At 47.0% G+C, this 141900-nt stretch overlaps 7 protein-coding genes and 1 pseudogene across 9 annotated transcripts; 3 read left to right on the forward strand and 5 right to left on the reverse strand.

Annotated features, from left to right (window-relative positions):
- Window positions 1-8020: 8020 nt before the first annotated feature.
- NYNRIN (NYN domain and retroviral integrase containing) lies at window positions 8021-32623 on the forward strand (the record flags this gene model as incomplete). Its single annotated transcript, XM_079699161.1, has 9 exons — window positions 8021-8218; window positions 22829-23472; window positions 23577-23730; window positions 25030-25163; window positions 26118-26248; window positions 26389-26485; window positions 28121-28222; window positions 28444-28545; window positions 29782-32623. 9 exons carry the CDS (start codon window positions 8021-8023, stop codon window positions 32621-32623), a joined length of 4404 nt encoding a protein of 1467 aa, XP_079555287.1.
- An 11704-nt stretch (window positions 32624-44327) lies between these two features.
- Window positions 44328-45577, reverse strand: CBLN3 (cerebellin 3 precursor; the record flags this gene model as incomplete). Its single annotated transcript, XM_079699845.1, has 3 exons — window positions 44328-44525; window positions 44865-44984; window positions 45278-45577. 3 exons carry the CDS (start codon window positions 45575-45577, stop codon window positions 44328-44330), a joined length of 618 nt encoding a protein of 205 aa, XP_079555971.1.
- A 1044-nt stretch (window positions 45578-46621) lies between these two features.
- KHNYN (KH and NYN domain containing) lies at window positions 46622-53863 on the forward strand (the record flags this gene model as incomplete). Its single annotated transcript, XM_079700266.1, has 8 exons — window positions 46622-46739; window positions 47400-47620; window positions 48435-49555; window positions 49711-49841; window positions 49928-50024; window positions 52654-52761; window positions 52970-53071; window positions 53611-53863. The coding sequence occupies exons 2-8, from the start codon at window positions 47420-47422 to the stop codon at window positions 53861-53863; spliced, it is 2013 nt and encodes a 670-aa protein (XP_079556392.1). The 5' UTR covers window positions 46622-46739; window positions 47400-47419.
- A 2552-nt stretch (window positions 53864-56415) lies between these two features.
- Window positions 56416-58936, reverse strand: SDR39U1 (short chain dehydrogenase/reductase family 39U member 1). Of its 2 annotated transcripts, XM_079700673.1 has the most exons (4): window positions 58860-58936; window positions 58363-58484; window positions 57449-57592; window positions 56416-57175 (listed from the first exon to the last, which is right to left on the reverse strand). In XM_079700673.1, the coding sequence occupies exons 2-4, from the start codon at window positions 58427-58429 to the stop codon at window positions 56763-56765; spliced, it is 624 nt and encodes a 207-aa protein (XP_079556799.1). In that variant the 5' UTR covers window positions 58430-58484; window positions 58860-58936; the 3' UTR covers window positions 56416-56762. The 2 variants fall into 2 exon arrangements, with proteins under 2 accessions (XP_079556799.1, XP_079556798.1); XM_079700672.1 differs by lacking the exon at window positions 58860-58936 and having other exon boundaries at window positions 58363-58596.
- A 12984-nt stretch (window positions 58937-71920) lies between these two features.
- On the reverse strand, window positions 71921-74700 carry CMA1 (chymase 1; the record flags this gene model as incomplete). The annotated part of the gene is made up of 5 exons (XM_079699031.1): window positions 71921-72064; window positions 72536-72790; window positions 73003-73138; window positions 73877-74027; window positions 74643-74700. The coding sequence occupies 5 exons, from the start codon at window positions 74698-74700 to the stop codon at window positions 71921-71923; spliced, it is 744 nt and encodes a 247-aa protein (XP_079555157.1).
- A 4387-nt stretch (window positions 74701-79087) lies between these two features.
- On the reverse strand, window positions 79088-79639 carry LOC307049380 (ras-related protein Rap-1b-like; the record flags this gene model as incomplete). Its single annotated transcript, XM_079698906.1, has 2 exons — window positions 79088-79318; window positions 79457-79639. The coding sequence occupies 2 exons, from the start codon at window positions 79637-79639 to the stop codon at window positions 79088-79090; spliced, it is 414 nt and encodes a 137-aa protein (XP_079555032.1).
- A 37706-nt stretch (window positions 79640-117345) lies between these two features.
- Window positions 117346-119900, forward strand: LOC307049452 (cathepsin G-like; the record flags this gene model as incomplete). The annotated part of the gene is made up of 5 exons (XM_079699030.1): window positions 117346-117400; window positions 118139-118286; window positions 118753-118888; window positions 119037-119291; window positions 119739-119900. The coding sequence occupies 5 exons, from the start codon at window positions 117346-117348 to the stop codon at window positions 119898-119900; spliced, it is 756 nt and encodes a 251-aa protein (XP_079555156.1).
- Window positions 119901-129488: 9588 nt separating this feature from the next.
- Window positions 129489-132016, reverse strand: LOC307049454 (cathepsin G-like; annotated as a pseudogene). Its single transcript has 5 exons — window positions 131958-132016; window positions 131076-131218; window positions 130489-130624; window positions 130086-130340; window positions 129489-129638 (listed from the first exon to the last, which is right to left on the reverse strand). The product of its transcript is annotated as a cathepsin G-like (transcript).
- Between the last annotated feature and the right edge of the window lie 9884 nt (window positions 132017-141900).

Below are 141900 nucleotides of genomic sequence, written 5' to 3' on the forward strand. Positions count from 1 at the left end.
GACACTTTCATGGGTGAGATAAGAAGAAGCAGTGAATGAATTGTTTGTGCAAAACACTAATCTAAGCATGCTACTTCCTTCTTAGAAAGTGCTTAGGCTTCCTACTGCCTGCAGCTGTGAGTCTCAGTGTTATTACATTGTTATATATATATTTTAAAATAGGGCCCTAATGTAAACTATGGACTTTGGTTGGCAATGATGTGTCAATGTTGATTCATCTATTGTTACAAAAGTACCAGGTGGGATGTTGATAGTGAGGCAGGCGGTGCATGTGTGAAGAGAGGAGACGTGGCAACTCTGTACTTTCCACTCAACTTTGCTAAGAGCCTAAAACTGCTCTAAAAATAAAGTCTATATGCACAAAATAAGGGGGAGTGGTAATTTCTGAGGTCAGTTTAGGAAACACAGGCAAATAAAGTTAATTTTTAAAAACCTGCAGGACTTTTAGTACTCCTTTAGTTTCATAACACTTAATACAGTTACAATGAAATCATTATGTCTGTTTGTTGTTGTTGTTGTTGTTGTTCATCTCTAGAAACAGGTTCCATGAGAGCAGGGACCATGACCACTGATGTACCTCCAGCACCCAGAACACAGTTTGGCACACGGTAGGCACTCAATACTTACTGGTTGAAGAAAAGAGAAATCAATCTACAAGACTTGATGATTGATTGGATGGGAGAGGCCAGGGACTGGGAGGTGGTCACAGCTTCAGAGTGGTTTTAATTAGTCATAGCCTTGTTAGAGACCCTGCCTCAAAGCTCCCCACAGCCTACCCTGCTTTGCTTGATTTGTGATGGCCTCTGACCGCTGGAGTCCCACTTGACCAGCTGTGCCCCCCGCCATCAGTGGCCTCCAGGCAAGTCTGCATTTGCCCCAGCACACACTGTGCTGTTTCCCCTGCCAGACCTCCAGCCTCTCCACAGCTGCTCACCCTAAAAATCCTTCCACCCAGCCTCAAAGCCATAGCCTCACACCCACAGAGCTCTTGGTATTTTGCAACAATTACCAAAAGTGCACCAGTGTCTCAGGGCCATAAATATGGGGAAAACGTGGTAGCCACCAGGGTCCACTGGTGTCCCTGGGAAGCTAGGGAGCAGATCCCCATGAGCCCCGCCCCGGCCTTGTTGTAGGAAGGGCTGGAAACATGCCAGGATCGAGGCAGGCAGAAATTGCCGTATCTGGAATGATGTCGGGGACAGAGACTCTCTTTGCCAGCTCAAGCCAAGATAAACAGTAAGCCTAAAATCTTAGGGATGATCTCTGTTTCAGAAGTGAGTTTGAGAGCGAGATGTCCTTTAGAACATTCTTAATAACAGAAGGAACATTCTCCTCCTTAGGTAGTGATATATTTGTATAACAACAAGTATGCCTTCATCCAGTTAATATTAAAAATAATTATAAAGGCAGTACCTGCTCATGAAAAAATATTTTAAAATGTTGAAAAGAGGTAATGGACTCTGAAGCAGAAAGTGGAAATTTTCTCCAGTACTGCCTACCTGCCCTCACCCACCCTCATTTTAAAATCATGCTCTGTGTTTTGTTTCGCAGCCTGTGCCCCGCTCCCCGACTTTGAGGAACTGGTCAATCATCTACCTCATGATTTTTATTGGCCACATAATTTTCCATGGTTTGAGTGCACCATAATTCTGGAGAACGATCTAAGCAAGCACAGCCTTTAGTGTAGCAATTCTGTTTCTAGGAATCTGTCCCACAGAAATACCAGCACCCGCTGAAGTGTTGTATTACCTGAGTGTTGGCCAACAGTGAAACATGGGAGATAGTCTGTTAATTTGTAATGTAATTGAGGAGAGACAGGGAGCAAATGCTTTAGGTATGAGAAGCTTGGCTTTGGGGAATCTGCAGGGGAGACAAAGGGCCGTTATCAAATAGAGGACATATGTTTCCTGCTAATAGAAGTTTCCTTTTGGGGGGTCCAAACAGGTAGTATCAGGCTACCTGGACTCCTGAGGTCTAAGCCAATAGAAAGGACACTCCGGACAGTAGACATTTTCCCCCCTAAAAATAGAGGTTAGCAAGGGATTCAGCATTTTGCTTTTAATTTTGGTACAAAACATAGAAAAATCAAGCTAAATTGCACATTTTAAAAAACATAAATATCACAAACGCTGTAATATCCAGAAAAATATGGTATTTTAAAATTCTTACTAATTGCTTGATGTGCAGTTTGTGTGACCTATACCTTGGTGTGACTATCCTAGATGAGGTGACACAGTGGGCAATAGGAATACTTCTGGAAGCCATTTCAACACAGGGACAGCAAGCAATAACTTGACTCTGTGAGGAAGTTACTGCAAACCACATAAATCTGTCCCATCAACCTGCAATTAATGTGTCTCCAGTCCACCTTCCCCTTAGCTGGATCCCCCAAATGCCCTTGGCTGTACCAATGCCACCTGACTCAAGGGGAAGTGTGACAGAGGGAAGTGTGAAAGGAAAGACACAGTGTTCTTATCAGCTGGGGTTAAAATATCTTTTGCAGATTTTACAAAAACACAGGACTGTGTGAGCACGTGGCCAGGGCCCCTCCCAGGGCCTCGGCAGGGGCTTACGTGAGGGAAGAGCCCAGAAGCCTCAGCTTCCTTAGGGACATGGTGAATGTACGTCTGGGTGTGGGTGCTGGCTGGTAGACTGGGGCAGCCAGCATCTGATGGTTCCCTCAGACCTCCTTCCCTTGCACTTGGCTTTATAAGTTCATCCTTATATGTCTTAGACATAGTTCCATATTAGGACAAATAGAGGACCTTAATTCTACCCCCTGCTTTTTCTGAATGATAGTATTCCATTGTGTGAGTCCACATTTAGATTATTTCTGATGGGCCCTAACACTGCTGCAAAGAGTATCTTTGCTCATATATATATTTTTAAGCACATGTGAGCATATATTTGTAAAATACAATCTTAGAGTGAGATTGTTTGGAGTATATCCAGTTAAAATATTGCCAATTGATGGACTTTACCCATTGTTTTCTCTGGGGGTTGTGAGGACATGCCAGCAGGATAAGAGAGTGGCTAACACCGTGTGTTAGCAAACACTGCTGATCCTTGCCACCCTGTACGTGAAAAATGCTGTCTTGCTGTAGTTTTAATTTGCATATCTCTTGTTAAGAGTGAAGAGAAGCATCTTTTTATATGTTTAAGAACCATTTATATTCTCTCTTTTGTGGACTGTTTATAGCCTTTTCCGCTTTTCTGTTGAATTAGTCTCTTTCTTATTGATTTGGGAGAGCTGTTTAAATATTAAGGGAATTAGCTCTTGGTCTGTGATATAAGTGGCAAATATATTATTCCAGCTTCTCATTTGTCTGTTGACTCTGCTTATGATGTTTATTTTCCCATAGGAAAAAAATTCTATATTTATGTAACTGAACATATTAAGCAAGTTTTTAATGACTTCTGCTACAGTGTCATTCTTAGAAGGGCCTGCCTCTCCCAAATATAACAATAAAAAAATTCTCCCACGGTTTGTTGTAGTAGTCTCATGATGTCATTTTTAATATTTAAATATTTGATTCTTCAGGAATTTGTTTTGCCATATGGGGTGAAATATGCATATTTTATTTTATCTCAGAAGGCTGTCCCATTGTCTTAAGATTATTTATTGAAAAATACATGGTATTCTCCACTGACTGAGAGACTCTCTTTGTCATATACTAAATTCCAGTATGCAGTTGCTCTTCTTTTCTAGATTTTTAGTCTGTTCCACTGAACAGCTTGTCTTTTCATACACCAGTTACATATAGTCAGTTGCATATAGTAGCTTTGTATATTTTGATTCGAGACTTCTAGCTTACAGAACTTTTTTCTTTTTTTAAATATTTATTTATTTATTTGGCTGCACCAGGTCTTAGTTGTGGCATATGGGATCTTCGTCGTGGCCTGCAGGATCTAGTTAACTGACCAGGGATCGAACCCAGGCCCCTTGCATTGGGAGCGGGGAGTCTTAACCACTGGACCACCAGGGAAGTCCCTAGCTTCCAGAACTTTGAGAGAATACATTTCTGTTGTTTTAGGCCTCCAGGTGGTGTAACTTGTAACAGCAGCCCCCCAGAAACTGATGCAGTGACAGACCTGGGGTTTGCATGCTAGTCTTTGTAAGTCCTGTGTTCTGAATAGGAGTGGAAGGATATTCATCCCTGTTCCCGAGAGAGAGAGAGAGAGAGAGAGAGAGAGAGAGAGAGAGAGACAGAGAGAGAGACAGAGAGAGAGAGAGAGACAGAGAGTGTTGGTGAGGAGAAGAGTAGGGGAGGTTAGTATCATTGCAGTTTCCTGACACCTCATCAGCCTGTGGTTGCTAAGAGACGAAGGGGTATGCTGACTATTCTGTGTCCCTTCCAGTCTCCCTCTTCGCTCTTCTCCACCCTGCCCTGTGTCCTGGAGGCTGACCTCAGTGGCTGGCCTTGACCCCACTGTCCTTTGGCTTCTGATGGGGTTTGGCCAGGGCTAGGCACTGGCAGGAAGTTGGAAGGCAGCTTCCTCCCGCTGGCCCAGCTTGTCAGTGGCTGTGCATCTTTCACTAAGGCCTTCGACAGCTCCAGCTCTGGCCCGTTGGTTGGTTCCAGTAACCACTTCCCCCCTTTTCCCTTTTAGGCTTCCAGGTGTTAACAGCTTCCCCTAAACTAGCCCTAGAGTACTACACCAGTCTCTTATAGGTTTTCCTTAATCCTGCTCACATCCCCATAAAAGATCCATTCTTTAAACTTCCTTGAGCCATCCCTTTTGAGAGGATCGTGTGTTTCCTACCCAGATCCTGACCAATATGGGGAGCCCCCCGCTTAACTTCAGTTTCCTTGGCTGTTGTCTCCACCTGCTCATTCGTACCACCTTAAGTCCTGACCATTTCATGTGCCTTTGGGAAACCATTGCTGCTCTGATGGGAGGCTTCCAGGAATGCAAACTGCTCAGGCACTCTGGCAAAGTCAAGGAGAAGTCTGTCTCCCCTCTGGGTCACTCCCTCACAAAGGTCCCAAGCAGGCCAGCTGGGTCCCAAGCCCTGGCCACCAGGGCTCCCCACTCTCTATCCCAGGAACTGGGCTAGTTGTGTATCTGGGCAAGGCGGGGAGGTATTTGAGACAAAACCTCCTCTCCCAGTAGAGCCTTGGAGGGATAAGAATCTATTACTCGGTCAGTCTCACAGGGCAGGCCTCTCCTTTAACCAAGATGAGCTTTCTCCTTGGAGGCTTCTCATTCCTTAGGCAAACAGGCTCCTGGCAGGGTGTGCTACCCTGTTGCCAGACATGCCTAGACAGATCTAATTCTACTTAGACTTGAGCTGGGATCCTTTTGTACAAGGTTGAGAAGGTAGATTAGGACCCGGGAGAGGAAGGCCTCCAACACAACAAGTTTTAACCTAATATTCCAGGCAAGGATTCACTAAATGTATCTGAGTTGGGGAGAGAGTTAGATAAAAAATTGTGAAGAGCTTAGTGCGTTGCCATCTCAGTGCCCATGTTCTTGCGCTCCCTCTAGCTGAAATATCACCTCACCAGAGAGGCCCCCTCAGGGAACTCTCCATCATCACACCTTGTTTTATTTCCAGCAGAGCATTTCTCATTCCCTGAAATCAGAGCTGTTTTCTTCTTTCTTCACCCATTCCATGAGGGCAGGGAGATATCTTTCTTAGTCAGTGTTATACTCCCAGGGCCTGGCTCATAGTAGACACTCAATAAATATGTGTTGAATTTGTTGAGTGAGTAAATGAATTTGGCCCTATGAATGAATTTAGATGAGGAAGCCTGGAGAGGTCAAGGGAATTAGTTACCTACTTAGGGCACACAACTCATCAGGGGCAAAGCTGGGACTGGAACCAGGGTATCTAACTAAATCTGCTATATCCCGGGGAGAGGAAGGAGTGGGGGGGATGGGTTAGCAGGAAGGGTGAGGAGAGGCTGATCTAGGAGCTGGGCTGGTGACAGTGAGATGTAAAAGGATGGGAAAGAGGGGATCTCTGGGAAGGTATTGTGATGTACTGGCCAGAGGTGAGGTGGGGGAGAAGAGACAAGATCAAGGAAGGGACAATGAAATGAATTGGGTGCCTACTCTGTTCCACGTGGTGTGCCAGGTGTGGTACCTGGGTGGTCTGATTTGCAACCTGTGTTATAGATACCATCATCCCCATTTTTATGAGCTAAGGAAATGGAGGCACAAGAGTTCAAGTAAATTACCCTCTTTTGCCCACTTATCAAGTACCTGATGCCTAAGCTTGACCTCTTCCCACCCTCCACACTGCCTCTTTGAACATAGGGCTAAACCTGAGAGTTTTCCTTCAAGATGCCACTGTGCATGGAGTCCACAGTCAGTTGGAAGAGGGCAACAAGAAATAAGTGTTTATTCAGGGAAGGAGTAGGGAGCACAGGTACGAGACTCTCATTTGCTTCAGAGGAGAAACTGAGGCTCAATAAGGCAAGAGCTTCTTCTGATAAAGGGAGAGCAGCTAGATGTGGGAAGAGTGGAGACAGATGGAAGCTCCTCCAGAGGGTCTTCTTCTTCAAGGCGCTATGGAGGGGCAGCACAGGGACACCAGAGTGGACAGACCTTGGAGCCAGAGGTGACACAGATACCCTTTTCTTTTTCTGGATTCCAATCTAGGGAGAAGAAGCAGGAGTGGAGGTGGGTGGCACAGGAGGGGCTGAGTCCAGGTCAGACTAGGACTCAGTGTGAGCCCCTCTCCCCTGCCCCAGCTGGGCCCTTTCCTTGCAGCGGGGTGCTCCTGGCTTTCTGCCTGCACCTGCACACAAACATGCCACAGCCCCTGCAGCCCAGATGTGCCAGGGCGGAACGAATATGAAGTCCACTGCCCTTTGTCCCCATAGGTACACTTGTGCCTGTCAGACAGCAGCTCTGGGTTTGGGTTTGGAAAAGAAAGCTCACCGAGGCCCAGGATGCAGACTCTGCCCTCCACAGAGCCAGGTTCTGTTCAGGCCACAGGGCTGCAAAACGTGCTCTTTGTGCTGGGGATGCCTCCAGGGCAGGGTGTTGGAGGCGGGCCCCCCAGTTCAGGGATGGTGTCTGACCACCGATGCCAAGCAGCGGACTGGCTGCGTGTCGGGGGTTGAGGGAACCCTTAGAGGTTGTCACCAACCAGACCCTCACTCCTATCCTAAAGCTTTCCCTCTTGGCTTAGCTCAAACTTGCTCAAAAAGGCTTTCATAAACAACCCAAGTCTGAAAACTCGGGCGCTCTCCCCGCCCCTCCAGCCCTGGGGGCTTCAGGAGGGTCTGGGCAGCCTGCCAGCCCCGGGCTGTCCCCAGACTTGGGGATGGGGAGTTGGGAGGCGGTGCTATTACCCTCTCCTTCCTGCTCGGTCTCCGGCCCAGAGTTTCCACAGGCCCCAGCCTCCCAGGCTCCCCACCCTGCACTCCCTTAACCCCTTCCTCCGAGGGAAGGAGGGGCGCAGGTCTCTGTTCTCCAGGGAGGCCTGGGAGGCGGCAGGGTGGGCAGGAGGAACGGAGAGAAAGGCCGGGTCCCCGAAACCATACCCGCTCTCCCCCGACCCAAGTGCCCCTCCTTCCCTTTCCCTCCCACTGGGGAAAGGGGAATGTGGAAGGAGATTAACGTTGACCCCCGGAATCTGGCTCTGGGCCCAAAACTCGAGTGGGAGGCAGAGGTTTCCAAGACCCTCCCCGCCCCCATCCCTGCCGCCTCCCTCCTCCTTCCGCGCCCCTTGAAGCTACCCAGCCGACTCAGCTAAAGTTCATCCCGGAGGGGCTGGCGCAGTGGTGAAGGGGGAAGGCTGGGGGCGGAGGGAAGGGAGCCCGACTGGTCCCACCCCCGGCTGTAACCCCTGGCAGGAAGAGATTGTAGCGGGAGCCGCCGCTGAAAGGCTCGGAGCTCTGGAGGAAGGGCGCCCGAGCCACGGCGGGTGGGTCCGCGAGCCGGGAGGACCCGGGCCAAGGCGGGGGCGCGCCGCCGGGAGGAGGGGGCGTGGCTTAGGCGCCTTCGGCCGGGGGACCCCTGTGGCACTGTCGGCTCCCTACTTCCTGGGGCGGGCGGGCCAGCCATGCTCCTGTCCGGGGGCGACCCTCCGGCGCAGGAATGGTTCATGGTGCAGACCAAGTCGAAGCCCCGGGTGCAGCGGCAGCGGCTGCAAGTGCAGCGCATCTTCAGGGTCAAGCTGAACGCTTTCCAGAGCCGCCCGGACACCCCCTACTTCTGGCTGCAGCTCGAGGGGCCCAGGGAGAACATGGGCAGAGCCAAGGTAAACAGCTTCTCCCCACCTATCACTTCCAGCCAGACCCTTCTCCCGTTCCTCGCCCCCCCGCCCCCCCAGGGGTCCCCAGAGGTCCCCCGACCTGGATTCGGCAGTATGGCGGGCAGGTACTGGGCCATCCTCCTGCCTTTCCAGATCTGCAGCCTTGGGTCCTTCCCTCTGGTTCCTTCTTTCTTTTCTGCCCCACCCCTCTCTTGCGTGTCACGTCTGTCCCTCAAGTGCGCTGAGAGAGGCTCAGCGTCGTGTGTCCCCCCCGTGAGCCTTCCCTGGCCAGGGCCCCGGACTTACAGCCTGCTCCTCCATCTGGGGAGCAACTTAAGGTCCTGCATTTCTGTAGTCTGTGCAACATACCTCTTTGTTCTCCACCAAGAGCCTGGAAGGCCCAGGTCTTTCTGCCGCCTTTTAAGTCTCCTTAAATCCTGGGCTGCCCCTTGGAGCCTCTCAGAGAGCTGGGACTGGAAGGGCCATTAAAGATGCTTCTAGATTAATGCTGGCACTTTACAGATGAGGAATTGGGGGCTGGAGAGGGTAAGGGGCCTCCCTGAGCACTCAGGGTCGGGTAGGTGGGGCGTGGCAGGGGTTGCGACCAGAACCCAGGGCTCTGGGCTCCGCACCCCATGCTCTTGATGCTCTAGGCAGCTTCTTGCAGGGGCTCAGAGGTGGGGCTGCAGCAGCCCTGGAAGGCAAGAGCCCTAGGGGATGGGTGGGAATCTGGGAGGAGGGCTGTGGGCTTTCAGATGAAAGGGCTTGCTGTGTGGGGCTGGACGCTGGACAGGCCAGGTCACAGTATGCCTCTATCGCTTGTGCCCTGGCTTCTCTCATAAGCTTCTCCTCCGCTTGGGCCTCTCAGGTTCCCTCTGACCCCTCAGTCGTGGCCAAGGTCTCCCTCTTCCCCCAGATTCCTTTATCTTATCATTTCCTGGTAGGAATGCTACAGCCTCCCTTAGCCCCAGACCACCTGCTCCCCCATGCACCCACCCATCCCAACACACACCCCTTCCCTAGCTGGGTCTCTATCAATATCCTAATTTTGGTCAAGGCCATGGGTGGGGGAGGCCTAGAACACGCTGGCCAGTGGGCAGGCAGGCTGGAAAGTTCCTCCCTCAGCCCCTCTGCTGAGCTGCTTCGTCAGCAGTTTTTCCAGTTCTGACAGAGGTACTGGGGGAGGGGAGAGGTTCCTGCCTGGAGAGCAGATGTGCAGGAACCCCTGAGATGGAGACTTTTCAGTAGCTGGCATAGGGTAGATTAACAAGAGGAGCCTTTGGATTGTTTTGGGTTCTTAATCTTTTTTTTTTTTAAGTAAGAGTGATTTTGTTTATTATTTATTTATTTATTTATTTTTGGCTGCGTTGGGTCTTCGTTGCTGCGCGCGGGCTTTCTCTAGTTGTGGCGAGTGGGGGCTGCTCTTCGTTGTGGCGCATGCACTTCTCATTGCGGTGGCTTCTCTTGTTGCGGAGCACAGGCTCTAGGTGCGCGGGCTTCATTAGTTGTGGCATGCGGGCTCAGTAGTCGCGTCTCACGGGCTCTAGAGTGCAGGCTCAGTAGTTGTGGCACATGGGCTTAGTTGCTCCGCGGCATGTGGGCTCTTCCCGGACCAGGGATTGAACTCATTTGCCCTGCATTGGCAGGCGGATTCTTTTTTTTTTTTTTTTCTTTTTAGTTTCTGCTATATAACAAAGTGAATCAGTCATACATATACATCTGTTCCCACATCCCTTCCCTCATGCATCTCCCTCCCTCCCACCCTCCCCATCCCACCCCTCCAGGCGGTCACAAAGCACCGAGCTGATCTCCCTGTGCTCTGCGGCTGCTTCCCACTATCTATCTACCTTACGTTTGGTAGTGTATATATGTCCATGCCTCTCTTTTGCTTTGTCACAGCTTACCCTTCCCCCTCCCCATATCCTCAAGTCCATTCTCAAGTAGGTCTGTGTCTTTTTTTTTTTTTTTTTATTAGTTTCTGCTTTATAACAAAGTGAATCAGTCATACATACACATCTGTTCCCACATCCCTTCCCTATTGCGTCTCCCTCCCTCCCACCCTCCCTATCCCACCCCTCCAGGCGGTCACAAAGCACCGAGCTGATCTCCCTGTGCTCTGCGGCTGCTTCCCACTATCTATCTACCTTACGTTTGGTAGTGTATATATGTCCATGCCTCTCTTTCGCTTTGTCACAGCTTACCCTTCCCCCTCCCCATATCCTCAAGTCCATTCTCAAGTAGGTCTGTGTCTTTATTCCCGTTTTACCCCTAGGTTCTTTGTGACATTTTTTAAAAAATTCCATATATATGTGTTAGCATACGGTATTTGTCTTTCTCTTTCTGACATACTTCACTCTGTATGATAGACTCTAGGTCTATCCACCTCATTGCAAATAGCTCAGTTTCGTTTCTTTTTATGGCTGAGTAATATTCCATTGTATATATGTGCCACATCTTCTTTATCCATTCATCCGATGATGGACACTTAGGTTGTTTCCATCTCCGGGCTATTGTGAATAGAGCTGCAATGAACATTTTGGTACATGTCTCTTTTTGAATTATGGTTTTCTCAGGGTATATGCCTAGTAGTGGGATTGCTGGGTCATATGGTAGTTCTATTTTTAGTTTTTTAAGGAACCTCCATACTGTTCTCCATAGTGGCTGTACCAATTCACATTCCCACCAGCAGTGCAAAAGTGTTCCCTTTTCTCCACACCCTCTCCAGCATTTATTGTTTCTAGATTTCTTGATGATGGCCATTCTGACTGGTGTGAGATGATATCTCATTGTAGTTTTGATTTGCATTTCTCTAATGATTAATGATGTTGAGCATTCTTTCATGTGTTTGTTGGCAGTCTGTATATCTTCTTTGGAGAAATGCCTATTTAAGTCTTCTGCCCATTTTTGGATTGGGTTGTTTGTTTTTTTGCTATTGAGCTGCATGAGCTGCTTATAAATTTTAGAGATTAATCCTTTGTCAGTTGCTTCATTTGCAAATATTTTCTCCCATTCTGAGGGTTGTCTTTTGGTCTTGTTTATGGTTTCCTTTGCTGTGCAAAAGCTTTGAAGTTTCATTAGGTCCCATGTGTTTATTTTTGTTTTTATTTCCATTTCTCTAGGAGGTGGGTCCAAAAGGATCTTGCTGTGATTTATGTCATAGAGTGTTCTACCTATGTTTTCCTCTAAGAGTTTGATAGTTTCTGGCCTTACATTTAGGTCTTTAATCCATTTTGAGCTTATTTTTGTGTATGGTGTTAGGGAATGATCTAATCTCATACTTTTACATGTCCCTGTCCAGTTTTCCCAGCACCACTTATTGAAGAGGCTGTCCTTTCTCCACTGTACATTCCTGCCTCCTTTATCAAAGATAAGTTGACCATATGTGCGTGGGTTTATCTCTGGGCTTTCTATCCTGTTCCATTGATCTATCTTTCTGTTTTTGTGCCAGTACCACACTGTCTTGATTACTGTAGCTTTGTAGTATAGTCTGAAGTCAGGGAGCCTGATTCCTCCAGCTCCGTTTTTCGTTCTCAAGATTGCTTTGGCTATTCGGGGTCTTTTGTTTTTCCAAACAAATTTTGAAATTTTTTGTTCTAGTTCTGTGAAAAACGCCAGTGGTAGTTTGATAGGGATTGCATTGAATCTGTAGATTGCTTTTGGTAGTAAAGTCATTTTCACAACATTGATTCTTCCAATCCAGGAGCATGGTATATCTCTCCATCTATTTGTATCATCTTTAATTTCTTTCATCAGTGTCTTATAATTTTCTGCATACAGGTCTTTTGTCTCCTTAGGTAGGTTTATTCCTAGATATTTTATTCTTTTTTTGCAATGGTAAATGGGAGTGTTTTCTTGATTTCACTTTCAGATTTTTCATCATTAGTGTACAGGAATGCCAGAGATTTCTGTGCATTAATTTTGTATCCTGCTACTTTACCAAATTCATTGATTAGCTCTAGTAGTTTTCTGGTAGCATCTTTAGGATTCTCTATGTATAGTATCATGTCATCTGCAAACAGTGACAGCTTTACTTCTTCTTTTCCAATTTGGATTCCTTTTATTTCCTTTTCTTCTCTGATGGCTGTGGCTAAAACTTCCAAAACTAAGTTGAATAAGAGTGGTGAGAGTGGGCAGCCTTGTCTTGTTCCTGATCTTAGTGGAAATGGTTTCAGTTTTTCACCATTGAGGACGATGTTGGCTGTGGGTTTGTCATATATGGCCTTTATTATGTTGAGGAAAGTTCCCTCTATGCCTACTTTCTGCAGGGTTCTTATCATAAATGGATGTTGAATTTTGTCGAAAGCTTTCTCTGCATCTATTGAGATGATCATATGGTTTTTCTCCTTCACTTTGTTAATATGGTGTATCACATTGATTGATTTGCGTATATTGAAGAATCCTTGCATTCCTGGAATAAACTCCACTTGATCATGGTGTATGATCGTTTTAATGTGCTGTTGGATTCTGTTTGCTAGTATTTTGTTGAGGATTTTTGCATCTATGTTCATCAGTGATATTGGCCTGTAGTTTTCTTTCTTTGTGACATCCTTGCCTGGTTTTGGTATCAAGGTGATGGTGGCCTCGTAGAATGAGTTTGGGAGTGCTCCTCCCTCTGCTATATTTTGGAAGAGGTTGAGAAGGATAGGTGTTAGCTCTTCTCTAAATGTTTGACAGAATTCGCCTGTGAAGCCATCTGGTCCTGGGCTTTTGTTTGTTGGAAGATTTTTAATCACAGTTTCAACTTCAGTGCTTTTGATTGGTCTGCTCATACTTTCTTTTTCTTCCTGATTCAGTCTTGGCAGGTTGTGCATTTCTAAGAATTTGTCCATTTCTTCCAGGTTGTCCATTTTATTGGCATAGAGTTGCTTGTAGTAATCTCTCATGATCTTTTGTATTTCTGCAGTGTCGGTTGTTACTTCTCCTTTTTCATTTCTAATTCGATTGATTTGAGTCTTCTCCCTTTTTTCTTGATGAGTCTGGCTAATGGTTTATCAATTTTGTTTATCTTCTCAAAGAACCAGCTTTTAGTTTTATTGATGTTTGCTATCGTTTCCTTCATTTCTTTTTCATTTATTTCTGATCTGATCTTTATGCTTTCTTTCCTTCTGCTAACTTTGGGGGATTTTTGTTCTTCTTTCTCTAATTGCTTTAGGTGCAGGGTCAGGTTGTTTACTCAAGATGTTTCCTGTTTCTTAAGGTGGGATTGTATTGCTATAAACTTCCCCCTTAGAACTGCTTTTGCTGCGTCCCATAGGTTTTGGGTCATCGTGCCTCCATTGTCATTTGTTTCTAGGTATTTTTTTATTTCCTCTTTGATTTCTTCAGTGATCACTTCGTTATTGAGTAGTGTATTGTTTAGCCTCCATGTGTTTGTATTTTTTACAGATCTTTTCCTGTAATTGATGTCTAGTCTCATAGCATTGTGGCCGGAAAAGATACTTGATACAATTTCAATTTTCTTAAATTTACCAAGGCTTGATTTGTGACCCAAGATATGATCTATCCTGGAGAATGTTCCATGAGCACTTGAGAAAAATGTGTATTCTGTTGTTTTTGGATGGAATGTCCTATAAATATCAATTAAGTCCATCTTGTTTAATGTATCATTTAAAGCTTGTGTTTCCTTATTTATTTTCATTTTGGATGATCTGTCCATTGGTGAAAGTGGGGTGTTAAAGTCCCCTACTATGAGTGTGTTACTGTCGATGTCCCCTTTTATGGCTGTTAGTATTTGCCTTATGTATTGAGGTGCTCCTATGTTGGGTGCATAAATATTTACAATTGTTGTATCTTCTTCTTGGATAGATCCCTTTATCATTATGTAGTGTCCTTCTTTGTCTCTTCTAATAGTCTTTATTTTAAAGTCTATTTTGTCTGATATAAGAATTGCTACTCCAGGGCTTCCCTGGCGGTGCAGTGGTTGAGAGTCCGCTTGCCGATGCAGGGGACACGGGTTCGTGCCCCGGTCTGGGAAGATCCCACATGCCGCGGAGCGGCTGGGCCCGTGAGCCATGGCCGCTGAGCCTGCGCTTCCGGAGCCTGTGCTCCGCAATGGGAGAGGCCACAACAATGAGAGGCCCGCATACCGCAAAAAAAAAAAAAAAGAAAAAAAAATTGTTACTCCAGCTTTCTTTTGATTTCCATTTGCATGGGATATCTTTTTCCATCCCCTTACTTTCAATCTGTATGTGTCTCTAGGTCTGAAGTGGGTCTCTTGTAGACAGCATATATATGGGTCTTGTTTTTGTATCCATTCAGCCAATCTGTGTCTTTTGGTGGGAGCATTTAGTTCATTTACATTTAAGGTAATTATTGATATGTATGTTCCTATTCCCACTTCCTTAATTGTTTTGGGTTCGTTATTGTAGGTCTTTTCCTTCTGTTGTGTTTCTTGCCTAGAGAAGTTCCTTTAGCATTTGTTGTAAAGCTGGTTTGGTGGTGCTGAACTCTCTCAGCTTTTGCTTGTCTGTAAACGTTTTAATTTCTCCATCAAATCTGAATGAGATTCTTGCTGGGTAATCTTGGTTGCAGGTTTTTCTCCTTCATCACTTTAATTATGTCCTGCCACTCCCTTCTGGCTTGTAGAGTTTCTGCTGAGAGATCAGCTGTTAACCTGATGGGGATTCCCTTGTGTGTTATTTGTTGTTTTTCCCTTGCTGCTTTTAATATGATTTCTTTGTGTTTAATTTTTGACAGTTTGATTAATATGTGTCTTGGCGTATTTCTCCTTGGATTTATTCTGTATGGGACTCTCTGTGCCTCCTGGACTTGATTAACTATTTCCTTTCCTATATTAGGGAAGTTTTCAACTATAATCTCTTCAAATATTTTCTCAGTCCCTTTTTCTCTTCTTCTTCTGGAACCCCTATAATTCGAATGTTGGTACATTTAATGTTGTCCCAGAGGTCTCTGAGACTGTCCTCTGTTCTTTTCATTCTTTTTTCTTTATTTTGCTCTGCATCCGTTATTTCCACTATTTTATCTTCCACCTCACTTATCCGTTCTTCTGCCTCAGTTATTCTGCTATTGATCCCATCTAGAGTATTTTTCATTTCATTTATTGTGTTTTTAATTGATGCTTGATTCATCTTTAGTTCTTCTAGGTCCTTGTTAACTATTTCTTGCATTTTGTCTATTCTATTTCCAAGATTTTGGATCTTGGAAATAGAATCTTGGATCATCTTTACTATCATTATTCTGAATTCTTTTTCAGGTAGACTGCCTATTTCCTCTTCATTTGTTAGGTCTGGTGGGTTTTTATCTTGCTCCTTCTCCTGCTGTGTGTTTTTCTGTCTTCTCATTTTCTTATCTTACTGTGTTTGGGGTCTCCTTTTTGCAGGCTGCAGGTTCGTAGTTCCCGTTGTTTTTGGTGTCTGTCCCCAGTGGCTAAGGTTGGTTCAGTGGGTTGTGTAGGCTTCCTGCTGGAGGGGACTAGTGCCTGTGTTCTGGTGGATGAGGCTGGATCTTGTCTTTCTGGTGGACAGGTCCACGTCTGGTGGTGTATTTTGGGGTGTCTGTGGACTTTTTATGATTTTAGGCAGCCTCTCTGCTAATGGGTGGCGTTGTGTTCCTGTCTTGCTAGTTGTTTGGCATAGGGTGTCCAGCACTGTAGCTTGCTGGTCGTTGAGTGAAGCTGGGTGCTGGTGTTGAGATGGAGATCTCTGGAAGATTTTCGCCGTTTGATATTATGTGGAGCTGGGAGGTCTCTTGTGGACCAGTGTCCTGAAGTTGGCTCTCCCACCTCAGAGGCACGGCACTGACTCCTGGCTCCTCAATTTGGGATGATTTGTTGTCTATTCATGTATTCCACAGATGCAGGGTACATCAAGTTGATTGTGGAGCTTTAATCCGCTGCTTCTGAGGCTGCTGGGAGAGATTTCCCTTTCTCTTCTTTGTTGTCACAGCTCCCGGGTCTCAGCTTTGGATTTGGCCCCACCTCTCCGTGTAGGTCGCCGGAGGGCGTCTGTTCTTCTCTCAGACAGGACAGGGTTAAAGGAGCAGCCGCTTCGGGGACTCTGGCTCACTCAGGCCGGGGGGCAGGGAGGGGCACGGAGTGCGGGTGGAGCCTGCAGCGGCAGAGGCCAGCGTGACGTTGCACCAGCCCGAGGCGCGCCGTGCGTTTTCCCAGGGAAGCCGTCCCTGGATGCCGGGACCCCGGCAGTGACGGGCTGCACAGGATCCCCGGAAGGGGGGCGTGGACAGTGACCTGCGCTCGCATACAGGCCTCGCGGCGGCGGCAGCAGCCCCAGCGTCCCACTCCCGTCTCTGGGGTCTGCGGTTTCAGCCGCGGCTCGCGCCCATCTCTGGAGCTCCTCCAAGCAGCGCTCTTAATCCCCTCTCCTCGCGCACCAGGAAACCAAGAGGGAAGAAAAAGTCTCCTGCCTCTTCGGCAGCTCCAGAGTTTTCCCGGACTCCCTCCCGGCTAGCTGTGGCGCATTAGCCCCTTCAGGCTGTGTTCACGCCGCCAACCCCAGTCCTCTCCCTGCGCTCCGACTGAAGCCCGAGCCCCAGCTCCCAGCGCCGCCGGCCCCGGCGGGCGAGCAGACAAGCCTCTCGGGCTGGTGAGTGCCGGTTGGCACCGATCCTCTGTGCGGGAATCTCTCCGCTTTGCCCTACCCAGGTACGTGGGGGAGTTTCTTGCTTTTTGGGAGGTCTGAGGTCCTCTGCCAGCGTACAGTAGGTGTTCTGTAGGAGTTGTTCCACGTGTAGCTGTATTTCTGGTGTATCTGTGGGGAGGAAGGTGATTCTCCGCGTCTTACTCTTCCGCCATCTTCCCCGGAAGTCCGGGACTGGTGCTTTCTGAAGTGTCTAGCTTGCCCATCCCCCGCTTATATCCTCCATCAGCTTCTCCAGGCTTGGCTACTCCTGCTCCCACTGCTGCCACAGAGTTCCTGGGCCCACCGGCTTTCCCTCACACCTCAGGCCTTGCTAGTGTAACCAGTGGCTTTCTCCATTCCCCTTATCTTTCTTTTTTTTTTTTCTTTTCCGTTACACGGGCCTCTCACTGCTGTGGCCTCTCCCGTTGCGGAGCACAGGCTCCGCACGCGCAGGCTCAGCGGCCATGGCTCACGGGCCCAGCTGCTCCGCAGCATGTGGGATCTTCCCGGACCGGGGCACGAACCCGTGTCCCCTGCATCGGCAGGCAGACTCTCAACCACTGCGCCACCAGGGAAGCCCTAGCTGTATAACTTTGAATGAGTTCTTTTCCCTCTCTGAGTCTCGGTCTCCTTGTATGCAAAGTGAGAAGCTTGGATTAAATGCTTTCTAAGGCCCAACAATCTGTTACAGGAAAATTTCCCAGGTATAAGGATGTCCTGTGGTTTCCATGTGGAAGTGCTGTGGCTGACCCCAATCCCAGCTGTAGGGGCACAGAATCACGCACCTGGATAATGGCCTAATATACACAGGCCAGCTGGCAGAGAGGGCTCAGTGAGACTGGAGCTTGTAGGATGGGAAAGGGGTGATGGATGGGGGTGTCTTGTCTGTGAGGGGAGGAGGGGTCAAGAAGGATACAGGCTTCTCTGGAGAAGAGCCCGGGTGTTTTCTACATTATATGCACTGGTTTTCCAGGAAAAACTCTGTAGAACTCGGAAGTGCCTTGAAGTAGTTTTCTTGTGGTGGGATTTAAAAAATAATGAAGACATTGCTGGAGATCACATTCCTAGGCAGCAAAAAGAAACACTGGGGAGGCCTGGCCTTTCTGAGGTGAAATCAGCCTCACCTCAGAGTGGAAAGGAGGGTTTTTACTAATGATCAAAGTCGCCCAGAGACGAGCCCTGCTCAGCTCTTCTGTCCTTCTTGGCAACGATGTAAAGAAGGGTCTGGCGCAGAGAGGACAGGTGACAGCTTGATTCTCCCCTTTTTGGACACGATGGAGGGAGGGAGGTGATGGGGAGCCAGAGGTTGGAGTGGGGAGCTGTGGGACAGGGTGTGGTTTGCTGACTTTGGGCTTTGCTGTCAGGTGGAAGTTGATCTGTCCCTGGCCCACACTGACTGAGCGGTACCACGGAAGCTGGTAGTGGCCAGGGGTGTGCTGGAACCAACCCCTGCTGACCCATCGTTGAAAATTCAGGAAGTTTTTGAGCCAATGGAGTCCTGTTGGTAGTTTGAAATCAACCATGGAAGGAGTATTTACACCACAGAAATTGGCAAATGGTACAAATCGGGACTATTTCCCCCATAACTGGATGATTGTTAAACACTTACCAGCACATCTAATTGTGTTGTGGGCACCTAATCCTTCTCCTTTATTTTAAACTTAATTTTTCTTTTATCAAAATAATACATAATTTAAAAGTCCAATAATTTTTAAAAAGCTCACAGTATAACGCAGTGATTCCTTGCCTTGTCCCTGCCAACTCCCTCTTTAGTGCTCTTCCCCATAGAAAATATCTGCTCTGGCATTTCTACACCTCCACATTCCTAAAAAAAATATGTAGCTACTATATCTTTTGATTAATCAATTTTAGATATCTTTTTACTTCCTATTATTATAGATGAGGATTTAGCTCCCTTATATTGCCATCCCTTTTTTCTTCCCAATAGAGTTATATTTCATTTTTCTGTTAAATCTGTATTTAGTATTTGCAACATTATGCCCTTGCAAATATCATTTACATTTAAGTGTTGAAGTGTACTGTGATTAGGTTTTCTCTCTTACTTTTCGATTTCCCTGAGGTAAAGAACTCAACTCCTTTCCAGTTTGCTTGTTTTCCTTTGTACCCATTGCTAATTCTTATAACTTTCAGTAGCTTCTCACTACAATTTTCTACAAGAACAATCTATTGATTCAAGATGGTCTGTCAGTTCCAAATTTTTTCCTGGGGGCAGCCTTCTTTCTGTCTGGTCAGGACTGCACAGCTGTCATCCTGAGACTCCCGTTTGCTCTCATTCTTGGCATCCTCTTGCCTTTTTTCCTTGATAGATACCTCGTTTCCTGGACGCTGTGTCTTTGCCTTGAGTTGGTGGAGCACGTCCTTCAGTAGCGTCACCAAGTTAGAAAGATGGTGCCAAAACAAGCATGTTGATTCTGGAGTCCCACTGTCCAATCTGAACTAGTCGTCCTCCATGCCTTCTAGAACCGTGCCTGACACGTAGTAGGTGCTCAGTAGTGTTTATTGAATGGATGAACACATTCTGAGATTTCTCTCCACAATCTTCCTGGAGAGTGTCTTTTGCTTTTTTTTTTTATGTTGGGTCTCCTTTCTTGGTTTCTTTTCTTGATTTGCTGGAAAATGCTCTCTGGTAACTTCCTGAGAAAGGTTTTATAGGAGGTAAACTCTTGGGGTTGCATATATGTATATCTACATTGCATATCTGATGGTCACTTGATTGACAATGTGGCTGGTATCAAATTATACATGGAAAATTATTTTCTTTCAGAAATGAGAAGGCATTAATCCATTGACTTCTTGCTTTAGGGATATCTGAAGTTGTTCTCGGTCCCTGGTCCTTTGTATGAGAAGCTTTTTTTCTCTCTGGAAGTTTGTAGTTTCCCCCACTGTTCTGAGGTGCCCCAGTGAGAACTCTCTGTGTGAGTATCTGTCTTCATCCATCATCAGTTACTATTGCGGAGTCTCTATATGGGAAGAATGAGTTTCTCTGCACTCAGCACTCACTGTAGACCTCACTACTGGCTTTCCTCTCTTCCTTCATGATTTTTATGGTACCCACACCCTCAGGTATGCAGATCAACCTCTGATCCTAAGACCTTGCCTTTTACTTTCTACAGAATAAACTCCAGTGGGTAGGGAGGTACTTGCTCAGCCTTTGTGTAGAAGGGTGGGTGGGCTCCCAGATCTAACTGCTCCTCAAACAACTTTATCTAAGTCCACCTTTTAAAAAATGTTCTCTTTCATTCCCAATTCCAGAGTTTCTTGGTGTTGCCATTTTTTTGAGCTTTTTGAGTATTCTGTGGTGTAATTTGGGGTGGTTCTGGAAAGCAGACAATGTATAGCAACTGACTTATGAGAAAGGAGAATCCTAAGTCAGGATTGATCAAGTATAGAGCAGTAGTAAACTGCCTGGTGGTATTGTTTTTATTTAACTTACAAGTTGACAAATGACTTGTGGGACATTGGGCAACATATTTTAACAAATGCACATTTTTCTGTGCTTATTTTGTTCCTGCCTCTTCTCTATTTTTTCTCCTCTTGGAGAAAAAGGTCTGGGTGGGCTTTAAGCAGGAAAATTGCTCCAGATATTTTCTGGATGTAAATGCCTGTTGTTTCCATATCGGTTTTTGCTCTAAGGTATAGACAGCATCATGGTTAAGACCCCAGACTTTGGCGTCAGAGTGCCTAAGTGTCCCAGCCTACTACCTGTGTGACCTCGGACATGTGCCCTTCCTTGCTCACCTAAAATGGGGATAATAGTAATTTCCTTATAGGGCTGAGAGAGGAATCAATGAGCTGATGTATGTAAAGAGCCTGGCACATAGTAAGTATTCAATAAATATCAGTTCAGATTTATTATTTTGAAAATTGTCTCATTTCCAATATATCTTTTTGTTTAAAAATATGGACGGTTAATGGAACAATAAATATTTTAAGGTCTTTGCAGACAGAGAAAGAAACCACCCACCATCTTCTTCCTGAGCACATCTCTTCAGTTTTTTTTTTTTTTTTTTTTTTTTTTTTTGCGTTATGTGGGCCTCTCACTGTTGTGGCCTCTCCCGCTGCGGAGCACAGGCTCCGGACATGCAGGCCCAGCGGCCATGGCTCACGGGCCCAGCTGCTCCGCGGCATGTGGGATCTTCCCGGACCGGGGCATGGACCCGCGTCCCCTGCCTCGGCAGGCGGACTCTCAACCACTGCGCCACCAGGGAAGCCCCATCTCTTCACTTTTACATATTGTTTACATGTAGTTAGAACGTGGGGTGCATGGGGTGGGGGAGTTTGTTCAGGTCGATGAGAGTTATTCCACCTGGTCAGATTCACCCTTGCCAGGCAGTGCAGACCAGCTGAGGTTCTGGGTGGGAGGGGTTGGCTTGGGATGTCTATCAGATTTTGAGCTGATTTTGGACTGACTGAAAAGGGGTTAGACATGGGCCTAAGTGCCTGGGTGTACCGTAGGCCCTTTGGGGAAGGTGTTGGAGGTCCATAGCCTGGCCATGTGGCAGAGATAAGCTTAGGCCTGAGCAGGGAAGGATGGTCTGGGTACTGAGCAGAGCGGTCTTTGGGATGGCTGCTGGAGATCCAAAATGGAGCATTTGGTCCATAATGGAGCTGTCATGGGAAAGCGGGAAGAGGAATGACTGTCACTGACGCAGGCATGAGGAGAGACTTGAGGGCTAATGCAGTCATCAAGGGTTGGCTAATTAAGAGGGAGTGCTCATGGTTCCTTGGAGCTCATGGGGTCATGCTGGTGGAACTCAGCCATATAGTGGAGCAACCCAACCTCTCCTGTCCCAGTGACTGCTAAAGACTGAGTGTGTGAGCCCTGGAAACACAAGGACCTGGTGCCCAGATGGCCAGAGGCTTCCCTTCTGGTTCAGCCATTGTGCGTATCTGTGGGGATTCCCTGGATACTGGCCCAGCGACTTACCTTCTCCTCTGTCCCCTCCGGGCAACAGAGTTACCATGGTTACAGGTACAGGTTGTGCCGGAGACCTTCTGCAGGGGGATAAACCAGAATCTCAGTGGATTACCCTGTAGGCACTGTGTAGTCAGCCCAAGGACGTGGAAAGAGCTCTGCTTTCACAGTCAGATGGATGTGGGCTGTGGTCCTTACCCAGTCACCCACTAGCTGTGTGTCCTTGGGTCAGCGATGGAGCCTTTCTGAGCCTGCAAAATGGGAATAGGCTGTGCCAGGCATAAGCTAAGCACTTCTTTTTTTTTTTTTTTTTCTTTCGGTACGCGGGCCTCTCACTGTTGTGGCCTCTCCTGTTCCGGAGCACAGGGTCCGGACGCGCAGGCTCAGTGGCCATGGCTCATGAACCCAGCTGCTCTGCGGCATGTGGGATCCTCCCGGACCAGGGCATGAACCCGTGTCCCCTGCATTGGCAGGCGGACTCTCAACCACTGCACCACCAGGGAAGTCCCTAAGCACTTCTTTTGTATTATCTCACTGAAGCTTCATAATAGCTTAATGAGGTGGGAACCATTATCCCCATTTTACAGATGAGGAAACCTAGGCATAAGGACGGTAGATAACTTGCTCCAGGTCACATAAGCTCCTGGCACATGGAGGGTGCTCAGTAATGTGCCATCCCCCTCCCCCCAGCTATTTCACAATTCTAGAATGCCAGGGTAGGACTGGACCTTAGGAGTATCTCATTTAATCCGTCATTTTATAGGTGAGGAGACTGAGGCCCTGAGAAGATGACAGATTTCCCACAGTAACCTTAACCTACTGAGGTCAGGTTGGAACTAGAACCAGGGCCCTTGACTCCAAGCCCAGGTGCTCCCCCTCCCTCCGCCCCCCACCCGCCATCTGTCAGAGCTCCCTGGAAAGAGATGAGTGTGTGAGGAGTCAGGACCAGGGAGAGAGTGTTGGGCCGGGGGTGTCATTTGGCTTATGGTGGGCAGGGGCAGGGCATGTGCTTGTGAGGGGAGTGAGTGCCAGTGGCAGGCCCATAACGGCTGGCTTCCTTTGTGCTCTCCCCACTGGCTTCAGGAGTATCTGAAGGGCCTGTGCAGCCCGGAGCTGTGGAAGGAGGTCCGCTACCCGGCGGCCCTTCACTGCGCCTTCCTTGGGGCCCAGGGCCTCTTCTTGGACTGCCTGTGCTGGAGCACGCTGGCCTACCTGGTGCCTGGCCCGCCGGGCTCCCTGATGGTGGGCGGGCTGACCGAGTCTTTCATCATGACCCAGAACTGGCTGGAGGAGCTGGTAGGGCGGCTGCGCTGGGGCCCTGCCCCTCTGCTCACCCCCCGGGGCATCTGGGAAGCCGAGGTGACCCGGGCTTTTGGGGCTCTGGTCTGGATCCGTGGTGACCAGTATGCAGGGGACCTGCTGCAGCTGCCCGCAGCAGTCCAGGAGCTGCTGTTGAGTCTGGTGCGGGATGCTGCGGGCAAGGAGGACATCATCCAGTGGCTCGGCTGCATTGGCACCTCCGACTCCCGCTCGGACCCCGAGCTCCTGATCTGCCCGACCCACCAGCAGAAGGAAGGTCCAGCCATGGTGTCCATGGGAGACGGTCCTGGGCCTTTACTGGAGATGGGGAGCCCAGAAAATTCGAAGAGGTTAACCAGCCTCGGAGCCATGGGGGCCCTAATCCCAGGCCAGAACACTCAGCTGGAGACAGCAAACCAGCTGGTACGGTAAGTTCTGGAGAATCCGTTTGGCTTCTCTGCCCAACCCCAGGGAAAGAGTTTGGGACCTAACTGGCCTTACCAGCTTTCCAACAAACTTGGGTTTCCTCCAGGGTTGGTTCCAACAACCAAGGTGGTACGGACAGTGCTTGTGAGGAAGGGTCAGTACAAGCCAGCAGCAGCCAGGACCCTGCGGACCGCACACAAGCCTCGTCCCAGCAGCGGCAGGCCCGGAGAGGGGAAGACAAGCTCCCTCTCCAGCCTCCAGTATCAGCCCTGAGTGTGTGCTCGCCCTGGAAGTCCTGGACCCCGGGGCCAGCCTTTGGGCCCTTGTGGCCGGGGACTATTGCTGCAACCTTCTGGAGGATCAATGAACTGCATTCTCTCCACCTGGCCTGGCTCCTGTCCCAGGCTTGCTTCAGTTTCCCTTTCTGGCAGAGGCCACTGGGCCCCATTCAGTTCAAGCTGCCAGGGCAGAATTCTTTGCCCTTAAATCTGGGATGGAAACAGAAGGAGCTGGTTCCTTTGCCCAGAGTGGAAAGCCCAGATTGTAGACCAGATGGGGGGCCAGGAGGAGAGGCAGCCCTACAGAATTGCCCAAGGCCAGAGACCCCTAAAAAAGTAATGAGTTTATTGGTGGTCTCTGGAGGCTCAGGGGTAATGGACAAGGCTAGCCCAGGACTTCCACAGATAGGGCCACCTTTGACCTCTACACCCCAACTCCAAGCTGGAAGTGAGCCGGGAGATCGAGGAAATATGCAGTGGGATTGTAAGGAACCCGAAGAGAGGCCGTTTCCAGGGCCCTCCACAGGGCAAGGGGTGCCTACTGCTCAGGGGAGGCCCGCCACTCAAGGGGGGCTGACAGCTCCTTCAGGACCTGAACCTCAAACAGTGCCTGAAACTCTCAAAGTGCCCATGGCTGCAGCAGTGCCCACAGCTCAAACCCCACCCACAAATCCCCTGCTGCCTGAAGCCCCCAAAGTGCCTGAAACCCAGATTATGCCGGCAGTCCATGAAGAACCTGTAGCCCCCAAAGTGCCTTTGGCTCCAACAAAGCCAGCAGCTCAAGTGGTGCCCACAGCACAAAAGGCAGCTGTGGGTGAACTGGCACCAGCAGCTCAAATGGTGCCTGCAGCTCCCAAAACTCCCACAACTCAGAAAAGGCATGCAGCAAAAACATCACCTGCAGGTCCCCAAACACCCAGAGCCCAGACTGGGACTACAGCTAAAACAGGGTCTACAGCTCCCAAAGCACCTGCAGCTCCTAAAGCCCCTGCAGCCCCCAAAGCACCTGCAGCTCCCAAAACTTGCAGAGCTCTGAAAATGCCTGCAGCTCAGAAGGCACCCACAGATCCAGGGCCAACCCTGGATGCAGCCAAATTCCCAAGTGAGGGCCAGCCTTCGTCAAGGGGCAGTGCTTCCTTCCTGAAGGGCCAGGGGGAAGCTGGAAGGCAGGGGCCCCAGTCCAGTGGCACTTTGGCTCCCAGTAGTAAGCGCCAGCCTCAGGTGGAGGGGCTCCTAGGGGCTTGGGAGGGGGTTCCGAGGCAGCCGCCTCGCCACCCACAGGCGAACAGCACAGTAACCAGCTTCCAGAGGTACCACGAGGCCCTGAATACACCCTTTGAGCTGAACCTGTCAGAAGAACCGGGGAACCAGGGGTTGAGGCGAGTGGTCATTGACGGCAGCAGCGTGGCCATGGTGTGAGTAGCCACGGACCTGGGGTGGGCTGGGGATGCTGGGGAGCTCGGGCAGGGTGTCCCTGGGGTGATAGACTGTGAGCGTCCTTTCTTGACCTCTGTGTACTGGTGACATGGGGTTCAAATGGGGGAAAGATGGGAGGGAAGTGGTACATGTTGAGGGGCTACTGCATGCTGGGTGGTGTTCGTGGAATCATCCCAGCAGCCTTCAAAAGTAGATTTCTGTTCTCCTTCCCTCATAGAAGCAGAAACAGGCTCAGAGAAGCGATTAATCTTGACCAAGGTCCCAGAGCCAGTAAGGGGCCCAGCTGGCCTTTGGGTTCAGATCTACCCACTGCCCAGGCCCATGCTCTTCCCATTTCATCCTGCCTCACATAGCATGGGGTCTGTCAAGCCCAGGCCAGTTTTCAGATGTTTAGCCCATCCCTTAAGGTCCAGCACTGATCTCCCCCGTGAAGCTTTTTCCAACCATGCCAACTCTCAGAGATCACTCTCTCTGCACAGCACTTACTGCTGTATGTGTGCTAGCATAAATACATGCGGGATGTCTTCGTTTGCCCACACAGTAGAATAGTTATCTGTGCTGAGCACACTCCCAGCACACAGTCGGTCAGCAAATGTTTGTTTGCTTCCAGTCCTAAACTGAGCCCTTTGGATGTAGAGGTTGCCTTCTCCTTCCTTTTGCCCTGGAGGCCCCTACACACACACACACACACACACACACACACACACACACACACAGAGCAGGTGAGTGGACCCAGCAGCTGCTCACTGTTTGATGATGGTGAGAGGAGAGGGGGCATTGTTGGTGCCCGTGGTGCTGATGCCCTGGCATTGCCAGATGTGCTGCCCTAGGCTGGCTTTGAGGGAGGGGTAGAGAGGCAGGGCCATTCCTAGGGCGGAAAATTGCTACCTCACTAATTCCCCCCATCTCCCCCCGCCACCCCCCAACCCCAGGCACGGCCTCCAGCACTTCTTCTCCTGCCGGGGCATTGCCATGGCAGTGCAGTACTTCTGGAACCGGGGACACCGAGAGGTCACTGTGTTTGTACCCACCTGGCAGCTTAAGAAGAACCGGAGGGTGAGAGGTGAGCTGTCCCCAGCTGCCCAGCCCCTCCAGTGGGCTTACTCTCTATGCCTTACTTTTCCTTGCCTTTCTGTCCCCACCATGGCCTTTTCCACTTAGCCCTTCCTCTGACCATCGCTGTCTTCTGCCTTTCACCTCCAGAGAGCCACTTTCTGACGAAGCTACACTCCCTCAAGATGCTTTCAATCACCCCCTCTCAGCTCGAGAACGGCAAGAAGATCACTACCTACGATTATAGGTGTGCTGGCCTGCAGGACTTCTCTTGTGGGGCCCCGGGGCTTGGGCTGGGCTGGTGTGTCAGGTGGAGTCTTGCCTCATTTGCTCTGGGGAGATGGAAGCAAATAAGTCAGAGGGTCATGTCAGAGAGGGTGGTGTGGTACACTGGCCCTCTGTAGGCAGAGGGAGAGACACAGAGAGGAGAGGGCTCCAAGGTCGGCGCTATTCAAACCCAAGAGGTGTTCCTGAATTTGGGACTCTGCAGCCCAATTTCCCTGAGCTAAGAGGCTTTCTCCCCCATGAAGTATGGGGTGAAACCCTCTGCTTTCTTTGGATGGGACTAGCCCAGGTGACTCCTGGTGCTTCAAGCGAGCTGCTTCCCCCAGCGGCTGATTTGGGTGCCAGTTTGGGTTGAAGCTCAGGTTTTCTCAAGGAATTGCTGCAGTCTTTTCCTCCCACCAGCCCTGGCCCTGGGAGGAGGTATGTGTGTGGCTGTATGTGACTGGAGCCCTGGCTGGGCTCTGAAAATGGAGTCAGATTGGCCCTGTCTCCTAGCTAAAGCCTGAATGCCTCCCTACTTGCAAGTCCTCAGCACCCACTCCCCAGCGTGGCTGCACGACCAGTGCGCATAGGGGTGCCTGTGATGCTGCCTCTGATGGGGCCGAGAAGGCCCTGTCCAGGTCACTGACCCTGGGCTGGACTCGATGTCCAGCAGGCCAGGTCTTGGCTCCACTTAAGCACCTCCCATGCCAGGCAGGGAGAAGTTCTGTTCCTCCCCAAGACCTGGCGCCCGCTCAGCCTTCAAGCCTGGGAAGGTCTGGGCAGGGCAGCTCAGGCATCCTTCCTTCAAGAGCTGGCCCCTCCCCCCCGGGTAAGGTCTTTAAGTGCCTTTAAATTCAGGCCTGGGTTTGAGGGAAGGTAGCTTCCTTGCAGAAGGCCCCTCTGCTGGTCACTTGTGGAATTGCATGCTCATGGCTGGCAGAATGGCACTCTGCAGGGAATGCCGAGAAGTAGGTGGCCTTTGCTTTCTTTCCTGGTCACAGCCCTCTTTCGAGGAGAAGTGATCCTTGGAAAAATGGATTTGTTTATTCAGGTATGTGTTTTTATACGTGTATACACATATCCATATGTATGTATATGTGTCTTGGCATGTACCTGAATGTTGTGCATTGGTGAAGAGTAATCATGGAATACTTGATACACGCTTTGTGGCAGGCACTGAACTAGACACTTCAGTGTCTAGTGTATTGTCTCATTCAGTTTAATCCTCACAGCAATCGAGGGTAGGTATTTTATATTAGTTTGACAGGTGTGGAAACCGAAGAAGTAAAAATGCACGTATGGATGTGGACAAGTGCATGGCTTTCTGTGTGCGGGTCTGAGCATGTGTATGTGAATGCCTATGTGTAAAATAGGGGTCTGTGTTTGCATATACAGTTGGGGGATGTGCATCCCAGTTCACCCTCCCAGGGGCGAGTGGACATCCCAGTCGGCTGCATAGACAAGGATGGGCTCTTGAGTCTTGGCTCCCCGGCTATCAAGGGCAGGGTTTTTATCCAACACACCTCAACAGGAAGCTGCAAGTTCATTTTCTCAGAGGACCGGGGAGGTGAGGGTCTGGGTACTGGGTCGTTAGCGACTTCCCCTCTCCCTGCAGGTTCATGGTAAAGCTGGCGGAAGAGACAGATGGCATCATCGTCACCAACGAGCAACTCCACGTCCTGATGAATAATTCCAAGAAACTTATGGTCAAAGATCGGTGAGGCAGCTCCCAGGGGATTGGGCTGTTCCTTCCCCTCGGGTGCTGGGCAGTCCCTGGCAGGAGGGGTTTGGGCAGGAGGAAGGGCCTTGGAGCGGGGCTCATCAGCACCTGCTGGGAGGAGAGGTGGGTCTCAGCCCCTGTGGAGCTACCAGGTGGCAGCGGGGTGTGGGTGGGTCAAGGGCTCCTCTGTGACGTTTCCTCCTCCATCCCGGGTCCAGCCTGCTGCCCTTCACTTTTGCGGGGAATCTCTTCATGGTGCCTGACGATCCTCTGGGCCGTGATGGCCCCACTCTGGATGAGTTTCTGAAGAAGCCAAACAGGTAATGGGCCAGGCACCCCCCTCCACACCCCGCCTCCCAGCCGCTCCTGGGGCTGACTGGAAGCTTCCCCTTGGTGCTAGCCAACGTTTGTCTAGTGCTTAATAGTGAGCAGAGTGATTTGAGTTTTTCAGGTCTTTGTACTTCCACCCACATCTGCACATCCATAAACCACTTAAAATATGGTTTTACAGTTTCACAGTCTTGCACACGGGCTTCAATACTATATGTAACATTCCACAACTGGCATTTGTCGCCATGTTTTATTGTTTTTCCCAGATGTATGCCATGTTAGTTCATGTGGCTGGCTTTAATGTCCATGCTCTATTCCATTATGTGAGTACGCACAGGTTTATGGGGTCTTTTGTGGAGGCCCATTCGACAGTTTCCGTGTTATGCTGTTGGTACCAGTGCTGCGGTGAACCGCCTTGTTCTTGTTTCATTGTGTGCAGGGGAAGCTGTGTCTGGAGTACATACCAAGTAGAACTTTTTGCACATTTATTACCCGCTTTGATCCTCACAGCTTGAGTTAGACATACGTGACCACTGTCCTCGTTTTACAGATGAGGAATCTGAGACTCAAGTACTTTCCCAAGGTCATTGTGCTGCTGCCGGCAGAACTGATTTGCGGTAACTCAGTTCCTCTGGCTTCCACCCACTCTGAGCTGCCTTGCTGCTCACCTCCCAGTTCCCTGGGCCTGGCAGGGGACTGTGGTCAGGACCTTCTGGGCAGGGCACTGCTTCCCGGGCCAGGTCCCCCAGTCCCATTTCTCCAATTTGAAGAAAAGTGATGTGGCCGAGGTTTGTGAGCTTGGGAGCTGTGCGCTCCCAAGCCCCATGTCAAACCTCCTTCCCTTTCTTGACCTCCCCCAGCTTGCTTATCCTGGAGTCCCATTGGAAGTACCAGTCATCTAATTCTTATCAAACCATTGGCTTAAAACTGGTTGGACATGTCACTTGGTCAATGAGGTTTTGACTGGATAAGTCTTCAAAGCCCAGATGAATCTCTAACACTGCCGTCCGGCAGATGCTGGGAGTGGAGGGAATATCTGCGGGCAGGTCCTGTCTGAGGCTGTGCCATGTTGGAGGCGGGCCCTCGGCCCAGCCTCAGGGAAACTCAGGAATGGGGTGAGGCTCTGTGGGGCTTCCACAGATGTGGTTTCGCCTTGGATGGCCTCTTGGGGCGGGCTGTCCCCCACCTCCTCCATCAGACTCCTCTGTCCTGCTGTTTTGGTGTAGGTTGGACACTGACATTGGCAACTTCCTGAAGGTGTGGAAGACCCTTCCTCCCAGCTCTGCCAGTGTCTCTGAGCTGAGTGAGGATGCTGACCCTGGGCCCCCGGAGAGTCTGCAGAATGTGGAAGAAGTCAGGGAGGAGAAGGAGGAGAGGCAGAGAGAAGAGCAGGAGATGCAGAAGCCGGCCGAAAAGGAGGAGGACCTGGACTCTTCGCTGATGTCCGTGTTCAGGGCTGAGAGCTCTTCCCTCTCAGAGGAAATACTCCGGTGCCTCAGCCTGCACGACCCCCAGGATGAAGCCCTTGACATCGATCTCCTGCCGGCGGTACCTTCTCCCTCCCTGGGCATCCCCTGGGATGGGAAGGCTCCCTGCCAGCAGGTTCTTGCCCAGCTGGCCCAGATGACCATCCCCAGCAACTTCACCGCACTCTCCTTCTTCGTGGGATTCATGGACTCCCACCGGGACGTCATCCCTGACTATGAAGCCCTTGTGGGGCCCCTGCACAGGCTCCTCAAGCAGAAGCCAGACTGGCAGTGGGACTGGGAGCATGAGAAGGCCTTCCTGGCCCTGAAGCGAGCTCTGGTGTCCGCCCTCTGCCTGACGGCCCCCAACCCCCAGCTGCCCTTCCGCCTGGAGGTGTCGGTGAGCCAAGTGGCCCTGACAGCTGTTGTGTACCAGGAGCGCTCAGGGAGAAAGCACCCCGTAGCCTATACCTCGAAACCCCTCCTCCCCGACGAGGAGAGCGAGGGCCCGCAGTCAGGGGGAGACAGCCCCTATGCCATGGCCTGGGCCCTCAAGCATTTTTCCCGCTGCATTGGAGACACCCCAGTGGTCCTGGGCCTTTCCTATGCCTCCAGGACCACTGTGGACCCTGGGGCATGGGACGGCCGCAGGGTTGCCAAAGCATGGTTGATCAGATGGTCCCTCTTGGTACAGGACAAGGGCAAGAGGGCGCTGGAATTGACCCTTCTCCAGGGCCTGCTAGGGGAAAACCGGCTGCTGACTCCTGCGGCTTCCATGCCTCGTTTTTTCCAGGTTCTGCCTCCTTTTTCCGACCTGTCCACTTTTGTCTGCATCCACATGTCGGGGTATTGCTTTTACCGGGAGGATGAGTGGTGTGCTGGCTTCGGTCTCTATGTTCTGTCTCCCACCAGCCCCCCTGTCTCCCTTTCCTTCTCTTGCTCCCCTTGCACCCCGACCTATGCCCACCTGGCAGCCGTGGCCTGTGGCCTGGAGCGCTTTGGCCAGTCCCACCTGCCCGTGGTTTTCCTCACGCACTGCAACTGGATCTTCAGCCTCCTCTGGGAGCTCCTGCCCCTCTGGAGGGCTCGGGGCTTCCTCTCCTCTGACGGGGCTCCGCTACCTCACCCAAGCCTTCTCTCCTACATCATAGACCTCACCTCCAGCCTCTCATCCCTTCCATTTATCTACCGAACCTCCTACCGGGGCTCCCTGTTTGCTGTGACGGTGGACACCCTGGCCAAGCAGGGGGCCCAGGGGGGCGGCCAGTGGTGGAATTTGCCAGACGATGTGCCGGTCCCTGTGGTGTCTCCCCGTACCACGGGCAAGAGGCCCAACTTGCTGGCGTTACAGCTGAGCGACAGCACCCTGGCTGATATCATTGCCAAGCTGCAGGCCGGGCAGAAATTATCCAGCTCTTCACCCTTCAGTTCTGCCTTTAACTCCCTCAGCCTCGACAAGGAGAGCGGCCTGCTTATGTTCAAGGGAGACAAGAGGCCCCGTGTCTGGGTAGTCCCGAGGCAGCTCCGGAGGGATCTGATTTTTGCTGTGCACGACCTCCCCATGGGGGCCCACCAGAGGCCCGAGGAGACCTACAAGAAGCTGCGGTTGCTGGGATGGTGGCCGGGCATGCAGGAGCATGTGAGAGATTACTGCAGGAGCTGCTTGTTCTGCATCCCCCGGAATCTCATAGGCAGTGAGTTGAAGGTTATTGAGTCCCTGTGGCCCCTCAGGTCCACCGCCCCCTGGTCCAACCTGCAGATAGAGGTGGTGGGCCCAGTCACTGTCAGCGAGGAAGGCCACAAGCACGTGCTGATCGTGGCTGACCCCAACACCAGGTGGGTAGAGGCATTCCCTCTGAAGCCCTACACGCACATGGCCGTGGCCCAGGTGCTGCTTCAGCACTTGTTCGCGAGGTGGGGTGTTCCGGTGAGGCTGGAGGCCGCCCAGGGCCCCCAGTTTGCCCGCCATGTCCTGGTAAGCTGTGGGCTGGCCCTGGGAGCCCAGGTGGCCTCCTTGAGTAGGGACCTCCAGTTCCCCTGCCTGACGAGCTCCGGGGCCTACTGGGAATTCAAGAGGGCCCTCAAGGAGTTCATCTTCCTGCACGGCAAGAAGTGGGCGGCTTCCCTGCCCTTGCTGCACCTGGCCTTCAGGGCCTCCTCCAGCCAGGCCACGCCGTTCCAGATCCTGACAGGGGGTGAGGAGAGGCTGACCGAGCCCCTGTGGTGGGAGATGAGCAGTGCAAACATCGAAGGGCTCAAGATGGATGTCTTCCTGCTACAGCTGATGGGGGAGGTGCTGGAGCTCCACTGGAGGGTGGCTGAGAAGACGAGTGAAAAGGCTGAGAATAGGCGTTTCAAGCGGGAGAGCCAGGAGAAGGAGTGGAATGTGGGTGACCAGGTCCTCTTGCTGTCCCTTCCCAGGAACGGCAGCAGTGCCAAGTGGGTGGGTCCCTTCTATATCGGGGACCGGCTGAGCCTGTCCCTCTACAGGGTCTGGGGCTTCCCCACCCCAGAGAAGCTTGGGTGCATCTATCCTAGCAGTCTGATGAAGACCTTTGCCAAAAGTGGCACCCCGCTGTCCTTCAAGGTCTTGGAGCAGTGAGCTGGAGATGGGGGGGAGCCCCCCGCCCCAGGGTCCTGGGCTTCTGCTGCTAGGCCTCCCCTTGACCCCAGCAATGCTCTCACAGCCCCCTGGGGGCCCTTCATTGTGCCTTTTGTAGAGAAGTTACTTCATAAAGCTTTGCTGAACTGCCTTGAACTGGGGACCAGCGTCCCTATGGAAACATGCCCAGTATGGGGTATTGGGAGAATCTGCTAAAGGCTGTCAGATGTGGGCCTCTGACAATTTTACCCTGGCAGGTATCCCTTCCTGGGGCAGGCCAGGTTCAATGTCTCTCCCCAAGTGAAAGTGTACATATACATGCGTAGCCCAGAATCTTATTTCTGGCTGTCTTTACCATGAAACAGTGTGGCTCTGGACCTCAGAATCAAAACCACATTCCCCTCTCAAACAGAAACCTCGATTGTGGGCTCCCCCCCCCGATTGTCTTCCCTGACTGGGGACCCTTTGCCCTTGAATCTGTCACAGCTGATCCAAATCCATGCGGGCTGTGGAGAGGCAGCCCGTCCCTTATCTCATGGTTCGCTTTCTCAGGCCAGGCTAGGCCTGCCCAGCTGTCAAGGAAAGGCTGGCAGTCCTGGGCCTCGAGGCTCGGAACTGGGGTGGGAGGACGGCCGGCCAGCCATCCCGTAGGTATCCTGCCCGTCAGCATGGGAAGGGTAAGGGGGAGACGGAGTCAGCCTACCTCATTGGACTCCAGCCAATGGAGACGCTCCCTGACCCCGGCGTCGATGATATCGAGCCCACAGGAGTCAAGGATCTCGATGCCAAGTGTGGCATCTCTACCTGAAGAGCTGCTTCGACCAGACCAGGGGGCCCAGGCCTCGGCTTCAGGGGGAGGGTGACTGAAATGAGCGGTCTGGCACACTGTGAGGTGCTGGCGTGACTCTACCTCCCAATCCCACCCTGCGGCCCGCAGCCCGCTCCTCTCACTGCCACTGTACCCTGCATCCCCAGACCCTACATAGTGTACGACTGCTCTGTTTGGAGTCCCCAGACCCCACCCTAGTCCCCTGGACCCTGCCTTCTGGGTAGAGAGAATCCCGGCCTCCCCCAGAGCCGCTCTGCAAAGATCACTCACTGCAAGAGTGCGTTTCTCACAGGTATGTGTGCCTTCACTCTCCCTCCGAATGGCTGCTGCCGCTGACAGAGGGGGGATCCAGGTGGAGACCAGCACTGGGTCAGTCTGGCTGGGCCTCTAAGTAGTTTTATTTCTCCAAAACTGAGCCAGTCTCCTGGCCTAGCTCCAGTTGCGAAAACGCTTGACATTGCTAGAGCCAGAGTAGAGCCTTTCACTGAGTCCAATTAGCTTGTTTTACAGCCAAGGAAAGAAGCCCAGAGAGGGGAAGTGACTTGCCCGAAGTCACAGAGATAGTTGGTGGCTGACCTGGGACCAGGATTAAGCTTCCTGATTCTCTGTTCACCACAGATGGGGTTCAAGTGAGAGAAGGTCTCAAAATCTTATACCCATCTTCCCTCCAGCTCCTCATCTCCCAGATCTTGTAGACAAACTACTTAGGTGTTGCCCTCAAACCATTTCTAGCTGTTAATTCTGTCCAGGAAAGAATGATTGGGTGACAGCTGACAAATTGAAAGGTGAGCCGTGGGGTTTTTAGCAGATACCTCTTTCCCCCTCCTCCCTCTGATGGTCTCTTCACCCTCATTCTCCCTCCTCAGTGCTGTATCCATTCCCCGTTAACCACATTTATGACCTTATACCCCTTTTGGTGACCTTTTTTCCCCCATTTGATTTGTCAATAAATGGATCAAAATGGAGCTAATGTCCAGTTTAAAAAAAATTTTTTTTTCTTTTAGCTTTAGCCTCAATTATGAGGAGGGTGGGAGGCAGTTGTGGGGCATGGGTGCTTCATGTTTTCCAGGCAGACTTTCATATTTGACAGTCTGGATAGTAACTTTCCAAGTACATCTGACCTGAGCTCTTATTTTACCGAGGAGACCAGCGCCCAGGTAGGGATACAGCTCAACCTCTCTCCCCCTACTGGTTCATGGCAGGGCTGTGAGGAGAGCCCAGGCTGAGGGCTTCCATGCTAGTGCTCTTTCCCGTTCACGTCTTAGAAGTGGGCAGGGTGGGAATGAAGATGAATGAAGGCTGGTGTAAGAATGGCATCAGTGCTGGACCAGCTTGGCTGTATCGGAAACACATTAGAACTAGGTTTGAATACTGAATCCAAGGCTGCTACCTATGAAGCCTTTTCCTGGGGCCTTGGCCTCCCCACCTATCAGGTGCAGGGTAACAATTCCTAAATTATGGATGGGGCAAGGATCTTATGAAATAATCGTGCCAAGAGGCTACTGTGGTGCCGGGTATGGAGTAAGCCTTCATCACTGTGATGGACTGCATGTTTGTGTCCTTCCAAATTCATATGTTGAAACCCTACCCCCTAGTGGGATGGTATTAGGAGGTGGGGCTTTGGCGGGGGTTAATTAGGTTTAGATGAGGTCATGAGGGTGGAGCACCCAAGATGAGATTAGTGTCCTTATAAGAGAAAGAAACTAGAGCTGCCTCTCCACCACTTGAGGGTACAATGAGAAAATGGCCATCTGCAAGTGAGGAAGTGGGCTCTTACCAGACACTTGATTTGCTGGCACCTTGATCTTTTTTTTTTCGTTTTTTTTTTTTTTTTTTTTTGCGGTACGCGGGCCTCTCACCGCTGTGGCCTCTCCCGTTGCAGAGCACAGGCTCGATGGCCATGGCTCACGGGCCTAGCTGCTCCGCGGCATGTGGGATCTTCCCGGACCGGGGCACGAACCCGTGTCCCCTGCATCGGCAGGCGGACTCTCAACCACTGCTCCACCAGGGAAGCCCCCTGGCACCTTGATCTTGAATGCCCAGCCTCCGGAACTAAGCTTCTGTTGTTTAAGCCACCCAATCTATGGGGTTAGCTAACGTTTCTTTTCTTCCTGCCCCTGGAGTGCTTGCTGTTATTGCCCCCTAGGCTCAGAAACCTTCCTAACCCTGGCCAAGCTTCCAGACTTCGGGTGTCTGCTTCTTGCTGTTTTCTCACCTGACGGAATGCCTGTTCAGCACTGGCAGGGGGATGGAGTGGCAGGAAGGAACTGTCCTTCCTGAGAACTCCCTGGCTCACGTGCACACGGTCACTTAGTATTTATAGAGCACCTACTGTGTGCCAGGCCCTGTCTAGTGTGGAGTGGATGGCAGGTAATGGGAATGGCATGGTGCCCCTCTGGGGCCCACCGTTAGGTAAGGGAGGCAATTCAACAAGCAAATACAGTGCAGGGTGGTAAGGGAAGGAACACTGCATAGGAGCCCACAGCACAGGGGTCTGAAGCCTCGGCTCACGTGCAATCCAGCGAGGTCTTGTCTTCCTGACCCCCTTCACTGAAAATAATGCACATGCTCTTAGGACAGGGCAGCAAGTGAAAGGTTTGGAACTCCTAAGTGAAAGATTGATCAGGAAGGCGGCTTAGCAAAACCTCTACTTTCTACTCAAGAGAACTTTAAGCAATACTCAGAATTTGTCCACATTGGCTTCTGAGCCCTCTGTTGGTGACATATTTTTAGCGGAGCGAATAAAGATGTGTCCACAGTTGAGCACCATGGGCAGTGCAGCCTACTAGTCACTGCTTCTCTCCTTTATACCATCACGATTTCCCCTTCTCCTTTGGGGCACTGGCAGGTGAGCTTCCCAAGTCTCTAACAGAGAAATTACAAAGTCACCAGTAGGCAGACAGTCCCAGACATAAGCAAAAATATTATATAAAGAACGTCCTGCAGTGTATCTCATTCTCATGTTAAAAAGTACATAAACTCTAACACAATATTGTAAATCAACTATACTCAAATAAAAAAATTTTTTAAAAGTACATTAACTATCTGGTGAGATGGGGACCCCCTAAGCTTTGCTATACCATGTTTTCCTAGGGACCGTTTATGATGTCCTTGTGTTTCTGGATAGAAGTGAACACACCTGAAAGAAAGCAGCATTATAACAGGTAAATGGCTACTATAAAACAAAACAAAAATCCTACTCACTTTTTTTTTAACATCTTTATTGGAGTACAGTTGCTTTGCAGTGTTATGTTAGTTACTGCTGTATAACAAAGTGAATCAGCTACATGCATATATATATCCCCATATCCCCTCCCTCTTGTGTCTCCCTCCCATCCTCCCTATCCCACCACTGTAGGTGGTTGCAAAACACCGAGCTGATCTCCCTGTGTTATGCAGCTGCTTCCCACTAGCTATTTTACCTTTGGTAGTGTATATATGTTCATGTTACTCTCTCACTTCGTCCCAGCTTACCCTTCCCCCTCCCCGTGACCTCAAGTTAGAGGTGATACAAACAGATGGAGAGATATACCATGTTCTTGGGTTGGAAGAATCAACATTGTGAAAATGACTATACTACCCAAAGCAATCTACAGATTAAATGCAATCCACAGATTAAATGCAATCCCTATCAAACTACCAATGGCATTTTTCACAGAACTAGAACAAAAAATTGTACAATTTGTATGGAAACACAAAAGACCCCGAATAGCCAAAGCAATCTTGAGAAAGAAAAATGGAGCTGGTGGAATCAGGCTCCTGGACTTCAGACTATACTACCAAGCTACAGTAATCAAGACAGTATGGTACTGACACAGAAACAGAAATATAGATGAATGGAACAGGATAGAAAGCCCAGAGATAAACCCATGCACATATGGTCACTTTATCTTTGATAAATAAGTGGAGAAAAGACAGCTTCTTCAATAGTGGTGCTGGGAAAACTGGGTAGCTGCATGTAAAAGAATGAAATTAGAACACTCCCTAGCACCATACACAAAAATAAACTCAAAATGGATTAAAGACCTACCTACTTTTTAAAGATTGTCCAAGAATCCCTGGGACATGTACCAGTTTTAACTTGTTTCCTAATTCATATGGTAACAGCAACTTACATATAGTGGATACTTGCTCTGTGCTTTCCAATGCTGTGGGTTATATACCATGTTTCTCTTCATTGTCTAGAGGAAGAAAATGAGGCAAGGGGAGTTTGAGTTATTTGCCGAAGGTCATTTGCATCTACTAAGTGAGAGGCTCCAGTGCCCACCACCTTCACCACTATGCTCACTGCTTCTCATGCAAGCATATTTACTTTGTTGCTAGAGTTACTTTCTCCCCACTAATCTATGGCCTCTCTATCCTTTATTAATGTATGATATTAATATACATTAGTATACTGTATATTAAGATTTCTCCATTTCAGTTTGGTCCAAATTAAGATGATTTACAAACTAGAACAGAGCCTGGTTTACCTCAGTTGGGTCCAAGAACAATTCTGTTGGCCCTGATAAATTTTGACGCGAATGCCATGCCCTCGTTTTCTGAGCTATAATGAGAAAATCTCTATTTTGAGTTGCCGCTTAGACATTTTACAGTATAACGACCCTGCTCACACCCAGAGTGTGGACATTTAGATAAGGACCTGAGTTTAGGACTCCTGCCCCAAATTCCCGCTTGCTTTTCCTGGGGCGCCTTTTGAAATGACCACTTATAGTTGAGTCCGGGTAAAGTTAGTGACCTGCACCCCAACTACCTTACACATAATAGGTTCTTGCTATCCTGCTCCCATGTGAACTGGGACAGAGGACTGCCCTTCTCCTGGCTCACTGCTTCCCTTTCCCCCCTCCTGGTTTCTGGGGTCTATAAGTAATAAATCTTTAAACTTTACTTCCTTTTGTGAGTGTACTACACCTTCAATCAAAACGACTACAGGGTTTTTACTTCCCCAGATGGGGAACCGGGGGAGCTACCTCCTGACCCCATGTGGCGGCCTGTGCTTCCGCATTCAGCAGATCATAATCTGCATATCCTTAATTTAATACACAAGCTATGGGTCCCGCAACACACAAGGGGGTGCCATTTTCCCTCAGCTAATAAATAGTGCTATTCTGTAAGTTTTCACATTCCCATAGATGGTGAAAAATGAATCAGGGGAGATCGCAGCAGCTGGATTGCAAAGGACCTAAAAAAAAAAGCATGTTAAGCAATATGGATTTAATCCTAGACCCTCTCCCTTCCCCACAATACCCTGAAGGGCTTTAGGCAGTGAAATTGCCACTCTGGCAACCCCCGTGGGGAGAATGGACTCAGAGAAGCAAAACTGGAGGCCAAGGGGCCAATTAGGAAGCTTTCGTAGAACTCTGAGATACTGGTAGCCAGATGGATGGAAAACAATGGATGGAACTGATTTATGGGGGTTATGGGAGAGGGAGGAATCGAGGATCATGGCTGGTGTTTGGTTAGGGCAACAGGGATGTTCCATTTTTAGACACAGAGAATAAGGAAGAAAACAGATTTTGGGAGGAAAGACTCTAATTTTAGCAGGTTGACTTTAAGGTGGGCTAGGCAAAGTAGGAGTCTGACATTTGGGAGGGAGGTCCTGGATAGAGATAAAAAATGTGGAAGTTGTCAGCATATGGATGGAGATTCAGGCTTTTGAGAGAGTGTCAGGATGAAAGGAATCCTAGGGCAGAACCTTGAGGGAAACTGACATTTAGGAGATGGCAGAGGTACTGGAGGCTGAAAAAGAAAGTGGCCTCAGCAGACAGGTGGAAGCAGAGCCCAGAGCATGCACAGTCAGGGAAATGGGGGCAGGGAGCGCTTCTAGAAGGAGGGTGTGGCCAACAGGGTCAAATGTTAGGGAGAGCCTGAGTGACAGAGGACTAGATGATAGTGACATTAGTGACGAAGAAGTTGTGAGTGACTAGCTGAGGGCAGTTTAGGTGGAGTAGCAGAGGCTGCAGTTGACTTAAGGGGTGAGCAACTGGTAAGCATAAATATTTGGCTCTAAATGGGAGGAGAGGTGACGCTAACTAGCATATAAAGCTGAGGGTAACAATATATCTACCACTGTTTCCATATCCATCTTTTTTCTGTTTTAGACTTAAGAGACTTGAGTCTATTTAACTGCTAAACAGAAGGAGTGAGTAGGGAGGGAGACATTGAACATACAGGAGGGAGGAGAGGAAAAGAAAAGAGTATGTTTGCAGGAAATGGAATCCATGACTGGTGGATGAAGATAGCTGCCATGACAGAAAGAAGGACACGACTTCTACTGAGCCAGATAGGAAGGAAGGATGAGGAGGAAGGTGAGTTTTCGGATGCGCTGGTGGGAAGGGTTCCTCCTGGGGTTTCTGCTTTCTCAGTGAAGTAGAAGGTGAAGAGTCTGCTGCTGGCAGTGGGGGCAGTTGGAGGAGTAAAAGTTTTAAGGAGAGAACAGAAGTCTTCAGTTGGATTTCGGGGGAAGATGAGGAAAGAAGCTGGCAAAGGAAACCACAGAAGAATTGCTTGGAGAATTGCTCTGGGGGTGGCTGGAGACCATGGATTTAGATACACAGCATATCCTTCAGCAGGACTTTTCTCCGTAGCAATCAGCTGCCAGGGCGTGGGTGTAGGGAAGGCAGACAGTTGGATTCTATTCTTAGGATCCTTAGAGTCCTACGAGATTTTTGTGCCTGGAGAGGAACACTAGCCACCGTCTGTGCTTTATTTATTGTTTAATTTATTTACTTCATAAACCTACTTAAGCAAAAATTGTCTCAACATTTAAACACTATTTATACAACCAAGTCAAAATCTACACACTTTACAAATCAAATTATTTAAACATTGATTGCAAACTTAAATCTTCCTATACATTTCAATCAAATCATCAGTATAATATGTCAGCTTCCCTAAAAGCATCAAGCATTTTGGTAAAGCACACACATCTTACAAGGATTATAAAATTTTTTACACCTACTCTTATACTCACTATAAAAATGGGTTTGTAGACCCAACAGAAGGACACTATCTCAGTTCAGACCAATTTTTGAATTTGGATATCCAAAAGAAGAGTATAATCTCTGTGCAGATGAAGTTTTGAATTATTAATCAATGAATTCTTGGTTGGGACCTGGGAAATACTTTACCTTCTAAGATGATGAAAATCTGAGCCAGTGCTTATCTTATATATCACTGGAACTTTTCAAGTCCACACTTTTCCCATGAATTAGTGTATTGTAACTGGATGCCTTTTCTTTAAAATATGTCATCTTTAAGTTTAATGACTATGATATGCAGATGTCCCAGAGATGTCCATGCCCAAACCTCTTATGTTTAACGGTAAAGGGACGTTTTCTATGTAATTAAAGTTATGGGCCCTAAAATAGAGAGCTTATCCTGGATTATCTGTGTGGGCCCAATCTAATTACAAGAACCCTTAAAATCAGAGAATTTTTTTTTTTTTTTTTTTTTTTTTTTTTTTTTTTTTTTTTGCATTACGTGGGCTTCTCACTGCTGTGGCCTCTCCCGTTGCGGAGCACAGGCTCTGGACGCGCAGGCCCAGCAGCCATGGCTCACGGGCCTAGCCGCTCCGCGGCATGTGGGATCTTCCCAGACCGGGGCACGAACCCGTGTCCCCTGCATCGGCAGGCGGACTCTCAACCACTGCGCCACCAGGGAAGCCCCAAAATCAGAGAATTTTTAAAGCCAGAGACATGACAGAAGGGTAGGTCAGAGAGGTTCAAACTGTGAGAAGGACTTGGCCTGATGTTTTTGGCCCAGAGATTCATGGCAAGGAACCTCAATCCTACAACCATAAGGAACTGAATTCTGAATGAGCTTGGGAGTGGATTCTTCTACTTCAGTAAGGAAGGCAACCCTGCCTACACCTTTCTTTTGACCTAATGAAACCCTGAGCAGAGAATCCAGTCATGCTCTGCTGGACTTCTGACCCACAGAAACTGTGAGATAATAAATAGGTCAAAGTTGCATTAAGACACTACTTTGTGGTAATTACTACACAGCAATAGAAAACTAATACAATAACTTTACTGACATTATTTACAAATTTATCTAGCTCATTTGCATTTTTACAAACTTCCCCAATATCCCCAATATTGTTGTTTTCCCCAATATCCAACCTCCTCTTCTTCCTTATTATATAACTCCTGCCTTTTAGCTGGGCATAGCTGCCTGGAATAAAGACTCTATTTCCTAGCTTCTCTCCCTTGCCTGGTGTGGCTAGACTAAATTCTAGCCAATGAGATGAAAACAGAACTGTCGGAGGTACCTCTCAGAAAGCTTCTTTAAAAGGAAATGGGTGTGCCCTTCCTTCCTCCTTCCTGGGACTGTAAGGGTGAAGTAATGGCTGGAGCTCAAGGAGCTATCTTGGGTCAGGAGGTGATATGCTAAAGGTGGTAGAACAGCAAGAAAGAAAACTGGGTTGTGGTGATCATAAAACTGCCATCCAACCCTGCACTTTTTTTTTTTTTTTTGTGGTATGGTATGCGGGCCTTTCACTGCTGTGGCCTCTCCCGTTGCGGAGCACAGGCTCCGGACGCGCAGGCTCAGTGGCCATGGCTCACGGGCCCAGCTGCTTCGCGGCATGTGGGATCTTCCCGGACTGGGACACGAACCCGTGTCCCCTGCATCGGCAGGCGGACTCTCAACCACTGCGCCACCAGGGAAGCCCCAACCTTGCGCTCTTTATTTGCAGATTCTTCTATGTGAGACAGAAATAATCTGCCATCTTGTTTAAGCCATTATTCTTTTGGGTTTTACTGTTACTGTAATCTCATTATAATTAGTAGGGTAGTATAGAGGCCCCCTTTCCCAAGAAATGAAGGATCATGTTTGAGCAGTGAGCAGTTATCTTTTGGATGTTTGCCTAATTCATGTTCATGTAACACACTGTTGGAGCTTCTTTCTTCCTAGTTGTAATATATGACCTGATGGTGCCAATCAGTCTCTTTCATTTTTGGTACAGTTCCAACTTTTTCTGGAATTACTGAGAGCTCTCTGGATCCACCCCTCCCTACTTATGCAGATAAAGAAAAATAAATGCACCTTATGAAGAGATATAATATCTGCTATACTTATACTCTTCTACTTATCAAAATTAACTAAAAATATCCTATTATAGTCATACTTCTTCACTCAGTATATTAACTACATTTTTGTACATTGTATAGTTACTTTTTCCTTTTTGAAAATCACAACAGAGTTGTGGATTTTAAAAATTCACCTTGTTCCAATTAACAATATTATTTTCCTTTTGATTATCAAATTGTCACAGAATGTCAATTTGTGGAAGCCTATTAAAATTGGTTCCTTTGCCTTCTCAGCTCTACCCTACATTTAAGAAAGTATCTTTGCTTTTTGTCTTCACCAATAGGTTCCAGGCCTAGAGTTATTTATCACATGGAGCTATTCTCCAAGGGACCTTGAGTCTTTTTAAAGGTAAATAATATTTGAGGCAAAGATTCAGGTGCTAAGAATGCATATCAGATTTTTTCCTGATGTTGTTTCTATGCCGCTTTAGTGACAAAGTTTGAAAAAGTTATTTCTTTTGAAAACCACAAATTCACATTGGGATTTCCTATTTAACTCAGGCACTACCAAATCCTTTTTTATTTGACTCTGACATACAGTTTTACATTTATTTTCCCTACAGCATACCTGCTTGTATCCTGTAACCCCTGAACCCAGTTATAATGTCGTGTTCTCTCTTTAGTGATCCTATAGGGTCTCACTGAGCATCATTCTCTAATTACTTTATTGATAGATTCATCCATGCTGGGCCAATGGGACAGAGAGGTGAGACAGAATTTATAATACTGGCAGGAGAGTGGTTGAAAGGATGAATTATGGAATCCAAGGAATTTTAAGGAGGAGGATAAGACAGCACAAATCAGGAGAAAGAAGAGAGGTTGTGGGATAGTGTGGGACAGGTACAGTGAAGGTCCCTGAGAGAGCTGGGAGGAAGGAGGTGGTGGTCAGAGCATGAAGTGATTGAACCTAAGACTACAAAGGTGGAGCAGTTCTAGGAGGGGGCCACGGTCATGTGTTCCATGCCTGGAGATCTACAATTGCCCACATGTGACCTACCTCCACCTCCAGCTGCCAAAGGAACCTTTGTATACCCACTCTCGGCCAAAGCAAACATACACACCCATGTCTTGGGTGGGGAGATGAGGGCCAGAGTCCATCTGGGATCTGCCACAAATAGACGCCCGGTTCACCGTCTGCTGGCTGCCCCAATGTACATGAAAAATGTATACTGTGTTCAGGCTGGGTGCATGCCCCCTTCCTGCCGCACCAGCCACAGGCTCTGGGCTGCTCTGTGGCCCTCCCCACAGTTCTGCTACTGGCTGAGTCTCCCTCCTGCTCTAGTCCACACAGTGCTGGCTCAGCTTCTGACTGTGCTGGCCGAGATCTGTCATGCTGGCACTCCTCACAGGAAGGAGCCTGCTGGGTATGCTGAGGCTGGTCCATCTGGTCCCCTGTAGGGGCCTGTCAGGCTCACCTGTACCATCTGTTCCCAAATAGCACTGAGCAGGAAGCTGGGTTGGAGTTGGGGGGACAGGAGGAGCAGAGTCTGCAAAGTAGCACAGGCCTCCCTACCTGCCAAAGCCTGCCCTGATCCTAGGGCTGCAGGCAGAAAGAGATGCAGTGAGAGGCAACTGTGAGGGGCAAGTTAAGAGGGGCAGGTCCCGAGACACCAGAGCTCTACTCTTCACCTTGGATGTTTGGCACGGGGTCCCATGCAAGGACGTGGAATAAAGGCAGCCAGAGGGAGTCTCTCTCCTGCCCTGAAGATGCTACTTCTGGGGCAGGAGAGGGCAGAGGGCAGGGGGCAGGGGCTAGATTTCCGTCCTTGAAAGGCTTGAGTCCTCAGAGTGGGAAAATGAGGAAGCCAGAGAAGCTTGAATATTTCCAGCCACCCAGCAGGTTCCCTCGACGCAGGCGCAGAGATACTCGGTCCCCGGGGTCCAGGGGCAGTAGCACAGAGCTGGTGGCTGCCTCCCGGGTCACGTCTGGGTCGTTGGCAAAGGCCGAGATGACAGGCCATGTGTTCAGCATCAGGCTTACCTGGGGAGGAGAGCCCATTTAGCACCTCTCCCCAGTCCTTGTTCCGGGAACCCCACTTCCCTGAGGGCTTCCTTCCTTCTCTGCAGCCCCAGAAGGACACTCTGGAACCTGGGAACCCGAGGCTCAGAGCACCCTCCTGGGAGGGCTGAGAGGTGGCCAGTGTTGGACTCTGTGCCTCCTTCACAGTCTCTGCTAGGCGGGCCCTTTCCCACCTTGCTCCTGGCCCCCCAGGATGTAGGCCAATGGAGGTCTGCCTGGGGATCCCCTGGCCTCCACTTATTTCCCCCTTCCCTTCCTCTCCTGAGCCGGGGATGGGACAGGGCCTAGGGTTCAGGTCACCTGGACAGTCTGGCGGTTGTACACCTTCACCACATGGAACCGGAAGCTGTAGACGCCCCGGACAGGGGCCACGAAGGAGCCTGAGGCCCGGTCAAAGCCACCGCCCTCGTTCACCAGGACCTGTGAGAAGCGACCCTACTGAGTGGGGCTTGGGGATGCCTGGGGCTCGGGGAAACCAGGATTGGGGGGAAGGGGCAGTGAGTAAGGAACGGAAGGGGTGGCAAGTAGACCAAACAGGAGGAATGCACGGATTCAAAAGCAGTGGTGAGAAAAGGCAAGGAGGGTGTGGTGGGAATGAAGGGAAGGGAGACGGGCAGAAGGCTTGGGGGCAACTGGCCACAGCAGGGCTGTTTCCTTAGCAGCACAGTGGGTTTGGACAGTGTTTGCAGGTCTTTGCAGGGTAGAGGGATTACCTGGTCGAAGTATATGGCTCCACTGGTGCCATTGCCGATCTCCCCTGCTGGCTCGTGGTGGTGGCTTCGGACTGCAGCAAATGCCACTCTTCCAGGGGGCGCCTCTCCCAGGGCTGCTCCCCCTGGCCCCCCTGCAGCAGCTCGACTGGGCTCACAGACCACCAGGCACTCACCTTCCAGGAGGACTGGCTCTGTCCCCTCCTGGGCCCACCCGGTCCTCAGGGCCAGAAGTGTCAGGGCCAAGGTCAGCCCGGGGCTGCGTGAGGGACCTGGTGGCCAGTGTCGCTTTGCTCCCAGCATGGCTGAGTGGCTCAGTGACCCACAAGCCTTCTCTGTCTGCTCCTTGGCTTTGCGCACCTCTCCTCCAGGCTCTCACCACCCCTCACCCTGCTTCTCAGCTCTCTCTCTGGGACTCATGGTCACCTGGTCTTGGCATCTCCCTCTCCATCCCTCTCTGTGCCCCACGACTCTGTCCTGCCTCTCACTCCTGCTGTCACTGCAGTTCCTGCCTCCTCGGCAGGGCACAAAATGACAGCAGCTGGGGTCTGGGAGGGAGAGGAGAAATGAGGCAGCCATATAGGAGGGCTACAGCCAGAACCCCAGGGCAGCCCCTCCCGAGAGCACTGAAGGCTGGAACTGGGACGACAGAGAACATGGGTGTCTGTGTGAGGCTGTGAGTTCTTGTATGTGTATGTGTGTGAGTGTGTGCGTATGTGTGAGACAGCTCCTACAGCTCCTCCCTCACTCCTCCCCTCTTCAAAATCCGTCGCAAGTCAGCAGCCCTCTTAGCAGCATCTTTTCCACCGTTGGAGAAAAGGGAGTGTCCTTGTGTTTTCCCAGCAACTGTTTTGATGGAAAGTGCTTGGCCCAACAGTGTCACTATCCTGTGACCTTGGGTCCGTCTCTTTCTTTCCTTGGTCTTCTATATCTTCATCCGAAGGGACTGCATTCGTCCCTTTAAGGCGCTCTTCACCTCCATCTCTCCATGAAGTGGTTCCTCATTCCTGAGAAACAACTGCGTGGAGCGATTGAAAACTCAGAAGAGCGCGGAGACGTGACCCCGCAAGCTTGGAGCAGGAGCGGGCGAGTGGGCGGGGCCGGGGGGGCGAGTAGGCTGAGGGCGGGGCCGGGGGAGGGACCCGGCTGGGGCCTGGGCCCGGGCCGAGGCTCCGGCCGCGGGCGGGGAGCAGCCTGCAGCTGGCGGGGGCGGGCGCGCGCCGGGGCTCGGTGCAGGCCCAGCCCCGGGAGGGGCCCGGCTGACTCCGCCCCCGGCCAGGAAGTGACTCAAAAAACTGTTCGTGATGTGGGGAAGAGAGGTCCCCGTTGGGTGAGGAAGCGGGAAGGCCCGCCCAGATTCGGGCCCCTCGCCCTTCTTCCCTGGGCCGGGGGCGCGGGCGAAGCTGGGGCCGGCGGGCACCGAGCGGCGCCGGCGGGACTGAGGCCGCAGCGGGCGGCGAGGCGGGTAGGCGCGCTCTCCCCGTCGCCCGGGCCGCGGGAGCCAGAGGCCGCAGTGCAGAGCGCAGTCGGGGGGCGGCAGCCGCCAGCGGCGATGGGTGGGGCCCGGTCCGACCCCTGGGCCCCGCGTGGGGCTCGTGGCGCGACGGAGGGGTGCAGCAGACGGCGGGGGAAGGGGGAGGGGTGGGAGTGGCTAGAACCTTGGAAATGGCTGACAAGGGACCCAGAGGACAGCCCAGTTCCAGCCCTGGTGAGGATTCATCTTTAAGAGGGCGTCTTGGACCCGGAGATTGCAGAGACCCGGAGGAGAGGGACTCTTTCGTCACCTGTCCCCTCCTTCTGGCCTCCAGACCCAGCTGGATACCCCCCCCGCCCCCACCGCCCCGCCCCCGCTTCCTGCTCAGGGCTGTGGTCATTTTCCAAAGGCCACACACCCATCCCAGAGAGACAGCCTTGTTTATCCATGACTTGTCTCCGGAGAGAAGGCCCTTGTGTCCAGATAATCTGACATTCCCTCCCTATCCCCAGGATGGACTGAAGTGCTGGTTACCTCTTGGGTTTACCAGTTTGGTAACTAGGTGCGACCTGTTGATAGCTGGTGTAGGCCAGGAGACCAAATTTGGGTTGAGGGGACATTGAGGCTCTGAGCTGCTTTCCCTCCTTCCAGGGCTGGGCGGCCAAGGAGCCATGCCTACCTGGGGGGCTGGCTCCCCGTCCCCTGACCGTTTTGCGGTGTCTGCGGAGGCCGAGGACAAGGTGCGGGAACAGCAACCCCATGTGGAGCGCATCTTCAGGGTGGGGATGAGCGTCCTCCCGAAGGACTGTCCTGAGAACCCTCACATCTGGCTGCAGCTGGAGGGCCCCAAGGAGAACGCCAGCAGAGCCAAGGTGAACGCCTCTCCCTGACCCTTCCGGGGAAACAATGACTCCCTCCCCTGAGGAGGCAGAAGAGAGGAGGGGCTGGGGAGGATCTCCACTCTTTGCTTGTCTCACTGGCCCTGAGCTTTGAGGAGCTTCCGAACTCTATTTGTCAAGAGTTTCGGTTTCATTTCTGCTGCGATGACCCAGATTCTGCCAGGGCTTGGAGATAAGTGACTCAGTTCAAATCAGTTTGTACTCTTTGGGAGGGAAGAGATAATCTGGTTGGGCAAGCAGGCCCCACCAAGGAATTCACTGAGGGGTGGGAGGCCACACTGATTCCTTTGGAGTTAGTCAGGACTTACAGTAAGGCGAGACCAAATACCATCATTGTGGTCCTAGTTTGTTTCCTTATCTATAAAATGTGAATAATAACAGTATCCACCTCACTGAACTTATTGTGAATTAGATAAAGCATGGAAAGCGTGAGTTCAGTAAAAGTTATCAATGATGATCGTTAGGATGGAAATATACAACACGCATACACACACATAAATGTTGAGAAGAGACAGCCTTTTAACCAACTAATTATAACAGTTGCTTAAGTTGAGGCAAGTTCTAAATGGAAATTCAGCCACAGGCTGTCAACTGAAAAGGCAAAGAAGTGAGTTTCTCGATCCCCTCTTAACCGCCACGTTTTTCAGGATCTGTAGGGCTCCATTGCTCTCCTCAGGCATCCTGGAGCTCAGAGGAGAGCAGCGGCCCCGAAGGAGCTATTGGGCCACTTAGGATTCCAGCAGTCTCTTTTTTTTTTCCTACCTCCCCTCCCTACCTTTTCCCCCAGGAGTACCTGAAGGGTCTCTGCAGCCCAGAGCTACAGAATGAAATTCACTACCCACCCAAACTGCACTGCATCTTTCTGGGAGCCCAGGGCTTCTTCCTTGATTGCCTGACTTGGAGCACATCAGCCCACCTGGTGCCGGGGGCGCCCGGCTCGCTGATGGTCAGCGGCCTGACCGAGGCCTTTGTCATGGTCCAGAGCCGAGTGGAGGAGCTGGTGGAGCGGCTGAGCTGGGACTTTCGGCTGGGGCCATCCCCTGGAGCCTCTCAGTGTGCTGGAGTGCTGAGAGAATTCTCTTCTCTGCTGCAGTCCCGGGGGGATGCCCACACAGAGGCCCTGCTGCAGCTGCCCCTTGCTGTCCAGGAAGAACTTCTGAGCCTGGTGCAAGAGGCATCCAGGGGGCAGGGGCCCCAAGCATTCCCGTCCTGGGAGTGGGGGAGCCCAGGTCTGCTGGGTGCTCAGCACCAGGGAGTCAGGAGTCCCCTGAGTGACGGCAGGGAGTCTCTGGACACAGGACCTGCAGGGTGGCAGGAGTCAAGGGGAGAGAGACATGCCATGGAGAAGGAGGGGACAAAGCACGGTGGTCCCAGGGAGATGGATTTGGGGTGGAAGGAGTGGCCCGGGGAAGAGGCCTGGGAGAGACAAGTGGCCTTCAGGCCACAGTCAGGAGGAAGAGAGGCAGGACAGGCAGTGCCTCTGAAAGGGAAGGCCCTGGGGAAGGAGGGGGTGCCTCAGGAAAGAGGAAGATTCTGGGTCCAGGGTGAGCCTCCTGGCACCCAGGGCCCCTGTCAGAAGGCAGCCCAGCCCCGGGGAGCCTCCCTCCTGCAGCGGCTCCATAATGGGGAAGCCTCACCTCCAAGAGTGCCCAGCCCCCCACCAGCGCCTGAACCCCCTTGGCACTGCGGAGATCGAGGGGACAGAGGAGACAGGGCAGACAAGCAGCAGGTCGCGGCTCGAGGTCGGGGGTCTCCGTGGAAACGAGGCACCCGGGGGGGTAATTTGGTGACTGGCACACAGCGTTTCCAGGAGGCCCTCCAGGACCCTTTCACCCTGTGCCTTGCCAATGTGCCGGGCAAGCCAGACCTCCGCCATATTGTCATCGATGGCAGCAACGTGGCCATGGTGTGAGTACCTGGTGGGGCTGAGAGTCCTGGGGAGGGGGATGAGATGACGAGATGGGCAGTTGCATTCACCTAGGGGATATGTGCGAAGTGGGGGGCAGTACAGCCAGGCTGCCAGGCCCCCCTGGGGGCAGAATGCTGACCCCTTTCCACTGCAGGCATGGCCTCCAGCACTACTTCTCCAGCCGGGGCATTGCCATTGCTGTGCAGTACTTCTGGGACCGTGGCCACCGCGACATAACTGTCTTTGTGCCTCAGTGGCGTTTCAGTAGGGACTCCAAGGTCAGAGGTGAGTTGGGACTGGTCTTTTGTGTCCGGGGATGGGCCCTGCTTCCACCTTGAGGGTAACCCCATTGTGCTCCTCTGTTTCTCTAGAGGGTCACTTCCTGCACAAGCTGTATTCCCTCAGCCTGCTCTCCCTCACTCCCTCCCGGGTCTTGGATGGCAAGAGGATCTCTTCCTATGACGACAGGTACTTGCTTCTCTCTTGGTCACAGGCTGGACATTCAAGGAGCCAAGTGGGAGACTGAGGGAGAGACAGAAGCTCCTGACCCTTCACACTGTCTGTAAGCCTGAGTCGTGGGACAAGGGTCAGTTCTTCTCCGTGTGCCCCTATGATTGGGGAGGTAAACCTGCCCTGCAGGCAGGATGAGATGGATGGTGGACAGCTCTGTTTGTCCCCTCATCCTTCACTTTTCACTCAGCAAACTAAAGGATGCCTCATATTTATATAGTGCCTTACTGTCTAGAAAATACTGGTTTAGTGGAAAGATGGGAAAGCCAATGACATGAATAGCTGACAAATGCCTCTTACAACCTGGATGTCCAAACACATAGAGAAATTCCCCAACCTTCTGGAAAAACCAGAGTAAATGTTCAAAGTAATGATAAATGAAGAAACGCATTCCATGCATAATAAGACTGTACAAGACATGGTATAATAAAAGATAGTGAAAGATCACTGGTCTTAGAATTTGCAGGTCTGGATTTGAGTCCCAGGTTGCACAGTCATTGACTGTGGAGTCTCTTAGTGGATTAATCTCTTTGTCTCAAGGTCTTCTTCCATTCATTCATCCTCCTTGTGAATGTCAAAAGAAGCTAAGGTATGTGTTTGTCTCACTCAAGGTGCTGGGCAGGAGGGCAGTGATATTCCTTAGTTTTTCATGGATCCAATCAAGTGTGGCAGAGGGCCTTACCTCTGTTGTACAGAAATGGAGACGGAGGGTCAGAGTAGTTAACTTTCTTGGCAAAGGCTATGAAGTAGCAAAGGGAAAATGAGAACTTAAAGCTGCTAGCTGGTTTAACTGAAAAACACGGGGCACATTCCCTCCCCAGTGTGCACACAGTGTGGGAGATGGGTGGATTTTAAAAGCTAACTAACCGATTTAAAAAAACTAGTGACAAGTTCTTTATTCTCTAGGATTTCGGTTTTAAATTAAAAACGAGTTTCCAAACTGAAGTGATTATATATTTTGTTTTTTCAAATACTTTTTTCAAATACTCCCTAACAGGAAAATGGTATTCTACAAAAAGTTCACGTTCTCCCAGTGCTATTCTGTTTTATGTCTAGATTTCACAGGTTATCTGCGCTATGGAATCTTCTTTACACGCCAGCACTGACACAGTTAAAACTGAAGGTTGAGTCAGTTGTAATAAATTTTGAAGGCACATGTCTGTACAGTGGTGTACATCCTGATAGGCAGACGGCACAATATGAATTTGGAATTTTGCCTAGTTACAGTGAAAACACAGTGGCACGTAGCACAGGCCTACTGAATACTGCAGAACAACGTATGATGTAACGTGATAATAGTAAAATATGCTTAACTTGAAAATACCTTTTGTACATTATGTGATACCATATACATTTTTATGTCATCTTCTTAATTTGTTTCCCAGACAGAAACTCAGAACCAGACACCTGTCACACCGAATCCTGATTACTAGTCCCCTCTATACCACACTGTCTTTCAAATACTGACTGCCTGCTTAGTACTAGGTGCGTGGCCTGCCGAAGGAAGCAGGAATGCAGGGAATCAGGGAAGACCTGATTCTCGAATTCAGAGAGCCCAAAGAAACTGTAAACCAAACAGTACAGAATGGAGAGGAGAGGGATCCCCCTTCTGGCTGGGATTTTGTGGGAAGAGAAGGCTTTGAGAGTTTTTGTTGATTGATTGACAAGGACATGGGATGCGTTGGAGCTCTAGGTTTTAAACCTGTTAAAAAGGACTCACCTCACGAGTCCTATCCCAGTCCTGTGGAATCAGAACTACTAAAGTGGGGCCCAGGCATCTATTTTTTTAAAGTTCCCCTGGTGGTTCAGTTCATCAGTGAGGTTGGGGAAGCCCCTTCCAGATGGAGGGAATAGTTTGAGAAACATGGAAGTCGGACAGCACGGGGCATGTTTGAAGAACAGGGTGTAATCTGATCATTGATTTTGGCAGGAGCTGAGTACAGCAGGGAGTATGGGGTGAGATAAGGCCGTAAGAGTGGCTTGGAGCTGGGTTCTAGACGGCCTTGGCTGCCAGGCCTGGGCATGTGGAAATATTTGGTAGATAAAGGGCAAGTTTGGAAGACTTTTGTGTAGGGAAGAGCATGTTCTCTTGGGGGAGGTCAGGAGAGACTGGAGGGTGGTAAGTGGCTGGGGGCAGGGGACCCCCTCATCAGGAGGCTATGCAGTAGTACCATGCTTGCAATGTCAAGGTAGCTCAGATGGTAATGGTGGGACTGGAAAAGATGGAAGCAGAGTGGAAAGCCTTTCAGAGGAGGAGCATGATGGATTTGTGACTGATTCATGGGGGCACGGTGGAAGAAGATAGAGCCAGAGCCAGATCTTTCTGTCTCATACTAATGAGGCACAAAGTGTTGAGTGGAGGATTGTGGTGACTTGAGGGGATGCTATTGGGGAACCACGATGGACTCATCTTTCATGGGTTTCCTTTCTAACCCGTGGCACCTGTATGCAGTCAGTCACCTGGTGGCTGGATCAAGGTGAGGGGGCCAGAACTCCATCACCAGAAGTGGGTCACGGGAGTCGATAACGCTCTTTGGGGTTGGGACCTTGGAGAAACCCAATATGGCTGCCGTGGTTTTCGTGACAGGTTCATGGTGAAGCTGGCTGAAGAGACCGATGGGATCATTGTCTCCAATGACCAGTTCCGGGACCTGGCAGAGGAGTCTGAGAAGTGGATGGCAATCATTAGAGAGCGGTGAGGGAGCCCTCCCCTGAGCACAGGGCACGGACTCAGACCTTTCTCTAAAACCAGCTCTGCTCTGCCACCGGGTGAGGACTCTGGGAAGGGGCTGACATTGCTTTGCGAAGGATGGTAGCTGGCAGCTTCTGATGGTGTTGGTCTTAGCTGTCCGGGAGGTGGGCAGAGGCCCCTCTGTGACCACACATCCTCTGTGCCCGTCCAGCCTGCTGCCCTTCACCTTCGTGGGAAACCTCTTCATGGTGCCTGATGACCCACTGGGGCGAAATGGCCCTACACTGGATGAGTTCCTGAAGAAGCCGGTCAGGTAATGCCTCAGACTCTCCTAGGCAGCCCTGGCTTTTGCTCTGCAGGGGCCTTGCAGGCCTGGAGAATTGGGGGAAGAATGACCTCAATCTGGGCCAGCTTTATTCTGTAATAGTTCAAGTTGCCTTGGGCTTGGCCCAAGGAATCCTGACTCAGGCCCTTCTGGCTGGGAGGGAAACTCCTGTTTCCTGTTTTCCCTAATCAGTGTGTTGGACAGAGTTATTTGGAAGGTGCTTGCTTTTACTTATAGCCAGCTGCATTGAGCATGCCCTCTGTTGGACATAAAGTGATTAATTTATTAGCCTAGAACTAGATAGTGGCAGGTTCACCTTCCAGGTTCCAAAGGAACAGGCCACCTTCCCTTCAGAAGTGGGTTGATACTGCCCCTCAGTGGTCGGTTTCTGGAACTTCAGGGTCACTCCCCAGAGCCCAGACTAGGCAGGGCAGTTGACTGGGAGTGGAGAGCAGGGAGGCCCACTGGGCTCTCACCTCCCTCGAGGATGCTCATCAGTTCTTCCTGTTCCCTCTGCTTCTTCCCAGGGCGCAGGGGTCTTCTAAGGCGCAGCATTCTGCCAGGGGCTTCACAGAACACAGTAATCAGCAGCAGGGGAGAAAAGAAGAGGAAAAAGGCAGTGGTGGCATCCGGAAGACGCGGGAGACAGAGCGGCTCCGGCGCCAACTGCTGGAGGTGTTTTGGGGCCAGGATCACAAGGTGGACTTCATCCTGCAGCGGGAGCCGTACTGCCGGGACATCAACCAGCTCTCTGAGGCCCTGCTCAGTCTCAACTTTTGAGCCTCACCTGTCTGAGTGACTGCCACCCCGTCAGCTCCAGCCTCCTCCAGCTCAGCTCATTCTGTGAGGGTCCCTCTGCTGCTCAGACCCTGACCCCGTCTCACCCTGAGTTGGTGCTTTGTGTCAAGGAAGCACCAAGGAAGCGCATTCGTGTGTGGGGAATGCTCTTGCCTGGGGCAATTTGGGGACAAGTCTGTAAGGTGACCTGATCTCATCTTGAGTCAGGACCTCAACCAGCTCTCAGGAGGTTCTGCTCAGCCTTAACTTCTTAACCTTGCTTTATGCAGGGTTTCTGTAGGGAATGGGGACTGCTGGGAACGGTGGGTCACGGAGATGGGGACTGTCAGCCCCTCCTCCACGATGAGCTGGGGATGGAGGCTAGGGTGGGTGGGAGGGGAATGTAGAACAGGTGGCCAGGAAGCTAAGCCTTTCCTCCTCCTGGCTGCTGCTCTGATGGCCAGAGGACAGGACGAGTCCCAGGCCTGGCTGGGCTCCTGGGCGCATCAAAGGGAATGCTGGGCCCTGGAAAGACTAGTGTTATGGGGTCTGGGTCACAGTGGGGCAGCAGGGATCTGGTGGAGCGGCAGAGGGAGACTTGGCTTCTGGTCTCAGCTATGCCTGCCTGTGACCTTGATTGATCTTGGTCTTTACTTCCGCCTACAAGTCAGGGGTAAAAAAGCCTGTTGGGAGGAGAGATGAGAACGTGGAGGAAAGCTCCTTGGAGGAAAGGTACTTAGACCAAGCCTCAGGTGTGTCTGTCTGTGGTTGCACAGGCTTCCTAACCAAAACCTCACTTTCAGAGAGCTGAGGGTCCTCTGTCCCCAGGACCTGTGCCCTAGACTTTTTAACACTGCATCCTCAGTATAATGTGCCCTATAATGGCTGCGTCCCTTTTGGGCAACCCCCCCCAAATCCACATTTACAAAACGGTTAATTAGGGGTGACTGTTTGCATTACCAGAAAACTCTCAGGGTTTCTTCCTATCAATGGCAGCTCTCCTGTTGCATTCAGGTGTTTACAGTTGAATGAATGTGTCAGAAAGTCCACAGTCCCCGGTTAATGCACTTGCTCGAGCGTTGAGCAGTCACCAAACCAGTGAAGCCATGTTCTGCGAGGAAAACGTTCATGTGACCTGACCCTAGCATCTTCTTTACAGAACATATATGTTGCATAAAGCGAGACCCACTTCTGCTCTGTGTGTGCGTGTATGCGGATGGGAGGGTTTATAGAGTTTGTATCTAGAGGAACCAATCTGGAAAACGAAAATTGAAGAATCAGAGTCAGAAGATACTTGACTGGCCACCAGACCAGCTGCTGTCTCCTCAGGACATTCTCTTTCCTCCTTGATTCCTACAGGTCATTGTCCTGTATCTGCTTGAAGTCCTCCTGTACCAGGGAATTTACTACCTCCGAGGCAGCACATCCATTCGTGGACAGTACTAGTCAGTCCTTCCTTTAGTGCATCCCCAAATATGCTTTTCTGTTACTTCTGCCTTTGAGGCCGGTCATTCCATCAGGAACAGTACAGAGCCAGTCAACTTCCTAAAGAGTCCAAAACCAGATAAAGAAGACAGGTGTTCCTGGATTCTGTGCTGTCTGGGCCCTGCAGCAAGTCCCTGGACATGGCCCTCTTTTAGGCTGATTTCTGTTCCCTGAGTGGCACAGGGAGTTGAAATCACCCCAGATCCTTGTATCAGCAACTAGCATGTGGAGCAGAATGATGATGGAGAGGGTCCTAGGGTCCCAGTGTCTTTGCCCCTCCCCATTGGTGCGGTCCACCACTACACTGCACTGAGCTGGGCTGGGGGCAGGCGAGTTGGAGAGGCTAGTTGGGGTGGTAACAGTGATTCAAAGACAACCCATGGTCCCCTCAGAAGAAAGGAGATTGGTTAATATGGCCTGAATTGGGGGCTAGGGGAACTGCTTCTGGTCAAACTGTGGCAGAAACCAGGGTTGATAAAAAGGGAGAGGCTCCTTGATGAATACTTGGGACTCTTTTTCCCTGAAAGGATTGAGTTTGTAACTTTTGATAGGTTCCTTGTACCTTTCACTTTGAATGCTGGTGGGAATGCAGTGGGCTCGAGGTATCTTCTGCCCTTTTGTGCTAGGGATCCTGGTTGAGTGAAGTGGCCCCAGTCAGATGAGAGGCAAGCCCTTATCTTTCGACAGTCCTAAGCTTTGCACAGCTTTGTCTTGCAGTCTGATGAACTGGGGCCAGTGTGCGACTGCTTTATCAACTCACTGCTGTTCAGTGACAGACTGAAGGCTGTCCTGGACTTGGACCTTGTCCGTCCCTCTGCTGGCATCCTAATGGCACTGCATGAAACAAGTATGCAGGGTGACCACACAGCCCACTGGAAATGGATCACCATTCTTGCCTCTACCTCTGTCATAACCTTGTGCCTCAAATTTGTTGCCAGCTCTTTTGGCAATGGAGGGACCAAGAAGGGAGATGTTGCACATTATAACTTTCAAAACCCCATGTAAAGTAAAAGGTCTTCTAGGATGGCACTCCTTGAAATAAATTTCAGAACCCAGGCCAAAGAGATGAGCTGAAGCTAGTGAGATAATTTATCTTTATTGCCTAAACTGTGGAACATTCTCTACACAGCAAAAAGGAGAAATGGGCCAGGAACAGGACATGCAGGGAAACCAAACCTGGGAATTTATTTAGGAGCAGTTGAAGAGGGTAAGGTCCCAACTTGATGAGATTGCAACCTTCAAACAGCGGACAGTCTCTCAGTTAAATAAGGTGAGGCAACAGGACAATGAGAAAGAGGACTCCCTAAGAACCAGATGGTTTCAGGTTTCAAGCAGAGGAGAACCTGAGCTCATAGTTTCTCATTAGGAAGCCCCTGCTGAGGGACAGGCCTCAGGCCCTTCCTTGAGCCTCCCCCACCTAGGATACGACTTCCTTCAAGGCGGCCCCCAGCTCTGGGAAGGAATACTGGTAGCCAGCAGCCAGTGTCCGCCTTGGGACCACCTTCTGGCCCTCCAGCAGCATGACGGCACGTTCTCGCCCAAAGACAGCTTGTACCACAGTGCTGGGGAGAGGGATGAAGGCTGGGCGGCCCAGGGCTGCGCCCAAGGCCCGGGCAAACTCAGCGTTGGTAGTGGAGGAGGCTGGAGCCACTCCGTTCAGGACCCCTTGCACGTGGCTTGCTTCAAGGGCGTGGGCTAGGATTCCTGCCAAGTCTCTGATGTGAATCCAGGGGAAGAACTGGTGGCCTGAGCCGATGGGGCCCCCCAGGCCCAGGCGGAAGGGCAGCAGCATGTGACCAATGGCACCGCCTCCACGGCCCAGCACAACCCCTAGAGCAGGCAAGGACGGTACAGGAAGGCCCCTCAGCCTCCAGGCAGTCCCACTGCTCCTCCCTGCTTCCCCTTCCTCACCTTTTCCCCAGGCTGACTTTGCTCTGTGGCAGGCAAGGGGTGTGGCTCTCTTTGGGATGTCCCGCCCTCCCACCTGTAGGTTAGCTAGAAGTGGAGGCATCCTCTGTAAGCCCAGCTCCCCTTATCCCCCCACCCTCCCAGCCCAGAGAAGACATTCCAACCCTGTCTGATACCCAGGGCCCTGGTTCTCACCTGAGCGCACCACCACTTGGCGTGTAGAATCTCCAGGAAGCCTCGCTGCAGCTTCCCATTTGGTTACAAGGTTGGAGAAAAAGTCAAAATCCCCTCCTGGGCTGTCCTCGTCGTACTCGGCAGTCAGGCTGGGCTGGTAGTAAGCTGCCGGTGGAACAGCACCTGTTTGCTCTGCGTGTCCTTGGTCCTGTCTGGCCCTTTGCAGTCAAGGCTCCCCTTGGCCTCACCCTCCTTGGCCCTTGGGATCTCCCCATGGGAACTCAGAGCCATGGATATTTTCCCCTTGATCTTCTCCATGAGCTGACCTGTTCCGGCCCTGGAGTCATTCTTATCTTTCGTTATGGGGCTAAGCTGAGGTGCTAGAGTGAGAAGCTAAGAATAAAGACTTGGGTGCCAGACTGCCTGAGTTTTCATCTCAGCTCCACCACTTATTAACTCTGTGACTAAAGGCAAATTACATAACCTCTCTGTGCAGAATTTTTGCATCTTTAAAATGGGAATAACAGTATCTACCGCATAGGTTTTTTGTAAGGATTAAATGTAGTATGTGCAAATCACTTAGAACAGTGGCTAGTTGTGTGTGTGTGTGTGTGTGTATATATATTTGTTATTTGGTCCCAAAGGTAAAATACAAGAATCAAGAATTCTGTTCCTAAAGAACTGTGCTATAAGAAATAAGGGACCTGGAAGTAGGTGGGACTTTCCCTGGCACTGGGAGCAGTGCCACTCCCCTCACTTTCTCTGAGGTCCCCATTTCTCAGTGAAAGTACACAAAAGTCAGGAGAAATATGCATGGAATGAGGGCCTAGGTAGTTCCCGCGCTTGGAAAAGACCAGCATCTGGGGCCTGAGCCGCCCCTCACTGTGCTCCCTCCTTTCCCTGGCTAGTCTAAGGGTTGGTGGTGTGGGACATACCTACACCTGTGACTAAGACCCAGACCTGGGGGGGTTGTGGGGCCTTGGCAATGGCTCTAGACAGCATTTGGGTGGTCTCCAGGCGGCTGCTGAGAACCTCTTTTTGGAAGGCTTCATTCCACCTGCAGGAGAAACAGGGGAAATAAAATGCCACTAAATACATGTACATACCCTTCCTTTCCTCTCTTTCCCTGGGGCCCATCCATATCCGTTTCTAATAAAACCCTGCATTGCAGCTTAGAGGAATGGTCCATCTCGTCTGTAGAAGAAAAAGGCACATCTACTTTGGGCAACCTGAATGGGGAGCAAGGTCCACCAGCTGAGCGGGAAGAAGGGCAAGTGGCTGTGGAGGGGTGGGGGTGGGGGAACGAGCAGCCCGGGATACGGGCTGAGTTCTCAATCTGGCAGTCCCATTCTCCACAGCTCACAGGTTCTCCTCAGAGTCGGCCCTCTCCTCCCTCTGCTCTGAAGGATGTCAGCTTCAGGGCCCGGCTGACCTGCGGAGAGGGTTGAGGATGTTCTCTCCCGCCAGATTGACGGCGGCATCGCAGCGGGGCAGCCCCGACGTAGCGAGCTCATCCTGTTGGAGAAAGCGCACAGTGCCCGCGAGCCCTCGCCCTGCGCCACCAAACTAGGCCCCCCCCCCACCCCCCATGCTTCCAGAATTTGGACATACCCACGTGATCCGACCGGGCCCTGGCTTTCGGGAGACCAACGTCACTTTGTGGCCCCTGGCCTTCAGCAGCTGGGTTAGGGCTGTCCCAATGAAGCCCGTTCCGCCACCTGATCAGAAAATGAGAGGTGTTTATCCTCCCGGGGGCGCCTTCCGTCCCCACGTGGCCCCCTCTTCTGGTGCCCTCCCATCTGACGCCAGACTTCTCCCCTCCTCGCCCCCTCCCCGCGATGCAGAGGTGACACAGGTCACAGAGTTTAGGGAGATTCGGCTTCTAGGGCTCTGAGGCCAAGGCCAGGTTGCCTGTGCACGATGGTGACCTCTCTCAGAAACGGCCTCCTAGCCCTCAATTTCTGGCTATGTTTTCTTTGTATAAACCGGCCTCCTCCCACCCGCTCCCCCTTCCTGCCCTCCCTCACCCACAAGAACCCTCATAGCGACCAGGACCTAACGCGCCTGCGCAAGATTTAGAGTCCACCTCCTCTAGGACGACTGCACCCTTTCTGCGCATGCGTCTTTCGGGAAGCGCCCTCCACTTGTGGGGCGGGCAGGACTGGGCGTGGCCCTGCCTGGCGACCCGGAAGAATTCGTAGTGAAGGCTGTATATTTCACTGCAAGGAGAGGCGGGGATCTTGGCAAGGAGGCCGGGGGGTGGGGAAATAGACTGAGGGGGCGGGGAAAGAAGGGGAGGAGGCGGAGGAGGGAAGGTTTTAGTGTAGAAAAAACCTTTGACCTAAAGCCCGAAGATGCTCAGTCCTCCGAATTATGGCTGTCTCTTCAGTTTGGTGGATACGTAGTACAAGAGAATCCGTCCAGAGGTACAATGGATTTCTCTCTACCCGGCCTATTAGTTCACCTTTTCTTCTCCCTGTTCCGGCTCCTTCCTGTCGGCATTTAAACGTTCTCAAGTTCCCCTAGACTTAAAATAACCCTTCTCCAGCCCTCTTCCTCCGCTAATGTCCTATCTTTCTCTTCACCTTCATAGCCAAACTTCTTAAAAGAGTGGTGTCCATTTTCTACTTCTACTTCACATCCGTCTGGCTTTGCCGTTATCATTCATTGCCCCTCTCGCCAATATCACTAATTTCCCACGTGTCACCAAAACTAACGCCTAGTTTTCAGTCGTTTTTCTTTTCTTTTTTTTTTTTTTGTGGTACGCGGGCCTCTCACTGTTGTGGCCTCTCCCGTTGTGGAGCACAGGCTCCAGACGCGCAAGCTCAGCGGCCACGGCTCACGGGCCCAGCCACTCCGCGGCATGTGGGATCTTCCTGGACCGGAGCACGAACCCGTGTCTCCTGCATCGGCAGGCGGACTCTCAACCACTGCGCCACCAGGGAAGCCCCTCAGTCGTTTTTCTTGACCTCTGTATCACTGGACACTTGCTGACTCCTCCCTCCCCTTGGAAATGCTCTTTTCTCGGCCTCAAGGAAAGCGACACTCTCTCCTGGGTCTTTCGCCCAGCTTTATTCAGTCTGTGTTGCTTGCTCCACCTCCTCTAAGGTCTTACAATGTTGATATTCCTCAAAGCTGGGTCCTACGGATCTTCCTTTCTTCCCATTGTGCACTTTCTCCCAAGAATCTACCTCGGTGAATTCGGTTACCAGTTTTTTCAAAGAAGACTTCCCGAATCGCCTATGAACTACAGGAGAGCCTCAGAGCTCCTGAATCCTATAAAAACTTCCCACTGGATATATCTTCTTGGATGTCTAAAACCCTTTTGATTTTACTTACTAAATATCTCCCAGATCCATCTATTTCTATCTCTGCCACCATGACTCTTCTTCAAGTTATTATCCTCTTTGATCTATTTTCTGCAGTAGTCTCTTTAACAGATTTCTGCTTCAGCATGTTTTTCTCTCTCCCAACTGTTCCACACACTGCAAGTGGAATGGTCTTTTAAAAATATGTGGGGAAAATTCCTTGGTGGTCCAGTGGTTAAGACTCTGTGCTCCCAATGCAGGGGTCCTGGATTTGATCCCTGGTTAGGGAACTAGATCCCACGTGCATGCTGCAACTAAGAGTTAGCATGCCACAAATAAAGAATCTGCATGCTGCTACTAAAGATCCCACATGCCGCAACGAAGATACTGCACACAGCAACGAAGATCCCACATGCCGCAACTAAGACCCAGCACAGCCAAATAAATAAGTATTAAAAAAAAAAATATATATATATATATAAAATATGTGGGAGGAACACTTTGTGGCATATGTATCCTGAAACACTTCCGTTACAAATGAATATGCTGGATAGAATTGAGCACATCTTCACTTAAATGCGTTGTCGAGTTAGCTAGAAAATAAAAGAACTCTCCAGAGACCAAAAACAAAGTGTGCTTTGGGACTGAGGCTATCTTGTGCTTTGTCAGTCAGTCTTTGTAACCCAGAGGCCTGGTGGACAGGAGACAATACCTGGGACAGTGCGGGGGGTGGGGAGCTGCGGGGAGAGGGGGAGGAGAGGCTGCTAAGTCAGATGCCTTTAGACCACAGATTCAGGAGGGTGGAGGTCCATCAGTATCCTCATGGAAGTGAGGTGGGAATCCCTTCCAGAGCTTTGTGCCCCTTGTAAGAGGTGACATACATAGGGACAGCGCTCTGATCCCAGTAACCACTCCTCCTCCCCTGGGAGGCTGATGGAGAGCAGGTTTGTAATGCCTTAGAGTCTTTTTGCTCTGGGGTTCTGGAGATGGGTGGGTCAGCTCCTCCCTCCTCCTCAGCCTCTCCTTTGACAACTGATCTAGTTAAGTTAAACCGTTTGCAGATCTCAAAGTCCATCTGACACTTTGGCAGTTAATTAAACGTTCAAATCCGAGCCAGACGACAAGACCTGAGAAACTTCTGTCTGCACATCTGGGTGTAGGGGCAAGTGCAGCTGGTGCCCTTCAGGAAGCCAAGGGCCCCTCCTGAGTCTGTAGCAATCACAAGGACTTCTTTCATTGAAATGGGACAGTTTCCCCCACAGCTGCTTCCTGAAACAGCAAAAGGAGTTGAGCACAGTCCCTCTGGGTGGTCAGGCCATCACTGTGGGGCGGGACAGGAAGCCAGGACTCAGGGAGGGATCTTCCTCTCAGCGTGGGCTGGGGCAGGGCAGGATGAGGGGTTTGCTGGCAACTCTGCACCTTCGCCCATGCCAGCTCTGTGTGAATGCCCCCTGCTTCATTTTGCTTGGGCAGATTTTTACAACTTCATTCAGGCTCTGGCATGTAATTTGCTAAATGCTATTCACATCATCATTTCACATAGTTTCTAATTAAAGTATGATAGGACCAGGCAACCAATCAACCAAGATCCTAACATGGTGATCCAACAGATAAAGGAGCCTAGAACCCCTCTGTTCCCCCCCTTCCTTTTTTTTTTTTAAGAAGATGTTGGGGGTAGGAGTTTAGTAATTTATTTATTTATTTTTGCTGTGTTGGGTCTTCGTTTCTGTGCGAGGGCTTTCTCTAGTTGTGGCAAGCGGGAGCCACTCTTCATCGCGGTTGGTCCCCCTTTTTAACATAGTCTCCTTAGACCCCAGAGTTTGTGGAGATAGAAGTGAAACCAAGCAACTCAGATTGGGACTTGAACCCACATGCTGAGACTCGAACCTGGCCAAAACCTAGATTGGGACTTGAACCCATAGACTTTTTTTTTAAAAATTAATTAATTAATTAATTTTTATTTATTTTATTTTTGGTTGCGTTGGGTCTTCATTGCTGTGCGCAGGCTTTCTCTAGTTGCAGTGAGCGGGGGCTACTTTTCATTGCGGTGCGCAGGCTTCTCATTGTGGTGGCTTCTTGTTGTGGAGCACGGGCTCTAGGCGCCCAGGCTTCAGTAGTTGTGGTGCGCGGGCTCAGTAGTTGTGGCTCACGGGCTCCAGAGCGCAGGCTCAGTAGTTGTGGCGCACGGGCTTAGTTGCTTCACGGCATGTGGGATCTTCCCGGACCAGGGCTCGAACCCGTGTCCCCTGCATTGGCAGGCGGATTCTTAACCACTGTCCCACCAGGGAAGTCCCAGTTGCATTGTGGTTTAAATTTGTATTTTCCTGATTACTAATAAGGTTGGGTGCCTTTCATATGTTTATTCGCCATTTGGATATCTTATTTTGTGAATTTCCTGTTCAAGTCTCTTGTCAGTGTTTCTTTAGGGTTGTCTTATTTTTTTTTCTTATTGATTGACAGGCATTATGTATAAATTCTGCATGTGAGCCCTTTGTTGGCATATGTGCTATAAGGATCTTCCTCCACAGGGTGGCTTGCCTTTTCACTCTCTTGAAGATGTCTTTTGATGAGAAGTCCTTCTTGTAATCCAATTTATCAAATCATTTTTCCTTTAAGACAGTAATTCTCAACTGGGGGTGAATTTCAGATAAAATACAGGACTGCTAGTGAAATCTGAATATCAGATAAACAATGAAAAAATTTAATTATTTCCCAGGAAATTTTTGGGACACACACTGTTTTTGTTGTTGTTGTTGTTGAATCTGAGATTCAATTCTAACTGTGTGTTCTGTCCCCCCTCACCAAACATGGCAACATTTCCCCCAGGGGACATTTGGCAATGTTCTGGAGATATTTTTCGTTGTCATAAATGGGGCAGTGGTGGTGGTGCTACTGGCATCAGTGGGTAGAGGCCAAGGATGCTTTTAAACACCCTACAATGCACGGGACATTCCCCCACAGCAAAAATTTATCCTGTTCAAAATGTCAATAGTGCAAGGTTGAGAAACTTGTTTTAAGGTTAGTGATTTTTTTTTTTTGCAGTACGCGGGCCTCTCACTGTTGTGGCCTTTCCCGTTGCGGAGCACAGGCTCTGGACGCGCAGGCTCAGGGGCCATGGCTCACGGGCCCAGCCACTCCGCAGCATGTGGGATCTTCCCGGACCGGAGCACGAACCCGTGTCCCCTGCATCCCCTGCAGGCGGACTCTCAACCACTGTGCCACCAGGGAAGCCCAAGGTCAGTGATTTTTGTGTGCCTTGAAGAAATCTTTCTAAACCCCGAGGTGATAAAGATACTCCTGTCATATTGTCTAGAAGTTTTATTATTTTACTTTTTATGTGTGGGACACCTGGAACTGATGTTTGTGTGTGTGTGAGATAGGGGTCAAATTTCACTTTTCCCCATGGATATTCACTTGACTCAGCAATATGCACTGAAATGAGTGTCCTTACCCACTGCCCTGTATTTCCTCCTTTGTCATAAACCAAGTGTCCATGGATGAATGTGTCTTTTTCTGGACTCCGTTCTGTTTCACTGCTCTAATTGATTGTCTTTGCATCAACATCACATTGTAATAATTGTAGTAGATTTAAAAAATCTCGATTTCGGGGGGTATCTTAGTTTGGGTTTTCCCAGAAACAGACCCTGATAGCAAAGACTTGAGCGCAAGTAATTTATTTGTGATGTGATTCCTGGAAGGGGTGTGGCTTTAGGACTGTCAACCAAAGACGTGAGAGACAGAACAGGCCAAAGGCCTCAGTGGAAGGTTCTCTCAGGGATTGGATGCAGACAGGAAAAAGGCCCTGTTCTCCACTCACCTCTTCAGATCCACTCTCCTCCCTGCTCTGTTACCCACCTTTTGCTTCATCTGTATCATTTTTTTTTTAGATTCCACATATAAGCTGTATCATATGATATTTGTCTTTCTCTGACTTACTGCACTTAGTATGATAATCTCTAGATCCATCCATGTTGCTGCAAATGGCATTATTTCATTCTTTTTAATGGCTGAGTAATATTCCGTTGTATATAAGTACCACATCTCCTTTATCCATTCCTCTGTCGATGGACATTGCTTCCATGTCTTAGCTATTGTAAACAGCACTACAATGAACATTGGGGTGCATGTATCCTTTTGAACCATGTTTGCAAAAAGCAGATTTTAGTTCGAGAACTTTCTAATCTGAATGGTCAGAAAGTGGAGTAGCCACCTTGCTTGGTGATCACCAGATGAGGATGAGGTAGGAGGATTTAAGCATTTGGTTAGAGTGGCTGGTGGGTAAGTTAAGTTCCTTTGAGTGAATTTTCTAGTTCCTTAGAAGATCAGTGACAGAGAGAATAGAACATTGGTTAAGGGTCAGAAACTTTGTATGACTGTAGAAGTCCTTTTACCTTTCTGGATTCTAATTACACAATTAGGACTTTGGATTAGGTGATAGCAATGATAGCTAACTTATATTGAGCTCTTCTGTGTTTTAAGCAGAATATTGGTTCACTTAATGCTAACAACAACTGTATGATTTGGGAACTATAATTACCTGTATTTCAGACATGAAGAAACCGAGGCGTAAAGTCATTATTTTGCCTATGGTCGGCGCATAGCTACTAAGTGGTAGAGCTGGGATTTGAACCTAGGCAGTCAGTTCCAGAGCTGGCATGCTTAACCACTAAACCATACGGCTTTTCAGCGATAAGTCTTAGTGTTCCAGCTCTAATCCTACTGTGATTTTGGGGTTAAACAAAATAATATTTGTGAACTTTGCATTATTCTATACAAATGACACAACTTCACATCTTGTATTTTTTTCGAAATGAGATTATTACATAAATCAGGCAAAGCCTCATAGACTGTGAGCTCTGATAGGGCAGGCACTGAACCTGTCTTATTTACTCTTGTCTCCCTGTGCCTGGGACACTGTAGCTGCACAGCACGATTTGTTTCTGGATTGAGGGCAGGGCCATGGCAGAGAGGCACATTTTTGCTCAAAAGGTGGCCAGCTGGGGGAATCCTAGCCCCAAGTCCAGGGCAGGCTGAAGGAAGCCGAGGCTGCCTAGTGACTGGACTTCCAGTGGGCTCTGAGTCCAGCGGGAAGCTGGGCTGGATGTGAAGGGTTGGGCTGCTTTTGAGAAGAGGCCCTGTCTAAATCAGGGTTCTGATCCCCTCTCATCCAGGGTAGGGGACATTGCCCTGCTAGTGCCCTACTGCCTCTCTCCTCTGTGCCTCCCCACAAGTGCTGGGCATTGTTGAGGTCACACAGACTTGGGCTTGTAGGGTGAGTGCCAGTGCTTCCCTTGGGACCTGGACTGGACTCTGATGCACCTGGGGACCTTGAGGACTGCCTGCCCAGCCCTGCCTGGCACTGAGCCTGCTTTTCCTTGGCTTAGGGCTGACATTTTTTTTTTGTCATGGATAGAGAAACTTTATTCAGTATTTTATAACAATCACAATGACAACAATCTGTAATAATAACAGTAACAACCACAATAATGACGACTAACAACATTGATGATGCTCGATATAATCATCATAATAATATATTATAATTTGATATTATAATATTAATACTTATAGGCAGATAGGCCAATCACACATTCCTCTGTGAGTGAATGACCAAGTGCCCTTATTGAGACTCATGGGTTGGTTTGGCGTCCGAATCATAGTTTTTCACCTTGAATTGGGTTCTGTGAAGACAAAGGCCAAGCAGCAGAAGGAAAAAAGCAGGAGGAAAGGAAAAAAGCAGGAGGAAAGGAAAAGCACTGTAAGTTGAGTGTTGAGCAAGGTGGGGGACTCCTGGGACCACATAGGAGGTGAAGCCTGGCAGGGAGAGGAGACCAGGTCAAACAAAACCTGCCTGCTTGTACCTCCCCATCCTCTGCCCTGAGCTTGGACATCTGGCTCTCCAAGCCAGGTGGTGCTGGCCTCCCTGGAAGAAGGTGGGACAACCCCCCGCCCCTCCCAGGTTGACTTCTGTGGAGGCATAAAGTAGCCTTCCAGCCGCTCTAGGTTTGCAGCTCTGTGCAAAGGCCAATGGCTGCTGACGGCACCGCCTACAGCAATCATTACCTGCATCTCTGCTGGATGCACAGAAATGTCTTCCCACCAGATCTAAAATGAGAACCAGGTAACCTTGCAGTGCCTGGAATGCCTGTCTTCTATCACCATCCACAAAACGTACCAGCTCTTTGGTTGTCTCCCACGCTGTCTTGCCTGCTGCTCAGTGGTGCCATCTGCTGGACATGTACCCCTTCCCAGCCTTCTTCATTTGGAATGCTCTATTCCCCAGTAGATAGCTACTCGACACCTGTCTTTTGCGTGCTTTATTATTATCAAATATGCACACAGATAGTTAAATCGTTAAGTGATTCTGCAAGAACGTTTATGAAAATACTAGCCCCATTCCCCACTTTTGATTTTTCCCCACACCAAAGGCTGTCATCCTGGGATCTCTCTTCACTTCTTGGTTTATTCTCTTGTGTTGGTGGAGCACATCCTCCAGTGCTGAGAAAGGGGGCTGGGAAGTAAACTATTTGAAAATGTTTTAATCTTATGCTGACGCAAACTTCTGTCATTCAGGTGTTGAATTTCCTAGACTGGTGCTCCAATTTTCTTTTTATTTCTCTAGTTTTTGTCAGTCTTTTCTTTGCTCTAGTATCTGGGAGGTTTCCTTAGGTTTATCCACCAATTCTCTATATCAGGCTGGATGGCGAGGGCGCCACGGTAACCAGGGGAATGATGGGAGGCAGAGAGGGAGGGAGACAGCTCCCATTGCCTTAGGTGAAGGCTCAGCTCTGGGTGGAGGTACACTGGTTAGCCTCCTCACTTCTTTCTTAAAAATTTAATTAATTAATTAATTTTTTGGCTGTGCCTCGCGGCACGCGGGATCTTAGTTCCCTGGCCAGGGATTGAACCCACGCCCCCTGCAGTGGAAGCGTGGAGTCTGAACCACTGGACCGCCAGGGAAATCCCTGGCCTCCTCACTTCTGTCCCTGCCTTTTTGGTAGAACCCAGGGAAGCTGTCTGCTTTGGACTGTAATTGTGTAGTGTTTGTGCTGGGCAGGTCCTAGGCTGTTCTTTTCCATGGCATGGGGAAATCATCTTATATTTGGGCTAATTCTCCTGCAGATGTTGTAAAGTTTTCCTTCCTCTTATCAAACCCCAGCATCTGACAGCTGGAGCCATGACTTTCTCTGCATCTCTGAATCACATCTGCACTGGTGGTTGATCTTGTCTTTTCTGGGTGAGCTGGTTGAAGAGATCAGTGTGGCATCAACAGCTTTTTTCACACTCTGTGTCCAAGAAGAGCTTCTTATTTTCTGGGCTCATGGCTCGGGGCAGACCCAGACACTGCCTTCAGGGCATCCTTAAAGTTCTCCCATAGGTGGTCCCTCCCAGCACAGCCTCTGGACAATCCTGAGGAAGTCTACCCTCCCTCATCTTCTTTCCTGGACAGCATGGCACTGTGTCCTGTGGTTTCCCTGCTCCCTGGGGACTGTGCTGTGTATGGGAGTAACAGGGATAAGATCATTTGCTGAGCATCTAAGCAGTTTCAGAAAGCACTTTTGTTTCTCTGCATTTTTCATGTTTTTGGTCATTTGTAAAAATATAGAAATAATTTTAAAAAGAATGGATAAGCCATTTATTTAATTGTAATTCTGACACAATTATCTCCATTTTTGAAGAATTCTGTCCAGTTTTCTCCCAAAACGTACAGTATTCCACACTGTTGCAGTCAAAGTGAGTGTACATTTTTGAATATTCTGCTTTCTTCAATTCACACTGTATTGCATTTCTAACTAGATTTGGAGTTAGGACTCCCAAGCTCTGAGGCAGGAGCAAGCGGGAGATGTTGGCAGTCCCTCAGTGTGGGCAGCCTAGGTGTGGGAGGCTATGGAGGCAGGAGAGTTACTTCAGAAGGAGGAGCCAGGCAGGAAGGCCTGTCCCCCTGTCTCCTATAAATTAGACTGAAGTCTGTTTGATGATCCCAGAACTGTGGCCTGGCATTCACCATAGGCTCTTGTCAGGTATCCTGGGACTGGAGGTTTCCCAGTCCTGGTTCCAGCGGTAGGTGGTGATAAGCATCAAGTATGTGGCGAAGAATGTTAAGAAAAGCTTTTGTTATGAGGCTTGGCTTAATTTCAAAAATTCTGCCTAGAATTCTCTAGAAATTTGGGGTCACTCTGGTGTTAGTGACAGGCTGGATTTCAGGTGCACTCAGAGTTGGCTCTAGGGCCAGGTTTGGCTGAAGCCTAAGCATCCCTTTTCTGGGTTGGAGATATCCTACCCTGTAGTGGCCTCTCATTCACTGGCCTGTTACCTTTCATTTACTGTGGATGACTTAATTAGACCTGAGATTCCAGAGACCTGCAGGCCCATGATGCTTCCCACTTTGTCCTAAGGCCTTGGGCTCAGGAGAGCTCTCTGGTTTTTTGTCACAAACATGATTTTGGTATAGATAAGAGGGTATAAGGGATAGAGACTGCCAGAAGCCATGGGACTGAGCATCACCTTTAGGGACGCTTCTGATGAATCGATATTGGCTTATCTGTGACCTGGCCTGGTTTGGGTAGGTGTGGGGTTGGTGGAAGAGATGGAAGGAAAGGAGAAGGTGGACGAAAAGTTAGAAAAGGAGAAGGAGAATGAGAGAGGGCACTCACTTCCATAAAGCATGGCTCTTTTAGTTACTGCAGCTTTCACTGGAGCTACATGGAGTGAGTGAAGTTAAAAGCCATGTTGCTGTGAGTCCGAATTTTTAGGAAGAAAATGCTTTCACTGAGGGAGGTGGTAAAGGCTCCATGAACTGGAAGTTGTGACTATCACCTGGCCATTTTGGGCTCCTCATATCAGTGGACCAGTGGGCAAAGAAAGGAGGTACGATACTGGCTGGAGTAATTGACCATGATGCCTATGAGAAGCTAGGGTTGTTGCTGTACAAAGGGCGAAGAGAAGAGTATGACTTGAACCCAGGGGATTCGCTGGGGACACCCCTTGTACTTTAGTGCTCAGTGATCATTACAAATGGGCAACAGCAACTAGTCAAACCTGTCAAATATAAGGCAACTAAAGACTCAGCCCCCTCAGGGTTAGAAGTCTGGGTAACCCCAGCAGACATATAACCCAGGCCAACTCAAGTGTTGGCCAAAGGGGAGGGAAATCTAGAATGGGTGGTAGAGGGGTGAGATGAGAAATATCAATTAAGACCCGGGAGCAGCTGCAGCACAGGACCCTGTAGCTTGATTTGCCAACCCTCTTTAAGTCTTTTTAGGAGACTGTGATTGGCTATTAAACTGAAGGTTTGAACTTGTACCTTCCCTCTCAGGAAAGAAGGATGGGCATCTTGGTCTCAGGCAAGATCCAGATACTGTAAGAAGGTGCAAGTGGATTGGAGTGGCATAGGGAAGGCTTCGTCAGGACCATTTTATCCACTACCTCTGATCAGCTCAATCAGCTATACTTCCCAGCTCACACCATTCCCATGGGTATAAATCCCTGGCCACCACTACCTTTGCTAAAGGCAAAAGAACGTCCATGCAAGGCACTAATTGACAAGGAGAGACCACCATGCCTGTGCACTGACCCAAGGGATCCCATGAAGGCTTAGCTTCTTTAGCCACATCCTGGATATGGGCTGAGTGATGCGATCTGGAAGTGCAAGGGTATTTACCCCCAACAGAGCAAACCTTGACCAACGGGAGAATGAATGGGTGTATGTGTTTATGCACAGGTAGGTCCATGTATGGTACTGAGTCAGCAATAGTTAGAATACCAGGGGTTTGGAGCCAGCATATAAAGGAAATAAAGATAGTTATTAATCCTAGCATCTAGAATAACCACCATAATTATTTTGATATTAATTTCTTCTAGTTTTCTTTCTATGCATACATACAATATATAATTACAAAAATTGAGATTCTACTACAGGGAGATATTTATGTTGCTTTTAAAAAGCATTCTATTACACTGCATTTTCCTACATGATTCAATGTTTTGAAATACATTTTTAATAACTTCAAAATATTCAATCATATGAATTTATTATTTCAACTTTGTTCCATGGCTTGGAGTCTAGTTTTTCTACTACTGAAAATGCTGAGATTAAAATTTTTATTTATAAACTTCTGTGTATATCTCTGATGCTTTATTCAAGATGAATTTCTGGAAAGAGTTCACTTAATTGAAGGGAATCACCGTGCCCTCAGAAGCGAGGAGTGGTATCAGCCACAGGCTCCTGTTGTGTCTGTCCCTGTCCCGCCCTTTTTCTCTCCTCCAGCCAGTCCCTCAACTGGCAAGAGTTGGAGGCCAAGCAGGCTCTAGGCCTTCATCTTCCTGCTGGTTCCGGAGCAGCCGCTTGTGGCTGTCGTTCGTGCAGAACTTGGGATGCTGTCCCTCCTCTTATCTGTTACATGTATTTGTTTTGCAGAAGTGAGTGAGTGACAGATGGTCTTCTCTGCGTCTCATATCAAAGCTCCACAGATGGTAGATCTTTTCTTATGGAGGTGGACTGTGAGGAGGGCCCAGTGCGGTGCCAAATGCATGTAAACTGGGGGTCCTCAACGGAGGGTGATTCCTGCCCAGCTCCCTCACCCCTCCCCAGCCACACCCCCAGGGGACCTATAGCAAAGCCTGGAGATGGTTTTGATTCACAAGTTGGTTGAGACGAGACTGTTGCTACTGACGTCTAGTGGGGAGAGGTCAGGGATGCTCTAAACATCCTACAATTCAAAATGTTCTTAGTGATTCTGAATATCCCTAAAGATAAATCAGAGTTGGTGTTGAGTTGATGATGAAGGCAAGGAAGGATCTGGTGTAGTTTCTTCTTTATGTTGGAAATACGGGTCCTGCCTCTCCAGGGAATGCCTTTCTCTTCTTTCTTTCCCTATTTTTCTTCACCGTTTCCTCTCCGTCTCTGTCTCTCTCACACACACATCACACACCGACCCCTTTCAAGGCTTATGGAATGCCTGACGCTGGGAGGAGAGAGCAGCAGAGAGAGGCGACACACACTCAGGTCTGGAAGTGGGGATTTATTGGGAATTATTGGGAATTCTGTGATCTGGAGGAGCCTTCCTGAGGCTTAGGGATGTGGTGGGACTTGAGCAGGAACCAGAGGCAGATCCAGAGTGAGTGGCACAGAGAACCTGCTCGGGTCCAGTTCCAGATTTCCCTTCAGGCTGGCCCAGGTTCCAGGTTAATTCTCTTTCAGGCCCTTTTTGATCCAGAGCCAGTAATGGGAGATCCGGGTGAAGATGGCAGGGGGCTTTGCATCTGACTGTCCATAGGAGACAATGCCCTGGGCCACCCCAGCGCAGAGAAGAGGGCCCCCTGAGTCTCCCTGTGGGACAGAGAGGGAAAGGGAGAGAGAGAGAGGAAAGGTGAGCCAGGGAACCACCCACTCCTCCCCATGGACCAACTCTGAGTTGGTCAGACCAATTGGGTTAGCCAAAAAGTTCGTTCAGATCTTTCCATAACATCTTATGGAAAAACCCGAACGAACTTTTTGGCCAACCCAATAGCATCAGCGGCGGGAACCCTGGTTCCTCATGAGGTTCTATGTCTCTGTCTGATGCTGCTTCTTTCTTTCTTTCTTTCCTGGAACCCCATGACCCTGTGTAGCAGCCTGGGAGGGATAGTCAGAGACTGCCTGGCGCCGCGGGAGGCTGATCAGCACAGGGACAGTTCCAGCTCCTCAGTCCTATGATCTCAAACTTTGTCACTGGCTGACACTCTTCTGACTCCATCTCCTTCCAGGAGTTGTCCGGACCCTGAACAGTGATTGTGGAGAAGACCCTAGTCTGAGGATCACCTTAAATGCAGATTTTGTCTTCTGGGGATTGCCCATGCACAGCGGGAGATTGTGGTCAAAAGTAGTGAAGTGTCTGCAGGTCTGGGGCTCCATGAGTCTCAGCTTCACCTCTTGCAGAGTGTTGGAGCCCGGTTCCTGAACATTTGTTCTTCCCCAGCCAGCCACCTGGCACATTCTCCCTGGTGGGATGAAGTTGAATTGGGGTGGAAGGGGGAGTGTCCCCACGGCCAGGGTCAGGTTGGCTTTCCCCTTCAGCTGTGAAGGAAACGAGGGCTGTCAGAGCTAGAAACGGGCTTGGGGGCAACTGGAGGCAATCAGGGAGGGATAGGGCAACTTGCTTCACATTACAGCCACTTCCAAGGGGGGAGTTGAGGGGCAGAGGCAGGTTGGGGAAATGTCAGGGCAATGGGACCTGAAGGAGAAGCCCTGGAGAACAGGAAGTGGAGACGGGGAAGAAGAATTTCCACCTTCAGTAACATGATGTCATGGCGAACAATAGAGTCATTGTATTTTGGGTGAGGGAACTGTTTGATGACTTCAAGCTTCTGCCATGTGTCTTCTTTCTTTTTTATGTTATGGGCTCCAAGGATGACCATTATAGACCTCTGTGAGGGAGAAGAAGGACAAGGTAAAACAGTGACAGTGTGATTTTCTCCTGAGATATGCCCATTCTGAGAAAAGGGGACAGAGTCTCTCCCAGGGTCAATGGTTTCTTCCCAGCCCCCTTTATCTGGGCCACTTGTGGTATTGGAGGGGCTCAGGTTTTACTCAGGGAAGAGCTTTCCCAGGGAACAGAGACAATTTCCAAGACCCTTGGGACTTGCTGGGGACTGAGCGGGCCATGGAGGACCCAGGGGACAGGATTGGCATTTCCTAATCAGGGCCAGCCCTTTGGAGCCAGAGGTGTCAGAGGGAAGGGGGAAGTGCTGGTGTCTCAGGTGGATGCAGTTCTCTGTTTCCCTTGGAAAGGATGGGTTCAGGTCCCTGGGAACTGAAGGCCAGTGTTCCTGAAAAGGACATAGAGGAAGTGGCCCAGAGAACTGGGTGGCACCCTGAAGAGTGAGTCCATATCTCATGTGCTGGGGTCGGGGAGAGGGAGCTACTTTTAGAAGAGGGGTGCTGGCATGGGGTCTCCTTTCCTTTGAGGGGAGCTGAGCTCACAGTGACTGAGTGTCAGGGGAGCTATTCAATTATGAGACCGATTTCCTTAAGCCCAAGTCTTGCCTCTCCTTAGAGACCCAGACCCAGGAGCTCCCCCTCCGGCCCCCCAGGGGGTGTCCCTGGTTGCCCCTCTGGCTGTTTACCTCCCATTCAGAGATAAACAGGACCCTGTTGTCTCACTTCCCTGCACAGTGAGCAGCTGTCAGGACAAAGTCCCTTCTTATCAGGAAACCACCACAAGCCACCAGCATATCCTGGGGAGTGACAAGTTCCAGGTGGGCCATGTAGGGGCGGGAGTGTGGCTTGCTCTCTGTGCCCCCGATGATGTCCCCTGGAACAGAGAACCCCAGGGCTTGAACACAGAGAATGCACAAGCTCAGTTAAAGTTGGGAGAGGCTTCTATCGAGTGCATCCTCCTCCTGTGATCTGCCCATCCTCCCTCTCTGGTGGCTCTGGTACCTGCTCTTCTTCCTCCAAGCACAGCAGCCAGCTCGGCCTCAGATGCCATGCCGTCGTGTTTCACCTCGGATTTCCCCCACTCCCATTCTGCACCTGCTCGACTCTTCTCTGTCACCATGCAGGACAAGCTCTCCAGGTTCCTGTCTCAACCGTCTCCGTATCCCGTGAGTGCTCACAGATCGGCCAAATTACAAGGCCAGAAGGTGAAGGCAACACAGGACTTTAAGCACAGTGTCACACGTTATATAAAGAGAAGACACCCTCTTCACCCTGCCTGCTCTGGGATTTCCCCTGATCAAAGTGGGGTTCCTCGTTCCTGGGAACTACCACAGGCTGCAGAGAATGGGTGGCCACAACCCCAGTGGAAACTTCACTCTGGGCTCTTGGGGAGAGATCTGGGGTTCTGTTTAAGAGTCAGCTACTTTCAGACTAAAATCTTATTTAGTCTTGATGCTGCAGCTTCCCGATGGAATGACCCAGCACCCACCAGCTTCAGCTCTGGAGCAGAGGAGGAAGAGCAGCAGGGGGAGAGGAAGATGATGCATCTTCTCAGAGAGGCTGTCCAGGACAGGTGCCTCTTCTATTTTCCAGTCTTGGGTTTCTAACTCCCAGCAAGTGAAGGCAGGGCAGGACTGGTTACCACAGGAACTGCATGGTCACTTTTTCTTCTCTCGTTCTGAGCTGGTTATCTTTCTAATCAGAAGTTTCCCCAGAGATGCCCTCTGTTTTGCTGGAGACAAGGTTGAGTCCTGAACTCCTGAGTCTTGGCTTCAGGGATGAGCTCTCAAGCCTGGTGTTTCATCTGTGGTGGGAGATGGAAGGATCATGTCTTTCCCAGGTAGGGAAGCTCATTAAAGCCCCATCAGAGACACGGGTGGGGGAAAGTCTTTACACTGCGCATTCAGAAAGCACATGCGCTTTTATGGCCATGACCCACAGTAGGAAATACATTTTGCAGAATGACCCAATGCATATACTATATTTATGTGTGAGTACATGAACATAAACTTACACACATGTGCATGAATCAAGAGTTTCAGGAAACAGTATTTATCCTTATGTGCAATGCTCTCCATTAGTTTCCACTCCATTCCATTCCATTTTATTCCACTCCATAGTAAAACATAAGCTGCACCCCACTTAAAGGATGATTACCTGCAATTTGAAAAAGTACTGATGTGGATCTCTCTCTTCCTCCAAATCAAAACTTCACTGGAAGAAGAGAATGATCCAAGAAGATTAGATGCGGGAAGTGATCAAACCCTACAACTGGACTTTACATATCTTATCACAAGAGCAAAGGGGATTGGAATTAGCATTTTTTGAGGGAGTATGCATATAATTCATTGTCATAATCTTAGATATATTATTATTTTCATAACAACCCTGTGAAGTAGGTAGTATTATCTCAATTTTATGAATCTGTCTATCAAGGCTTACGGTTCAGAATCAGACTTTCCTCATTTCAAATGAAGGGCCCTTTCTGTTCTACCACCAAAGACAAATAGAGAAATAGAGTCCTGCTAATGGGAACGTAGATATAGAAGGATGCTTTGCTCCTGGGGTGCTGGGGTTTCCTACTCTCACATTAGGAATCAAGCTTGTTTGATTGAAATAGAATATACACAGATGTCAGTATCTGAGGTTTGACTCTTTTTTTTTCCCACCACAACCTTGGGAATTACCATTACTGTCACTTTACAAATGTAGAATTGAGAGTCAGACACATTAACATGATCCATATCACACAACTCGTAGCTCTCATAACTGGGTTTCAGGCACAGCTGTTGTTTTCCCCAGACTTCGAGAAGCAGCGAGTCCAGGGAAGAGTGGGATAACTCGGTGGAGTGTCATTTCTCTTGGAAATTTATAGGGTATTTAGTTCAGAGATGGGGAAGCACAGGGGATAAATACTTTCCCCAAATCATTCTATCATGCCCTTGGTCTCATCTTGGGCTTGTGACTGAGGTGATCCATTCCTTAGTATGTACTGGCTGGGTGCCCTGTTGCCCTCAGCTCTGACCATCTCTAGAGTGCAACATTTACACACATTCCCAACGTCTGAGGAGTCTCTGCACCAATTCTTTCACTCTCTAGAGTTGCCAGATAAAGAGTGCCAGTTGAATTTATATTTAAGATGAACAAGAAATCATTTTTCAGTACACGTATGTCCCAATATTGAATGGGACATACTTATAATAAAATAAGCTGTTGTCTCTCTAATATTCGACTTTAATTGTGGGTCCTGTATTCTTATTTGCTGAAACTGTCAATACTACTCTGGCATCAGCAGAACAGAGGAGAATCTGGATGTGGAAAAGTTCTCTTCTGTAGCCATGCACCCCATAGACCAAAAAGCGGAGGTGTAAACAAATGAAGGGTTCCTGTTTTTCACTCATGCAATTAGAAATCGAGAGGTAGGTAGTCCAGGCCTAGTCAGATAGCTTCATAGCATCATTAAGGTTCAGGTCCACCTATACTCAAGTTTTGTTTCACCTGCACTGGCTGAGGGCAAGGGAATGGAAAAGATATAGCTTCAGAAATGAAGTCTGCACTATTCGCCCGTATCTTCTTCTTGCTCTGTCCTGGTTGTTTTTGCATACTTTAACAGATTTCCTTTTTTTCTCTCCTCTGTCATCCTTCTACTATTTTATATGTCGTATGTTGTTGGCGGTGAACTTTACATTTAGTCTATGGTTTAGGGATATCAGTTTGGGAGTGTGACTAAGTTAGAGGTGGAATGGCTATCACCTAGAGATCCTGAACTTGGAGTTGAAAGTGGTAACTTATGAGACTGGCTCATTTCAGCCCTAAGGAGAGTTAAGCCTCATTTTCCTTTGTACCAAAGATAGTGAAAATTATGTTCAATGGGATAATTTTTGTTTTTAGGAGGATTAGGTATGAAAAAATAGTGCACATTCATGTTGCGCAGCCAGTGATGGATTGTAGTGGACATTTACCATGTACGTGGTGGATCCTTAGTGTCTTTTGAACACCTTTCCTGTATTAGAGGAATTCCCAGTTATGATTCTTGCCTTCCTGAGATAGAATCCACAACCTCCTTCCTCAGGTTCTTTTGCATCTAGGGCCCAGTCATGTGACCGAGACTCTGCCAATCAGATGAATGGGTATAAAATTTGATTTAGAAGGGGGTAACATGAGGGAGGAGACATCGTGTGGGATTAACTTTTTGAGTGAGGGTGAGTGGTAGAAAGTCTGGCTTGGGGGGAAGAATTAGTTATGGTTCAGTTGTCTGGTGTTTCCTACAATGCCTGGGTCAAGCCAACAGTCCTGTGGTGGAGTTGGGACGTTGTTTCTGGCTAGGTAGCCTCCAAATCCAATTCTACAACATCTTAGGAAGCAGATATTGACTCTATAGAAGGGAGACTTCACTAATAATGAACTGTTACAACAGGGATGTGTGGTCAGGGGAGGTAATTTCCCCACTGATGGAGATATTCAAATAGAGGTTGGATGGAGTTTTGTTTAAGATTCACACTTAGTGGAAAGCAAAGAGTGGACCTGATGTAAAAGCAATGGCATTTTAATTATGGCAGTGATTCTTCAGCTACTAAATGCAGAGGGATCATCCCTTCTCTGAATTCCTGAAACATTTATTATCTGTGCTGTTATTCACTTTGTCATTTAAGTCATGAGGCTGGCTTTGCAGTTAGATGGGGTGAGCTTGAATCTTGCTTCTGCCACTTAACGATCTATTGACCTTAGGAGAGTTCCTTAGGTTCTCAGTCTTAGTTACTGCATCTGTAAAATACGAAGAATGATATGAAGCAGGTTTTTTTTTTTTTTGAGAATTAAATGTGGTGCTAAATATAAAATGCCACATGGTTGGTCCTTAATAAATGCTGGTTTGTTCTTTTAATGGTGTCATACCTTGTGCTGCCATATAACCTTTTGATGCATATATGATGCATATGTCCTCAATGAGGCTGTATATTTATTTGTGTAAAGAATAAATATTATACTTCATTTGAATTCCCCTAAACACCTTACAGATTAGTCAGATTTACAGACGTCAGTTACGGTATGTTTTGCACAGCATCTTGTTTCTATTCATTCAACTTCGGGCTGCCAGGTTGTTTCTTAACCTTGTTCTTTGAGTAATGGCTTGTCTTTTTCAATTGAGCACATGTCTTAAAAGTGGTTTTACCCTTAACTTGCCATATAGGGATTTAACACCTATAAAGTTTCATATATGTTGAAGTCTCTTTTAAGAAATACAACACATAAAGGAAAATTGGCAGGGGCTTGTGCCACCTTGCATTAGATTGAGACAGCAGTGCAGTGGAGCCGGAACAGCACATGGGCTGCATTTTCCTGAAGCGGACTGGAGCTCACTCTGTGCTTTCCCTTACAATAAGCTCTATATGCTTCTGTAGTTGATGTTTCCAAATGAGTATGTTTTCCTAAATTTAAAGTCTAAATTTAACAACTTACATTCAACATCTGTAAATAATTTGCAAGGATATAAGCTGATTCGTTTTACGATATTCTTTTTTCTTTCCCTTTGGACTTTCTTTTATTATGCTAAAATAGTGGTACTTTTAGGATTTACATTATTGTACTCTCCAATACAAAGTATGCAGTGTGTTAAAGTATACAGTACACCATTTTCATACATGTACAGCATTGGTGGATGAAAAATGTCTCTTAGCAGTAATACTGGATTGTAGCCTCTGGTTTTATCAGCTGCATACTCTAGGACTATTATATAAGTAAAAATCTCTCTTGTGATACTGGAAAGTGATTAGAATGTGCAAACTGATGTAGTAGCTTTCATCCGCTTCTTAAAGGGTGCCACCACGGAAAGTCCATTTAAGATGTTGGTAGGTTTAACAAAGTTGGAATGCTGGCACTTTTGAATTGAGCAACAGTTCTTCAGACCTGGCTCAGAGCTACAATGCATTTAGTATATTAAAGCAGCTCACATGACGACTTTTTGTGGGCCTGCCCAGGCACTGGAGTTTTTCTGTTAATTTGCTGCACTAGGTCATAAAAGATCTCATTAACATTTATGTTTGATTTTGCAGAGGATTCTAAGAATGCACAGTTGTTCCATTGTCTTGCTAAATTTTGACCTTGTTCCTTTCCTACAACTCTTTCATCTTCCACGTCACACTTATTACCAACCAGAATCATTGGAACATCATCAGTGTCTTTAACTCGAAGAATCTGTTCTCTCAGATCTTGTAAATCATTAAATGTGGACGGACTGTGCTGTGATGGAATAAACTAATGCAAAGCCTCGTGCGTTTTTCAGTCCCTCATTGCTGTAAATTGTTCCGTTCCTGTAGTATCCAAGATTTCAAGCATACACTGTTGTGCATCTACTTCAACTTGCTTTCTATAAGTATCTTCTATCGTAGGATCATATTTTTCAACAAAAATTCCTTGAACAAATTGTACAGTCAGAGCAGATTTTCCAACTCCTCCTGAGCCAAGAACGACTAGCTTATACTCACACATGGTGCAAACTTGTAAAATCTAGTACCTCTTGCGCTGTCACCGGGTCCCCGCAGCCAGCGTCGCCTCGTGCTCCCTCCCTCCGGGTCGCTGCTACCAGCCCCACTGCGGTCCTGCCGCTACCCGCTGGCGCCGCTCCTGCTGGCTTACACGCCTGACTCTGGGCGAGGTTTGGCGGTGTTGCCTTGACATCAAGCGTTCAGCCTCGGGGCGCGCGAGTGCTCCCGTTTTACTATATTCTTGCTTTAACTCCTAACACACTAGTTCCTTTTAGAATTCCTGCACTCTGCACATTATTATTATTTTTTTTAAGTAGACAGAGTATCCAGGAGAATGATGAATAGAGAGGTCCTCTGAGATGGCCCCAAGTTTTGGATCGGGAGGAAGATATGTCATGCTTGTGTGTCCTTATTTCTGTCCCAGCCTCTTCAGCAAGAAACCCCCAAATCATGCTTTTCTGGAGTTGCTTTCTGATATTTCTCTTTTCCATTCACCATTCCTGCAATAGGCTCTTATTTGAGGAGGGAAAGTCAGAGGGTGCCTCTTCTCTTGAGTTTGGGCAAAGATCTTTTACCTGGACAGTTTCTCCTATAGACTCTGTGATGCTACCACTCCCTTAATGTTCTCACCGTCAGTCAGACAGGCCCACTTCATGGGCCATCACCTTCTGCATCTCAAAATTAACACTGTAGCTATGATGATCTTATCTTTTTTGCATGGGCTGTAGGGGAGACTGGTGAGGCAACAACTGTTACTTCCAATCCAGGAATCCACATGATTTTTAAAAATCTATTGTTGTTGCCAGTGGTAGAATCAGCACTTTCAGGTTCAGTGCTGCTCATCACAGTCTACACCCCTGCTTTTCGCGGGTCAAACTATCAGGGAATAGTTCCTGGATTGGGAGAGACTTGTCTTCTAGATGGTCCTAGAATGGCCTGTTATTCTCCTTCTACTGGGATGGTTGTACTATGTTGAGGCCTTATAAGGATGTCTCCTTTGTCTAGTCATTTCTCCACATCCTACATTCTTGGTTGCAAGGATATTCTTTTGTTTCTAGAATGGCAAATGCTGCCCAGCTGCAGATATGATTTTGGTAGGCAGTTGGGAAAGTGTGAAGGAGCAAGTTATGTGAGACTAATGGGACAGATAGTGTACATTTTCCACAGTCAAAGGGTTGGGCCAACCCTCCAGGTGTCATTTAGGGATTTTTTCAGTAGAGCTCTGTCTAACCACATTTGGGGAAGGGTAGAGGGAGGAAATCAGGACCACGGACAGCGTTAATGCTTCTTTTCCTGGGGACCAAAGCCAGGTTGTTCAGAGCGAAAAGAAAATGAATGGGTTGTCATCTGGAGGAGGTGCGGTGGGTGGTCAGGGGGAGATGTATACATAACCTTATATCTCAATTGTATATTACTGTGAATTACCGCTAGGAAGATGTCTCTCTGAATCTCTCTCTCTCCCCCTCTTCCTTTCTTTCTTCCTCTCTCTTTTACTCTCCCTCTCTCTCCTTCCTTCCATTACTTCCTTTCTCCATCCTCAACCTGAAGTTCTTTTACAGAAGGGTTGAGTGTAGGGAGATGTGACTATAAAAGAATAGCGTGAGGGAGTTTGGGGAGGTGATGAGACTGTTGAGTATTTCAATATTGGTGGTGGTTACATGAATCTATATGTGTGTTAAAATTCATAGCACTGTATACCAAAAGAAGTCATGATGATTTAAAAATAAAAAATTTCAGGCTTCCCTGGTGGTGCAGTGGTTGAGAGTCCTCCTGCCAATGCACGGGACACGGGTTCGTGCCCCAGTCCGGGAAGATCCCACATGTCGCGGAGCGGCTAGGCCTGTGAGCCATGGCCGCTGAGCCTGAGCGTCCGGAGCCTGTGCTCCGCAACGGGAGAGGCCTGCGTACCACAAGATAAATAAATAAATAAATAAAAATAAAAAATTTCTTTCCATAGTTCACTGTCACCACTGTTCCTCAGATGAGGAAACTGGGCTTAAAGAGGCACAAAGTCAGAAAATGGGAGAGCATGGATTCAAACACAGGCTCATCTAATTTTAAAGTTCAAAATCTGCACTCTTTTTTTTGGGGGGGGAGCTGTGTTGGGTCTTCGTTGCTGCACGCGGGCTTTCTTTAGTTGTGGCGAGCAGGGGCTACTCTTGGTTGCAGTGCACGGGCTTCTCATTGCGGTGGCTTCTCTTGTTGCGGAGCACAGGCTCTAGGTGCATGGACTTTAGTAGTTTCAGCACGCGGGCTTCTGTAGTGTGGCATGCGGGCTCAGTAGTTGTGGCACGCGGGCTCAGTAGTTGTGGTGCATGGGCTTAGCAGTTGTGGCTCGTGTGCTCTAGAGCGCAGTCTCAGTAGTTGTTTCACACGGGCTTAGTTGCTCCATGGCATGTGGGATCTTCCTGGACCAGGGATAGAACCCGTGTCCCCTGCATTGGCAGGTGGATTCTTAACCACTGTGCCACCAGGGAAGTCCAAAATGTTTGCACTCTTGATTGCTGCATGCCTTGAATGTTCAAATGAATAGTCCAGAAAGCATAGGCAGGATCTGTTATCCGTCACTATAGTTTTGCCTTTTTGGGAATGCTATATAAATGGAATCATACAATGTGTGACTTACTGAGGCTGGCTTCTTAAACTCCACTTAATGTTCTTAACTCAACATAATGCCTTCTTAAAGTCAACATAATGCCTTTAAGGTTCATCCAAGTTGTTGCATGAGCAATAGTTTGCTTCTGTTTATTGCCAAGTAGTATTGCATTGTATGCATGCATCACAGGTTGTTTATCCATTCACCTGTTGAAAGACATTTGGTTTGTTTCCAGATTTTTATAATTATGAATAGAGCTTCTATTAACATTTGTGTACAGGTTTTAGCGTGAACTTAAGTTTTCATTTCTAGAAGGTAAACATCTAGGGGTAGGATTCTAGGTCGTATAATAAGTGTATATTTAATTTTGTAAGAAACTGCTAAATTATTTTCTAAAGTGACTGTATTTTGCATTTCCCCCAGCAATGTATGAGAGTTCTAGTTGGTCTGCATCCATGCAAGCCCTTGGCACTTTTGGTACTTTTATTTTTAGCCATTCTAACAGATGTGTAGTGGTATTTCATTGTGTTTTTAATTTGCATTTCTCTAATGACTAATGAAGTTGACATCTTTTCATGTGCTTATTTTCCACCTGTAAATCCTCTTTGGTGAAGTGTCTATGTCTTTTGCCCATATTTTAATGGAGTTGGGTTTGTCAGTACTTAATATATTCTGGATACAAGTAATTTGTCAGCTTTGTGATTTGTAAATCACACCCAGGGGTCTTTCCTGACTCACTCTGAGGCAAGTTTCCAGCAGGGTGGCAGTTTCTTACAGGGAAAGGTCTTAGAGATGGAGCAGCCCATAGGGTGGGCTCAGGAGCAGGGAGCAGTGGATTATGAGGACAAGGCAAGAGTAAAGTCCTGGGCCTGTTATTCTAATTACAGTAAAAAAATTTTTTTTTTCTCAAACAAGCTGGAGTTACACCCTATAAATGTGTTTTTGGATGCGCAGGCCCAGCGGCCATGGCTCACGGGCCCAGCCGCTCCGCGGCATGTGGGATCTTCCCGGACCGGGGCACGAACTCGTGTCCCCTGCATCGGCAGGTGGACTCTCAACCACTGCGCCACCAGGGAAGCCCTATAAATGTGGTTTTAGTGACCTCTTCACCCCACTCATCATAGATTCTTTCCTTGATGATGTTTGAATGGCAAAGCTTTTTATGAATTTAAAGCCTACTCAATATAAATCACTTATTAAAATAAATAGCAATTTTTGGAGAAAACCTTAAATTCCCAAAACTCTGCCTTGACTCCCATATAAGACTCCAAATGTCACTATAACAAAGTACCACAAACGAGATGACTTAAAACAACAGAAATTTATCCTCTCACCGTTCTGGCGGCTAGTCTGAGATCAAGGTGTTGGCAGGATTGGTTCCTCTGAGGGCTGTGATGAAGAATCTGTCCCACACCTCTCCCATATATTTTGTTTACACCTGTCAATCCTTGGTATTCCTTGGCTTATAGATGCATCACTCAATCCCTGCCTCTGTCTTCACATGGCCTTCTCCTCGTGTGTCTCTCTCCTCTTCTCTTTTTTTTTTGGCTGTGCCATGCAGCTGTGGGGTCTTAGTTCCCTGACCAGGGATTGAACCCGGGCCCTTGGCAGTGTAAGTGCTGAGTTCTAACCACTGGACAGCCAGGAAATTCCCTCTTTCCTCTTCTTTTTAAAAAAAAAATTAATTAACTAATTTGGCTGCATCAGGTCTTTGTTGCGGCGCGTGGGATCTTCATTGAGGTACGTGGGCTTCTCTAGTTGCGGCGTGTGGGCTCCATAGCACAGGGGCTCAGTAGTTGTGACACGTGGGCTTAGTTGCCCCGTGGCATGTGGGATCTTAGTTCCCTGACCAGGGATCAAATCCACGTCCCCTGCATTGGAAGGCGGATTCTTTTTTTTTTTTTTTTTTTTTGCGGTACGCGAGCCTCTCACTGCTGTGGCCTCTCCCGTTGTGGAGCACAGGCTCCGGATGCGCAGGCTCAGCGGCCATGGCTCACGGGCCCAGCCGCTCCGCGGCATGTGGGATCTTCCTGGACCGGGGCACAAACCCATGTCCTCTGAATCGGCAGGCGGACTCTCAACCACTGCGCCAACAGGGAAGCCCTGGAAGGCAGATTCTTAACCACTGGACCACCAGGGAAGTCCCCCCCTCCTCTTCTTATAAGGACAGCTATATGGATTAAGGGCACATCCTACTCCAGTATGACCTCATCTTAAGTAATTACATTTGCAATGACTCTATTTCCATATAAGGTCACATTCTGTGGTACTGGGGGTTAGGACTTCATTATATAGTTTCTAAAGGATGCAGTACAACCATAACTATTCCTTCATTATACCCACATGCCAAGCCACTACACAGGATATGACTATGTGAGGGTAAAAGTTGTCAGAGGAACTGTGGGTGTGGGAGGCACAATCACCAGGTTCCTGGGGAAGGGATGAACATTGGGGTGGGGTGGGAAGAGCAGATATTTTCCCGTTGGGTTTTATGACCTCGGCCCTGACAACTGTGACCCCAGGAGGAACTGGCTCTGTAGCACTTCCCTATGTGCTGGCATCAGCTGTACAGAGGCCCTCTTCCCTTGAGTTTGAGCAAAGCCCTCTTATCTAGACCGTTTCTCCTTCTGACCCTGTGATGCTGAGACTCTCTTATTGCTCTCAGTGTTGGTTAGGCAGGCTCATTCCTTGGACCCTATCCTCTGCATCACAGAATAAACACTGTAGTGATGCTGATGTGCTTATCTTTTTTGGGGAGGCTGGGCCAGCAACTGCTATTTCCATGTCAGGGGTCCATGTGATGCTTGTTTGGTCTGCAAACAAGCTAGGCCAAGCTAGAGTCAGTGCCTGTCAACCCCTTGGGGTCCAGTTCATCCTGTGGGTTCAGTCCAGCTCCTTGCAGTCTCCACCAGCCCTACCACTTCTTGGGGGCCAGGCTGGCAGGGTAGGCTGATTGTTCTCCCCATGTCTCCAGTTGTCCAGCTTGCTGGAAAGAAGGGATGCCCTGTGGATGTGCTGGCCTCAGGGTCTGGGGGTCAACAGTGGGTGGGGCCCAAGCTACAGCTCAGTATATGTGCTGGTTTCCCAAGCAAACATTACCCATAGAGCTTCTGCTCCTTGTATTTCACATTTAAAAACTCTTACTTAATTACACAAATATAAAACAAGAGTTAGGGCGTAAAAATTGTTTATTACCATTCCAGCATAAGTTCTTTCATTTCTGAGATCCTGCCAAGTTTTTTCTTTTTAAAAAAAATTTGTGTACATGTATCTGTTTTCCACATAGGGTTAGTGTTTATAATCAGATGTTTATGTTTATCACGATTTCTTTATCTTACATCTACATTGATCAGTGGCAGAGCTGGAAGCCCAGATCTGTGGGCTGACAGGCAGTGGGGAAGATGGAGCTATGGGTCCCTGGTCTGGGCCAGGAGTAGCAGCTCCTTCTTGCACAGGCCAGGCCTATCTTCTTAGGCCTCTTCGGGACCATGGTGGAACCTGTATGAGGGCCCTTTAATGGCAGGCTTCTGAGAGTTAGCTGGAGTTTATGCTCCATTTGCCTTGTATTCGGGTATGTATGGCTGTGAGCGCATTCATGCATCTCAGATGCTGGTGGGTACGGCATTCAGAGCATTGCAGTTCACTTGCAGGAGGAAATTTTGGAGAACGTGACCTAACTCAGATTTCTCTTTTGGAAGACTGGAGACACCGTGTCATTTCCAAAGGAAGATGACAGTTGAATTGGGTGACTCTGATGTAGTTCAGGGGCCAGACTCACTCTGACATTCTAGGGGAACTTTCTTCTGGACTGGCATGGCCCTACTTCGTGGTGACTGTTGCAGTTGACAAACCCGTCCTGAGGACTTCCAGGGCTCATCCCTCCCCGCTGTCCTGAGCTCTTGAACTTGGGAAATTTTCCTCTTTCTCACTTGGCAGATGCTCCTCTGGCTGCAGACACATTATTGAGAGGGATGGTGATGATGGGGCAGAGGCGGGTGTAAGAATGCAAGGTATCAACAGCCCAAGCCTGGGACCGTCTCCAGAAATAGTCCTGGAGAGTTTGCTATGGCACATCTATGCCCTGAATTGTAGTGGCGGAGGCACAAGGTTCGTGGGAAGAGAAGGGAGAGGAGGAGAAGGAGGGAGGAACAGGAGAAGGAGGAAGAGGTGGTAGTGGAGGAAGAAGGTAAGTCAGTGCTAGTGTTACTCTGGATGTTAAATCCTGTTGTGCAGGTGAAAATATTTTCTTTAATAATTCTTAACACCACACAATGGACAAGGGAATTGGTAGGCAAGATTATTAATTAGCAAGAAGGGAGCCCAGTGCTAGTGTTCATTCAAGCTAGAAAGGGGGAGCTGGACTCCTCCTTGCAGAGCAGAGCAGCTCTGGGGGAGAGAGGAGAGTCCCACAGGCACACTGGAGGCTGCATCCTTATTGAAGTTTGCTGGGGATACAACCAGCAGGGGCTTTGTTGTTCTTGGAGAGGCTTCCTGGGCACAGGCGGGGCCAGGCTCCTGTGGAATGCAGGGGCTACCAGGGAGGGCTCTGGCTTTGGGGTTCTCCTGCAGACTGGCCAGGCTTCTGTGGCTAGCTGCCATTTAGGACTTTGTTAATCCAGGACACATATGGGGAGATTTGAGTGAAGACACCAGGAGGCTTTGTGTCTGTACTTCCATAAGACTCAGTACCTGGGCCACCCCAGCACACAGAAGGGGGCCCCCAGAATTGCCCTGTGGGTTAGAGAAAGCAGATCCTGAGCAGCAGGCATTCTTCTCTCCTTTCTGTCACGTCATCCTGGTTCTCTCAGCACCCCAGTCAAGATACCCCAGAATCTGGCTAGGGATCCTGGCTCCTCATGGAGTCCTTAGACGGGGGTTTCATGTCTTCATTCTCTCTCTGGCATAGAACCACACCTCTAGTCCTGTCCCTTCCATCTTCTTCACTTCTCTCCCGGAGCCCTGTACGGCAGGATAGATGGGAGGGTTAGAAGCAGGACGTGGCTATGGAAGGATGGCACCCGGAAGGAGGAGTCCAGTTCCACAGTCCTAGAAACCCATGAACTCAGACATGTTCACTGTACTCGGGACTTCCTGACCCCATCCCCGCCCAGGAGGACGCTGTCTCCCAAGTACTGAGTTGGGAGACAGAAGCGTAGGTATGTGGTTACCTTGTATGCTGATCTTCTCTTCCTGGGATTGCCTACACAGATTTGGAGGTTATGATTGGGCAAAAGAAAGTGGTTGCAGGTCTTGTCATCCATGAGTCTCAGCTTCACCTCCCTCAGAGTATGTGACACTGGCTCTGTCACCCTTGTCTTCCCCCAGCCAGCTGCCTGGCGCATCCTCCTGGGTGGAATGAAGGTAGATGGGTAGGCAGGGGGATTGTCCCTGCGGTGTGGGTCAGCTTGGCTCTTGTTCGTAGCTGTGAGGGAGGAAGAGCAGGTGGATTGCCAGTCCCAGGGAGAGTGGAGGGAGTGGTGTGGTAGACGGTCCCCAGGCAGGGCCTAGAGCTTCTCCCCAGTGGGGTGGTGATGACATGGAGTGGAGGGAGCCCCAAGGAAATGGGTTGGCATAGAATGAGAAATGCACAGCTCAGGAGAATGGGTAAAGGAGGGGGCTGAGAAGTGAAAGAAAGATGGCACCTTCAGTAACATGTCATTGAGGTTGGTGAAAAAGCTGTTCTTCGACCTCCAGCTACTGCCATGTGGATTCTTTCATGTCATGAGCTCCAAGAGTGACCCTAACATGCCTGTAGAGAGGGAGGAGAGAGGCAGGAAAAGGTGCTGGTCTCTGGAGAAGGGACCATTGTGAGCAAAGAGACCCCAGGCCCACTTGTTCCCCATTGCAGGGCCACCTGAGGAGCTCAGATCTTGCTCAGGGAAGAAGTTCCCCCCAGAGATCATAGCCGTTTCAGGAAGGCCCAGGCCCAGGCAGCTACATGGACTGTGAGAGCTCTGCCAGCACCAGGATAAGGAGGCAGGGTTGGCCTGCCTTGACCCGGGTTGCCCTGAATGATGCCCTGGCCTCTGGAAATGGACATGACAAATGAAACTGGCCTGGTTCCTCCCATTGTACATTGCTGATCATCCTGAGATGAGCAGGCACAAGAATCCCTGCTTTGGTGTGTATAACTCTGGTTCTTACAGCTCCTCACATGAGAAGAGAGCTATTCAAAATTTTCTTACCTTCCTTAACAGTGAGCACCTGTCAGCACAAATTCTTTTTTTTTCTTTTTAAGATTTTATTTTATTTATTTGGCTGCATTGGGTCTTTGCTGCTGCATGTGGGTTTTCTCTAGTTGCAGCGAGCGGGGGCTACTCTTCGTTGTGGTGCGAGGGCTTCTCATTGTTGTGCCTTCTCTTGTTGTGGAGCACAGGCTCTAGGAGCATGGGCTTCAGTAGTTGCAGCACTTGGGCTCCGTAATTGTGGCACACGGGCCCTAGAGTGTGCAGGCTTCAGTAGTTGTGGTACGTGGGCTCAGTAGTTGTGGCTTGCAGGCTCTAAAGCACAGGCTCAGTGGTTATGGCACACAGGCTCCGCGGCACGTGGGATCTTCCCAGACCAGGGATTGAACCCATGTCTCCTGCATTGGCAGACGGATTCTTAACCACTGCGCCACCAGGGAAGTCCCAGCACAAATTCTTTCTTTTTTTTTTTTTAAATAAATAAATTTATTTATTTATTTTCGGCTGCATTGGGTCTTCGTTGCTGCGCACGGGCTTTCTCTAGTTGCGGCAAGCGGGGGCTACTCTTCGTTGTGGTGTGCAGGCTTCTTATTGCAGTGGCTTCTCTTGTTGTGGAGCACGGGCTCTAGGCGCGTGGCCTTCAGTAGTTGTGGTTCGCGGGCTCAGTAGTTGTGGCTCACGGGCTCTAGAGCGCAGGCTCAGTAGCTGTGGTGCATGGGCTTAGTTGCTCCGCGGCATGTGGGATCTTCCCAGACCAGGGCTCAAACCCATGACCCCTGCACTGGCAGGCGGATTCTTAACCACTGCAGCACCAGGGAAGTCCCCAGTACAGATTCTTGACTTATGAGAAACCCACCACAGGTGGCAACGTATCCCTCGTCAGTGATTATTTTCAGATGGGCCTTATAGGGGCGGGAGTGTGGCTTGGACTCAATGCCACTGATAATCTCCTCTGAAACAGAGAATCCAGATCCTCAAACACAGGCTCACTGAACTGTCAGACAGAGCGTTAGGTGAGAAAAATGAGATGAATGATGTGCGACAATCCCCTGCATCCTCACCCTTACCTCTAAAGTAGCTCAGACCTCTCCACGTGTCATTTAGTTGGCTTCCCCTTCTCCAATGCACCCTGGAGCACCCTCATCGTACTTTTGAGAACACAGTGGCTAGTCTTGATTCTGAGTTGTCATGAAACATTTCTTCATGTCCCCATCCTGACCTCCACATGAGAGCAAGGCCAGAGAAGGACCATGAATCAGAATCGTGGATATTTTGAGGAAAGGTCGAGAGGAACTTCCAAAGCCATTTTCCTGTTCTTCCTCCACCCAAGACTTCCCGTCCCCAGGACACTGTCATCATCTGCAGGGAAAGGGTATGACTCTTCCAGATAGAGGTTCCCCCCTGGAGCACTTGCAATGGGATCTTGCAGGGTCAATTTAGGGTCCTCTTTGATTCAGCTTAGTAAGTTAAGAGTACCCAGAGGACAGAAAAGTTCCACCCTGGACTCACCAGCTCTAGCTTCAGGAGGCAAGAGAAAGACCAGTAGAAGGAGTAGGACCTGCATTTTCCCACGGATGCTGCCCATTGTAAGCTGCTTCTGTCACTCCCTCCCTTGCTCCTGCTTTTATAACTCCAGAATTAAAAGAAAAGGGGAGGGTAAACAACAAGGTCCTACTGTATAGCACAGGGAACTATATTCAATAGCCCGTGATACACCATAATGGAAAAGAATATAAAGAAGAGTGTCTCTGTGTGTGTAACTGAGTCACTTTGCTGTAAGCAGAGATTGCCACAACATGGTAAATCAACTGCACTCCAATTAAAAAAAAATAAGAGTGTTAAAAAAAAAATGGGGGAGGACTGCAAACCACAGAAACAACATAATCACATCTTTGCCTTTCACTCTGGCCTGGCTGTTTTCCTCATCAAAAATTCTCTCAACTGTCCTCTCTGCTCTGCTGGTATTGAAGCTTCAGTCAGAGTCCAAGAGTCCTGACTCCTCGGATGAGGCATTCACTTTCTCATCTAATGAAACTCTCTTGAGCCAGAGAAGTAACACAAATGGAGGGGAGGTGGGGATTTTTAGATGCTGTAAGAATCTAGAATGAGGATGAGCAAACTTTTTTCTGTAAATAGCCAGATAGTAAGTATTTTTAGCTTTGCAAGCCATACTGTCTCTCTGGCAACTATTCCACTCTGTTGTCATAGCACAAAAGCAGTCATAGACAATACGTAAACAATCAAGTGTGACTGTGTTCTAGAAGATCCATCCTTCCTTCAATCCAAATATTCAGTAGAAGAATAGAATGTGGCAGTGAGAGAAGGAAGGAAAAAGGGAGAATTTGTTGGCTACCCACAATATGTTTGGCACTGATAGGACTTCACACACATCATCTCATTTAATCTTTTTATTTATTTATTTATTTTATTTTTTTGCATTACGCGGGCCTCTCACTGTTGTGGCCTCTCCCGTTGCAGAACACAGGCTCCGGACACGCAGGCTCAGTGGCCATGGCTCACAGGCCCAGCTGCTCCGCAGCATGTGGGATCTTCCCGGACCGGGGCACGAACGCATGTCCCCTGCGTCGGCAGGCAGACTCTTAACCACTGCGCCACCAGGGAAGCCCATCTCATTTAATCTTTTTAACAGTCCTTTTGGGTAAGTAGTATTATACAAAATTATGGAACACACAGCTGAAGCTCAGAATGTCACATAGCAGCAAGATCTAACATTTAATATGTCAGATTCTGAAACTCATATTTTCCATTTCACTAATCTGAATAATGAGAAATGGGAGTTGAAGGGTTAGTCCAATGACTGGGGAAAGGAATGCAATGTATGAAGGAAAACATGTGTGTTCTCTAGGGGGTGCTGGGGTTTCTGCTTTTGCACTGAGGGTCATTTTTAGTTGCATAATAAAATGATACCTGCATCTGCATCATTTGAGATGTTACTCTGGGCTTTCATTATTTTATTTGCCACCGAGAAAGGGAAAAACTGTTCTCAATTAGACGATAACATGCCATTGATTACAAGATTCATTACTGTTGTAAAGAGGTTAAAATGTGAAATATTATGCATCTTGGAATCAATGAAATATGGTATACTATAGATGGAAGCTTTGTCCCATTCACCCTAACATCAACCCTGAGAAATATTATTGTTTCCATTGTACAGAAGAGGAAACTGAGACTCAGAGAATTTGAGTCACTTGACAAGATTTCATAGCCATGACTCCAATCACATGATCTTTCCATATAACATCTGGCTTTCCTGGACTGTAAAAATAAATCAAAAGAAGGATCAAGGATATCAAGAAGGATCTAGAGAGGATTTCTTCACCAGTTCCCATAATTTTATAAGATACAATTTTTATAATAGATCCCTTACTGTACATCACTCATAGTGCTTCTGCTTCCCTAATTGAACTCTAAATAATAGAGATATTTATTCTGAAGGGGATGCAGGGAAACCTAAACTTAGCTTTTGAAAATTGGCCCGGGTTATCTATTAGTTCTTTAATCTGATAAATTTAAAGGTACTACTTACCCTGTTATAAGTGGTTAAAAATATTAGTTATAAGTTGTAAATGCTCATTTATGGCAAACAGCAGCAAATCTGTTACTTAAATTATTACCCGCTGTAGATATCTGTAATCAATGGGAAGACTTTAGATGACCAAGTACTCTCTTCAATAGAAAGTATTAGTGGAAATAAGGAGTATAATGGGGTTGATTGATTGATTCTGAGAGTTCTCCCCAGAGCCATGATTGGAACCTTGCTCTCCCAACTGCCAGGCCAGTACTCTCCAAGATGTAACCCCTAAGAGCAGCAAGAGGGTTTAAGTTCATCTAGCCAACTTCTTCACCAGCAGTTTGCATCCCAACATCCCTGGCCAAGTGGCCATGGATACTCAGATGGCAATGTGGACAGAAAGTACATAGAATTCAACCTCTTCCCTTTTCTGCCCTACATATAAAACCACATGCACAAAGAAAATACATACCATATGATAGTTCATATAATGCTTAAAGACAGCTGTCGTGCACAGCTGCTTTGTTGCAACCCAGGGAAATTCCACTCTAAGTTAAGTCCCCTCACCCCCGACCCTGGTTAGTTCTTCATTTGTTCCCCATGAGATAGCTGTAATCTATTCACCACACAAGACCCTATCCTCTGTGAACTCTACTCAGAGCCTGGGGCTGGGATCCTCTGTGGACCAGGTTCTCCTGAATTCTGTCCAGCCAGTGCTGAGATAACCAGATAAGGCAATGAAGCAAAGAAGCTCAATGGGAGAAGGGCCCATTCTCTGTCCCAGAGGGAAGCTTAAGTAAAGATCATGTCCAAGGGCTTCCCTGGTGGCGCAGTGGTTGAGAGTCCACCTGCCGATGCAGGGGACACGGGTTCGTGCCCCGGTCTGGGAGGATCCCACATGCCGTGGAGCGGCTGGGCCCGTGAGCCATGGCCACTGAGCCTGCGCATCCGGAGCCTGTGCTCTGCAACGGGAGAGGCCACAACAGTGAGAGGCCCGCATACCACAAAAAAAAAAAAAAAAAAACAAGATCATGTCCAAGAGTGAGCTAAGGGACCCATCTTCCTAACGCAGCCACCATTCTTCTCAGACAGTGAGTTTTGAACAAAGGGTAGATAAGGGAGTCACAGGCCTGTGGTGTCATCCTTATCTTGAGACTGTTTTATGTTTCCTTTAGGAAGAAATGTGACCTTCTTTATCAGCTCTCTAAAACAGCTGATTGAGAGGATAGAGAAAAGAATACTCTGTCTGAGTCAGAAACTTCCACGGCCTTGATGAGGCTCATGACGAGAAAGTGATGAAATTGAAACAACCGACATCCCTATCTGGGTTTCATTTCATTCTAAGTTACTCCCAGGATTCCCCACAGTTCAAGAAGGAGTCTAGAGAAGGCTGGCCACTCCCACCCTGCAATTTGTTAAATGCAAATTGTTAGGCTAGTCAGTACTTCCCCAGTCTCCACCAGGACTAAAAATTCCCTCAAAACAAGGGAACGAGGGCAGCCTTATTTCTTTTACTCTAAAAGTAGCAGGTAGGAATGTCATTGCACACCTTCAGATGGTAGGAAAACCCATATGATGTATTTGCTTGAAGGCAATTAGAACTGAGTCTAAACGCTCATCTAGCTGGATGGGGCAGAAACATGATCCCTGTCATGACTACAAGCTCCTGCCTGTGCAGAATCAAACTGGAATCAGGGAGGCCCACGTGGTCTGGACAAATGGAGAAACGTCTCTGCTATTTGAGCTGTCAGGGTTACTGCTGCCTCCATTTGGTCCAAGACGACCTAGACTTTTCAACTTTGGAGAGGTCTTGGCTGAGAGGCCACATGTAGAGTATGTGATTTTTTGCTGAGCAAGGACCTCCCTGTGCTGGGCTCACCTCACCAGACACTCCCAGCAGCCATCCCTCCAAGGTCTTGCACTGTTATGCTGCACTGCCTGGGAGCCGAGTGTGAGTTCCAGCTCTGTGCTGGTGCCATCCTGCCCCAAACACACAGCACCATGTTCTTCTGTGGCATGGGGTCCATACTCTGGGATCACGTAACTCTCAAAAGCACGCCTTTTCACATCATGTTGTGCAGAAGTCATGCAGCAGCACAATCTCCTAGTGACTTGGGGCACTTTTACAAAGGAAGAGCAATGATATCACACAGCTTCTGATTTAGAGCTGAAAAAAACCCTAAGACATACTAAGGACCTGGCTCCTTGATTGAAAAAGACAAAAAAGGAAACACAGAAACAAAACAAAAATAGCATTTAAAAAAGTTGTCCAGGGCTTCCCTGGTGGCGCAGTGGTTGAGAGTCCGCCTGCCGATGCAGGGGACACGGGTTCGTGCCCCGGTCTGGGAAGATCCCACATGCCGCGGAGCGGCTGGGCCCGTGAGCCATGGCCGCTGGGCCTGTGCGTCCGGAGCCTGTGCTCCGCAACGGGAGAGGCCACAACAGTGAGAGGCCCACATAACGCGAAAAAAAAAAAAAAAAAAAAAAAAAAGTTGTCCAGCCACATACATGTTCAGTGTAAGTATAACATTTATTTTGAGGAAATGGTTCTGTGGCTTGAAACAGGTTTAAGAATCTTTGTTGCAGACCCTCATCCTCCTTTGAGTGATGAGGGAGACAAAGTCTCAGGAGGCTGTAGTGACTGACGGGAGGCACTCAGAGTTAAGACAGAGCCTGGACTGAGCCAGGCTCCCTGACAGCCAAGCCAGCAAGAGGCCTTCCATGTTTTCTTTCTTTCTTCTTCTTCTTTTTTTTTTAAGATTTTATTTATTTAAAATTTATTTTATTGAAAAATAGTTGATTTACAATGTTTTAATTTCTACTGTATAGCAAAGTGATTCAGTTATATATATCTATATATATATTCTCTCACTCTATGTGTGTATATATATATATATATATATATATATATATATATGTACACACACACATACACATTCTTTTTCATATTCTTTTCCATTATGGTTTATCACAGGATTCTGAATATAGTTCCCTGTGCTATACAGTAGGACCTTGTTGTTCATCCATTCTATATGTAATAGCTTGCATCTGCTAATCCCAAACTCCCAGTCCATCCCTCCCCCACTACCCTTCCCCTTGGCAACCACAAGTCTGTTCTCTATGTTTGTAAGTCTGTTTCTGTTTCATAGATAAGTTCGTTTGTGTCATATTTTAGATTCCACATATAAGTGATATCATATGGTATTTGTCTTTCTCTGTCTGACTTACTTCACTTAGTAAGATAATCTCTAGGTCCATCCATATTGCTGCAAATGGAATTATTTCATTCTTTTTTTATGACTGAGTAGTATTCCTTTGTATATATGTACCACATCTTCTTTATCCATTCATCTGTTGATGGACATTTTGGTTGTTTCCATATCTTGGCTATTGTAAATAGTCCTTCAGTGAACATTGGGGTGCATGCATCCTTTTGAATTATGATTTTCTCCAGATATATGCCCAGGAATGGGGTTTCAGGGTTATGTGGCAACTCTATTTTTAGTTCTTCGGGGAACCTCCATACTGTTTTCCATAGTGACTGCACCAATATACATTCCCACCAACAGTGTCAGAGGGGTCCCTTTCTCTCCACACCCTCTCTAGCATTTGCTATTTGTAGACTTCTTAATAATGGCCGTTCTGACTGGTATGAGGTGGTACCTCACTGCAGTTTTGATTTGCATTCCTCTAATCATTAGTGATATTGAGCACTTTTTCATGTGCCTGTGGCCATCTGTATGTCTTATTTGGAGAAATGTCTATTGAGGTCTTCAGCCCATTTTTCTTTTCTTTTTATTTTTTTAAAATACATTTATTTATTTATTTATTTTTGGCTGCGTTGGGTCTTCATTGCTGCGCGCAGGCTTTCTCTAGTTGTGGTGAGCGGGGGCTACTCTTTGTTGCGGTGCACAGGCTTCTCACTGCGGTGGCTTCTCGTTGCGGAGCACGGGCTCTAGGCGCATGGGCTTCAGTAGTTGCAGCACGCGGGCTTCAGTAGTTGTGGCATGCGGGCTCTAGAGCACAGGCTCAGTAGTTGTGGTGCACGGGCTTAGTTGCTCCACAGCATGTGGGATCTTCCCGGGCCAGGGCTTGAACCCATGTCCCCTGCATTGGCAGGCGGATTCTTAACCACTGTGCCACCAGGGAAGCCCATATTTCCTTTTTTTTTAATATTTATTTATTTGGCTCTGCTGGGTCTTAGTTGTGGCACCCAGGATCTTTGTTGCCATGTGCGAGATCTTCGTTGCAGCATGCAGGATCTTTAGTTGGGGCACGCGGGGTCTTTAGATGTGGCATGTGGGATCTTTTAGTTGTGTCATGCAGGCTCTTAGTTGTGGTGTGTAAGATCTAGTTCCCTGACCAGGAATTGAACCCGGGCCCCCTGCATTGGGAGCACAGAGTCTTAACCACTGGTCCACCAGGGAAGTCCCTGCCCATTTTTCAATGTGTTATTTTTTTTGTTATTGAGTTGTATGAGCTGTTTGTATGTTTTGGAAATTAAGCCCCTTTTCAGTTGCATCATTTGCAAATATTTTCTCCCAGTCTGTGGTTTGTCTTTTCATTTGTTTATGGTTTCCTTTGCTGTACAAAAGCTTTTAAGTTTGATTAGGTCCCATTTTTTTTTTTTTTGCTTTTATTTCTATTGCCTTGGGAGACTGACCTAAGAACATGTTGGTAAGATTCATGTCAGAGAATGATTTGCCTATGTTCTCTTCTAAGAGTTTTATGGTGTCATGTTGTATATGTAAGTCTTTAAGTCATTTTTTAAATAAATATTTACAAATGTTATATCCTCTTATTGGATTGCCCCTTTATTGTTTTTTTAAATTAATTAATTAATTAATTTGGTTGTGCCGGATCTTAGTTGTGGCAGGCAGGCTCCTTAGTTGTGGCTCATGGGCTCCTTAGTTGTGGCTCACTAGCTCCTTAGTTGTGGCTCACTGGCTCCTTAGTTGCAGCACGTGGGCTCCTTAGTAGTGGCATGCAAACTCTTAGTTGTGGCATGAATGTGGGATCTAGTTCCCTGACCAGGGATCGAATCTGGGCGCCCTGCATTGGGAGCACAGAGTCATAGCCACTGCACCACCAGGGAAGTCCCAAGTCTTTAAGTCATTTTGAGTTTATTTTTGTTTATGGTGTGAAGGTGTCTTCCATGTTTTCTAACCCCTGCCTTTGTGAGTATTTCCTGGCATCCCTGAACAAGACTTGAGCCTCTAATCAGACACCTACCTCCCCAGAGAGAAAAACTCTGGGCTCCTGTGGCAGGCATTCTCTGACAAGTATTCAAAACACTGTCCTGGTGAGCTGGTCTGTCTGCTCATGGGTACATTTGGATGGAGGCAGGTAAGCACCTTAAACATGCTGATTCCTTCAAATTTTCTTGTCCATAGACGTATCCTACATCTCCTACCTTCAAGGAAACAATCCTTCCCTTGCTTAAAGATCTCTGTAATGGAAATAAAAAAATAAAATAAAACATCTCTGTAATGACCACCAAGGAAATGCCTCTACTCATCAAATGCCTCTCCCACCACCCCTTCTTCCCTCAAGACTCATAAGAAGAGGCAGGTCCCAGGGTGGCTAGGGAGGGAATTGCCCAAAGGACTCAAGTTCTTGCTAAGTTGTTTCAAGAATGTGTATTGGGATGACTCTGCCTTCCCTGCCCACCACCATACTTCTGCCAGTACCACTCCTTGTAGACTTGCAGAACTTCCAGTGTTTATTTCCTGTCTGGGTAGCCCACACAATACTGCTATAAACTTTCCTCTTAGAAATGCTTTTGCTGCATTCCGTAGATTTTGGATCATTGTCCTTTCATTTTCAGTGTCTCATGGCATTTTAAAATTTCCTCTTTGATTTCTTCAGTGAGTCATTTGTTGTTTATAGCATATTGTGTAGCCTCCATGTGTTTGCATTTTTTGCAGTTCTTTTCCTTGTAGTTGATATCTAGTCTCATAGTGTTGTGGTTGGAAATGATGCTTGATATGGTTTCTATTTCCTTAAATTTACTGATGCTTGCTTTGTGGCCTAGCATGTGATATATCCTGGGGAATTTTCCATGTGCACTTGAAAAGAATGTATATTCTGCTGCTTTTGGATGAAACGATCTATCTATCTATCTATGAAGTCCATCAGATTTAATGTGTTATTTAAGGCCAGTGTTACCTTATTTATTTTCTATCTGGATGATTTGTCCATTGATGTAAGTGGGGTGTTAAACTCCCCTACTATTTGTGCTACTATCGATTTCTCCCTTTATGTTTGTTAATATTTGCTTTATGTATTTAGGTGCTCCTATGTTGGGTGCATATCTATCTACAATTGTTATATCTTCTTGGATTGATCCCATGATCATTAAGTAATGTCCTTATTTATCTCTTTGTTTTAAAGTCTGTTTTATAAGTACTGTTTATTTTAAAGTCTATTACATCTGATATAAGTATTGCTACCCTGGCTTTCTTTTTGTTTCCATTTGCTTGGAGTACTTTTTCTACCCCCTCACTTTCAATCTGTGCGTATCTTTAGATTTGAAGTGAGTCTCTTGTAGGTAGCATATAGATGAATCTTGTTTTTCTATCCATTCAGCCACTCTGTGTCTTTTGATTGGAGCATTTAGTCCATTTCTGTTTAAAGTAGTTATTGATAGGTATGTACTTATTGCCATTTTGTTCATTGTTTTTGGGTTTTTTTCATGGTTCTTTTTTGCTCCTTCTTTTACTCCCTTCCCTTGTGATTTGATGACTGTCTTTAGTGTTATCTTTGGATTCTTTTCTCTTTTTGTGTGTGTGTATCTATTATAGATCTTTGATGTGTGTCTGTCTTTTTTGTGTGTGTAACTATTATTGATCTTTGATGTGTGGTTACCATCAAGCTTATATCTGTCTATCTATCTATCTATCTATCTATCTACCTATGGTTATTTTAAGGTGCTGGTCTCTTAAGTTTGAACACATTTTTACAACCTGCATTTTTACTCTCCTCCAATATTTATTTTTGACATCTTTTTGTTTTGTGTATCCCTTAACTACTTATTGTGGATAGAGATGATTTTACTACTTTTGTCTTTTAGCCTTCCTACTAGCTTTATAAGTGGTTGATTTACTACCTTTGCTGTATATTTACCTTTACTAATGAGACTTTTCCTTTTGTAATTTTCATACTTCTAGCTGTGGCCTTTTCTTTTCAACTTAGAGTAGTCCCTTTAACATTTCTTATAAAGCTGGCTTTGTGATGCTGGAGTCTTAGCTTTTTGTTTGTCCATAAAACTTTAGATTTCTCCATCAAATATGAATGATAACCTGCCCAGTAGAGTATTCTTGGTTGTATGTTTTTCCCTTTCATCACTTTAAATATATCATACCACTCCCTTCTGGCTTGCAAAGTTTCTGTTGAAAAGTCAGTGGATAGCTGGGAGTTCCCCTTGTTGCTTTTCCTTTGTTACTTTTAATATTAATATAAAACTGATATTTAGTTGTTGGCATTTTAATTACAGTGTGTCTTGGTGTGGTCAACTTTGTGTTGATCCTGTTTGAGACTGTCTGTGCTTCCTGCACATGGATATGTGTTTCATTTCTCAGGTTAGGGAAATTTTCAGCTATTATGTCTTCAAATATGTTCTCTGGTCTTTTTTCTCTCTCTTTTCCTTCTGCGATCCCTATACTGTGAATGTTAGTATGCTTGATGTTGTCCCAGTGTTCTCTTAAACTGTCTTCATTGAAAAAATTCCTTTATCTTTTTTTCTGTTCTGGTTGAGTGATATTCACTATTCTCTCTTCCAGTTTGCTGATCTGCTCCTTTGTGTCATCTAATCTACTGTTGATTCCTTCTACCGTGTTTTAAAATTTCAGTTATTGTGTTCTTCAGTTCTATCTGGTTCTTTTTTACATTTTCCAACTCTTTGTTTTATATATTACATAGAGCTCTTTGACTGTGATATGTTGCAGTGATTTTTTTTCCAAGTTGTCTGTATTTTGACTTTTCTTACACTTTTTTGACATACAAACTTAAAAAATTGTATTTTACATATCAAAATTTATTTATCAATCTCTTCTTTTAATGTTCCTGGATTTAGCTAGAAGGGCTTTCTCTACTCTAACTTTATAAAGGTATTTATCGATATTTATTTCTTACTATGTTTTTATTTCATACATTTGTGTCTGTTATCTATTTTGAGTCTGTTCTGGCGGTTTACGTGATATATGACTCCAGTTTAACAAATGAATAACTAATTGCTCCAATATCATTTATTAAAAAGTTCATCTTTTCCCCAGTGATTTGTAATGCCACCTTAGTATAAACTACATTTCCATATGTAGTTGGGTATGCTTGTGAATTTTCTATTCTGTTTAATTGGTCTCTCTGTCTACTCAGGAGTGGACACTACACTGTTTTCATAAAAGAAGTTTTACAGGATGTTTGTAATATCTGACTAACTATTCCTTCATGCTTATTTTCCACATAAATTTAAGAAAGTATCTAGAACTTGTATAACACTAGGAGAAAAAATAATATTTTTATTGGACACATTAAAATTTTATATTGACTTTGGGAGAATCAGTGCCTTTTTGGTGTAGATCCACCCTATTCAAGAATTAAGAATATCCTGCTATTTCTCAGGTCCATTTTTGTATTTTTCAGGAGTACTTTAACGTTTTGCTTGAATAGGTTTTTCACAGTTCTGATTAAGTTTTTCTTAAGCACCTTATGTTTTTTGTTGCTACTGCAACAGATATTTCTTTACAGTTCGTATCTTCAAACTGGTTGTTCTTTATATATGTGAAGGCTATGGAGTTCCTTCTAATTTTGAAACAGTCTCAAGAATAAAGAAAAGTTGCAATTATAATACAAAAAACTTTTGTTTTCCTGAACTATTTGAGACTAAAGTTACTGACATGGTACTCCATCAACTTCCCAAATACTTTAGAGTGTAATCCCTACAAACAAAGACACTCTTACATAAGCACAGTCCAATGATCAAACCTAGGGAATTAACATTGATGCCAACAATACCATCTAATCCTCAGACAGTGAGTAACCTGGCTCACTAGCCTTAATATGTTTACATATTTGATTAATCCCCACAGAGATTTATATAACAGATCTCTCACTCGTCTTCTCCAAGTGTATTCCCTGTCCCCCACAGCCAGGCTCTGGTGATCCACATCAGGCAGCCCCCTTGTACCACCCACCTCTCCCTATTTGGCCTGCTCTGACAAATCCCACCAGGTCATTCACTTCCGATGGACCCAGGGGATGGTTTGTTTTGGTCCAGTGAACATCAAGCCCAGGACTTTCATTCAAAATTGTGGGATAAGAAAAACTCTTTGTTGCAGAATATTTACATTTAAAGAGGCAATTCTAAGCACTTTAAAAATACAACACTGGAATGGTGACAACATAGGAAATGAGGTTGCCATTTGGGGTACTTGGGTGTGTCCAGGTCTATCCGCCCCTAAAGCAAGTCCAGCCTCTACCTCACAATGGCACCAAGCAGACTCCCTCCCCGTAGTTCTTACCATCCTGTCCTCTTACCACAGATTCTAGGTCTAGTCCAGCAACTGTCAGCTTCTCAAGGGCAAGAGCTATGTCTTTCATATCACTGGACCTAGCCTTTAAAATAATTATTCATGATTTCATCACAATGAAAAAACAGCCAAGATTGGAGAAATGGAGATATTCTTGATTCAGTCACTGAGGGGTTTCTGGGGATCCAGCCCCTCTGCTGGTGTAATAGGGAGGAACCCTTGTATTCTATTAAGTTGGTCACTAAAGGGATGTTACCTGTAAAGCTTTAATTATACATAATGACCCATGTCTGGGGATGCTGCCTCTCAGGAAATGAGCATTAAGCTAAAATACCTTTGTTTAGCTCACCGGAAACATCCTAACCAGGCCACCTGTGAAAGATTGCAGAACAGAAGAAATTAACACATCCCCTCCAGAGGCTGACTGGAACCAAGAAATGCTTGACTTTACTCCCTCCCGTTTTAGTATAAAAGAAGCCTGGGGGCTTCCCTGGTGGCACAGTGGTTGGGAGTCCGCCTGCCAATGCAGGGGAGACGGGTTCGTGCCACAGTCCAGGAGGATCCCACATGCCACGGAGTGGCTGGGCCTGTGAGCCATGGCTGCTGATCCTGCGCGTCCGGAGCCTGTGCTCCGCAACGCGAGAGGCCACAACAGTGAGAGGCCCACGTACCACAAAAAAAAAAAAAAAAAAGCCTGAATTCTAACTCAGGCCAGATGGGTCTTTGGGACATGAGTCCACCGTCTTCTCAGTCTACTGGCTTTTCAACTAAAGTTGCTGTTCCTTGCCTCAACAACTCATCTCTATATTTACTGGCCTGTTGTGCAGTGAGCAGTATGAGCTTGGACTTGGTAACACTGGCTGCACCACAGCCTTCACTTTGTTGTTCTTCCTTCTTACTTTGTGACTCGGCAGTGGGAGTACAAGTGTGGTGACAGTGCCATTCTCACCTAACCCATGGCAGAGAATGTGGATGACCACATTGCATGCTGACACCCTGCTCAGGGGAGCACTGATGTGGGAGGTCTGTGTGGGCACTGAGCCTCCCCTACTTCCTTCCCCTGTGTTTTGTGTCTGGAAAGACAGCAGCTCTGACCTGGGCAGAACTTTGGGGATGTTGCAGCCACTCCTGCTCCTGATGGCCTTTCTTCTTTCCCCTGGGCTGGAATAGGTGAGTGACAGTCCCTATTCCTGAGGCCTGAGCCCATCTCACTTAACCCCCTGTACTCTGACCCTTCTGCCCAGCTCAAATTTCTGAACCTCAGCTCCCGTCCCAAACCCAGACTAGCAAGTTCGATGCTGCATAGACACTCAGCAAAGATGGATGGCAGGAAGGAAGGGTGTTCACTAAAAGCTCTCGTGGGTCTTAGCCTCTCTCTGACCACTGGGAAAGTGCGTTGTGCATTTGGCAGAGGATGTGAAGCTACAAAACACAAGTAGTTAAAATCCCTCACTCCATCCCAGGAAAGGGCAACTCGGACAAACAGCCTGCAGTATGGGAGTTGTCAGTGGACCCAGCTTAAGAACCAGTGAAATTTCTCAGTGCCCTCCACCCCTCACTCCTGCCCAGGAGCAGAGCTCAAGGTGCGATTGTTCAGAAGTGGCTAGATGACAGCACCCAAAGCTCTCCGGGTGCCTTAAATCTACCCCAGCCCCCAAGCAGCCCATTTTCTGCCCAATCTCCCCTACCTCCCAGGCCCTCGGCTGCCCCACTGCCTTTGGCAGTGCCATCCCCCATCCTTGTGGCCTTGAATCCCACCTGCACTCTCCCCACCAAACCTTAGCCAAAAGCTAATTGGAGGCCATTCAATTGTGCAGCCAAAAAATATTTACTCAGATCCTAGGATGCCTTAGGCCCTAGGACAGGAGGATTTCAGAAGATCCAACTCTATAAGCTCCTAATGCAAACTCAGGTTAATTTCACAATATTGCTGAGAAAGCTCCCAGGAGCTCTGCCCTCATGTCATTGAAGAGCACAGGGAACAGTGTCACTCAGCCCCAGGACCATCTGTCACCTCAGTTTGCCCTCAGCTGCAGCCCTGCCTTGTGTCACCTGCCTGTCACAGCTCCTGGTCTGTATCTCCCATGACTCCATGCTCCCCACACCCCTACTCTGCTCTCTGTGCAGCTCAATCAACGTCACCTTGGGGACCCACAACATCAAGAGGCAGGAGAGGACACAACAACAACAGGGTCAGGTTTTTTTCCATGTAGAAAAAATGTGTCCTTATAGCACACCATAGAGACATTTATTGTCCTTGCACCACTTATTGAGAAGAAAAAAGAAAATAGTCTTTCCCCCAATTTCTGCCATGAAACCTCCATCATAAACCAAGTGTTCATATATGTGTGTATCAGTGTCCAAATGTGTGTGGGATCTCTACTTCTTATCCAGTAGTCTGTGTCTCTGTGCCCCCATCAATACCACACTATCTTAATTACTGTGACTTAATTTGCTAAAGCAAGACCTCCCATCTTCTTCTCATTCTTCACGACTACTTGGCTAATGTTCGCCATTGGTTTTTCCACATCTATTTAGAACCAATTAAGTTCTGTTAAGTAACTCTTGGGTGCAATGAATCTGTAAATCAGTTTTTGGAGAATTGACATTTGAAAAGTATTTTCTCTTCCAAATTTGAACATGGAATATCTTTATGTTTAGGTCTTCTTAGTGTCTCTTAATACAATTCAGTAATTTTCACCAGAGGTCATGCACATCTTTTTTTAGATTTATGTTTAGTTATTTGATACTTTTCATGATTCAAATGTTAACTTTTTCAAAATTTCATTTTTAATTAATGTGTTGTGTTACATCAGTTGTGTTTTGAATGAAAAGCCACTCATCTTAGGATAAACCCAAATTAAAATGCTATAACATTTTTGCTTATTGACTGATTTGACTTACATCAATATTCAAATAACATTAGCCTGTAATGTTCATTCCCCATATTGTTTTTTTTTTTTTTCTTTTTTTAAAAACTTTTTGAAGGCACGGAAGATGGCGGAAGAAGGCACGGAAGATGGTGGAAGAGTAAGACGCGGAGATCACCTTCCTCCCCACAGATACATCAGAAATATATCTACACATGGAACTGCTCCTATAGAACACCCACTGAATGCTGGCAGAAGACCTCAGACCTCCCAAAAGGCAAGAAATTCCCCATGTACCTGGGTAGGGCAAAAGAAAAAAGGAAAAACAGAGACAAAAGAATAGGGACAGGACCTCACCAGTGGGAGAGAGCTGTGAAGGAGGAAAGGTTTCCACACACTAGAAGCCCCTTCGCAGGTGGAGGCTGGGGGTGGCGGAGGGGGGAAGCTTCGGAGCCACGGAGGAGAGCACAACAACAGGGGTGCGGAGGGCAAAGTGGAGAGATTTCCGCACAGAGGATCGGTGCTGACCAGCACTCACCAGCCCGAGAGGCTTGTCTGCTCACCCGCCGGGGTGGGCGGGGGCTGGGAGCTGAGGCTAGGGCTTCGGTCAGATGCAGGGAGAGGACTAGGGTTGGCGGCGTGAACACAGCCTGAAGGGAGCTAGTGCGCCACAGCTAGCCGGGAGGGAGTCCGGGAAAAGGTCTGGAGCTGCGGAAGAGACAAGAGACGTTTTCTTGCCTCTTTGTTTCCTGGTGCTCGAGGAGAGGGGATTAAGAGCGCTGCTTAAAGGAGCTCCAGAGGACTTCCCTGGTGGTGCAGTGGTTGAGACTCTGCCTGCCGATGCAGGGGACACGGGTTCGTGCCCTGGTCCGGGAGGATCCCACATGCCATGGAGCGGCTGGGCCCGTGAGCCATGGCCGCTGAGCCTGCGCATGAGGAGCCTGTGCTCTGCAACGGGAGAGGCCACAACAGTGAGAGGCCCGCGTACCGCAAAAAAAAAAAAAAAAGGAGCTCCAGAGATGGGCGTCAGCCGCAGCTATCAGCACACATCCCAGAGATGGGCGTGAGACGCTAAGGCTGCTGCTGCCGCCACCGATAAGCCTGTGTGTAAGCACAGGTCACTATCCACACCGCCCCTCCTGGGAGCCTGTGCAGCCCGCCACTGCCAGTGTCCTGTGATCCAGGGACAACTTCCCCGGGAGAACGCACGGCGCGCCTCAGGCTGCTGCAACGTCACGCCGGCCTCTGCCGCCACAGGCTCGCCCCGCATCCATACCCCTCCCTCCCCCCGGCCTGAGTGAGCCAGAGCCCCCGAATCAGTGGCTCCTTTAACTCCATCTTGTCTGAGCGAAGAACAGACACCCTCAGGCAACCTACAGGCAGAGGTGGGGCCAAAACCAAAGCTGAACCCCTGGAGCTGTGCGAACAAAGAAGAGAAAAGGAAATCTCTCCCAGCAGCCTCAGAAGCAGCAGATTAAATCTCCACAATCAAATTGATGTACCCTGCATCTGTGGAATACCCGAATAGACAGCGAATCATCCCAAATTGAGGAGGTGGACTTTGGGAGCAAGATAGATTATTTTTTCCACTTTTCCTCTTTTTGTGAGTGTATATGTGTATGTTTCTGTGTGAGATTTTGTCTGTATAGCTTTGCTTTCACCATTTGTCCTAGGGTTCTGTCTGTCCTTTTTTTTTTTTTTTTTTACTTTTTAAAATTGTTTTCTTAATAATTATTTTTTATTTTAATAACTTTATTGAATTTTATCTTACTTTATTTTATTTTATCCTCTTCCTTCCTCCCTTCCTTCCTTCTCCGTTTTATTCAGAGCTGTGTGGAGGACAGGCTCTTGGTGCTCCAGCCAGGCATCAGGGCTGTGCCACTGAGGTGGCAGAGCCAACTTCAGCACACTGGTCCATAAGAGACCTCCCAGCTCCACGTAATATCAAACGGTGAAAATCTCCCAGATATCTCCATCTCAACACCAAGACTCAGCTTCACTCAATGACCAGCAACCTACAGTGCTGTACACCCTATGCCAAACAACTAGCAAGACAGGAACACAGCCCCATCCATTAGCAGAGAGGCTGCCTAAAATCATAATAAGGCCACAGACACCCCAAAACACACCACAAGACGTGGACCTGCCCACCAGAAAGACAAGATCCAGCCTCATCCACCAGAACACAGGCACTAGTCCCCTCCACCAGGAAACCTACACAACCCACTGAACCAACCTTAGCCACTGGGGACAGACACCAAAAACAATGGGAACTACAAACCTGCAGCCTTCAAAAAGGAGACCCCAAACACAGTAAGATAAGCAAAATGAGAAGACAGAAAAACACACAGCAGATGAAGGAGCAAGGTAAAAACCCACTAGACCTAACAAATGAAGAGGAAATAGGCAGTCTACCTGAAAAAGAATTCAGAATAATGATAGTAAAGATGATGCAAAATCTTGGAAATAGAATAGAGAAAATGCAAGAAACTTTTAACAAGGACCTGGAAGAACTAAAGAGGAAACAAGGGCTTCCCTGGTGGTGCAGTGGTTGAGAGTCCGCCTGCCGATGCAGGGGACATGTGTTCGTGCCACAGTCCAGGAGGATCCCACATGCCGCGGAGCGGCTGGGCCCGTGAGCCATGGCGCTGAGCCTGCGCGTCTAGAACCTGTGCTCTGCAACGGGAGAGGCCACAACAGTGAGAGGCCCGCGTACAGCAAAAAAAAAAAAAAAAAAAGAGGAAACAAGCAATGATGAACAACACAATAAATGAAATTAAAAATACTCTAGAAGGGATCAATAGCAGAATAACTGAGGCAGAAGAACGGATAAGTGACCTGGAAGATAAAATAGTGGAAATAACTACTGCAGAGCAGAATAAAGAAAAAAGAATGAAAAGAACTGAGGACAGTCTCAGAGACCTGTGGGACAACAAGAAATGCACCAATATTCAAATTATAGTGGTCCCAGAGGAAGAAGAGAAAAAGAAAGGGACTGAGAAAATATTTGAAGAGATTATAGTTGAAAACTTCCCTAATATGGGAAAGGAAATAGTTAATCAAGTCCAGAAATCACAGAGAGTCCCATTCAGGATAAATCAAAGGAGAAACATGCCAAAATACATATTAATCAAACTATCAAAAATTAAATACAAAGAAAATATATTAAAAGCAACAAGGGAAAAACAACAAATAACACACAAGGGAATCCCAATAAGGTTAACAGCTGATCTTTCAGCAGAAACTCTGCAAACCAGAAGGGAGTGGCAAGACATATCTAAAGTGATGAAGGAGAAAAACCTACAACCAAGATTACTCTATCCAGCAAGGATTTCATTCAGATTTGATGGAGAAATTAAAACCTTTACAGACAAGCAAAAGCTGAGAGAGTTCAGCACCACCAAACCAGCTTTACAACAAATGCTAAAGGATCTTCTCTAGGAAAGAAACACAAGAGAAGGAAAAGACCTATAATAACAAACCCAAAACAATTAAGAAAATGGGAATAGGAACATACATATCGATAATTACCTTAAATGTAAATGAATTAAATGCTTCCACCAAAAGCCACAGACTGGCTGAATGGATACAAAAACAAGACCCGTATATATGCTGTCTACAAGAGACCCACTTCAGACCTAGAGACACATACAGACTGAAAGTAAGGGGATGGAAAAAGATATTCCATGCAAATGGAAACCAAAAGAAAGCTAGAGTAGCAATTCTCATATCAGACAAAATAGACTTTAAAATAAAGACTATTACAAGAGACAAAGAAGGACACTACATAATGATCAAGAGATCGATCCAAGAAGAAGATATAACAATTGTAAATATTTATGCACCCAACATAGGAGCACCTCAATACATAAGGCAAATACTAACAGCCATAAAAGGGGACATCGACAGTAACACATTCGTAGTAGGGGACTTTAACACCCCACTTTCACCAATGGACAGATCATCCAAAATGAAAATAAATAAGGAAACACAAGCTTTAAATGATACATCAAACAAGATGGACTTAATTGATATTTATAGGACATTCCATCCAAAAACAACAGAATACACATTTTTCTCAAGTGCTCATGGAACATTCTCCAGGATAGATCATATCTTGGGTCACAAATCAAGCCTTGGTAAATTTAAGAAAATTGAAATTGTATCAAGTATCTTTTCCGACCACAACGCTATGAGACTAGATATCAATTACAGGGAAAGATTTGTAAAAAATACAAACACATGGAGGCTAAACAATACACTACTTAATAACGAAGTGATCACTGAAGAAGTCAAAGAGGAAATCAAAAAATACCTAGAAACAAATGACAAAATGGAAACACGACGACCCAAAACCTATGGGATGCAGCAAAAGCAGTTCTAAGAAGGAAGTTTATAGCAATGCAATCCTACCTTAAGTAACAGGAAACATCTCGAATAAACAACCTAACCTTGCACCTAAAGTAATTAGAGAAAGAAGAACAAAAAACCCCCAAAGTTAGCAGAAGGAAAGAAATCATAAAGATCAGATCAGAAATAAATGAAAAAGAAATGAAGGAAACGATAGCAAAGATCAATAAAAGTAAAAGCTGGTTCTTTGAGAAGATAAACAAAATTGATAAACCATTAGCCAGACTCATCAAGAAAAAAAGGGAGAAGACTCAAATCAATAGAATTAGAAATGAAAAAGGAGAAGTAACAGCTGACACTGCAGAAATATAAAAGACCATGTGAGATTACTACAAGCAACTCTATGCCAAAAAATGGACAACCTGGAAGAAATGGACAAATTCTTAGAAATGCACAACGTGCCAAGACTGAATCAGGAAGAAATAGAAAATATGAGCAGACCAATCACAAGCACTGAATTGAAACTGTGATTAAAAATCTGGCAACAAACAAAAGCCCAGGACCCGATGGCTTCACAGGCAAATTCTATCAAATATTTAGAGAAGAGCTAACACCTACCCTTCTCAAACTCTTCCAAAATATAGCAGAGGGAGGAACACTCCCAAACTCATTCTACAAGGCCACCATCACCCTGATACCAAAACCAGACAATGATGTCACAAAGAAAGAAAACTACAGGCCAATGTCACTGATGAACATAGATGCAAAAATCCTCAACAAAGTAATACCAAACAGAATCCAACAGCACATTAAGAAGATCATACACCATGATCAAGTGGGGTTTATTCCAGGAATGCAAGGATTCTTCAATATATGCAAATCAACCAATGTGATACACCATATTAACAAACTGAAGGAGAAAAACCATGTGGTCATTTCAATAGATGCAGAGAAAACTTTTGACAAAATTCAACACCCATTTATGATAAAAACCCTCCAGAATGTAGGCATAGAGGGAACTTTCCTCAACATAATAAACGCCATATGTGACAAACCCACAGCCAACATCGTCCTCAGTGGTGAAAAACTGAAACCATTTCCACTAAGATCAGGAACAAGACAAGGCTGCCCACTCTCACCACTCTTATTCAACATAGTTTTGGAAGTTTTAGGCACAGCAATCAGAGAAGAAAAGGAAATAAAAGGAATCCAAATCGGAAAAGAAGAAGTAAAGCTGTCACTGTTTGCAGATGACATGATACTATACATAGAGAATCCTAAAGATGCTACCAGAAAACTACTAGAGCTAATCAATGAATTTGGTAAAGTAGCAGGATACAAAATTAATGCACAGAAATCTCTGGCATTCCTATACACTAATGATGAAAAATCTGAAAATGAAATCAAGAAAACACTCCCATTTACCATTGCAACAAAAAGAATAAAATATCTAACAATAAACCTACCTAAGGGGACAAAAGACCTGTATGCAGAAAATTATAAGACACTGATGAAAGAAATTAAAGATGATACAAATAGATGGAGAGATGTAACTTGTTCTTGGATTGGAAGAATCAACATTGTGAAAATGACTCTACTACCCAAAGCAATCTACAGATTCCGTGCAATCCCTATGAAACTACCACTGGCATTTTTCACAGAACTAGAACAAAAAATTTCACAATTTGTATGGAAACACAAAAGACCCCGAATAGCCAAAGCAATCTTGAGAACGAAAAATGGAGCGGGAGGAATCAGTCCCCTGACTTCAGACTATACTACAAAGCTACAGTAATCAAGACAGTATGGTACTGGCATAGAAACAGAAAGATAGATAAATGGAACAGGATAGAAAGCCCAGAGATAAACCCACACACATATGGTCACCTTATCTTTGATAAAGGAGGCAGGAATGTACAGTGGAGAAAGGACAGCCTCTTAAATAAATGGTGCTGGGAAAACTGGACAGGTTCATGTAAAAGTATGAGATTAGATCATTCCCTAACACCATATGCAAAAATAAGCTCAAAATGGATTAAAGACCTAAATGTAAGGCCAGAAACTATCAAACTCTTAGAGGAAAACATAGGTAGAACACTCTATGACATAAATCACAGCAAGATCCTTTTGGACCCACCTCCTAGAGAAATGGAAATAAAAACAAAAATAAACACATGGGACCTAATGAAACTTCAAAGCTTTTGCACAGCAAAGGAAACCATAAACAAGACCAAAAGACAACCCTCAGAATGGGAGAAAATATTTGCTAATGAAGCAACTGACAAAGGATTCATCTCCAAAATTTATAAGCTGCTCATGCAGCTCAAAAGCAAATAAACAACCCAATCAAAAAATGGGCAGAAGACCTAAATAGACATTTCTCCACATAAGATATACACACAACAAGACATGAAAGAATGCTCAACATCATTAATGATTAGAGAAATGCAAATCAAAACTACAATGAGATATCATCTCACACCAGTCAGAATGGCCATCATTAAAAATTCTAGAAACAATAAATGCTGGAGAGGGTGTGGAGAAAAGGGAACACTCATGCACTGCTGGTGGGAATGTGAATTGGTACAGCCACTATGGAGAACAGTATGGAGGTTCCTTAAAAAACTACAAATAGAACTACCATATGACCCAGCAATCCCACTACTGGGCATATACCCTGTGAAAACCATAATTCAAAAAGAGTCATGTGCGAAAATGTTCATTGCAGCTCTATTTACAATAGCCAGGAGATGCAAACAACCTAAGTGTCCATCATCGGATGAATGGATGAAGAAGATGTGGCACATATATACAATGGAATATTACTCAGCCATAAAAAGAAATGAAATGGAGTTATTTGTAGTGAGGTGGATGGACCTAGAGTCTGTCATGCAGAGTGAAGTAAGTCATAAAGTGAAAGACAAATACTGTATGCTAACACATATATATGGAATCTAAGAAAAAAAATACCATGAAGAACCTATGGGTAAGACAGGAATAAAGACACAGACCTACTAGAGAATGGACTTGAGGATATGGGGAGGGGGAAGGGTAAGCTGTGACAAAGCGAGAGAGTGGCATGGACATATATACACTACCAAACATAAAATAGATAGCTAGTGGGAAGCAGCCACATAGCACAGGGAGATCAGCTCGGTGCTTTGTGACCACCTAGAGGGTTGGGATAGGGATGGTGGGAGCGAAGGAGACGCAAGAGGGATGAGACATGGGAACATATGTATATGTATAATTGATTCACTTTGTTATAAATCAGAAACTAACACACTATTGTAAAGCAATTATACTCCAATAAAGATGTAAAAAAAAAGATTGCTTTGGCTATTCAGGGCCTTTTGTGTTTCCATACAAATTGTAACATTTTTTGTTCTAATTCTGTGAAAAATGCCATTGATAGTTTGATAGGGATTGCATTGAATCTGTAGATTTCTTTGGGTCTACATAGTCATTTCCACAATACTGATTCTTCCAAATGAAGAACACGGTATACCTCTCTATCTGTTTGTGTTATCTTTGATTTCCTTCATCAGTATCTTACAGTTTTCTGAGTACAGGTCTTTTGTCTCCGTAGGTAGGTTTATTCTTAGGTGTTTTTTTTGTTTGTTTGTTTGTTTTGATGCGATGGTAAATGGGATTGTTTCCTTAATTTCTCTTTTTGATCTTTCGTTGTTAGTGTATATGAATGCAAGAGAGTTCTTTGTATTAATTTTGTATCCTGCAACTTTCCAGAATTCATTGGTGAGCTCTAGTAGTTTTCTGGTAACATCTTTATGATTCTCTAAGTATAGTATCATGTCATCTGCAAACAGTCACAGTTTAACTTCTTCTTTTCTAATTTGGATTCCTTTTATTTCTTTTTCTTCTCTGATTGTCATAACTAGGACTTGCAAAACTATGTTGAACAAAAATGGTGAGGGTGGACATCCTTGTCTTGTTCCTGATCTTAGAGGAAATGCTTTCAGCTTTTCACCTTTGAGTATGATATTAGTTGTAGGTTTGTCATATATGGCCTTTATTATGATGAGTTATCTTCGTTCTATGCACACTTTCTGGAGAGTTTTTATCATAAACGGGTGTTGAATTTTGTCAAAAGCTTATTCTGCATCTATTGAGACAATCATATGGTTTTTTTTCTTCAATTTGTTTATGTGGTGTATCACACTGATTGATTTGTGGATATTGTCTTCACTGGGTTTGGCATCGAAGTTTTGCTAGTCTCATAAGGGAGATGGGTAGCATCTACTCTCCAAAAGAAATTGTATACCCTTCTTTGAATTTTTTTTTTTTTTTACAGATTTCCAGTGAAGCCATGTGAGCCTGGGGCTGTCCTTGCTGGAATATTTTTGAAAACGGAATCAATTTATTTAATGTTTATAGGAAAATTTAAACTTCCTGAGTATGTTTCTTTAAGTTATATTTCCTAGGGATTTGTCAATTCCATGTATAATTTCAAAATTATTGGCTACCCAGTGACCTGTAAGGTAACATAGATATGATTTATATATAAACATATATCTCCCAGGTATAAACCGTTTCTTAATTCTCCCACCCTGTGGCTTTACTTTTCACTATGTCATTAGTGTCTTGGATAGCCTCATCCACCAGAGGGCAGACAGCAGAAGCAAGAAGAACTACAGTCCTGCAGCCTGTGGAAAAAAACCCACAACCACAGGAAGATAGACAAGATGAAAAGGCAGAGGGCTATGTATCAGATGAAGAAACAAGATAAAACCTCAGAAAAACAACTAAATGAAGTGGACATAGGCAACAATCCAGAAAAAGAATTCAGAATAATGATAGTGAAGATGATCCAGGACCTTGGAAAAAGAATGGAGGCAAAGATCGAGAAGATGAAAGAAATGTTTAACAAAGACCTAGAAGAATTAAAGAACAAATAAAAAGAGATGAACAATACAATAACTGAAATGAAAACTACACTAGAAGGAATCAATAGCAGAATAACTGAGGCAGAAGAACGGATAAGTGACCTGGAAGACAGAATGGTGGAATTCATGGCTGCGGAACAGAATAAAGAAAAAAGAATGAAAAGAAATGAGGACAGCCTAAGAGATCTCTAGGACAACATTAAACACAAAAACATTCACATTATAGGGGTCCCAGAAGGAGAAGAGAGAGAGAAAGGACCCGAGAAAATATTTGAAGAGATTATACTCTAAAATTTCCCTAACATGGAAAGGAAATAGCTGCCCTAGACCAGGAAGCACAGAGAGTCCCATACAGGATAAACCCAAGAAGAAACACGCCAAGACACATAGTAATCAAATTGGCAAAAATTAAAGACAAAGAAAAATTATTGAAAGAAGCAAGGGAAAAACGACAAATAACATACAAGGGAACTCCCATAAGGTTAACAGCTGATTTCTCAGCAGAAACTCTACAAGCCAGAAGGGAGTGGCATGACATACTGAAAGTGATGAAAGGCAAGAACCTACTACCAAGATTACTCTATCCAGCAAGGATCTCATTCAGATTTGATGGAGAAATCAAAAGCTTTACAGACAAGCAAAAGCTAAGAGAATTTACCACCCAACCAGCTCTACAACAAATGCTAAAAGAACTTCTGTAAGTGAGGAACACAGAGAAGAAAAGGACCTACAAAAACAAACCCAAAACAATTAAGAAAATGGTAATAGGAACATACATATCGATAATTACCTTAAACATGAATGGATTAAATGCTCCAACCGAAAGACACAGGCTCACTGAATGGATACAAAAACAAGACCCCTATATATGCTGTGTACAAGAGACCCACTTCAGACTTAGGGACACATACAGACTGAAAGTGAGGGGATGGAAAAAGATATTCCATTCAAATGGAAATCAAAAGAAAGCTGGAGTAGCAATACTCGTATCAGATAAAATAGATTTTAAAATAAAGAATGTTACAAGAGACAACAAAGGACCCTACATAATATTCAAGGGATCAATCCAAGGAGAAGATATAACAATTATAAATATATATGCATGCAACATAGGAGCACCTCAATATATAAGGCAACTGCTAACAGCTATAAAAGAGGAAATCGACAGTAATGCAATAATAGTGGGGGACTTAAACACCTCACTGACACCAATGGACAGATCATCCAAACAGAAAATTAATAAGGAAACACAAGCTTTAAATGACACAATAGACCAGATAAATTTAATTGATATTTATAGGACATTCCATCCAAAAACAGCATATTACAGTTTCTTCTCAAGTGCAAATGGAACATTCTCCAGGATAGATCACATCTTGGGTCACAAATCAAGCTTCAGTAAGTTAAAAAAAATTGAAATCATATCAAGCATCTTTTCTGACCACAACGCTTTGAGATTAGAAATCAATTACAGGGAAAAAAACCCTAAAAAACACAAACACATAGAGGCAATACAATGCGTTACTAAATAACCAGGAGATCACTGAAGAAATCACTGGGCACTTGCCCATTAACTCTTCTTTGTTACTTTGAGTGTGTAAACTTTTCAGTTTCTAGCTTATTGTGAGGAGGGTTTGACTAGACCTGCTTGTGTGTGTCTTGGTCTTTGATTTTTTTTTTAATTTCTTTTATTTTAAAATTTTTATTTATTTATTTATTTATTTAACATCTTTATTGGAGTATAATTGCTTTACAATGGTGTGTTAGGTTCTGCTTTATAACAAAGTGAATCAGCTATACATATACATATATCCCCATATCTCCTCCCTCTTTGATTTCTATACGTCTCACTTTATATGCCCATTAAAACAGAAGTTTGAATTTTGTGGGTTCAGCAAATTTCCACAGAACAATAGTAACTGTCTAACTGGACACCCATTATTCCTTCAGTTTTGGCCTGGTATTCACTCCTACATTGGCATTTCTTCAAGGCTTTTAAGGTTTTTAGCCATTTTAAACAGATTTCTTTCAGTTGTTTTTGGTGGGAAGATCGTCATGAAATCCTAGTCACTGTTAATGAAATCCCTTATCCACATCTCTATTAAGATCATTGGGAGCATATATATTTGACTCCCATCTCTTCGCATGCTACTCTTTATCCTTTACTTTGTAAAAAAGTTACATTAAAGTTTTTTTTTGTTTTTTTTTTGCGGTACGCGGGCCTCTCACTGCTGTGGCCCCTCCCGCCGCGGGGCACAGGCCCCGGACGCGCAGGCCCAGCGGCCACGGCTCATGGGCCCAGCCGCTCCACAGCATGTGGGATCCTCCTGGACCGGGGCACAAACCCATGTCCCCTGCATCGGCAGGCGGACTCTCAACCACTGTGCCACCAGGGAAGCCCTACACTGAAGTTTTTAAAATAAAATAAAGTGTTGTAAAACTTTAATTAACAATAAATTAAAATTACCCAGATGCTAAGGCACTAATAAAGCTGTTATATTATTTTCGTTTCTTTTCCCCTGGTTTCCGCATATTACTTTTCAGATGCATGAAGAAATTTCTTGAGGTTGCAGTCATAAACCGTGCATTAGAGGAAGGATTAAGTTCTTGGCAGCTCTGAAAATAAGCTATAACCTGTGTATATTTATATATAGGGAGAGGATCCTTAACTTTTATAACATTTTCAAGTGGGCTTATCATAATCCATAGAAGACAGAATTGTATTAGCTTTCAATTCTGATACTTTTGCAAAAATTTTACTGTATTGTAGTGCTTTCTATGCCAACAGAGAATCTTCGAAGTATTGTGAAGACTGTCTCGCAACCCCTTGTGTTACTCTGCAGGACTCTGCCATGCCTTTCTCTCAATGATGAATGCCTGGGTCCACTTCTTCATGTGTTACAGGGAGCACAGCAGTGACGTACCTCCTTCTTAGAAGCTATTACCCCTGGGGCAGAGATGGGATTAGGTTGATGGGACTCTTATACCATGGATGAATAGGATCTGAGATGTTTTTCCATCGGGGTCTGATGGCTTGCAACAAAATCAAGTCACTAGGCCTTTTCTGCATGCAGAGAACCTTCTGGGACATAAAGGCCTTCGTCTTGAGTAGGAAGCAGGAAAACAGAAGTTGTCCACAGTGTCAAGACTTCACTGAGAGTTTGCTGGGGCTCAAGTGACCTGAGAGCATAATAGTCAGTGGCAGAGCCTCATCCTTCCCTTTCCTTTCTCTGGCAGTGCCCTTCACACACTCAGCAGAGAGAGCTACTCAATCTGCATGACAACTTTTAGAAAGAAGTGGGAGCAGCAAGGGTCACAACAGGGGGCTAAGACCATAGGGTGAAGACATGCAGGCTGCAGTCAATGAGGGAGAGGAAGGAGGAAATAGGTCCCAGCTTTGATGCCTGTAGGGATTATTGAATTAGGTGGGTTTGAGGTTCTGGGACACAGTGACCCAGTCCCCATTTACAATGGCCTGGGTTCCCATTTCCACGGCCAGCAATGACTCAGCAGCTGTGTGGGATATTGCGCTGAAGGCTTGGCTTACTGTCTTCTCCCAGATCACTGGCAGTTAGTGGGCAAGCCTCTTGGGCAGCCTTGGGTGATGAAACCTATCACAGCAGCAGGGAATGGGAATGCGAATTCTCAAGCCCACACCCTCACCCTTCCTTCCTCTTTCAGGGACGCAAAGTCTGGCAGGAGGAAGCACCAGCAGCAACTGACTGGGCAGACTTCCCGGGAAGATGCAGCCACTCCTGTTCCTGGTGGTTCTTCTCCTGCCCCCCAGGGCTAGGGCAGGTGAGTGACCGTCCCCGTCCTCAGAGGCCGACCCCATCCCATAGGCTCTGGAGCCAGACCACTCAGGCACTTCCTAACCCTGTATCATTGGGCAGCTTGTATGAGTTCAGAGTTCCTCAGCTCCATCATCTATAAAACAGGAATTATATCAGGCCTACCTCAGAGAGTTGACATGAGAATTAAATGACTCAGTGTACATAAATTTCATGGAGTCGTCCTGGCACGAACTACTTGCTATATAAACATGCTCTCTGAACTCATTCTGCAGCTCCTGTGGCAGAGCCTAGGAGATAAAGATACAGCAATAGCAGGCCCACCAGCTCATCCTTAGAGACTTAAATTCATGAGCTGGCCGTGAGCTGGACTCACAGGGATCTGGGAGGCTCCCTGAGGAAGAAAGTACCACAGGACTTCAGAGAGAGGCTGCTCAGAGGGCTCCGGATCTGCCATCCCCACAGCAGAGGAACCTTCTTCATTATGGGAGGCTGCAGCTGGCTTTGCCTTCTGGGGAGGTGGGAGGGAGCTGAGGCTGGGATGGGGCGCCAGCAGCATTTCCTGCAGAATCCTGGAGCCTTCCCCAAGGCTGGTGCCCTGCAGACCCAGTTCTCATGAACCACCATCTTCTCCAGCCCCTGCAGCACCTCTCCTGCCTCGCCATCTTCTAACCTTTCTGGGGCCACCAAGCTGAAGCCCACACACGTGTCAGTGCAGAGATAAGTGCCTAATGCTTCCTTCCAGGGCAGATCATCGGAGGCCAAGAGGCCAGGCCACATTCCCACCCTTACATGGCATATGTTCAGATCCAGACACCAGTGGGTCTGACCATTTGTGGGGGGTTCCTGGTGCGAGAAGATTTTGTGATGACAGCAGCTCACTGCTTCGGAAGGTGAGGGACTAAGGGGCTTCTGGGCACCCGCAAAGCAGGTCCAGAAGATTTCATGAGAGGGGCCATTGAAAGCAGTTCATTGAAAGCCATTGTAGGGTTCTAGCAATAAAGGGGTGCAAAAGCAGGTAGGGCTTGCGGGGCAGGTAGCAGGCCATCGTAAATGGGGAGAAAGGAGGACCTGATCAAAAAGAGCAAGATGGGGAGATGGAAGGCACGCATTGGGGCTCAAAATATGAATTCAAGCTCCTTTTTTGTTATAGGGGAGGCCAAATATAAGGTCGCTGGGTTTCCCACCACCCCCAGCTCAAGGCTGTGGAGACCAAAGGCATAGAACCCAGTCCCAGAGCCCTCCTGTCCCCACATTCCCTTGGCTGAGGTCTCGCCCCCGTGGGCTGTCACGTGACCTGCATCGGGGACTGCAGTTCCTGCAGCTCAGACCTACTTCTAGGCTCCCTTTCCTTTGCAGCCAAATGAATGTCATCCTGGGGGCCCACAACATCAGGAGGTTGGAAAGGACTCAGCAGCGCATACCGGTGCTCAGAGCCATCCCCCACCCCAGGTACAATCAGCGGAACAACCAGAATGACATCATGTTACTGCAGGTACCGACCCTCTGGTTCTTCACCCAGGCGGTTCCCTCCCAGCTTGAGAGACCAGGGAGGGGGAAGCCGAGCAGACTCCCAGGGTGGTGGTGGGCGTGGGGTGAGCACGGCACAGACAGTCCCTGAGTGCCTGCATGCTTCCTGCTAGCTGAGAAGCAGAGTCAGACGTAATCGAGCTGTGAGGCCGGTGGCTCTGCCTCAGACCCAGAACAGGCTGAGTCCTGGGACCCTGTGCACCGTGGCCGGCTGGGGCCTTCTCGGCCTGAACAGGACAACAGACACGCTCCAGGATGTAAGGATCAGAGTGCAGAGGGGTGAGGAGTGCAGTAGACGATTCATGTTCTATACTGACCGAACACAGATTTGTGTGGGCGACCCAAGAGAGAGGAAATCCGCCTTCCTGGTAAGATGACGGGCATCTGCCGACACTGTCCGAAACAAAGGGAAGTGGGCAGACTGGGCAGTGGGGACAGACTACATCCCCATGGCCTCAGTCTGGGGTCCAGACCAGAGTGAGGTGGGGGACTTTTCCCCATCAATCGGGTCTCTGGGGGAATAGCAGGTGCACCAGACACAGGACGTACATGTGCAGCGTTTTCCTGGGGCCGGTGAAGGTACCTTGACCTGGGTTGTTCTGGAGAATAAGCATAGCCAGGGCTGAAGCCCAGTGATGGAAAAATCCAGAAACTTGACTTCTGCTCCCCCTCCCCCTCCCATCTCACACACAGCCAGCAGTGGAAGGAGCCCACCCACACCTGTCTTCTCTGAGGGCGGGCCTGAGGGCGGCAGGAGCGGGGAGGCCTGGAGAACGGAGGCCCGGCTTAGTGTCCCTTCCTCTGTTTGCCCACAGGGGGACTCCGGCGGCCCCCTTGTGTGTAACAACGTGGCCCAGGGCATCGTCTCCTACGGAAACAGGATTGGGACTCCTCCAGCAGTCTTCACCAGGATTTCCAGCTTCCTGCCCTGGATACGGAGAACGATGAGACGCTTCAAAGACTGCGGGCTGGAGTGACACCCCCTGTCACTGACTCCGCATTTCTGGGGCAGAGCCCAGATCCGAGGCGGTTCCCAGAGCCTTAATAAACATCCACATCTAGAGTGGAAATAACCGATTTCTCATTTGTTCATTAAGCATGATTCAGTACACAGCAAATGTGTGCCAGGACTGAGTGTGAGCTCCTCCAGGAAAAAGGGGTCTCTTCCCCAGTATAAGTGAATCCCCGTCCCCCCTATCCTGGGAGTCAGGGTGAGCTTCTTCTCTCCTCCAAGCCATGCATTCCTCCATCTCCCCTCCACCCACTCTGGGGAGTGATGGAAGCACCTATCTCTCCCCAGAGTAAGGCTCCTTATTCTCCACCCTACCAGAGACTCTCCTTTAGGTATTAAAGTGTACCCCAAAACTGTGTGCCATTGGTGTGGGTAGGACAGGCAGATCAAAGGGAGAATTGAAATTCCATACAAGGCCCAATTTAACATATGGTTAACAATTCTCAAATCACTGAGAAACAATGAACTTTTAATAGACGACATTGAAACAAAATAGAGCATCATTGGGGAAAAAAGATAAAGTTGGGTCCACACTTCTCATCATAATATGAGATAACACTCAGGTGGGATCAAAGATCTAAATGTAAAAAAATCAAACCATACAAGTACTAGAAGAAAGAAAAAAAAAGGTTTCCTTTCTTAAAAATATCTAACAAAACACCCATATCAAAGCTGTGCTATTCACAATGGCCAAGAGATGGGAGCAAGCCAAGTGTCTATGGACAGCCAGAGTTTCTGAAACCTTTACCCATACCAGCCGTGACTGTACTATAGACCAATGTTCTCATTTTCAATGTGATGAGTTTCTCCTTCTGGTTTCGTTACTCTAAAATTATACAATACAGTATGTTGCCTAAAATAACTTGACTTTATACTAAAGATTAGCTTATGACTGATACATCAACATTATATTCAAATAATAGATTTCTGAAGTCACACAGTTTAAAACTGTGCTTTTAACACGTCAAGGTAACTGTAAAGCATCAGCTGGGAAGTTCTTCTATGTTCATCAAAATGGTAATTACTCCTCGCAGTGTGACATTTCCCACCTGAATTTCTGCAGTTTCCGTAATCTTGCATAATCACTGAACACATATCAAAGCAACTGATATGCAGAAATGCTTTGGTAAATTTGATCATTCTTTTATAGCTATTTCTTGCCAGAAAGTCATTTGCCTAACATTCAGTGTAAGTCATTTATCAACAAAATTTTAATCAATAATACATCTTTGAAATTACTCAGTCATTTTTCCTATATTTGCTACCATCTACCCATAGGAATTCTCTCTTGCTTGTATGTTCTGGGGGAAAACAGCCTCATTGTTAAATGTTTGCATTGGCAGGTGGAAAGAATACTTGACGACGGAGGGGGGAGGAGAGAGCTGTGGAAGAGCCCTCGTCCAGCCCTTCTTCTCTGTGACATGTACTTACAGCCCCAGAGCACTGCCCAGGTCAGGACTCAGTCCCCAGGAAACTCCCAGGGTAGACCCATCTCTCCTCTAAGCCTCTCCCTGCCAGTCAGCACTTCCAAGGCAGCTCTCTGCCTCCAGCGGCCCTGCCGGAAACTTTTCTACAGACCTCACCGTGCTCACCTCCAGAGGACAATTCCCTTCATGACCATCCCAGAAGCCACTTCCACTGCCTCTCACAGCTCAGCACCCTCCCCTGATAAGTAAACCTCAGCAGCAGAGCTTTGGCAAGAAAGCATTTTGCACACCAAAAACTAGAGGAAAAGAACACAACTCCTCCCACTTACTTTCTCCCCTTTCCACCTCTGTGCCTTGGAAGCCCTACTGACTTGTCTGGAAAGTCACAAAACCATGGCAAGCTCCATACAGTCTCCATTTGTACAGGTTTTGTCTACTACCTATTAAGGTGTAAGTGATAAATGAGGTATAAGACTGATGATGTGACCGTGCTCAAGAGTCTTGCATTTATTTAAGAATCTCTTGCAAATTCATAGCGACACAAAGTAGAATGGTGATTCCCAGGGGCTAGGGGGAAAGGGTAATGGGGAGTTACTGTTTAGTGGGTTCAGAGTTTCAATTTGAGAAGGTGAAAAATTTCTTAAGATGGTTAATGGTGAAGGTTGCACAACGATGTGCATGTACTTAATGCCATTGAACTGCACACTTAAAATGGGTTAATAGGTAAATTTTCCATTAGGTATATTTTACCACATAATTTAATTAGTACTTTAAATAGTAATTTGAAAAAAGAATCTTTTGCAATTCAATTTAAAAAAGCCCTAATGATAGAAGATGTTATTTGGAGAAAGTGGTCAGCTACCTCTTCTGCACATGGACAGCACTGTTGAAACTACTTTTCCCTTAAGAGCACTTAGGTTTCTAGATCAAGGAGAAGAGGCCCCATGTCTGAATGATGTCATAGACCCCAGAAGTAGCTCCATCCCAGCCCTTCTCACATGTGAACATAACACAGAAGGAGCAGCTGTGGGAGAGAATGAGCCAGAGGTGCTATCTGAAGAGAGGGCTGAACTGAAAATAAAATGATGAGATCTAGGATAGGAGGGAAGGAGGCATGGGGGAAATCTTGCCCATTCTTCTATGATACTTTGTCCTACTTAGAGTTCACTGAGCTTCTTGGTTTTGAACATTAATGCTTCAGGGTTTTTTTTTTTTTTTTTTCCATCAATATTGTGAAATTTTCAACTGTCTCCCCTCCTTCTGGGACTCCCTAAACATATGTTGCATGTAGTGTCCCACACATCTGACACCCTGTTCATTTTCCTTCTTCCTTTTTTTACTTCTGGTCACTGAAAAGTTCTGAAGCAATTACAAATTTGTTAGTGATAACTTCACAGGAGCAGCCAGCTGCTCTTCTGGAATGATCGCTAAGCTCAGACACAGGTGCCTTTTGCCCTTGGTCTGTGCAGCAGAGCTAGATGTGGGTCAGGTGAGATAGGAGGAGGAGGGGAGTGGAAGGAGAGCAGAGAGAGACAACAGCTGATCACTATTATGTGCATCCATGGGGAACCCTGGGAGAAGGGAGGCCTGAGCCATGTGTGGGGTGGAAGTGTAGTCCAAGGTGGAGTCCAAATAGCTCAGAGGAAAACTGCCTAGCAGAAAAATGTGATAGCACTGCCAAATGCACAGGAAACCAGCCGCAGAAACTGAAAACTCTCATGGTTCTATGTGACAAGATTCGTTAAAATGATAAACACCTGCTTTGGGCTAAAATTATAGTCTATCATCTTTGATTTTCTGTACTTCCCAAACAAATAATATTTTACAGGTGCATTAAAGACCAGTGTGTCAACACAGTTATTTAATAAATTACTGCAACATTGCTGAGCATACTTGTGGTTTGCAAATTGGCGGTGGGGAGGAGAGTTAAATCATCAAAGGTAAGAGGCAATATATCCCCTTTAAGGAACTGTCATTCTTGAGGCAGAGAATGAAAATGAGAAGATACATGTTCTACCTTGTGGGTAATGACTGAGCCAATGATGCAAAAACAGCTTAAATCTTATGTTCAGTTTGAGATAAGATTCCAGAAGTCTTCTCATATCTGTACTAAATTATAAAAGAACAAATAGAAGTAATCTAAACTGTCCGGCTGATTGCCTGTATTCTGAGTAGAATCATAGCTTGGAACTTGCCCTTCTAAAGGCTGACAACCCTAAGCACCTGTGTGCAGAGAACTGCATGAGCAAATATGCCTGGTTCCTCACCAGGAGCAAGGAGCCTTGGCGGGCAGAACATTTGCCCACATCATGGTCTTCCCTGGAGCCCAGATTACCTGGGCTAGGTGGGAGAGGAGTGACCTGGAAAACTTAGAATGAATGACAAAGTTTGTTTATCCTCTTTCCGTCTCTACCTGATGCTTCCCAACTACTTTAATATTGGGGTCTTTAAACCTTTGAAATATCAACAAGTTGAGAATAATACTGGCTTTATAAGGGCTACCAGGGACTGGACCACACAATAAATTCAGGTGCATTTGTCTGTCAAACCCCTCTTCTTAAACTCTCCTATTCTGTCATCACCTTATCTTCCTGGTACTCTCATCAATACCCCACCTCCACTTCATCCTCAATCTCTGGTCTTCACCCCCTTCCCCAACAGTTTGCAGTTGCCTGAAACTACCAAGAAATTGATGGATGGCTAGGCTCTTGGCTAATGTGTTTTAGGAAAGACTTTTTCTTGGTACTTTTGCATTTAGAACAACAACAAAAAATCTCTTCAGCTATCAAAAAAAACTCCGAAGCTCTGCAAAGAGTATAATTGGATAGTTGTATGCTTTTTTGTTTTTTTTTCTAGGAAGTAGACCTAATGACAAACAAAAAGCATGGTGGGGTCAGATTTATGGTCTTGGAGGATTGAACTTAAAGGAAGGGGACACCGTTTCTGATTAATGCCCAACCCCCCGAAAGCCCTTCCTCCATTCAGAGTTCAGGAGTTTCTCTAGGTGAATGTGATCATGCTGACTACCAAGGGCCTAAGAATGTGGTTCCTGCAACACCCTCACCATACAGACCTTTCTGTTGAAAACTCACATCTTGAGAATCAGTAGAACCAGCACTAAATTGGTGGGCCCTGAGCCTGCCCTTTGAAACTCAAGATTGAAAAAACCTGGAAGGAGAAATCACATGCCACCTCAGGCCTGCTCAGCTTTTCAGAGAATATGCTGCTGCTCCTGTTCTTAGTGGCCAATCTCCTACCTCCAGGGCTGAAAGAGGCAAGTGACTCTCCCTATCCTCAGAGGCCTGGCTTATTCCAGCAGCAGCACTTCCCCAGTGCCCCAGCAAGACTATTGCTATGATTGTTCCTTGCCTTAGTCCATTCCAAGAAATTTGGTAAGCCCCAGACCTGCCACTGGGTATATAGTGCACAGATTACAGGTAAGATTCCAATGGAGACCTGGTGGGTCTTCTCCATAGGTCACACCTTGGCACATGGAAAGTTACTTATAATTAGGATGGCACAGGATCCTGGTGTGGAGGGAAAGCTGAAAAGGAGGCTTATAACTTCCCATTCTCCAAAGCTAAGAGTGGGTTGCTCTATCCCAAGAGCTATTGTCAAGACCAAGAATGAAAGAGCTATCTTACACTGTTTCCTAGATGTCACCCTCTCACTCTCCCCACTTTCTTGAGCCACCCTGCTCCACCAGGGCAGATATCCAGAACCTAAGTGGGCCTCTTAGTGTTGCCTCGCCACTGATCATGGCCCTAATGGAAGCTGGCTTCCACCCAGGACCCCTCCTCCCATTTCCCAGCCTCACTCTGATTTCTAATCCTGCACATGTGTTTCTCTTTATCTTGATGGCTAAATTCCTTAAAAAGATAAATCTGTGCTGAGGTTCAGACTGCATTAGGACCAAAAGCAGTTTGGGGGACTGTTCATTCACTTATCCAACAAGTATTTGTGGGACATTTACTATGTGCCTGACTCATGATGGGGGAGAAAGAAGCCAGAGCATTCTGCTGCATGAGCTCAAATTTTCACGTTTTAGAAACCAGTCTCACCTGGAAGTAAGCAGGACACAGGGGGTCTGAAAATCTCAGGGACCATGAAAGAACCAGGGTAGGTCAGAGAGATTTATTTCCAGGTCTTCTAGATGGTTTATCTGGAAGACAGATCCCTTCCTCTTCACATGTATTTGAAGTGCTCCAGAATAAGGGCTGAACTCCTCATCTCTACAGGGAGATAAGAGCTAAGCAAGGAAACAGGTCATGCTGCCAGCCCGCCATGCTGCCCAGGGAAGGCTGGAGCCCCCATCTCATTGTGCTGGGTCCCTGAAGACCACTGCAGACTATACTCCTCTGGACATCCCATTGTTTTAGGTCACCAGGCAGTGCCCGTCCTGTTTCCTATGAACAGAGAGATCCAGGGAAATTTTCTCTTTCAGGAGAGATCAAATGGGGCAGAAAGACCAGACCACAAGCCCCACCCTACATGGTCTCTGTATGTTTCTATGACAACAAACAAGACTGGAGCAGATGTGGGGGTTTCCTGGCATAAGACAACTTCGTGTTGACTGCGGCTCACTGGGACAGAAGGTGAGGAGCACAAAAGAGTCTTGTCTTTCTGGGAACCCGTAGTACCGTCCCAGGGCTTGCAACTCAGGAAGGTCCCTGAGCATGCAGAGCCAATGGCTAATCAGTGGAGCCATCTGATCTGCTCCGGCCAGGGCAAAGTGAGTGTGGGATACTGGGGGGGAGTGTTTGGAGAGAGGCCTGTTAAATTTACCGATGTCAAAACGGTTTAGTAATTTTTTGTACAACAAAACAGTGGATCCTAATGTAGCCTGGGAAAATTATACTTCTGAAAATTCGGTGGAAACTTGAAAAAGCAATCTTATTTTTTAAAAATTATTTATTTATTTATTTTTGGCTGTGTTGGGTCTTTGTTTCTGTGCGAGGGCTTTCTCTAGTTGTGGCAAGCGGGGGCCACTCTTCATCGCGGTGCACGGACCTCTCACTATCGCAGCCTCTCTGGTTGCGGAGCACAGGCTCCAGACGCGCAGGCTCAGTAGTTGTGGCTCACGGGCCTAGTTGCTCCGCAGCATGTGGGATCTTCCCAGACCAGGGCTCGCACCCGTGTCCCCTGCATTAGCCGGCGGATTCTCAACCACTGTGCCACCAGGGAAGCCCTATTTTTTTAATTGAAGTATAGCTGATTTACAATGTCATGTTAATTTCTTTTGTACAGCAAAGTGATTCAGTTATACATAAATACATTATTTTTAAAAAATGTTCTTTTTCATAATGGTTAATCATACGATACTGCATGTAGTTCTCTCTGTGCTATACAGTAGGACCTTGCTGTTCATTCCATATATAATATCTTACATCTGCTAAGCCCAACCTCCCACTCCACCCCTCCACCAACCCCCTCCCCCTTGGCAATCACAAGTCTGTTCTCTATGTTTGAGTCTGTTTCTCTTTTGTAGATAGGTTCATCTGTGTCATATTTTAGATTTCACATATAAGTGATATCATATGGTTTTTGTCTTTCATTTTCTGACTTACTTCACTTAGTATGATAAACTCTAGTTGCATCCATGTTACTGCAAATGGCACTATTTCAGTCATAAAAAAGAACAAGTGGTATTCTATTGTATACCTGTACCACATCTTCTTTATCCATTCATCTGTTGATGGACATTTAGGCTGCTACCATGTTTGCCTATTGTGAATAGCGCTGCTATGAACATAGGAGTGCAGATATCTTTTAGGATTAGAGTTTTGTCTGGATATATGCCCAGGAGTGGTACTGCTGGCGAAAAAGCAATCTTGATGGGTATCAGTCTAGTGGGTTTTTTAGTTGTTCTGGGGGTGATGCCAACTAAAATCTTGAAATGGTTCATAATGTATTTGGAAGATTTCATCCACTTCTGAGACTTTTTCCACATTTCTATAAGAAAGACATTTCCTTAGGCAGTCCTGGGCTGCCCTCTCTTCTCCAACCCGAGGTTCAGGTGGCTTTCCCCTGGGGAATACACCATTTCCCAGACAAACTCAGACAACCATTATCAAGGTTACCAGACCTCACTTCTGTGATGTTGCTATAGTTATGACAAATCGCCAGTGGCTAGCTTCTCCTGACTCTGATGCTCTGCCCCAGGGCACAGGCACCAGGCCTCTGGGGGACCGGAAGTCTGCCTGAGCTATAGGGTCAGGAGAGAAGTTCCCGGTGGGGTTTCTGTCCATGAGCTTGCCATGGTTTTGTGACTTTCCAGACAAGTCAGTAGGGCTTCCAAGGCACAGAGGTGGAAAGGGGAGAAAGAAAGTGGGAGGAGTTGTGTTCTTTTCCTCTAGTTTTTGGTGTGCAAAATGCTTTCTTGCCAAAGCTCTGCTGCTGAGGTTTACTTATCAGGGGAGGGTGCTGAGCTGTGAGAGGCGGTGGAAGTGGCTTCTGGGATGGTCATGAAGGGAATTGTCCTCTGGAGGTGAGCACGGTGAGGTCTGTAGAAAAGTTTCCGGCAGGGCCGCTGGAGGCAGAGAGCTGCCTTGGAAGTGCTGACTGGCAGGGAGAGGCTTAGAGGAGAGATGGGTCTACCCTGGGAGTTTCCTGGGGACTGAGTCCTGACCTGGGCAGTGCTCTGGGGCTGTAAGTACATGTCACAGAGAAGAAGGGCTGGACGAGGGCTCTTCCACAGCTCTCTCCTCCCCCCTCCGTCGTCAAGTATTCTTTCCACCTGCCAATGCAAACATTTAACAATGAGGCTGTTTTCCCCCAGAACATACAAGCAAGAGAGAATTCCTATGGGTAGATGGTAGCAAATATAGGAAAAATGACTGAGTAATTTCAAAGATGTATTATTGATTAAAATTTTGTTGATAAATGACTTACACTGAATGTTAGGCAAATGACTTTCTGGCAAGAAATAGCTATAAAAGAATGATCAAATTTACCAAGGCATTTCTGCATATCAGTTGCTTTGATACGTGTTCAGTGATTATGCAAGATTACGGAAACTGCAGAAATTCAGGTGGGAAATGTCACACTGCGAGGAGTAATTACCATTTTGATGAACATAGAAGAACTTCCCAGCTGATACTTTACAGTTACCTTGACATGTTAAAAGCATGGTTTTACACTATGTGACTTCAGAAATCTATTATTTGAATATAATATTGATGTATCAGTCATAAGCTAATCTTTAGTATAAAGTCAAGTTATTTTAGGCAACATACTGTATTGTATAATTTTAGAGTAACGAAACCAGAAGGAGACCCTCATCACATTGAAAATGAGAACATTGGTCTATAGCACAGTCACGGCTGGTATGGGTAAAGGTTTCAGAAACTCTGGCTGTCCATAGACACTTGGCTTGCTCCCATCTCTTGGCCATTGTGAATAGCACAGCTTTGATATGGGTGTTTTGTTAGATATTTTTAAGAAAGGAAACCTTTTTTTTTCTTTCTTCTAGTACTTGTATGGTTTGATTTTTTTACATTTAGATCTTTGATCCCACCTGAGTGTTATCTCATATTATGATGAGAAGTATGGACCCAACTTTATCTTTTTTCCCCAATGATGCTCTATTTTGTTTCAATGTCGTCTATTAAAAGTTCATTGTTTCTCAGTGATTTGAGAATTGTTAACCATATGTTAAATTGGGCCTTGTATGGAATTTCAATTCTCCCTTTGATCTGCCTGTCCTACCCACACCAATGGCACACAGTTTTGGGGTACACTTTAATACCTAAAGGAGAGTCTCTGGTAGGGTGGAGAATAAGGAGCCCTACTCTGGGGAGAGATAGGTCCTTCTATCACTCCCCAGAGTGGGTGGAGGGGAGATGGAGGAATGCATGGCTTGGAGGAGAGAAGAAGCTCACCCTGACTCCCAGGATAGGGGGGACGGGGATTCACTTATACTGGGGAAGAGACCCCTTTTTCCTGGAGGAGCTCACACTCAGTCCTGGCACACATTTGCTGTGTACTGAATCATGTTTAATGAACAAATGAGAAATCGGTTATTTCCACTCTAGATGTGGATGTTTACTAAGGCTCTGGGAACCGCCCTGGATCTGGGCTCTGCCCCAGAAATGTGGAGTCAGTGACAGGGGGTGTCACTCCAGCCCTCACTCTTTGAAGTGTCTCATCGTTCTCCGTATCCAGGGCAGGAAGCTGGAAATCCTGGTGAAGACTGCTGGAGGAGTCCCAATCCTGTTTCCGTAGGAGACGATGCCCTGGGCCACGTTGTTACACACAAGGGGGCCACAGGAGTCCCCCTGTGGGCAAACAGAGGAAGGGACACTAAGCCGGGCCTCCGTTCTCCAGGCCTCCCCGCTCCTGCCGCCCTCAGGCCCGCCCTCAGAGAAGACAGGTGTGGGTGGGCTCCTTCCACTGCTGGCTGTGTGTGAGATGGGAGGGGGAGGGGGAGCAGAAGTCAAGTTTCTGGATTTTTCCATCACTGGGCTTCAGCCCTGGCTATGGTTATTCTCTAGAACAACCCAGGTCAAGGTACCTTCACCGGCCCCAGGAAAACGCTGCGCATGTACGTCCTGTGTCTGGTGCACCTGCTATTCCCCCAGAGACCCGATTGATGGGGAAAAGTCCCCCACCTCACTCTGTTGTGGGCCGCAGACTGAGGCCATGGGGATGTAGTCTGTCCCCACTGCCCAGTCTGCCCACATTCCTTTGTCTCGGACAGTGTCGGCAGATGCCCATGGTCTTACCAGGAAGGTGGACTTCCTCTATCTTTGGTCGCCCACACAAATCTGCCTTTTCCCAGTGTAGAAATCGAACCGACTGTAACACTCCCCATTCCTTTGCACTGTCAGCTGCACGTCTTGGAGCGTGTCTGTCCTCCTGTTCAGGCCGAGAAGGCCCCAGCCGGCCACGGTGCACAGGGTCCCAGGACTCAGCCTGTTCTGGGTCTGAGGCAGAGCCACCGGCCTCACAGCTCGATTACGTCTGACTCTGCTTCTCAGCTGGCAGGAAGCATGCAGGCACTCAGGGACTGTCTGTGCCGTGCTCACCACACGTCCACCACCACCCTGGGAGTCTGCTTGGCTTCCCCCTCCCTGGTCTCCCAAGCTGGGAGGGAACCGCCTGGGTGAAGAACCAGAGGGTCGGTACCTGCAGTAACATGATGTCATTCTGGTTGTTCCGCTGATTGTACCTGGGGTGGGGGGTGGCTCTGAGCACCTGTATGCGTTGCTGGGTCCATTCAAAACTGGTGACATTGTGGACCCCCAAGATGACATTTATTGGGCTGCAAAGGAAAAGGAGCCTAGAGGTAGGTCTGAGCTGCAGGAACTGTGACGCAGGTAAGGTGACAGCCCAGGTTGGCGAGACCTCAGCCAAGGGAACGTGGGGACAGGAGGGCTCTGGGACTGGGCTCTATGCCCTTGGTCTCCACAGCCTTGAACTGTGGGTGGTAGGAAACCCAGTGACCTTATATTTTGCCTCCCGCACAACAAAAAAGGAGCTTGGATTCATATTTTGAGCCCAATGGAAGCTCAAATGTGTGCCTTCCATCTCCCTGTCTTTCTTTCTGATCAGGTCCTCCTTTCTCCCCATTTACAATGGCCTGCTCCCTGCCCCCCAAGCCCTACCTGCTCTTTTTTCACCCCTTAATTTCCAGAACCCTGCTTTCAATGACTCCTCTCATGAAATCTTCTGGACCTGCTTTGCTGGTGCCCAAAAGCCCCTTAGTGCCTCACCTTCTGAAGCAGTGAGCCGCAGTCATCACAAAGTCTTCTCGCACCAGGAACCCCCCACAAATGGTCAGACCCACTGGTGTCTGGATCTGAACATGTGCCATGTAAGGGTGGGAATGGGGCCTGGCCTCCTGGCCTCCAATGATCTACCCTGGAAGGAAGCATTAGGCACTTATCTCTGCACTGACAGGTGTGTGGGTTTCGGCTTGGTGGCCCCAGAAAGGTTAGAAGATGGCGAGGCAGGAGAGGTGCTGCAGGGGCTGGAGAAGCTGTTGGTTCATGAGAACTGGGTCTGCAGGGCACCAGCCTTGGGGGAGGCTCCAGGATTCTGCAGGAAATGCTGCTGGCGCCCCATCCCAGCCTCAGCTCCCTCCCACCTCCCCAGAAGGCAAGGCCAGCTGCAGCCTCCCATAATGAGGAAGGTTCTTCTGCTGTGGGGATGGCAGATCCGGAGCCCTCTGAGCAGCCTCTCTCTGAAGTCCCGTGGTACTTTCTTCCTCAGGGAGCCTCCCAGATCCCTGTGAGTCCAGCTCACGGCCAGCTCATGAATTTAAGTCTCTAAGGGTGAGCTGGTGGGCCTGCTATTGCTGTATCTTTATCTCCTAGGCTCTGCCACAGGAGCTGCAGAATGAGTTCAGAGAGCATGTTTATATAGCAAGTAGTTCGTGCCAGGACGACTCCATGAAATTTATGTACACTGAGTCATTTAACTCTCATGTCAACTCTCTGAGGTAGGCCTGATATAATTCCTGTTTTATAGATGATGGAGCTGAGGAACTCTGAACTCATACAAGCTGCCCAATGATACAGGGTTAGGAAGTGCCTGAGTGGTCTGGCTCCAGAGTCTATGGGTTGGGGTTGGCCTCTGAGGACGGGGACGGTCACTCACCTGCCCTAGCCCTGGGGGGCAGGAGAAGGACCACCAGGAACAGGAGTGGCTGCATCTTCCCGGGAAGTCTGCCCAGTCAGTTGCTGCTAGTGCTTCCTCCTGTCAGACTTTGCGTCCCTGAAAGAGGAAGGAAGGGTGAGGGTGTGGGCTTGAGAATTCACATTCCCATTCTCCTGCTTCTTGATAGGTTTCATCACCCAAGGCTGCCCAAGAGGCTTGCCCACTAACTGCCAGTGATCTGGGGGAAGACAGTAAGCCAAGCCTTCAGCGCAATATCCCACACAGCTGCTGAGTCATTGCTGGCCGTGGAAATGGGAACCCAGGCCATTGTAAATGGGGACTGGGTCACTGTGTCCCAGAACCTCAAACCCACCTAATTCAATAATCCCTACAGGCATCAAAGCTGGGACCTATTTCCTCCTTCCTCTCCCTCACTGACTGCAGCCTGCATGTCTTCACCCTTTGGTCTTAGCCCCCTGTTGTGACCCTTGCTGCTCCCACTTCTTTCTAAAAGTTGTCATGCAGATTGAGTAGCTCTCTCTGCTGAGTGTGTGAAGGGCACTGCCAGAGAAAGGAAAGGGAAGGATGAGGCTCTGCCACTGACCATTATGCTCTCAGGTCACTTGAGCCCCAGCAAACTCTCAGTGAAGTCTTGACACTGTGGACAACTTCTGTTTTCCTGCTTCCTACTCAAGACGAAGGCCTTTATGTCCCAGAAGGTTCTCTGCATGCAGAAAAGGCCTAGTGACTTGATTTTGTTGCAAGCCATCAGACCCCGATGGAAAAACATCTCAGATCCTATTCATCCATGGTATAAGAGTCCCATCAACCTAATCCCATCTCTGCCCCAGGGGTGATAGCTCCTAAGAAGGAGGTACGACACTGCTGTGCTCCCTGTAACACATGAAGAAGTGGACCCAGGCATTCATCATTGAGAGAAAGGCATGGCAGAGTCCTGCAGAGTAACACAGGGGGATGTGAGACAGTCTTAAAAATACTTAGAAGACTGTGTTGGCACAGAAAACCATTATAGTATGGTAAAATTTTTGCAAAAGTGTCAGAATTGAAAACTAATACAATTCTCAGTCTTTTATGGATTGTGATAACCCACTTGAAAATCTTATGAAAGTTAAGGATCTCCTCCCTATATATAAATATACAATAATTATCACCAGTTTTAAAGTTATAAAGATCTTAATTCCTTCTCTATTACACTCTCAATTATTGCAACCTCATGAAATTTCTTCATGAATCTGAAAACTAATATACAGAAAATGGGAAAAAAAAGGTGGGGGCTTCCCTGGTGGCGCAGTGGTTGAGAGTTCGACTGCCTATGCAGAGGACACGGGTTCGTGCCCCGGTCCGGGATGATCGCACATGCCGCGGAGTGGCTGGGCCCGTGAGCCATGGCCGCTGAGCCTGTGTGTCCGGAGCCTGTGCTCCGCAATGGGAGAGGCCACAACAGTGAGAGGCCTGCGTACCACAAAAAAAAAAAAAAAAAAAGAAGAAAAAGTAGTATAAGAGCTTTATTAGTGCCTTAGTATTTGGGTAAGTTTAATTTATTGTTACTTAAATTTTTTTTTTTACATCTTTATTGGAGTATAACTGCTTTACAATGGTGTGTTAGTTTCTGCTTTATAACGAAGTGAATCCGTTATACATATACATATGTTCCCATATCTCTTCCCTCTTGCGTCTCCCTCCCTCCCACTCTCCAATTCCCAACCCTCTAGCTGGTCACAAAGCACCGAGGTGATCAGCCTGTGCTATGCAGCTGCTTCCCACTAGCTATCTATTTTACGTTTGGTAGTGTATATATGTCCATGCCACTCTCTCGCTTTGTCACAGCTTACCCTTCCCCCTCCCCATATCCTCAAGTCCATTGTCTAGTAGGTCTGTGTCTTTATTCCTGTCTTATCCCTAGGTTCTTCATGACATTTTTTTTCTGAAATTCCATATATATGTGTTAGCATATGGTATTTGTCTTTCTCTTTCTGACTTACTTCACTCTGTATGACAGACTCTAGGTCCATCCACCTCATTACAAATAGCTCAATTTGGTTTCTTTTTATGGCTGAGTAATATTCCATTGTATATATGTGCCACATCTTCTTTATCCATTCATCCGATGATGGACACTTAGGTTGTTTGCATCTCCTGGCTATTGTAAATAGAGCTGCAATGAACATTTTGGTACATGACTCTTTTTGAATTATGGTTTTCTCAGGGTATATGCCCAGTAATGGGATTGCTGGGTCATATGGTAGTTCTATTTGTAGTTTTCTAAGGAACCTCCATACTGTTTTCAATAGTGGCTGTACCAATTCACATTCCCACCAGCAGTGCAAGAGTGTTCCCTTTTTTCCACACCCTCTCCAGCATTTATTGTTTCTAGATTTTTTGATGATGGCCATTCTGACTGGTGTGAGATGATATCTCATTGTAGTTTTGATTTGCATTTCTCTAATGACTAATGATGTTGAACAGTCTTTCATGTGTTTGTTGGCAGTCTGTATATCTTCTGTGGAGAAATGTCTATTTAAGTCTTCTGCCCATTTTTGGATTGGGTTGTTTGTTTTTTTGTTATTGAGCTGCATGTGCTGCTTATAAATTTTGGAGATTAATCCTTTGTCAGTTGCTTCATTTGCAAATATTTTCTCCCATTCTGAGGGTTGTCTTTTGGTCTTGTTTATGGTTTCCTTTGCTGTGCAAAAGCTTTGAAGTTTCATTAGGTCCCATTTGTTTATTTTTGTTTTTATTTCCATTTCTCTAGGAGGTGGGTCAAAAAGGATCTTGCTGTGATGTATGTCATAGAGTGTTCTGGCTATGATTTCCTCTAAGAGTTTGATAGTGTCTGGCCTTACATTTAGGTCTTTAATCCATTTTGAGCTTATTTTTGTGTATGGTGTTAGGGAGTGATCTAATCTCATACTTTTACTTGTACCTGTCCTGTTTTCCCAGCACCACTTATTGAAGAGGCTGTCCTTTCTCCACTGTACATTCCTGCCTCCTTTATCAAAGATAAGGTGACCATATGTGTGTGGGTTTATCCCTGGGCTTTCTATCCTGTTCCATTTATCTATCTTTCTCTTTTTGTCCCAGTACCATATTGTCTTGATTACTGTAGCTTTGTAGTATAGTCTGAAGTCAGGGAGCCTGATTCCTCCTGCTCCGTTTTTCATTCTCAAGATTGCTTTGGCTATTCAAGGTCTTTTGTGTTTCCATACAAATTGTGAAATTTTTTCTTCTAGTTCTGTGAAAAATGCCAGTGGTAGTTTGATAGGGATTGCACTGAATCTGTAGATTGCTTTGGGTGGTAGATTCATTTTCACAATATTGCTTCTTCCAATCCAAGAACAAGTTACATCTCTCCATCTATTTGTATCATCTTTAATTTCTTTCATCAGTGTCTTATAATTTTCTGCATATAGGTCTTTTGTCTCCTTAGGTAGGTTTATTGTTAGATATTTTATTCTTTTTGTTGCACTGGTAAATGGGAGTGTTTTCTTGATTTCACTTTCAGATTTTTCATCATTAGTGTATAGGAATGCCAGAGATTTCTGTGCATTAATTTTGTATCCTGCTACTTTACCAAATTCACTGATTATCTCTAGTAGTTTTCTGGTAGCATCTTTAGGATTCTCTATGTATAGTATCATGTCATCTGCAAACAGTGACAGCCTTAGTTCTTCTTTTCTGATTTGGATTTCTTTTATTTCCTCCTCTTCTCTGATTGCTGTGACTAAAACTTCCAAAACTATGTTGAATAAGAGTGGTGAGAGTGGGCAACCTTGTCTTGTTCCTGATCTTAGTTGAAATGGTTTCAGTTTTTCACCATTGACGACGATGTTCGCTCTGGGTTTGTCATATATGGCCTTTATTATGTTGAGGAAAGTTCCCTCTATGCCTACTTTCTGCAGGGTTGTTATCATAAATGTGTGTTGAATATTGTCGAAAGCTTTCTCTGCATCTATTGAGATGACCATATGGTTTTCTCCTTCAATTTGTTAATATGGTGTATCACATTGATTGATTTGCATATATTGAAGAATCCTTGCATTCCTGGAATAAACCCCACTTGATCATGGTGTATGATCCTTTTAATGTGCTGTTGGATTCTGTTTGCTAGTATTTTGTTGAGGATTTTTGCATCTATGTTCATCAGTGATATTGGCCTGTAGTTCTCTTTCTTTGTGACATCCTTGTCTGGTTTTGGTATCAGGGTGATGGTGGCCTCGTAGAATGAGTTTGGGAGTGTTCCTCCCTCTGCTATATTTTGGAAGAGTTTGAGAAGGATAGGTGTTAGCTCTTCTCTAAATGTTTGATAGAATTCGCCTGTGAAGCCATCGGGTCCTGGGCTTCTGTTTGTTGGAAGATTTTTAATCACAGTTTCAACTTCAGTGCTTTTGATTGGTCTGCTCATATTTTCTTTTTCTTCCTGATTCAGTCTTGGCACGTTGTGCATTTCTAAGAATTTGTCCATTTCTTCCAGGTTGTCCATTTTTTGGCATAGAGTTGCTTGTAGTAATCTCTCATGATCCTTTGTATTTCTGCAGTGTCAGTTGTTACTTCTCCTTTTTCATTTCTAATTCTATTGATTTGAGTCTTCTCCCTTTTTTTCTTGATGAGTCTGGCTAATGGTTTATCAACTTTGTTTATCTTCTCAAAGAACTAGCTTTTACTTTTATTGATCTTTGCTATCGTTTCCTTCATTTCTTTTTCATTTATTTCTGATCTGATCTCTATGATTTCTTTCCATCTGCTAACTTTGGGGGGTTTTTTGTTCTTCTTTCTCTAATTGCTTTAGGTGCAAGGTTAGGTTGTTTATTCGAGATGTTTCCTGTTTCTTAAGGTAGAATTGTATTGCTATAAACTTCCCTCTTAGAACTGCTTTTGCTGCATCCCATAGGTTTTGGGTCGTCGGGTTTCCATTGTCATTTGTTTCTAGGTATTTTTTGATTTCCTCTTTGATTTCTTCAGTGATCACTTCATTATTAAGTAGTGTATTGTTTAGCCTCCACGTGTTTGTATTTTTTACAGATCTTTTCCTGTAATTGATATCTAGTCTCATAGCATTGTGGTCGGAAAAGATACTTGATACAATTTCAATTTTCTTAAATTTACCAAGGCTTGATTTGTGACCCAAGATATGATCTATCCTGGGGAATGTTCCATGAGCACTTGAGAAAAATGTGTATTCTGTTGTTTCTGGATGGAGTGTCCTATAAATATCAATTAAGACCATCTTGTTTAATGTATCATTTAAAGCTTGTGTTTCCTTATTTATTTTCATTGTGGATGATCTGTCCATTGGTGAAAGTGGGGTGTTAAAGTCCACTACTATGATTGTGTTACTGTCGATGTCCCCTTTTATGGCTGTTAGTATTTGCCTTATGTATTGAGGTGCTCCTATGTTGGGTGCATAAATATTTACAATTGTTATATCTTCTTCTTGGATCCATCTCTTTATCATTATGTAGTGTCCTTCTTTGTCTCTTCTAATTGTCTTTATTTTAAAGTCTATTTCGTCTGATATGAGAATTGCTACTCTAGCTTTCTTTTGGTTTCCATTTGCATGGAATATCTTTTTCCATCCCCTCACTTTCAGTTTGTATGTGTCTCTAGGTCTGAAGTGGGTCTCTCGTAGACAGCATATATATGGGTCTTGTTTTTGTATCCATTCAGGCAGTATACGTCTTTTGGTGGGAGCATTTAATCCATTTGCATTTAAGGTAATTATTGATAAGCATGTTCCTATCCCATTTTCTTAACTGTTTTGTGTTTGTTATTATAGGTCTTTTCCTTCTCTTGTGTTTGTTTCCTAGAGAAGATCCTTTAGCATTTGTTGTAAAGCTGGTTTGGTGGTGATGAACTCTCAGCTTTTGCTTGTCTGTAAAGGTTTTAATTTCTCCATCAAATCTGAATGAGATCTTTGCTGGGTAGCATAATCTTGGTTGTAGGTTTTTCTCCTTCATCACTTTAAATATGTCCTGTCAGTCCCTTCTGGCTTGCAAAGTTTCTGCTGAAAGATCAGTTGTTAACCTTATGGGGATTCCCTTCTGTATTATTAGTTGTTCTTCTCTTGCTGCTTTTAATTTGTTTTCTTTGTATTTAATTTTTGAGAGTTTGATTAATATGTGTCTTGGCGTGTTTCTCCCTGGATTTATCTTGTATGGGACTCTCTGTGTTTCCTGGACTTGATTAACTATTTCCTTTCCCATATTAGGGAAGTTTTCAACTATAATCTCTTCAAATATTTTCTCAGTTCCTTTCTTTTTCTCTTCTTCTTCTGGAACCCCTATAATTCGAATGTTGGTGCATTTACTGTTGTCCCAAAGGTCTCTGAGACTGTCTCAGTTCTTTTCATTCTTTTTTCTTTATTCTGCTCTGCAGTAGTTATTTCCACTATTTTATCTTCCAGGTCACTTATCCGTTCTTCTGCGTCAGTTATTCTGCTATTGATCCCTTCTAGAGTATTTTTAATTTCATTTATTGTGTTGTTCATCATTGCTTGTTTCATCTTTAGTTCTTCTAGGTCCTTGTCAAATGTTTCTTGCATTTTCTCTATTCAATTTCCCAGATTTTGGATCATCTTTACTATCATTATTCTGAATTCTTTTTCAGGTAGACTGCCTATTTCCTCTTCATTTGTTAGGTTTGGTGGGTTTTTATCTTGCTCCTTCACCTGCTGTGTGTTTTTCTGTCTTCTCATTTTGCTTATCTTACTGTGTTTGGGGTCTCCTTTTTGCAGGCTGCAGGTTCGTAGTTCCCGTTGTTTTTGATGTCTGTCCCCAGTGGCTAAAATTGGTTCAGTGGGTTGTGTAGCCTTCCTGGTGGAGGGGACTGGTGCCTGTGTTCTGTGGATGAGGCTGGATCTTGTCTTTCTGGTGGGCAGATCCACATCTGATGGTGTGTTTTGGGGTGTCTGTGGACTTATTATGATTTTAGGCATCCTCTCTGCTAATGGGTGGGGTTGTGTTCCTGTGTTTCTAGTTGTTTGGCATAGGGTGTCTAGCACTGTAGCTTGCTGGTCGTTGAGTGAAGCTGGGTGTTGGTGTTGAGATGGAGGTCTCTGGGAGATTTTCACCATTTGATATTACTGGAGCTGGGAGGTCTCTTGTGGACCAGTGCCCTGAAGTTGGCTCTCCCACCTCAGAGGCACAGCACTGACTCTTGGCTGCAGCACCAAGAGCCTTTCATCCACATGGCTCAGAATAAAAGGGAGAAAAAGTAGAAAGAAAGAAAGAAAGAGGATAAAAGGAAATAAAATAAAGTAAGGTAAAATAAAATAAAGTTATTAAAATAAAAAAATAATTATTAAGAAAAAAAAATTTTTAAGTACAAAAACAAACAAAACAAAACAAAAAAACAGATGGATAGAACCCTAGGACAAATGGTGAAAACAAAGCTATACAGGCAAAATCTCACACAGAAGCATACACATACACACTCACAAAAAGAGGAAAAGGGGAAAAAATCATAAATCTTGCTCTCAAAGTCCACCTCCTCATATTGGGATGATTCGTTGTCTATTCAGGCATTCCACAGAAGCAGGGTGCATCAAGTTGATTGTGGAGATTTAATCTGCTGCTCCTGAGGCTGCTGGGAGAGATTTCCCTTTCTCTTCTTTGTTTGCACCGCTCCCGCGTCTCAGCTTTGCATTTGGCCCTGCCTCTGCATGTAGGTCGCCGGAGGGCGTCTGTTCTTTGCTCAGACAGGACGGGGTTAAAGGAGCTGCTGATTCGGGGGCTCTGGTTCACTCAGGCCGGGGGTGAGGGAGGTGTACGGAGTGCCGGGCGAGCCTGCAGCGGCAGAGGCCGGCGTGACGTTGCACCAGCCCAAGGCGTGCCGTACGTTCTCTCGGGGAAGTTGTCCCTGGATCACGGGACCCTGGCAGTGGCGTGCTTCCCAGGCTTCCCAGAAGGGAGATGTGGAGAGTGACCTGTGCTCACACACAGGCTTCTTGGTGGTGGCAGCAGCAGCCTTAGCATCTCATGCTCGTTTCTGGGTTCTGTGCTTTTAGCCGTGGCTCTCACCCGTCTCTGGAGCTCCTTTAAGCAGTGCTCTGAATCCCCTCTCCTCGCGCACCAGGAAAGAAAGAGGGAAGCAAAAGTCTCTTGCCTCTTCGGCAGGTCCAGACTTTTTCCCGGACTCCCTCCTGGCTAGCCGTTGTACACTAACCCCTTCAGGCTGTGTTCACGCTGCAAACCCCAGTCCTCTCCCTGTGCTCCGACTGAAGCCCGAGCCTCAGCACCGGCGCATGAGCAGACAAGCCTCTCGGGCTGGTGAGTGCTGGTCGGCACTGATCCTCTGTGCGGGAATCTCTCTGCTTTGCCCTCCGCACCCCTGTTGCTGTGCTCTCCTCCATGGCTCCAAAGCTTCCCCCCTCCGCCACCCCCAGCCTACGCCTGTGAAGGGGCTTCTAGTGTGTGGAAACCCTTCCTCCTTCACGGTTCCCTCCCACTGGTGCAGGTCCCGTCCCTATTCTTTTGTCTCTGTTTATTCTTTTTTCTTTTGCCCTACCCAGGTACGTGGGGAGTTTCTTGCCTTTTGGGAGGTCTGAGGTCTTCTGCCAGTGTTCAGTAGGTGTTCTGTAGGAGTTGTTCCACGTGTAGATGTATTTCTGATGTATCTGTGGGGAGGAAGGTGATCTCTGTGTCTTACTCTTCCGCCATGTTCCCCCTCTCCTGAATTGTGGGTTTTTATAGCATATGTAGCTTTAATGCATATAACAAATATGCCCAGAGAGGATAAGAATGGTGGAGATGTAAGTAAGGGCCAGATTTTGACAGATTTTCTGTGCACTGAAACAAGGTTGGAATTAGCATGAAGACCAGGGAGAGTCCCTGAAGGGTCTTGATCTTGGGTCAGGTTTGATTTGCCCTTAGAGGGACCACTCTGGGTCCAATCCAGACGTGACTCTCTCAAATATACCAGTACATGGCCCACTTTTCCTTTGAAGAGCCTCAGAGAATAGAATGAGGATGTACAGCACAGGGAACTCTGCTCAATATTCTGTAATAACCTGCTAGTGTTGGAGGGTCTCCTGCAGAGGAGGGGGTGGCTGTGTCTCACCGTGAGGACAAGGACACTGGCAGCAGAAGTTCTGTGAAGCACTCCTTGGCATGAGCCTTCCCACATTCCGCCATTAGCCCCACCAAAAAAAAAAGCTGGATCTTTTTTTGTATCCATTCAGCCAGTCTATGTCTTTTGGTTGTAGCATTTAATCCACTTACATTTAAGGTAATTATTGATACATATGTTCTTATTGCCATCTTGTTAATTGTTTTGGTAGGCCTTTTTTCTTCCCTTCCTCTTTTGTTCTCTTGTGTTTTGATGACTATGTTTAGTGTTGTGTTTGGATTGTTTTTCCTTTTCTATGTGTGTATCTATTGTAGATTTTTCGTTTGTCGTTCCAGTGAGGTTTTGATACAGCCAGCCATATATATATACTTATTTATTTACTTATATACTGGTTTCTTAATTTCAAATGCATTTCCAATATACTGCATTTGTACTCTCCTCTTCTCATGATTGTTGGTTTTGATATCATATTTGTGTGTGGATGATTTCCTACCTTTGCTGTATGTTTGCCTTTAGTGGTGAGCTTTCCCATTTGTAATTTTCTTGTTTCTAGTTGTGGCCTTTACTTTTCCATCTAGAAAAGTTCCTTTAGCATTTGTTGGAAAGCTGGTTTTGGTGGTGCTGAATTCCCTTAGCTTTTGCTTGTCTGTGAAGTTTTGATTTCTCCATCAAATCTGAATGAGAGCATTGTTGGCTAGAGTATTCTTGGTTGTAGGTTTTTCCCTTTCATCAGTTTAAATATGTCATGCCACTCCCTTCTGGTCTGCAGAATTTCTGTGGAAAAATCAAAAGATAACCTTATGGGGATTGCCTTGTATGTTATTTGTTGCCTTTCCCTTGTTGCTTTTAATATTT

This window comes from Hyperoodon ampullatus, assembly GCF_949752795.1.
Source record: "Hyperoodon ampullatus genome assembly, chromosome: 3".
Taxonomy (NCBI): domain Eukaryota; kingdom Metazoa; phylum Chordata; class Mammalia; order Artiodactyla; family Ziphiidae; genus Hyperoodon; species Hyperoodon ampullatus.

What these genes read in the sequence shown, in the direction of transcription:
- SDR39U1 (XM_079700672.1), bottom strand. Translation starts at nt 58,564, where the DNA reads ATGGGCCCCAGGGAAAGAGAGGAAAGGAAGGGTATGTACATGTATTTA. An exon ending in GGTCTTAGTCACAGGTGTAG is followed by an intron (nt 57,593 to 58,362) that starts GTATGTCCCACA and finishes TTCCACCGGCAG; the next exon opens with CTTACTACCAGCCCAGCCTG. An exon ending in CCAAGTGGTGGTGCGCTCAG is followed by an intron (nt 57,176 to 57,448) that starts GTGAGAACCAGG and finishes TGCCTGCTCTAG; the next exon opens with GGGTTGTGCTGGGCCGTGGA.